Below are 109,174 nucleotides of genomic sequence, written 5' to 3'. Positions count from 1 at the left end.
AAAACTACGAGCTTGATGGCTCAAGTCGAACGAATGTGATTGTTAAGCAATCGATGATCAAAAGCACATCTTCTAACAATTCGTGAGAGTATTTTCAGCACTGTTTTCACTCGGATATACTTTTCACTTGCTAAGCTGACAAATTGGACGAGAAAATGCCGGAGACGCACTCAGTGCAGACTGAGGTTGGGAAGGAGGTGTGACCCTTCAATGCTTGACAACTGAAGGACATTCTCTCCGCAACAGAGGAGCACCTGTCAGAAGTCGCAGAGGCTAAATGAGAGCACCAGGCTTCCGGAGATCCAAACTCAGACCTGGAGGATGCGGGCATCGATCCCGCTACCTCTTGCATGCTAAGCGAGCGCTCTACCATTTGAGCTAATCCCCCTTGCTTCAGGCTTCTCGGCATCATGTCTTACCGCCTCTGCCCCTCTTACCGGGCACCGCCCACTGCCCTTGGTCTGCAAGGCAGTCCTTTCAAGTGAGATGACGACGCTGGGACCTTCGTTGCCTATTCTACGAGCTGAACTTTTGTGCTCATCAATTCAACGCTCTTTCCATCAACTCATCTTGTCTTTTGACGCTTCGTGTTTTGCGCTCCTTTGACTATCGGCATATCGGGTGACTGCAAACACTGAAGTTCTTGCTTACGGAGTGTGGAACATTGTTTTCAAGTGATCGCTGTTCTGTCATGTTGACGCCGAGTGAATCTTTCTTTGGCAACATGGGCAGGCTGACAGCAGTGCGAGCGAAAGTAATGGCAAATTTCTTGACTTATTTCTGAATGTGAATGTTCTTTAGAAAAGGGATGCGGCGTTGCTTCTCGCCCGTGTAAAGGACACGCATTCCAGACGTGGTTATGAGCGAACCGTTGCCGCAAGTGTTTGAAAAGAGCAAGAGAGGAAGCAGCCCTGCCCCGTGTGAGGATCAAACTCAGGCCCTTCAGATGACGAGACTGACGCACTACCAATTACGCCAACAAGCCCAGCTGCAGTACACACACCGGAAAGTTTGCCTCACATGGATTTCAGTCGCCCGTTCCCTAATCTTTAGACGCCCTCTGCTGAATGTTGCATTTGCCTTTTGATCTCACCGATACATTTTTGGTCTGTTTCTGTTGCGAGTCCGTCTTTCAGATCTCACCTAGCACAAGTCTCTGTGGCTGAAGTGGCCTCTCTGCTTCAGCATCGTGCCCTCACTCAGCCATTAAAAATGTCACTCGGACTTCTGACATGCTGACATGAAATGTCAAGAGAGAGGGGCGGAGTGACGCTTAAGCCAGAGAGAAGATGAAAAGGGGGCGTGGCTGCGAAACGCTTGACAGCTGCACGATGCTCTCCATGCAAGGCGGGACCACAGGCTAAAGGACACCTTTTGGCACATCAAGCTCTAAGCATACACCTGGAGGATGCGGGAATTGATCCTGCTACCGCGCACATGCAAAGCAAGCGCTGTACCATACAAGCCAACCCCCCTCGCTAGGACTGATGCCTCGGCGTCACCTAATGCCGCTTGTTCCCCTCTTACCGGGCACAGTTCACTGCCCTTCGTCTGCAAGGCAGTCGTGTAATTGCGGCTTTCTTGACTTATTGATGAAGGTCTGACTGGACGAGCGAATGGCGCCTCTCCCCCATCCTCAAGCTCGCTGACAGATTGAAATGGAAAGTGCTGCTGTGGCTCGTTGGTCTAGTGGTATGATTCTTGCTTAGGGTGCGAGAGGTCCCGGGTTCAACTCCTGGACGAGCCCTCGTGTGCTCTTTTCCTCCTCTTCCACAAGACTGGGAACTGATATCCACATCACTTCGCAGCGTCTGCTTATGGCAAATAATGGAATGTGACTAATGACTGAACGAGCCTGGTGAATTCTCATCACGTGGCACAATGAGAGCTTGCAGTCAGCTGTCCAAGGCGGCAACCTCATTGCTCGTTCAAAAGAACACGTACTGAAAACTCATCACCACTGTGTCGTAGATGAGCACCGCGATCGCTTGTTGTCATGCGTCCTTACTTGGGAAATGCAGAAGCAAAAACTGCCCTCTCTCAGCCACCGAAACGTGTGTGGCTCGCCTTGTGCTCTTTGCGCCTTGCATATTTGTCGAGCTGTCTGCTCTTCTTTCTGTTGAAGTAATCGAGTTACGGGGCGTCCTGCAGCCTATGATGTTCTCACTGAGAGCTTTCAAGATTTGAAGGAAAACTACGAGCTTGATGGCTCAAGTCGAACGAATGTGATTGTTAAGCAATCGATGATCAAAAGCACGTCTTCTAACAATTCGTGAGAGTATTTTCAGCACTGTTTTCACTCGGATATACTTTTCACTTGCTAAGCTGACAAATTGGACGAGAAAATGCCGGAGACGCACTCAGTGCAGACTGAGGTTGGGAATTAGGTGTGACCCTTCAATGCTTGACAACTGAAGGACATTCTCTCCGCAACAGAGGAGCACCTGTCAGAAGTCGCAGAGGCTAAATGAGAGCACCAGGCTTCCGGAGATCCAAACTCAGACCTGGAGGATGCGGGCATCGATCCCGCTACTTCTTGCATGCTAAGCGAGCGCTCTACCATTTGAGCTAATCCCCCTCGCTTCATGCTTCTCGGCATCATGTCTTACCGCCTCTGCCCCTCTTACCGGGCACCGCCCACTGCCCTTGGTCTGCAAGGCAGTCCTTTCAAGTGCGATGACGACGCTGAGACCTTCGTTGCCTATTGTACGAGCTGAACTTTTGTGCTCATCAATTCAACGCTCTTTCCACCAACTCATCTTGTCTTTTGACACTTCGTGTTTTGCGCTCCTTTGACTATCAGCATATCGGGTGACTGCAAACACTGAAGTTCTTGCTTACGGAGTGTGGAACATTGTTTTCAAGTGATCGCTGTTCTGTCATGTTGACGCCGAGTGAATCTTTCTTTGGCAACATGGGCAGGCTGACAGCAGTGCGAGCGAAAGTAATGGCAAATTTCTTGACTTATTTCTGAATGTGAATGTTCTTTAGAAAAGGGATGCGGCGTTGCTTCTCGCCCGTGTAAAGGTTGTAGTGGAAATCTAATGAGTTAATTGATTCTTAAAAATGTAGAGAGCTTTACAAAGAAATATATTGGTGCTTTTAGATAATATTTCAAGGATATAACTGCTATGCTACAGTACGTGCAGAATTTTAGAAAACAGTTCGTCAACAAAGTACACTGTTTAGGTTAGTTTAGAAGACAATGTACCAAAATAATATATGCTGTCTGGGTCATTAGAATTAGCTGAAAGTAACTGATAAGCTTTGAATAACAAATCTAGTTTTCTTCTCTCGCTCTATGATGTAATCTGTTTTCTCTTAGAGAAAGGGGAAGTTTTAGAAGGGACCAAGTGCTGAACTTTTTTACAGCGCAACGTCTTATAAAAACCCTGTACTGCTTGTAACAAATTGAGTCTCTGATGCACTTTGCGAAGTGGCAGCAGGGCTCCCAATATTGCAATATTGAAATAAAGACCTTACTCAGGTGAGAACTCTCTCTTGTGGCTTCCTTGATAGTTAAATTTCCATGACAATTTGGGGGCTCGTCCGGGATCACAAACCTGAACGCGAACGGCTGCTGAAACTGCATCCGGACCCGGACAACTTTAGCAAATTGGACGAACCTCGGAGGATAAACTGTTTATCCTTCCAGAGACGCGTCTGGAGAATTGGCAGCTGTCTGACGTCAGTAAGTGATCCTTAAAAATTAATAGTTTGAGAAGCGAGCCACAGGGGTGTTCTCACGCGGGTTTGATGAGTCTGGGACTCATATAAAGAACTTATCTTAACACAGACATGTGGTTTTTGCTCTGCGGAGTAGTTAATGTGATAAGGTTCTAAGTAAGGCACCGATCGGTAAAAATGGGAAATTAAAATTCAGAGACGAAAATGGGACCGCGCAGTCCAGCAAAAGTACATGTACGACAAATTCGGAGAAACAATTATAGCCTGGGTTAGGGAAAAAAATTATGTTCATGAACTGTAAAGCTAGGGTAATAGGTGTAAGGGAACTTGCACATAATTTATATATGATAATTAGGCCATTGTTTCTCATTTCACCTCTGACGGCCACGACCACACTAATCTCTCCGTCTGTGTTCTCAAAGACGGTTTTCCGAACTCATACATCAGAAAGACCACCGAAACTAAAATTATTCTGCAGTTAGGATCGCACATTCTCCCTTCCCTTAACGACAGATTACTGTTCTTTTAAATTTTCTCCATTCATTGGAAGTTTCATTTCACACCTCTCTGCACCCATTCTGACTTCACACCTCTTGATTGGCCTCTCTTTCTGTCCCCTGCTCCCGCCTCTCACTCCTCCTCCCTCCCAACCTTTGTTCTCCCGCTACTTTACCTTTGCCTACTGCCCTGTCTCTCTCACACCTGAAGAAGGCTCCACGGCCGAAACGTTGTGTTCTCTTTCTTCTTTTTTTCAGCATGGAATAAACCTATTACTTGTTCCTATGATAATTAGGGGCCCATAACTATGAAGGATCTTTGTAAGTGAATCAGAATGGACAGAGGAAAGTTGAATTAGGAAAAAGAAGTTTCCTGAAGAAGGGGAAACTTAGAAGAGAAGGAGAAGAAATGAAAGAAAATGAATTGGAAAACTTATTTAATGGAAAGAGGAATCACAGAAATAATGGGAAGCTTAAAAAAAGACTAGTCTTGAAACTAAAGAACAGCAAACTGCAGCTAAAGTCATGGCCATGCGTACTAAAAAGAAAAAGTCTCCACCGAAATTAGAAAGCGGTCCGGAGCCACTTGTTTGTGAAATACCAATGTGCACTTTTTCAGGTCCAGAAGGAACTCCAGCATATGTACAGTACATTGACATTGGTCTCCTAGTGAATTATTTGCATTAGTTAAGTCTTTTCCTTAATTGCCTGATGATCGTAAAGAATTTAGAAGAAAGGCAAGCGCCTTGTTCTTGATTGTCTTAAGCCTAATTACAGTGACATAACCTTGTTGCTAGATCATATTGTTCCTAAAGGTTTACAACGTCCTCTAAAAAGGAGGAGGCAGATTGGCGGATACGTGACCCAAATGATGAAGAAGTATCCATCTAAATTAAACCACACGGACATGGGGAGGAAAAGTTAGGCGGCCGCTTCTAAAAAGAGGTAAGGACTCCTCTTTTCTAAAAAGTCCCTTGTCCTCTCCATGTTGCTGTGGTGGGTTCAGGGTTTTCCTGAAGCTGAAGCGAGTACAACAGAAAAATGAGTTAATGGTGTATGTGTTTTAGATGCCTGTTTTGTGAAGGTGGGGTAGAAAAGGAGGGATTGCTGAAGGAATACCATCTCGCCCTGCCCGTGCGAAAAAATCCAGGTGTTGCATCCTGGTACACGACTGCAGTACGGCTGAAGGTAGCAACTAGAACTGTACTCGAGGAAGAGACGAAAATGGTAACTCGATTCAACTGTGTGTTTAAAGCCAGGATTTGGAACCTGGTCCGTGTTCCCGAATTGTGATAGTTCGTCAGTTTGTCTCGACTGGGGGATTCCGCGGGGCGCGTGGGAGACGTGAAAATGGTTTGGTGTGAAGGGAAAAAAAAGTTTGATTAATCCAAAGTGAAACTTAAAAGAAATATTGACTGTCAGACGGAATTTAGGCTGAACAGGAATGTAGAAAAGTGTATGAACCTTTGGATAAAAATATTTAGAGGAATATTTGAGAATTCAACAGAATATCATAGATGAGACGCAAAAATCCCTGATGGAAAAGCTAAAAGCAATGGCTGAACGAAACGAAGTTGTATATGTAGAAAAAGAGAAAGCAAAAGAAGAAATAGAATGCCTTAAGAGAGAATCTGGGAGAAGGGTGGGAATTAGTGTGGAGATTTTTGAAAGAGCATTACGCACCGAAAACTGATTAGAGAAAAGTAACAGCATGTCAGCAGAAGGAAGTGAGGATGTTTTCAGATTTTACAGAAAGGTTTATAGCTTTATGGATAGTATACTCGGGGTTAGCCGATGAAAAGGAAGTGAATGAAGATACTTCCACAGTAATAAAACAAATTTACTTGAGTGGGTTAAAACCTGATGTTGCCAAGAATGTGCAACTATGCTTTCCTGATATTACGAACAGAGACAGATGTGATTTAATAACTCGCGAAGCATGCATGCAGAAGTGCGAGCGCTGCAAATGGGTGGTAAAAAGACTCCCAAGGAGGAGAAAAGGGAGCCGCCAGTTTGTCGAAATTATTGTGCGACTTTAATGTTATACCAAGATATAAAACCTCAAAGACAAAACTACTAATAAGCTGGTGTGCAGTTACTAAAAAAAAAATGTGTTTTTTGGAGAAATTGTAAGAAAGAGGCTTGATTTCACAATTAAAGAACTTGTCAGAAGCTGAAACGAGAGCCGTGTGTGAACTAACAGTTTTAATCTAGTAAACCCCTCTGTAGCCTTCCTAAATTTATCTCAGGATTTAAATAAAAGTGAAATAATCTTACAGTGTGCAGTAACTGTGGGGCACAGGAGCACAGCTGTCCTGTTTTTAGACTAAAACAGCATAAAGATGTGATATAACGTTTTCTAACGGATAACAGGAGGCTACAGGAGAAGGAGTGCAAGGGTTGTGTTTAAAGCAAATATAAGCTGTCACAGTCTGCTTGGGTAAAGATGTACAGTTTCAACTACTGATGTGGGTGGGGGACACCCCAGACCTATTTTAGGCCCAGACTGCAGCATTTTATAAGGAATTACTGCATGAAATAGCATTTATGTAAACTAACTCAATAGAGTTATGTGATATTGTGATTGTTTTACCTAATGAGGGAATCCATAAGGCCGGGCTACTCCAAGTATTGGATCTTGAGAGGAAAAAAAGGAGTATAAAACCAACTACAAGATAAAGCCAGGGTGAATGCCTTCTCAGAACGAGCTTGTCTAGTGACGTACTGGTTTGAGGGGGGTAGTGCAGTCTAAAGACAAAATTGCCTTGACCCCTGCAGCAGAAACCGTTTTTGATGTTTTGAAACAAGCTTTCTTGCAGGCACTGGCCCTGGACTGGATTCCCTCAGACGGATCATCTGTATGTAATCTGTCTGTAAGTGAAAGAAATGGGTCGTGAGCTGTTGTGCTGGTGCAGGAGCATGGAGATAGGCATCGTCTGGTGGGTTATTATTATTCAGGACCCCTTGATGCGGTGGCCAAGGGGCCGTGTTTATGTGTTGTGCAGGCTACCTGCCTGGCTGTATAAACTGTGAATAATCTGGTGTAGAACTAGCAGACCGAATGAAAAGATTTAATTGAAACTTGTAAACAAACGAACTGAGCAAAGAGCAGGAGTGATGTCTCCACAAGGATAGATGGGGATCACCTGCTTGGGACTGATGTGCACAGCCTTTTTCCTTTTTATGTGGAAGCCTGTCACCACCCAGAAAGAGGAAGAATCTAAACGCGAAGCCTCTTTGTATACAAACTGGCTGAATGAAACTGATAATGAGGGGGATATGAGTAATTTGTGGTACAAATTTATAAATCATACTGTAAAGTTAAAGAAATTTAATGCATCTTGTTATGTATGTGCTTTAATGCCTCATTCTACAGCCTCACCCATGCAACTTTTCCCCCGACCAGTTGATAGTCACATTTCTGAATGCATAAGTCTAGTGGCAGGATTTCCAAAGCCAGATCCTAGATCTTTTCCCACCTTCACCATAACGTATTTGACCTACTCAAAGGGGCATCCATATGCAGCCGGCCTGAAGATAAATAAGTCTACTACAGTAGCATTAGGCTTCGTTTCTCCCAGAGACCCAGCAGTGCATTTTGCTATTCACTTCAATGTTACCAGTAAAAAAGCAGAATGTCCTCCTTTGTGGGATTACCTAAAGAATCACATTACCTGGACTGATTCTCCTGTTAAAATAGCAGTTTACCTGCCTTCTAAGGTTAATCACTCTTATTGCTATGAGAATAAAGGTCGTGGCCCCTCAGTAGGAAGAACAGGAGGCTGTAGCGCCACGGTTACTAACCATACTTTATCTAATGGAACTATGGTTTTGATGGATTGGTATTGGCAATGTGGTACAAAAGTTTATGATAGCCTTCCTCCCCAGTGGAGAGGAGTGTGTGCTCTAGTCACGCTACACCACTCCATTCTCATTGTCCCAGTAAACTCTTACTTGTTAAATTCAATGAAGCCCCTTCAGAGGGAGTCAAGGGTTAAACGCGCTCTCAGTTGGGCTGACAGATATGGTCCAGATATTTCTAAAGTACCAGAAGACCATAGACTATTTACTGCAGCTGAAATGATTTTTTCCTCAGGACTGAGTATTCAGGCAGTAGCTAATGCCTGCTGGTTACAAATTACTCGCTATGAAATGTACTCGTTTATTAACATCACGTTAGAAGGCTTAGACGCTATCAAACAAGAATTAAGGGGAGTTAGATTAATGGCACTTCAGAACAGGTTCATGCTGGACCTACAAAATGCAGCATCTGGAGGAGTCTGTGCTTTAATAGGAGACTCCTGTTGCACATTTATTCCAGCAAATGACAATGATTACGGAAATCTTACGCTTGCTATTCAACATTTGAAAGAACTGAGACACAAGGTGGACAAAGAAAGAGGCATTAAAGATACACCTGCTTTTCTCTCTTGGTTAGAATCACTGTTTGGGCCGGGGGGAATGTTTCTTTTCAAGTTACTAACACCGATTATAGTAGCTGTGATACTTGTCTTCCTGTTTTTGTGTTGCTGTTCGACTTGTATTATTCCAATGCTTCGAAATATGATAATGAATATGTTTGCGCATCAGTATGTTCTGATAAAAACGGTAGAATCTGAAGTATGGGAGCCTCCTGGGAGTCCATATGAAGAATCTAACTTTTAATCATTTTCAAGAATAAAAAGGAGGGAATTGTAGTGGAAATCTAATGAGTTAATTGATTCTTAAAAATGTAGAGAGCTTTACAAAAAAATATATTGGTGCTTTTAGATAATATTTCAAGGATATAACTGCTATGCTACAGTACGTGCAGAATTTTAGAAAACAGTTCGTCAACAAAGTACACTGTTTAGGTTAGTTTAGAAGACAATGTACCAAAATAATATATGCTGTCTGGGTCATTAGAATTAGCTGAAAGTAACTGATAAGCTTTGAATAACAAATCTAGTTTTCTTCTCTCGCTCTATGATGTAATCTGTTTTCTCTTAGAGAAAGGGGAAGTTTTAGAAGGGACCAAGTGCTGAACTTTTTTACAGCGCAACGTCTTATAAAAACCCTGTACTGCTTGTAACAAATTGAGTCTCTGATGCACTTTGCGAAGTGGCAGCAGGGCTCCCAATATTGCAATATTGAAATAAAGACCTTACTCAGGTGAGAACTCTCTCTTGTGGCTTCCTTGATAGTTAAATTTCCATGACAAGGTCACGCATTCCAGACGTGGTTATGAGCGAACAGTTGCCGCAAGTGTTTGAAAAGAGCAAGAGAGGAAGCAGCCCTGCCCCGTGTGAGGATCAAACTCAGGCCCTTCAGATGACGAGACTGACGCACTACCAATTACGCCAACAAGCCCAGCTGCAGTACACACACCGGAAAGTTTGCCTCACATGGATTTCAGTCGCCCGTTCCCTAATCTTTAGACGCCCTCTGCTGAATGTTGCATTTGCCTTTTGATCTCACCGATACATTTTTGGTCTGTTTCTGTTGCGAGTCCGTCTTTCAGATCTCACCTAGCACAAGTCTCTGTGGCTGAAGTGGCCTCTCTGCTTCAGCATCGTGCCCTCACTCAGCCATTAAAAATGTCACTCGGACTTCTGACATGCTGACATGAAATGTCAAGAGAGAGGGGCGGAGTGACGCTTAAGCCAGAGAGAAGATGAAAAGGGGGCGTGGCTGCGAAACGCTTGACAGCTGCACGATGCTCTCCATGTAAGGCGGGACCACAGGCTAAAGGACACCTTTCGGCACATCAAGCTCTAAGCACACACCTGGAGGATGCGGGAATTGATCCTGCTATCTCCCACATGCAAAGCAAGCGCTGTACCATACAAGCCAACCCCCCTCGCTGGGACTTATGCCTCGGCGTCACCTAGTGCCGCTTGTTCCCCTCTTACCGGGCACAGTTCACTGCCCTTCGTCTGCAAGGCAGTCGTGTAATTGCAGCTTTCTTGACTTATTGATGAAGGTCTGACTGGACGAGCGAATGGCGCCTCTCCCCATCCTCAAGCTCGCTGACAGATTGAAATGGAAAGTGCTGCTGTGGCTCGTTGGTCTAGTGGTATGATTCTTGCTTAGGGTGCGAGAGGTCCCGGGTTCAACTCCCGGACGAGCCCTCATGTGCTCTTTTCCTCCTCTTCCACAAGACTGGGAACTGATATCCACATCACTTCGCAGCGTCTGCTTATGGCAAACGATGGAATGTGACTAATGACTGAACGAGCCTGGTGAATTCTCATCACGTGGCACAATGAGAGCGTGCAGTCAGCTGTCCAAGGCGGCAACCTCATTGCTCGTTCAAAAGAACACGTACTGAAAACTCATCACCACTGTGTCGTAGATGAGCACCGTGATCGCTTGTTGTCATGCGTCCTTACTTGGGAAATGCAGAAGCAAAAACTGCCCTCTCTCAGCCACCGAAACGTGTGCGGCTCGCCTTGCGCTCTCTGCGCCTCTCATATTTGTCGAGCTGTCTGCTCTTCTTTCTGTTGAAGTAATCAAGTTATGGGGCGTCCTGCAGCCTATGATGTTCTCACTGAGAGCTTTCAAGATTTGAAGGAAAACTACGAGCTTGATGGCTCAAGTCGAACGAATGTGATTGTTAAGCAATCGATGATCAAAAGCACGTCTTCTAACAATTCGTGAGAGTATTATCAGCACTGTTTTCACTCGGATATACTTTTCACTTGCTAAGCTGACAAATTGGACGAGAAAATGCCGGAGACGCACTCAGTGCAGACTGAGGTTGGGAAGGAGGTGTGGCCCTTCAACGCTTGACAACTGAAGGACATTCTCTCCGCAACGGAGGAGCACCTGTCAGAAGTCGCAGAAGCTAAACAAGAGCACCGGGCTTCCGGAGATCCAAACTCAGACCTGGAGGATGCGGGCATCGATCCCGCTACCTCTTGCATGCTAAGTGAGCGCTCTACCATTTCAGCTAATCCCCCTCGCTTCATGCGTCTCGGCATCATGTCTTACCGCCTCTGCCCCTCTTACCGGGCACCGCCCACTGCCCTTGGTCTGCAAGGCAGTCCTTTCAAGTGCGATGACGACGCTGAGACCTTCGTTGCCTATTGTACGAGCTGAACTTTTGTGCTCATCAATTCAACGCTCTTTCCATCCACTCATCTTGTCTTTTGACGCTTCGTGTTTTGCGCTCCTTTGACTATCGGCATATCGGGTGACTGCAAACACTGAAGTTCTTGCTTACGGAGTGTGGAACATTGTTTTCAAGTGATCGCTGTTCTGTCATGTTGACGCCGAGTGAATCTTTCTTTGGCAACATGGGCAGGCTGACAGCAGTGCGAGCGAAAGTAATGGCAAATTTCTTGACTTATTTCTGAATGTGAATGTTCTTTAGAAAAGGGATGCGGCGTTGCTTCTCGCCCGTGTAAAGGTCACGCATTCCAGACGTGGTTATGAGCGAACAGTTGCCGCAAGTGTTTGAAAAGAGCAAGAGAGGAAGCAGCCCTGCCCCGTGTGAGGATCAAACTCAGGCCCTTCAGATGACGAGACTGACGCACTACCAATTACGCCAACAAGCCCAGCTGCAGTACACACACCGGAAAGTTTGCCTCACATGGATTTCAGTCGCCCGTTCCCTAATCTTTAGACGCCCTCTGCTGAATGTTGCATTTGCCTTTTGATCTCACCGATACATTTTTGGTCTGTTTCTGTTGCGAGTCCGTCTTTCAGATCTCACCTAGCACAAGTCTCTGTGGCTGAAGTGGCCTCTCTGCTTCAGCATCGTGCCCTCACTCAGCCATTAAAAATGTCACTCAGACTTCTGACATGCTGACATGAAATGTCAAGAGAGAGGGGCGGAGTGACGCTTAAGCCAGAGAGAAGATGAAAAGGGGGCGTGGCTGCGAAACGCTTGACAGCTGCACGATGCTCTCCATGTAAGGCGGGACCACAGGCTAAAGGACACCTTTCGGCACATCAAGCTCTAAGCACACACCTGGAGGATGCGGGAATTGATCCTGCTATCTCCCACATGCAAAGCAAGCGCTGTACCATACAAGCCAACCCCCCTCGCTGGGACTTATGCCTCGGCGTCACCTAGTGCCGCTTGTTCCCCTCTTACCGGGCACAGTTCACTGCCCTTCGTCTGCAAGGCAGTCGTGTAATTGCAGCTTTCTTGACTTATTGATGAAGGTCTGACTGGACGAGCGAATGGCGCCTCTCCCCATCCTCAAGCTCGCTGACAGATTGAAATGGAAAGTGCTGCTGTGGCTCGTTGGTCTAGTGGTATGATTCTCGCTTAGGGTGCGAGAGGTCCCGGGTTCAACTCCCGGACGAGCCCTTGTGTGCTCTTTTCCTCCTCTTCCACAAGACTGGGAACTGATATCCACATCACTTCGCAGCGTCTGCTTATGGCAAACGATGGAATGTGACTAATGACTGAACGAGCCTGGTGAATTCTCATCACGTGGCACAATGAGAGCGTGCAGTCAGCTGTCCAAGGCGGCAACCTCATTGCTCGTTCAAAAGAACACGTACTGAAAACTCATCACCACTGTGTCGTAGATGAGCACCGCGATCGCTTGTTGTCATGCGTCCTTACTTGGGAAATGCAGAAGCAAAAACTGCCCTCTCTCAGCCACCGAAACGTGTGCGGCTCGCCTTGCGCTCTCTGCGCCTCACATATTTGTCGAGCTGTCTGCTCTTCTTTCTGTTGAAGTAATCAAGTTACGGGGCGTCCTGCAGCCTATGATGTTCTCACTGAGAGCTTTCAAGATTTGAAGGAAAACTACGAGCTTGATAAAAGAATCAATTTAAATGTTTCTTGAAAAACGGATCCTTCTAAATATCGGAAGTCCAACGTCTCATGGAAACTGTCTGTGTAACGGTCTAACGTGATAACGTGATAACCACTACACTCTGGAAACGGTGGGAAATTGTGCCCAGTGTCCCAGTGCTGAGCTACGCCAATGCTATTCAGGGGCTATTCAGGGGCCAATGCTATTCGATGTGAATTGAATGCTATTCAACTCGCCAATGCTATTCAGGGGTGGAAAAGGGTGGAGCCGTGTGTGTCTTTTGTTCAAAGACACCCCCATCTCAGAGCCGGAAGTACAGGCCTTCCTCTCGCAGGTCCACAAAGATGTTATTTTTTAAGAAGATCCTGCGAAAGTCGGCCATCCGCCTCTCAGCCCTGCAGTAGGCCAGGCTGAGAGAGAAGCAGTCCTTCACCCTGGCAATGCACAGCCTGACAAGGTCTGGCTTCAGGCCATTGTACATCATGAGGTTCCTCCTCTCCCAGACAGCTGTCCTCGTTAGGCTGAGGAGGAGGTTCACTAAAATGGCGTTAACCCCCCTCTCAGACCCGCGGTACCCAAAGAGGAACAGCTCTTTCCAGGGCACCCCGTCAAGAACAGCTCCTCGAACAGAGCGAAACAGGCCATCCAGCAGATCCGTCAAGTACGCCCTGGCTCGAGCTGGGGGAAGATCTTACCCCAGAACACCTCTGAGACCGGCACTCTGAAGCGTTTCGCCACCATCAGCCTGTAGAACATGCTGGTGGTGAACCCCAGGAGGTCCACCCCACGGTCCCCCCACTTCACCCTCAGCTCCGGCCAGGCCGGGCCTGCTGCCCCGTCTTGTAGATGGAGCTTCTCCAGCCAACTGTCCGGGAGACCGAGTTTGAGCTGCTCGTAATCCTGACGGATCTTACTGACAGGCAGCTCGTCATCGACCTCTCGCACAGCGTCGACAATAGCCTGGGTGGGCAGAAATCCGTCCTTTACTTCATAAAGAAGATCCTTGACCTTGGATATGCCAGCCTCGTAGAGCTGCCTGTTCCATCGAGACACCAGCAGGGGGTCGAGGAACAGAGGCTGTTCCAGAATCTGGGCCCGGGTCTCCGGCGTGTAGGAGACATGCTGGGACATGAACTACCCCCTCGCCAGCAGGACCTCCCTGTAAAAGGAGGGCAGATGTTTTATCAACCCCGGAGTCAGCCTCACCAGGAGAGTCTCCTGCCCCAAGCCCCCGCAAGTCTCGAGGTAGCTTCCCATACCAATCTTCCAAATGCTGACATTATCCAGGTCAAGGAACTTCTTCACTACTTTCAGCCTAAAGCTTTTCAGATTCAGGCCTACATCACACAGCTTCAGCCCACCCCTGGAGATTTTCCCAATGAGGGTGTCATGAGTGACCCGCGGAGGCTTCCCCTCCCACACGAATCCCACCACCAGTTGCCTAATCTCATTCTCTACCCGTTCAGGAAGAGGCATCACAGACAGTGGGTACCACAAGAGGGACAGGCACAGTGTGTTAACGAGCAGGACCCTTCCCTTCAGGGTCAGGGACCTGTGTCTCCACCGATTTAATTTGCCCTCATCTTAATGAGCTTCTCCTTCCACAGGAGAAGCCCAGTGGCCTGCTCATCAGCGTTAATGTAGATGCCAAGGACCTTCAGGTGACCCGTCTCAACCCTGAAAGGGTAACCGAAGAGCGGGGCAAGGTCTGCCCTCCCCACCGGCATGACCTCAGACTTCTCCAAGTTTACCTTGGCGCCCGAGGCAGCGCAGTAGGCCTGCACCACCTCTAAAATGGCCGAGATCTCCGCCACCTCTGCCAACGTCAGTCTGGTGTCGTCAGCATATTGGTAGATCAACGAGGTGGCGGTGCCCCCAGGCAAGGTCACTGGAAAGAAGCTCGTGAGGGAACCATTCACCTTGACACAGCTCACGATCCCCTTGTACACGAGCCTCACCCAGGAGATGAAGGCCTCGCCGAAGCCAAAGCTCTTCAAGACCTCAAACAGGAAGGAATGCTCCACCCTGTCGAAGGCCTTCTCCTGGTCCAGTTTCAGGACGTATCCACCCCTCGGCTGCTCCCGCATAAGGTCCACAACATCTCTGATGGAGCACACCGTGTCCGCGATGTCTCTCCACTTGACGCAGTAGGTCTGCGAAGGCGACAGGATCCTGGGCAGAACCTTCCCGAGCCTGAGGGAGAGAACACGAGTTAGTATCTTATAGTCTGTGTTCAACAGACTGATCGGGCGAAAGTTTTTCAAAAGGGAGGGATCCCCCTGCTTTTTGTAGACAAGAGAGATCACCCCCCTTCTCATAGATGGGGTCAGAGCGCCGGTCCTGGCAATCTCCTGGAACACCTCCAGAAGGAGGGGCCCCAGGGACTGCTGAAAGTGTCTGTAGAGCTCGGAGGAGAGCCCGTCCCACCCTGGGCTCTTGTTAGGAGACGAGCCCCGAAGTGCTTCAAGCACTTCCTCCAAGCTCAGCGCACTGTCACAGAGCTCACGATCGCTCTGTGACAGGCAGGTACTCACCCTGGCCAGCATGGCCCGGGTCTGCTGCTCATCCACCACTTCGGCCAGAACAAGGCGCTATAAAAAGAAAACACCTCATTCCTAACGGCCTCGGGGGCAGAGAGCCGCACACCGTCCTCTCCCACCAGCTCCTCGATGAAGGAGCTGCGCTGCCTCTCCTGCTCCAGGCCGAAAAAGAACCTCGTGCTCTTCTCGCCCTTGGCAAGATACTGGGCTCTGCTGCGCACCCTGGCTCCTCTCCACTTCTCCTCCTCCAGGGCTTGCAGCTCACCCCTCAGCTCCAGCAAGAGCTCGCAGCCCCCGCCGTGATCTGCCAGGAGCCCGAGTTCTGAGGTGATCCGAGCCCGAAGCTGTCTCTCCCGCCTGGCCTTCTCCCGCCCCCGGTACAGGCCATACTAGATACTGAACTCTTTGATGGCGTACTTGAGATTATCCCACCAGACCAGCTTTTCTGACCTATACAGGGGACACTGCAGCTGCTGCCGGATAAGGTCTTCTATGCCCTGACAGAATGAAGCCTTCCCAGGAGCGCCTTATTAAAGCACCAGAGGCCGGGGCACCGGTCCTCCTGTGCCCCTGCTAGAGAAAAGTGAAGCACAGCATGGTCGCTCAGGGTCATGAACACATAGCGCATCTGGCTCAGGCACGGGAAGAGACTCATGTGCCCCTGCAACAGGTCGATCCGGCTCTGTCTCAAGACACCTTCGACGACCTGCCGCCGAGAAAAGTCCCTCCGCGCACACTAAGCCTGACGCCACGCATCCACGAACCAGTGAGCTTCCTCACTGCGCTCCAGGAAGCTGCGAGCAGCACTGCTCAAAGGTCATCCCAACCGCGACATCGAGCGCACTCAGTGCACAGTTAAAATCTCCGACGACCAGCCCTGGCTGCTGAAAGCAGCTCGCCTCCAGCTGCTTGAAGAAGGCGAGCCGCTCAGCTTCCCCATTGGGGGCGTAGATGTTGCTCAGCAGCACGGACTGTCCAGGAAACCCAAGACAGACCTGCAGGAGCTGGCCCTACGTGTCGCGGTGCAGGAGCCTTACGCTCTCGTACACTCCCCTCCTCACCAGCACAGCCACCCCCCTCCTGCACAGGCCGGAGGCGTTGCTGTAAAACAGCTCCCCGTCCCACTGTGCTCGCACCTTCCGGACACACTCCTCGTCCCAGAAGGTCTCCTGGAGGCAGACAACATCCATCCGCCCCAGCAGAGCTAACACTGCCCCGAGCTTCGCTCTGTCCCTCAGCCCGTTGGCATTTAAAGAGGCGAAAGATGCCATCACGTATATGGCCATAAGAGTGAAGTTAATTCTCCGGTCCTCACAACAGTTTCCCCGCCCTTTCTGCCACATTCTCATTGCCAACACTTGCTGCTTCCTCCCCACCTCCTGTCTCCGCCATCGCAGAGACATCAAGGATGGGTCTGCGGACAACTCTTGAATTGGGCTTGAGGTTGGGCTGAGGCCTGACGTGGTGCCACTGGATCCCGGCCTTCGAGGGCCCAGGCGGTTGTACCCCGGCTCGCCCACTCCCCTCCCCCTCCTCCCTGTCCTCCCTCTCCACCCCATCCATCTCCACCACCTCCCTTCCCCCTCCATCTTCATGCCCTGTAATACCCCTCCTCCGTCCCTGCCCCATCCATCTCCAGACACCCATCCTCCATTCCTACTTCCACCACTTCCCCTACCTCTCCTCCCACGACCATATCCAACTCCCCTTCCTCAGTCTCTGCCAACGGTGCCTGACCGAGTATTGAAGAGGCTCCCTCACCTGGCAGGCCGGTGTCTTGTGGCCGCTGCAGGGCAACCGGGCGCTTCCCCTCAGGCTCCTCTGGGTCCTCGGGCGTCTTTTCGTCTGGGCCTATGTCCACCTTGCCAGGGTCTTTTTGCCGTTGCCACTGCCGCTTGGTCACACGCCTCGCAGCAGCGCCTTTGCTGACCCCAGCAGGCTTCTCATGCCTGGACCCAGAAGAGGGCCCTGCTGGCTCACTGGTAAGCTGGGGAACCGCTGACGGTGATGGTGGTGCTGGTGCTGGTGCCGTCGCCTCCTCCCTCTGCCTCTCTCCCTGCACAGGCTGGGGTGTCAAAAGCCCACTGGTACGCTGAGGGGCCGCCTCTGGTGGTGGTGGTGCCCGTAGGATCTCAGCTGCACCACGCTGCACCGCCGCATGTTGTGGAGCAACCTCCCTCTGCTTCTCTTGCGGCACAGAGTGGGATGCAGCAGGATTGTTAGGGCAACGGGGCGCCCCTGCTGGTGGAGATGCTGGCTGGTCCCCAGCTCCTTTCTGCTGCGCTGTACCCAGGATTGGAGGGGCCTCCCTCTGCCTCTCCCCCATCACCGGCTGGGGCGTTGCTGGCTCACTGGGGTCCTGGGGCGCCGCTGCTGGCAACTCTCCATGCTCAGCTGCAGCGGCCACTCGTAGTCCATCTTCAACCCCCTCGGCGTTGCGGGCAGCTGCTCCAGCTCTGGCTGGATCTTCCGGCTCCGGCTCGCAGTTGCAGCTCATGAGCGCATGGAGGCAGTCCGGGCACTTGGCAGCGGTGCAGTTCCTGGCGCGGTGGCCGGGCTGTCTGCACTCATAGCAGAGGAACTCGGGGCAGTCCTTGGCAATGTGCCCCGAGTCCAGGCAGACATGACACACCCTTTGTTGCTGGTCGTGGAGGACCCTGAAGTACTGGTCCCCCTCTGCCGTGGCGAAGCGGGTGCTGTATGGCAACGAGGCTACATGCCATCAGCAATGGTGGTCCCAGGGTAGTGGCGCATCCTGATGTCCGAAATCACTCTCACCCCCCAGCTACTCAGCTTCTCCTTGATAGTCTCGTCTGAGATATATGCCGGGAGGTGGAGGAAGGAAACCACTACCTCCTTCTGCTCCAGCCAGCGGCAGGCTCCGCGTGTTCTTTTGAGTACAGAGTCAGTTCAAACTCTTTTGGCGTCTGGGGGCGGCAGGCAAAAAGAGAGCCCTCCCCACAGACGCCATGCACCGCTGCGATTATAGCACCCGCAGATGGTTTTTCCACACCGCTCACATCCACCACAACAGTATGCGCCCTTGCAAAAACCCGCCTGGGGGGTCGATCCGAATTCCTCATCCTTCTCTTTCCTACACCACTCTCCTCCTCCACTACAATAACATTCTCTGCCTCCATGTTTTTTCCTTCCATTAAAACACAAACAGGACTCAGAAAGCAACAAAAAAGCAACAACAAAAAACCAAAAGTCTCTCCCCTCCCCAAACAGCGCTAGGCTGAAGGGGAGGGCTTCAAAAATCAACCAAAAATTCACAAAAAAACACAAAAATTCACAAAAAACAAAGTCTTACTTGAGACAAACAAATGCTCTATTCCTCTCCTTCTTCCTGCTCTCACGCTGACCACGGCCCCTGTGACGTCAGAGGGCCTGCTCAAGGGGGTGTGGCCGTAAGCGAGAGCAGGGCACAATGGCACCTTTCTTATAGAGAGGACAGCTCCGTCACCTCTTTTTTCGACGCTGCTTTTTTCCCTTGCGTTTTTCTCTTCTTCCCACGTTCTCTCTCTTCACTGCCTTCGTCCCCACTCTATTTCACTTCAGTCTTTCACTTGTAGCGGCAATGCTTGTTAATAAGACAGAATTAAGTGTTGCTGTGCTTTCCCAAATGAGGCCCCATCTCTCTGTTCATCTATGTAGTGCAGCCAATGAGAAGCTATTCATGCAGGCTGATTTAAAGATGTTTTCTATTGATAAGAGACAGCTCCCAAATGGGGATGCACTTAGCTAAGACTGGCTATCATGATCAATGGTCATCCATTGGCGCCTATCTGTCTAGGGAGTGCCAGATGGACATCTGGACTGCATTCCTAAGTGTCAGGAGTAAGTGACTCATATCTCACCTTGATCAACCAATCAGGGACTGGTAGGGCCGAGTAACCCACGTGGGTCTCTGATGCCAACGAAACTTTCAGCCAATGAACAAGCTGAAGTTCCTCCAGGTAAAAACAGGCAACACAGAACTATTCAAAGGAGAACTCCAGGGGTGCGAGACAGTTCCAGGGCAGGACAGCCCAGGTGCAGAAAGGCTCCCAAGGGCAGGACATTCTCGCAGCGCGCCTCCTGACCATCCTGAGACTCAGCCCGGACAACCACGGAACGGCCAGTGTGTCAGAGTGCCAGAACTTTCCTCTATTCTAAGAGTCTAGAGCGGAGGTTACCAGAGAGTAACCAGAGGATCCACACGAGGTTAGCACCAGCAGCAAGCCTCGTGAACAGGTCAGAACTGTGGACAGCTGAATCACTATTCAGAACTAGCGCTTCATCAGGAACGAACCGGTATTCTTCCTCACCTGCTGGGACCCACACTCATCTTTTCTCCTGTGCACAAACTTTGCTAGTTAAAGCCAACACTAACTAGCCGGTCAGTGAGCATCAGCAGCGCACCGTCGCAAGCCACACAGCACAGCCTGGCACGGAGCCAGAGAGCCCGCAGGATATCTACATCCCCAGAGATTGGATGAGCATTCAACTGCACTGCATCACAGCTCGAGAATTCAATTGTTATTCCAACCAGTTGATATCAATTTAATTCCTAAGAGTTATGTACTTGTTTTGAGTATCTAATGTAGAAGTTATAACCAAGTTCATTTACGAAACGGTCTAAATGAATGATATACTGAACGTATGTCCTCTTGATATATGTAACTCTTCGTAACTGATTGAATATATACCTTTTGTATTCTGATAACCCTCTCGATAAGATCTGTTAGGTTTACATGCATATTTTATGTATAAATATTTTATTAATAAATATTTCCTCGTGTATTAGTACCTGTGTGTATGCGTTGTTTGCGTTATATCGCATGGTTGGATTCTAGCCATTAAAATAATCATTTTATTATTTACTGCTACAATTAATAATTGTCCCAGTAAATGCCCAAACCCTACAGAACTGGTGCCTCGTGAGAGCACACTACAACTGTATTATTATTATTATTATTATTATTATTATTATTATTATTATTATTATTATTGAGAGACAGGCTCACTGTCTGTTCCTCAGGCTGGGACAGGAGATCACACACTGTATTTTTATTATTGAGAGACAGGCTCACTGTTCCTCAGGGTGGGACAGGAGATGACATACTGAATTATTATTATTATTGAGAGACAGGCTCACTGTATGTATTTTTATTACTGAGAGAGAGGTTCACTGTCTGTTCCTAATGCTGGGAAAGGAGATCACACACTGCATTATTATTATTGAGAGACAAGCTCACTGTTCCTCAGGCTGGGACAGGAGATCACACTGTATTATTATTATTGAGAGTCTGGCTCACTGTTCCCCAGGCTGGGAGAGGAGGTCACACACTGTATTATTATTATTGAGAGACAGGCTAACTGTCTGTTCCTCAGGCTGGGACAGGAGATCACACACTGTATTTTTATTATTGAGAGACAGGCTCACTGTTCCTCAGGCTGGGACAGGAGATCACACTGTATTATTATTATTGAGAGACAAGCTCACTGTTCCTCTGGCTGGGAGAGGAGGTCACACACTGTATTATTATTATTGAGAGACAGGCTCACTGTCTGTTCCTCAGGCTAGGACAGGAAGTCACACACTGTATTATTATTATTGAGAGACAGGCTCACTGTCTGTTCCTCACGCTGGGACAGGAGATCACACATTGTATTAATATTATTGAGAGACAGGCTCACTGTTCCTCAGGCTGGGACAGTAGATCACACTGTATTATTATTATTGAGAGACAGGCTCACTGTCTGTTCCTCAGGCTAGGACAGGAAGTCATACACTGTATTATTATTATTGAGAGACAGGTTCACTGTCTGTTCCTCAGGCTGGGACAGGAGATCACACACTGTATTATTATTATCGAGAGACCTGCTCTTTCCTGACTGTTCCTTAGGCTGGGACAGGAGATCATAATCTGCTTTATTATTATTGAGAGACTGGCTCACTCCTGTCTGTTCCTCAGGCTGGGACAGTGGATCACATACTATAGTATTATAACTGAGAGACAGGCTCACTTTCTTTTCCCCAGACTGGGACAGAAGATCACACACTATATTATTATTGAGAGACAAGCTCACTGTCTGTTCCTCATGCTGGGACAGGAGATCACACACTGTATTATTTTTATTGAGAGACAAGCTCACTGTCTCTTCCTCAGGCTGGGACAGGAGGTCACACACTGTATTATTATTATTATTGAGAGACAGGTTCACTGTCTGTTCCTCAGGCTGGGACAGGAGATCACACACTGTATTATTATTATTGATAGACAGGCTCACTGTTCCTCAGGCTGGGACAGGAGATCACACTTTATTATTATTATTATTGAGAGACAGGCTCACTGTCTGTTCCTCATGCTGGGACAGGAGATCACACTCTGTATTATTATTATTGAGAGATAGGTTCACTGTCTGTTCCTCCGACTGGGACAGGAGATCACACGGTTTATTAATATTATTGTTGAGAGACATGCTCACTGTCTGTTCCTCTGGCTTTGGCAGGAAATAACACACTGTATTATTAGTAATGAGAGACAGGCTCAGTGTTCCTCATGCTGGGACAGGAGATCAAAAACTGTATTATTATTATTGAGAGACAAGCTCACTGTCTGTTCCTCAGATTTGGACAGGAGATCACACACTGTATTATTATTATCGAGAGATTTGCTCTTTCTTGACTGTTCCTTAGGCTGGGACAGGAGATGATAATCTGCTTTATTATTATTGAGAGACTGGCTCACTCCTGTCTGTTCCTCAAGATGGGACAGTGGATCACACACTATATTATTATTACTGAGAGACAGGCTCACTTTCAATTCCCCAGACTGGGACAGAAGATCACACACTGTATTATTATTATTGAGAGACAGGCTCACTGTCTGTTCCCCAGGCTGGGACAGGAGATCACTCAATGTATTATTATTATTGAGATACAGGCTCACTGTCTGTTCCTCAGACAGGGACAGGAAATCACACAGTTTATTAATATTATTGTTGAGAGACATGATCACTGTCTGTTCCTCAGACTGGGAAAGGATATTCCACACTGGATTATTATTATTGAGAGACAGGATCACTGTCTGTTCCTCAGGCTAAGACAGGAGATCACACACTGGATTATTATTATTGAGAGACAGGTTTAGTGTCTGTTACCCAGGCTGGGACAGGAGATCAAAATTTGTTTTATTATTATTGAGAGACAGGCTCACTGTCTGTTCCACAGGCTGGGACAGGAGATCACACAGTTTATTTATATTATTGTTGAGAGACATGTTCACTGTCTGTTCCTCTGGCTGGGGCAGGAAATGACACACTGTATTATTATTATTGAGAGACAGGCTCGCTGTCTGCTCCTCAGGCTGGGACAGGAGATCACACACTGTATTATTATTATTGACAGACAGGCTCACTGTCTTTTCCTCAGGCTGGGAAAGGAAGTCACACACTGTATTATTATTATTGAGAGACTGGCTCACTCCTGTCTGTTCCTCAGGTTGGGACAGGAGATCACACACCGTATTATTATTATTGAGAGACGGGCTGACTGTCTGTTCCTCAGGCTGGGACAGTGGATCACACGACGTTGCGCTGCTGATGCTCTCTGAAGACCGGCTAGTTAGTTTTGGCTGAAACTAGTGAAGTTTGTGCACAGGAGAAAAGATGACTGTGGGTCCCAGCAGGTCAGGAAGAAGACCAGTTCGTTCCTGATGAAGCGATAGTTCTGAATAGTGATTCAGCTGTCCACAGTTCCGACCTGTTCACGAGGCCTGCTGCTGGTGCTAACCTCGGGTGGATCGTTTGGTTACTCTCTGGCAACCTCCGCTCTCGACTCTTAGAAAAAAGCAAAGTTCTGGCACTCGGACACACTGGCCGTTCCGTGGTTGTCCAGGCTGAGTCTCAGGATGGTCAGGAGGCGCGCTGCGAGAATGTTCTGCCCTTGGGAGCCTTTCTGCTCCTGGGCCGTCCCGCCCTGGAATTGTCTCACAGCCCTGGAATTCTCCTTTGAATTCCCTTTAGAATAGTCTTGGAGCTCTGTGTTGCCTGTTTTTACCTGGAGGAACTTCAGCTCGTTTATTGGATGAAAGTTTCATGGGCATCAGAGACCCACGTGGGTTACTCGGCCCTACCAGTCCCTGATTGGTTGATGAAGGTGAGATATGAGTCACTTACTCCTGACACTTAGGAATGCAGTCCAGATGTCCATCTGGCACTCCCTAGACAGATAGGCGCCAATGGATGCCCATTGATCATGATAGCCGGACTTAGCTAAATGCATCCCCATTTGGGAGCTGTCCCTTATCAAAAGAAAACATCTTTAAATCAGCCTGCCTGAATAGCTTCTCTGTGGCTGCACCACAGAGATGAAGAGAGAGATGGGCCCTCATTTGGGAAAGCACAGCAACACTTAATTCTGTCTTATTAACAAGCATTGCCGCTACAATTAGTAGGAAGAAAGATACAATATTTTGAAAATGTAATATGTTTTAAAGGATTAAAGGGAAAATAAATACTTTATATACGCAAACTAATTCTACTGAGCTCCTCTAAACAATATCGCCTGAAGAATTGTCAAAGCACAGTGTATCAATTTGGGTGACAGTGGGGGAAAAGGATCACAACATTGAAAACCATAAGGCTTATTTTCAACAACAAAATTTGTGCTTGATAATATTTGACAAAAAAATTAATATTACACGCACGGAAATCAATATTTACCATTAGGGTAGAATGCAGCATAGAACAGTTGGATAGAAGGTTAGTGTAACTCTATAGTGCATCACAGAGGCTGGTCTCTTCCCCTCATTATGCAGGCTGACTTGTTCACAGTGAACTGTCCTCCAGCGATAGTCAGCTGTAATCACTGATGCAGACATGATGTTAATACTCTGACAGCATCTTGGCTGATTTGGTTAAAGTGTTTTCCTATTAAACAGGAGATTCTGCGTTCAAATCCCAGCAGTGTCTTTCTTCTTGTCTTGTCTTACAAAATGTATCACTATGGATGATTACATGCAGCTTGATTTTGTTTAATGCAAGTTTTCATTCCCTTTCTGATGGCTCTCTACAGTAATTTTTAAAAGTACTAATCGGGATGGATTACTGTACATATCCTCAGTAAAGGGGAATATATAATTAGTGACTATCCAAATTGCATTTTTGTGTGAAACACATTTCAGAAAAATCGAAAACCAATTTTCAAAACTCACAATAACAAGACAAAGGCAAAACATAAGTTCACTTGCACTTTATGCATATTTACCACAACCTTGCCTTCTGATCATAAAAAGTCTTAATTTTAATATAGCAGTTTTAAATGGGACATTCAGAACATGGCATATGAGAATATATGGTTAACCGAGGATGAGCAAAGGATGATCGCACTTTCTGCTTATTGCTATGGACCTACCCCTGGTTATAAAAATGTCTCAAAATTCTGACACTGAGGTGTGAGACACAATGTAACAGGCTCTCATAATCCCGAAATACAAGAAATTTTACTGTAGCGTTTTATAAATTTGACCCTGTGAACATTGCATGTCCCTCCATCCTCATTACCAAAACATCTCAATGTCCCGACACTATGTACTTTTGTAATTACAACAATTCACTGTTTCATTTATGAGTTGTGACATTGTGAACATGGCATGTTAAAGTATTTAGAAAATCTAGATCAGAACAGGCTAAATGCAATTCCTAGTGATTTATCATTTTCTTACTTTCTAAATGAAAAAAATATTTTTTCAGTGATTATGACACTTCAGTATGACATAAAATATGCTTCAATGACAGAATAAATAATAATAATAAATAATCATCGAAAAAATACCCAAAGTGGACATTCATAGTTGTGATTATAGAATGTTAGATATCGGGTGAGTAGCTGCGTCAGCATGCGTAGGCTGCAAAGGAACAAGTAAAGGACTATTCCTGCTGAAAAGAAAAGAATCACAATGTTTCGGCTGTGGAGCCTTCTTCAGGTGTAAGAAAGACAGGGCAGTAAGCAAAGATAATTTTCTTTTTATCTTTGCTGAGTGCAGTTTATCGCTGATGACAACATCAAAGACATTAAGGAGTTTTTACAGCTAACAGCTCCACATCAACTTCCTTTCATAACTAACCTCATCAGATCCCTCAACTCCCAACTCTTCCAGTTTCTCACTTCAGAGAAGGAAAAAAAACTCAAAATCCTCTACAGAGAAAAACCATCAACACCCTTATCACCTCCACCAATCCTAACCTTGGTGTTACTACACCCTCTGACCTTTCCCTTTCACCCCTTTGCATCCTCAGCTAACATATTTTAATAGTACAACAAAATTACAATAGATTGTACAGTATTTATGTTTAAAATTAAGGTAAATATGTCAAAATATCAAAGTCCAAATGCACGGTGCTAATGTAACAATGCTTGCATGTTCTTAAACAAATCTGCATTGTATTTTTAAAATATTTCAGCAGAGGATGCAACGGGGGTATAAATGACGACTCGACTTTTTCTTGGGTGAATATGGTTTTCTGGGGAGTTGCGATGTTGGGCATACAGTAATTGGACATTTCCCGGTGATTCTGACACCTGTTAAGCACTCGCATTTCCTGCAAATATTAAAATGGTTAAGGTTTCGCTGAGAAATCCAATCGACCTTTGCGAAGACAATGTTTACATCACATAAGAAACACGTCTCTGGGTGGACTCGAACCACCAACCTTTCAGTGAACAACCAAACGCGCCACACAGATGGAATGGTGGGTCCGTGTCTCGCATCACAACTTTCAGGTTAAGCTGGTAATATTTCTTCTGCACTGATAATCAAGAATTGAATTTCATTTCTCACAAGCTGTGTGAATTTCTTGAAATACAAGTTTTCCAGAAAGGAAATGAATACATGCATTCAACGAAATCAAGCCCTTTGTGATAGTCTGAAATGGTACGTTATGTACCACAAGATAGGAAAAAAAACATGACTGGGATTTTAACCTACGTGACCTACGGTACCAGACCGGAGTAAAGTTAGCTTGAAGTTCGAAAACGATTTTGGCACGCCTGTAGCGTTTACACGAAACCTCTTAGAATCGCGAGAATACTTGCTTTGTGTATAAAATACATTGTGAATGCTTTCTCAGCCTTTACTTTTCGTTTATATGACATTTTTTTGACCAATCACGAATATTCTTTTGTCCATATCTTCGCAACGGAAGCACAGAACGCCTTCAAACCAAATACATTTTAAAGACCACGACATGTGGATATTTCCACAGCCTCTACATCAAAGTATCAGTGAGCTAATTATCTTTTTTTAAACCTCCGGTTTTTCATCGATGCGTAATTACGCACTAACTGGAACCTGGGGGACCGCTGTATACACAAGATCACAACGCGAGAAATGCTGTTCAATACGGCTTCATGCGAAAAACCCGTATATGACTATAGGCAACAGAATAGTGCAGTCTCCAATTACTCAGACTGTAAGCACGCGAATAAAGCTTTGTCTGAATTCTGAAACCCTTCCTTTACGTCCTGTTTTCATTCAGGTAAGAGTCAACTATATGCACAATACTACTGACAGCAGGAAGATTAAAATATTCTTTACTCAGCAGCTTATTAAAAACAGCTCCCATGATGTTCAAACCGATTTTTTACACAGAACACTGACACAGCTTTGCGTTCTGAATCTCTTTTTCTCGTGCGTTTATTTATGCTGCAAGTAAGTGTTTTGCACACTAAGCAGAGAGCGATGTCTTCCTCGTTAGTATAGTGGCGAGTATCCCCACCTGTCACGCGGGAGACCGGGGTACATCAGGATGTGCATTGAAGTGAAAGCAGGATGTGCTGCGACATCCACTGTGCAGATCCCGCCACACTAAGAGGTGAGTGGGTCTTTTCGATCACAGCGCTAGGCGAATCCCCAAAGAGTGTGCGTGGCAACAAACGAAACAGGCCTGTTTCAGCCCGGTTTCGATCCGGGGAAATCGGGCCCAGTAGTGGCGGGATCTGTACAGTGCATGTCGCAGCGCTTCAATGTGCTTCCTGATGTCCTACCCCGAGAACTGAAAAGACAGCGTCCGCAGCAACCACAGCTCAGGTCTCTGCACAGGAGCTAAGCTGCCCCCATCTCCTCTGCTCTGCTCTGCGGCTCCTGCGGAGTGGAGTCCTGCCTGGAGCCGTGTTTGCAGGCGGCAGCTCCCCGCGCCCTGTCTGTGCGTCGTGTCCAAGGGCTCCTGGGAGGAAGAGAGAGCCCTCCCACTCGGGGGCTTTTCCACGGTCTGTGTGAGGAGGGGCGGGTGTGTCCAGTAGCTTATCGAGCGGAAGCCTTGGTCGGCGGAGAGCTGTGATCGTGCAGACCTTGAGGTGTCACCTCTTTGTCTGCTTTCCCGCCCCCCCTCCGCCCAAGCTCTGCTCCAAAGTAGCCCGGCAACCCCTCACACCTGCACCTTTCACAACTTAAGTTGTGGTCATGAGACACCCATGGGGCGTTGTTCTGTTCTTGCTAATTGTTTCCTGCCCGTCGCAGGCAGGAGTCCATGCGAGGAAGATGCGCTGGACAGAGCTCAGAGGGCGCACCTGGGTGGCTTACCTTCTGAGTGACGTTCCTGCAACACTCTCCTGCTCCTCTTGGTGCGCTCATGCCGCAACACAGGAAGGCTGGGGCAGGTGGGTGTGGAGAGTGTTAGACTGAAGATTTAAAGGTCCCTGGTTCGATCCCGGGTTTCATCGTTTTGTTTCATGGAGCCCTCTGTTCCTCTCTGCAGCACCCCCTTCCTAAAGTGACGCTTCCCTTTCTCAGCCTGAAATGCAAGCGAGACACCAGCAGCAGGCCCTGCTGGTTTCCGTAGTGTAGAGGCTGTCACGTCAGCCTAACACCTGAAAAGTCCCCGGTTCGAGACTGGGCGGAAACAGCATCGTTTTGCACACTCCTGTACTTCACAGAGGTCTTGAGCGACCGGTCATTTGTTGCCAATGTATTTCCGGTGCCTTCATGCACTCTTTTACCAAACGCACATTCCTTCTGTACACGGAGCAGATCATTCGCAATTGGGCTGTGCCGACAGACCAGGACGAGCTCTGTTGGCTCAAATGCAGTGCAGGACCTGCAAGAACAACAGAAAGATTAGCATCCAGCGGGGGCTTCTTAGTGAGCCCAAGATCTCATCAAGAATCGGCTCCAGCAACAGGGCTGGGCGCATTGTTCCATTCTCCGCCCACTCTCGGTGTAAACAAGTCTCTCCTGGTCTCTGCTTGAATTGCACTTTCCTGCGTTTGCTTTGGTGTAACTGGCTTCCCCTGCATGGGCGAATGTGAAGAAGATCCTTAGTAAGTCATTGAAGAAAACCGAGAAGAGGTCGGAGTGACCTCTGTCGTTCATCAACGATCCAGTCAGGCAGTACTCCTCTGTAAAGCGCCGTTCGTTCACATGGATTGGCTTTTTTTTGCCTTCATTCGTGCAAGTAGTAAAAGCAGACGCCCCTTTAGGGAGCCTGTCAGCACCCAGAGTTTTCCCCTTCTGTAAGCTCTCCATAGCCTCTCAGCTCTTCTACTGTCAAATCCCCCTCAAGTACTTCCCTATCTTCTTCACTCAAAACGTTTTCTAGCTTTGAGGTAAAAAAATGAATTTCTTCATCCTTTACCTCTGTAGAGCTGTACAGTCTTGAGTAGAAGTGTCACGCCCTCTGCAGCCAGAGGGCGGTCCTTCTCTGTCCCGTCCCTAGTTCCTGGTCTGCTGTCCTTCCTGTCCCTCTCTTTCCCTTGGGCTATATATTTCCGGGTCTTGCACTCTGTCCTCGCTCAGCACTGACGTTCGGATGTCCTGAGACCCGCCTAGCACCAGGGCGCCCCACGTCCGCTCCCTGAGGGCACAGGTTTCTATACGGCATTCCTGAACTCTTTGCACTAATGAGCCCGGGCCTTTTTCCCGTCTCGCCGCTACGCATATGGGTCTTTTTCCGCACTCCTGCTCCCCACAGTTAGTCCCTTTGGACGTCCGTGACAAGAAGGCCTTGATGCAGGAGAGGATAGCACTCGGCTCTGTACTCTCTCTTCCCTCCTCATCAACTACACTTTCCATGACAGACTTGGAGCCTACCACTTTCCTGAAAAAGAAGCGAGGACACTTCTCATTTTCTTCCAAGAACTGCACTCTGCTTCTTAACAGCACTCCTCGACTGCTTTCTTCGGCTATGCTCCGGATGTCCTTTTTTAAAAGGGTGATATCCTCAAGCACATCGAAGCCACTGTGCAGCATCGTGTAGAGACGCTGCAGCTGCCTCTGTTTCCTGGCTAGCACTCCTCTCCGTCTGGCAGCAGCCTTCCTTCCCTCAGCCATGAAAAAGGCCTTTGTCCTCACCTTCACCTCCTCCCACCACTCTCTTACTGACCCGTACAGACACTGCAAGGACAGCCACTGTGATAGTTTCTCCTTGTAGCGGGATACTACCCCCTCGTTCTCTAGCAGCTTTGTGTTGAGTTTCCAGAGGCCTGGGCCAAAGACAGTCCTGCCCTGGAGTTCCACTCTACACCCTAAAGCCTGATGATCTGAGAAGAAGACAGGCTGAAGAGTGACCCCAACAACTTTCACTCTCTCTGAGACAAAGCAATAGTCAATTCTGGAGCTGCTATTCCTCCCTGACCATGTATATCCTGCTGTTGTGGGATATATACATCTATATGTGTCTGAGAGTTTAAAGTCTTGAACTAAGTTTTGCAGGGCCAGTGAGCTGGAATCCAATTTTATCGGCCTTTTGGCTAAGATCAAGTTCAAGTGGCATGCCCGCAGTTCTTGTCTTTCCAAAGTTCTAGAAGGCGATCGAAGATCCTGAAGAGTGCTTGAGCTGGTATCGCCCTAGGTTGAGCCTAGGGTGTTAAGGCCAAGCAGCAGCTGAGCTGGGTGGGATCCGGCAGCAACGTTCTCTCTCTCTGCTCTCTCCTCTCCCCTCCCCCTTTCTCTTGCTCCACCTCCTTGGCCTCTTGGCTGGGAGTAGGTACTCGTGGCCTGCCCGCGGTGCTTGCTTTCTTCCTCGAGACTCAGAAGCGCTATCCGTTCCCTCTCTCTCTCTCCTCCTGCGCCTGCACCTAGCTGGGCTTTGCCCACAAGGACAAAGTCCAGGGCTCACTCGCTGCTCCTTTAGCAGCTAAACCCTCCTCTCCACAGGACCTTGCTCTCTCTCTTTCTCTCCTTTTTTCTTTTTTCTCCTTTCCAGATGGCAGACAAGAAGACACTGATCCGGTTCCACTGGACCAAGAAAACAGAGACGATGCCAACTGCGAAATCCTTTTTCATTACCTTCCTGAGAGGGATCCTGCAGTTGGTGGCCGGAGATCTCTACTGCCTGCAAGACAACAAGGCAGAGAGATACATGGAGGCCTACATAGCCACGGACGCCTCATATGAAAAGGCAACGAAAATGATCAGAGAAAAAGGTAAGCACCCCCGTTTCTCTGATTTCAGGCCGGAGCCTATGAGGAAGACAAACCAGAGGACCATCACAATCCTCACGTACAACCCCTACGTACCAATGGCACTGGTAACAGCGTACCTAGGGAGGTATGTAACTGTGGTGGGCAAACCGACGGAGATCAGGGACAGTTGCGGCGTCTGGTACGGCAAACGCCAGTACCGAGTCCTCCTGAAAGAGGACCTAGAGGGCGTCGACGGTTTCCAGCACCCCCCGGCCCGCTTCAACATCGGAGCCGACAGGGGGTACCTTTACTACCCCAGGATGCCGGATTTCTGTGAAGTGCAGAAGTGCAGACAGTCCGGCCACAAGGAGAACACGTGTGACATCGTCAGATGTCACAACTGTAACAAAGAGGGGCACCTGGCAAAAACCTGCCGGGCAGCCAAAAAGTGCGATGGATGCGGCGCCGAGGGACACCTCCTTCACTAATGCAAGGTAAGCAAACCTTCGTTTGCGCAGGTGGTGGAAGCCGACCAGCAGAAACCGGTCTCAAGACAAAGGGAGAGAGGTGAGAACAAAGAACCCGCACCTCCCCCACAGAGAACCGAAACTGCCGAGGCCACACCCCAGCCGCACCAGTGCCTCAAGATGGCAGCCAGGACGACGGACAAAATGGCTGACAGGAGGAAGGGCCCTGGATAACTCCCAGCAAGAAGGGAAAGAGGATCCACCTTCGGAAGGACAAAAGAAAAGAGTGGTGTAGCGGCGAGGCTTAATAATAAGGCAGAATTAAGTGTTTCTGAGCTTCCCAAATGAGGCCCCATTTCTCTGTTCATCTCTGTGGTGCAGCCACAGAGAAACTATTCATGCAGGCTGATTTAAGATGTTTTCTTTTGATAAGGACAGCTCCCAAAGGGGGATGCACTTAGCTAAGCCTGGCTATCATGATCAATGGTCACCCATTGGCGCCTATCTGTCTAGGGAGTGCCAGTTGGACATCTGGACTGCATTCCTAAGTGTCAGGAGTAAGTGACTCATATCTCACCTTGATCAACCAATCAGGGACTGGTAGGGCCGAGTAACCCACGTGGGACTCTGGTGCCCATGGAACTTTCAGCCAATCAATGAGCTGAAGTTCCTCCAGGTAAAAACAGGCAACACGAGATTCAGTAAGATTCATGAATCTCGTGCCTTCAGAGAGCCACTATGATTACATATTTGTCGTCCCTGAGCCGGTTTTCTTACATATTTGGCGTCCCTGAGCCGGTTTTCCTACAGTGGTAAGGGAGAACCGTTTCCTCGTCCTAGAGGAAACGGAACTTTCTTCCCCCGTGGCCCATGAACAACCGGAGGAGGCAGCCCAGGAAATGGAAACCCCCCCCCCCGAGGCCCAAAGATGACAGGAAGTGACAGCCCAGGAAACGGAACCCCCCTCCCCCGAGTCCCACGGACAACAGGAGGAGGCAGCCCAGGAAGAGGTTACCCCCTCCCCCGAGGCCCAGGGACAACAGGAAGAGGCAGCCCAGGAAGTCGGAACCCCCTCCCCTGAGGCCCAGGAACAACAGGAAGAGGCAGCCCAGGAAGTGGAGCCCCCCTCCCCCAAGGCCCAGGAGCAACTGGAGGTCCCCGAAACTCCTGGAGAAAGGGAAGAAAAAAGCCTTCCCGAAGCGGTGGCGGAGAGTATCCTCGAGGAAGACAAGATTACTTTGAAGCCGCCCTGGAGCTGGGACTGATGGTAGGGCTGGACCTGTCCAGCATGTTTACCTTTCAGTCCCCAGCGAGACCTGGAGGGAGCCCAGCATATTCCCCCCAGGACCCGAACGAGAGGAGTTACATCTAGGATAAACAGTGCCCAGATGTAGACTCCCAAGTTTCCACTGTAAGCACAAAGAGAGGAGGTTCAACTTTCACTTGTTTAATCATGATTGTGAAACTTACCTTTCTAACAACTAACGTGAGAGGGCTAAGAGACCCGGTGAAAAGATGGGGAGTCTTTCATGATCTGGTCTCAAAGTCTTTCTCAGTTTGTTTCTTACAGGAGGTCCACCTGAAGGATGAAAGCGACAAGCTGACATTCACCAGGGAATGGACGAAGGGAGAATCATGCTGGAGCGTAGGAGGGGTCCACTCTTCCGGAGTGAGAATCCTCCTCAGAAACCCAGAGATGACGCTGGTTTCCTCCTTCTCAGTGGTGCAGGGCCGGATCCTGGTCGCAGACATCGACTGGAGGGGGCAGAAGTTGAGAGCAATTAACGTCTATGCTCCGACGGAACCCTCTATCCGGAAGGAAGTGTTTGCTGACCTGGCCAGCTGCTGCACCACCAACAGACAGGTGGTGCTTGGCGGGGACTTCAACGTCGACCGGGAGAAGGGGAGCGACGCTAGCTCGGCAGAGCTGGAGTCGCTACTCAAGCAGTTCTCCCTGGTAGACGGTTTCAGACGGTGCCGCCCTAACGACGCCGGAACGACATGGAAAAACTCCCGGGGAGTGTGCAGCCGCCTGGACTACATCTTTCTGCACACGACCTGCTCCCTGGAGTCGGCGACGGTGTCCCCGGAGTGGTATTCCAGCCACGAGCGCTTGACGGTGGTGGCTAACACCAACCTGCCGGCATTCGGTCGTGGGTACCGGAAGCTGAACCGGGAGATACTGGAGGAAGACGACTTCAAGGCACTGTTCCGTAAAGACTACGCGAGCTGGGTCGATCTGAGAGACGGCTACAGCTCCATGGTGGAATGGTGGGAGTCGGTGAAAGACAGGACCCGAACCCTGGCGCAGACGTACTGTAGATGGAAGGCGGCCAGGGAGAGGAAGGAAGCTGCACGACTCCAGAGACAACTAGAGGAGGAGTACAGCTCGGCTAACGGGGGAGGAGCCTTCAATTCAGCCCGGGCACGGGACCTGAAGGAGAGGCTCTGCAAACTCAATCAGGTCCGAGGAGCTCAGAAAAAGAGGGTGATCCACGGCCTGAGACGGGGAGATGGAGAGGAAGTGCTGGACGAGAGCGACAAGGTAGAAGCGGCCACCGCTTTCTACACAGAGCTCTTTTCAGAAAAGCAGACGGAGGTGGAGGCAGGCGATGCTTTTCTGGAAGAGCTGAAGGCACGAGTACCGGAGGAGGTGAGGGAGGACTTGGAGGGTCCGATCGCGGCCGAGGAGCTGAAGGCGGCGCTCTTGTCCATGGAGAATGGCAAGGTGCCAGGGCTGGACGGACTCCCCAAGAAATTCTACACCTGCTTCTGGGACACCCTGGCGGCAGATCTGGTGGAAGTGGATCTTCCGCCGGGGGAAACTCGGAGACACCATGAGGGAGGGCATCATCTCCTCTTCAAGAGCCCTTAGCAGAGACGGTGAGACGGGACCCTGTCATCGACGGCCTGGAGATACCGGGAGGCGCGGGGGAAACCCTGAAGATCTCCCAGTACGCCGACGACACAACGCTGTTCCTGAGGTCGGACAGGGGGTTGAGGAGGGCCCTGCAGGTCATGGAGCAGTACTCCAGAGCCTCGGGGTCGAAACTCAACCGCCGAAAGAGAAAACTGAAGTTCTTCGGGCCCTGGAAGCACAGGACGACAGCACCGGAGGGTCTCAAGCTCTGCACGGAGCCCCTCAAAATACTGGGGGTTTCCTTCCAGAGCCAGGACAATGAGACCAACAACTGGACCAAGAGGATCGCCAAGGTGAATGCGAAGCTGGGTCTGTGGAAAACGCGGTCGCTGTCCTACACAGGGAAAGTGATGGTGTTGAAAGCAGACATCCTGCCGGCTTTGGTTTACCTGGCGGTGGTGTACCCGCTGCCGGCCAGACTCAGACGAGCGCTGCAAGGGATTATCTTCGGCCTCGTCTGGGGCGGCAAGTACGAGTACATCACTCGAAAACCGGATGTGTCAGCCGGTCGAGGAAGGGGTTCGAGATGTCCCACATTTCCCCCTGAAACTCGACTGCATCTTCTACTGCAACCTCTGTCGGGCGCTGCAGGAGCCCATTGGCCACAAGTACCAGTACTTTGTCAGGCTGTGGCTCTCCGTCCCGATGAGGCACTTGGTCCAGTGGTCAAACACTGGGCCCAAGGCAGAGAGGCGACCGAAGTTCTACACCCACGCTGTCAAGTGGAGCAGGAGGTACGAGGCCACGAGACAGCCAGAGCTCTGCACCAACCACAGAGCCCTGTACAAAGAGGTGAGGGGGCATTTGGTCGCTGACGAAAGGCTGCAGGTTCCCAGACAAGTCTGGGAAAGGACACAGCCCAAAGAACTTGACAACCAACTGAAGGACCTCAACTGGATGGCTGTGCACAAGAGACTGGCTACCAGAGAGGTCCTCTACAGACACTCGCTAACCAGGAATCCGCATTGCCCCCGGGACACGTGTTTTGTCGAGGAGACTCAGGAGCACGTGTTCTGGAGCTGCCTCTTCCCCAAGGTGGTGTGGGGCAGAATGGACAACATTATGCAACTCCTGGGAAAGGATGCAGTGCTCAGTTACCAGTACATTCTGCTGGGGGCTGGCACCCACCAGACTGGACAAGGGGACACAGGACCTGTGGGGGATGCTACTGTCCCTCACAAAACAAGGACTGTGGAAGGTGAGGAACACTCTCATCCGGCACAACATAAAGTGGGGGGCGAGGGAGCTGGAGGAGAGGATCCTGGCGGACCTCAGGAGGAGGACGAAGCACCACGTCGCCAAATGGGGTTTCCCCACGGCGAGGGAGCGCTGGAATGGACTTTGGGCCCTATACAGAGATTAAAGGACAATAGCAAGTGGTAGATTTGGAGGGACTCTCTTAATTGCGCAAATCCACCCCCACTCGCAAAGATTGATAACGGACAATCAATCTCCGTTCCGCTGTTGTTTTTTATTACATGGAGTGTTAATATGTGTGAGATGTTCCTTTTGAGATGTTTTTTTTGCAGAATAAAGTATATTTTGTAGAACAAAAAACATCTTATGACAAGGTTTACAAGTTATCTGTTGAACTACATTCTCATAGGTGTGGTCACATTCCAAATCATTTGTTTACGTTTTTGTTTCTGGAGCAACTGTTAGATGAAATGTGCTAATATGTAACCTAACTCCAGTGTGAATAACTAGAAGAGGGGAGCAGCTCCATTCCATACCATGGGAGCTTTGAGATTGGCTGGGCCAGATCTCTCATTTGCATATCTGATTTGGAAATATAACACTAAACCCCTTCTTGCATGGATTTAGCTTGCACCCAAGAGTCCCCTACTGTGTATTGCTACTTATTTTTTTATGATAAGTGGTGATTACCAGTTGACAGGTTTTATTTGTTGAATTATAAATGGTTTTGTATTATCATCCTGAATGGCCTGTACTCAAGGTTTGGTAGGGTATGTGTTTTCATTTCATTTACCAAATTGAATTTTTGCTCTTTTAGTATTTGTCTAGAAGGCTTTCTGAAGTCAGGAACCCCATTTATTTGGTGAAAAAGGATTCTGTATTAATATTAATATTTCTCATACAACATAAATAGGGTCTTTTATGAATAAAAAGATCTTGCACTTGGAAATCTTGATAAAGCTGTGTGCTTCCATACACTCAAGCAGTTTTGATTCCTAATATTTGACCTTAGGTGCGGGAACGGGTCTTTTTTGCCATTTGATTTCCAATTGATCAGCACAGTATAGAAAATAGACCCATAAAGCAACCTCAGCAGTGACAAATGTCACTGGGTCACTTGGGTTTATACGTCGGGGTCCGGTAGTGAAGCTCCGCTCCTGTTTAGCCTCCGAAGCCGTACAGGGTGCGGCCCTGGCGCTTCAGCGCGTCTTCCCCTTGGCGTGCTTGGCGTGCTCGGTGTAGGTGACGTTCTCCAGGAACACCTTCAGCACCCCGCGGGTCTCCTCGTAGTTCAGCCTGGAGATCCGCTTCACTCCCCCACGGCGAGCCGGGCGGCGGATTGCGGGCTTGGTGATTCCCTGGATGTTGTCGCGGAGAACCTTACGGTGACGCTTAGCACCTCCTTTCCCGAGTCCCTTTCCGCCTTTGCCTCTTCCAGACATCTTCTAGTTATCAGCTGTGAACACGACACACACTGCTCATCTTTGATGTATAATAGACATCTTTCTTTGATGTCTATTATACATCAAAGAAAGATTTTTATAGGTGTAGAAACTAGTAAATAAAGCCAATGATTTGTTTTAGAAATGTATTCTTAAAATATACAATTATTCACACCTGAACAATATGTAGTTCAAATTATACATTATATACAATATTGTATTCAAATGTCTAATCATCATAAAAAACACAACTAGTAAACTTCAGTTACAAATTCTAGTAACATGGCAATATATATAGTAATGACAAACACAAACTAATTACATGAACACGCTAATATTTAACTCAAAACCACATTTCGATTCAAATATAAATTTTTAAAATTTACAACTTCTTTATTTCCACGAAAATATTATTAATGTAGCACAAACACTACTTTCTAATAAAGACAGAAAGGAACTGTTTGTTTTGTGTCTACTGGTGATCCTCCTCTCGATACTAATGAAATGTTTAATATGATCCCTCGAGAAAAAAAAGGAATCAATTTCCGCCTGGAATGATTGATGCCCCATCAAACATTTTGTAATATCCCTGGAAGTTTATACAGTAGAATCCTGGTTCGTGGCTTAAATTCAAGGTAAATGGGACTAAGGAAACGAGTTGGAAACTTGATGTCGAAGTGGGATTTAAATCACCCATTTCACATTTTACTTCATTGGGCAGTATGTGCCAGAGAGCAATGCCACAGCATCTCTTCGATAGCTCAGTTGGTAGAGCGGAGGACTGTAGTGGAGTCAACAGGGAATCCTTAGGTCGCTGGTTTGATTCCGGCTCGAAGGAAGGTGCTTTTCATGTAATTTAATCAAAGAGTTAAAAAAGCGACTCTGTTTTATTCAGACATTGATCAAAAGCTCAATAATCGACTAAGCAAAGGCTACTGTTCCGAATTCAGCCCACGTCTGATTGTCTTTTTTTTGCCAAGATCTGATCTTTGAATTAAGGGACTACACTGTCTGCTTTGTAATTCAAAAATACATACAAATGTCAAGTTTTTTGTAGATATAAAGGTGTTCTCTGTTTTCAAAGGATAGTTACTTAATTGGCATAATGATTTGGTATTGATTTTGTATCGTTGTATTATAAAGTTTGTGCTTTCTGTGTTTTTATCGTATTGTGAACTTATTTTTTAAACAAATGCTTACAAAGGCAAACACGGCACACATCTGTTTATACCAGCGGTGAATTGTACATTTTTATTAAGTACAAGCTACTGTGCACTTCTGGGAGTATAACAGGTTCGATATAAAGTGGCAAAAATATAAAAGGGGAAAATACCCCAGACTGCGTGTAAAGCCCTCGTTGTGACTGTTTTAGATAAAAATGGCGTACTGTGCACGAAATTTTGCAGAAACACAATCTGATATTTTGATAATTATTATTTTAATAATTTTATAAGTATGAGGCCCCGGATCCAAATCTTCAGTTCTGATTTTTTTAAGTGATATCTTTCCTTCCTGGAAGTCACACGATGTGAGCAATTGTTTTTTTTTACGTTACGATCCAAAGAGCCTCAGACTCACTGTAACCAAACCAGGATGGATTCTGCTGGGAGCCGGACTGAGCTCATTCTCACTCCCTGTGCTGAAAACAGAATAAGCTCTTCCCCGAACATCGTCTACAGCTGCTGGATTGTGCTCTGCATCTTACTGCTCCGGCAGTTACTTTGACGAAAGACAAATCACTTGTGCGCTTTTAACCTTCTCGCAGCTACGGGCGAGACTGACGCTCACGATATGAAGGCACCCGCTGGTATACCTTCTCTAACTTTCAGTCGCGACAGACTTCGCTTTTTAAAAAAAAAAAGTAGATATAGCCCTGAAAAAAGCATTAGCTTTATCAGTTTTATATTAATCTATTTTGAATCAAAGTTTGATATTTTGTTTTATTTTTTATTGCATTTTACATAATAATAATAATCATTATTGCTTACACTTATATAGCGCTGTTCTGGATACTCCACTCAATGCGCTTTACAGGTAATGGGGACTCCCCGCCACCACCACCATTCTCCTGAATGATCACAGAGAGTCAGGACCTTGGTCTTACGTCTCAGCCGAAGGACGGCACCTGTTTACAGTTTAGCGTCCCCGTCATTGTACTGGGGTATCAGGACCCGCATGGACCGCAGGGTATGCGCCCAGCGACAGAAACCAGACGTGTGTCGGGCTCGGCTGCGAGCAGGACAATGACGTCACGGGGACAAAGTAGAGGAAATCAAAACGGTTCTATAAAAGACCTGTGTCAGCTGTTGGTTTGCAGTCTGGACTCTAAATCCTCCGATCTTAAATATCTGTAATACCTGAGCTGCGGCTTCTTCCGAGTATTGTAACGCAACGGGGGCTCAGGCGGGCGCCCTTGCCGCATTAGGTCGGCCCCTGCACCGTCCGGGGCTCGAACCCGGGACTTCCGCGTCTCTCTGCAGCGACCTAGCCCTGTGAGCCAAAGAGAGATCTCTCTTCAGCCCAGTAGCTGCGGTCCTGCTATCACAGGGAAGGGCAGTGACGTCACCTGCTCTGGTACACCGGCTCTTACACAGCGCCTGTCGGCCGTAAGCGTTACAGTATACTTATTATGTGTAAGTGTATAGATGAAACCTTTCATAGTGTAACGCTTACGGCCGACAGGCACTGTGTAAGAGCCGGTGTACCAGAGCAGGTGACGTCACTGCCCTTCCCTGTGATAGCAGGACCACAGCCCGTGGGTTGTGGGGAGATCTCTCTTTAGCTCACCGGGCTGGGTCGCTGCAGAGAGACATGGGAGTCCCGGGTTCGAGCCCCCGACGGTGGGGGGCCGACCTAATGCGGTGACGGCGCCCGCCTGAGCCCTTGTTGCGTTACAATATATTGTTCAGTTTAAATCAAAATGCTTTACTAATACAAGAGAGAAGTATAGTATGAAGGATGTGACAAATGTATGATTTCACGGAACAAAACGGTTTTTATTTGCATTCGAAATGAAGCGTAATTTTAGCGCAACACACAAGCCCTTTGTCTTTTTTAGTGATTTTTAAACAGACGTAGAAAACGCGTTTTTTTTAACACTATAATAGCAGGGTCAGTGGCGTAATGAATAACGCGTTAGGCCTCGTGTCAGGAAATTATAGGTTCGACTGCCATCTGGCTTGCTGAGTTTATACCACTTACATTCTTTTATATAAATGAACTGCACCTGAAAGCTATAGAAAACACTTTGGGTAAGTTGTCTGCAGCCTCCTGCGTCGACAACTTACCCAAAACACTGTACTGTCTGGAGATCAGCTCCAGCTCTGAACTCAATTGCAATGAAAAACCATGCGTAACAAAACTGGAGAACAGCTGAACTTGTGCTCAGTTCGGTGATGAGGGTTCAGAACTGTCGTTGTTGTAATTAGCACGAACTGCACAGGCTCTGAATCAGACCATGTCAATTAGACTGATCAGTGTAGGACACGTTAATGTAGAATTATTAATAGGTTTATTAGTTAGTTAGTTCAGGTTTACCCACCTGAACTAATGTAGAATTATTACTTGGTCTGTCTCTTGTTTGTATATAAATGAATGTCTCTGACAACTTAATGTTAGTTTTACGATGTAGGTCAGGCATTGACATATGCACGAGTATACGAAATGTCTCACTCCTGATTCAACTCATGTTCTATAGGAGATTGGCGATTCCTCCTGTTTCTCATACAACCATATCAGAACAGAAGCCCGTGTCACCCAGCTGTGATTCAAGATTGACTCGCATCTTTATCCCTTTTTTGTTCATGATCATTATTTTCTTTAGTTATGATCAATATTGAACTTTTTTTAAATGAAATGACAATAATCAAACATGCAGGCAGATTTTTGAAAAGTATTCGGAATTCACAGGGTGCCCCTTTGGAACAGTCGTCAGAAAATGTGAGAAAATGAAAGTTATGTAAGCTCTCACACAAAGCATTGAAGATTGGAATCTGAGTGTAAAAAAGCTACCTGTCTCCCAATGATAGGCAGGGATACACACCATGACTCGAATAGACTCAGCGAACTTTAACACCTATGATATTACGAGTGCTTTGCACGTGTCGAATTTCAAGAAGGAACTACTACAACAGTTTGGACATAATTCAATACCACCGGCAAAGTCCAATGCCGGCAACTTCTGAGAAAATAATGTTCACTCATGGAATTTGGTCTTTGAATGGCTGGCGGGAAAATTCATTTATACTCCTTTTGCACCCTCAGCTGAAACATGTTAAAATAACAACGCAGATTTGTTGGAGAACCTGACAAGAATTATTGGGTTAGTACTGTATGTATTCTTGTATATTTACTTTAATTTGAATATAAATGTAAACATGCATGCTGTATAAGCTATTGTAATTTTAAAATATGTTAGCTGAGGATGCGAGGGGGGCTATTATACCTTGTGAAACACGCAAGGAACCGTAAAAAAGGCTGATATTTGAATAAAATTGGCGATCACAAGAAAACCACAATTTATGTGGTATTATCATCAATATCCTTCAAAATCGACGTTCAAATGAAGGATTTGAAGAAACTATGAAAAAAGCAATAATAGTAGGAGAGGATTTTGATTTTTGCTCTTCAAGTCAGTAGATCGACGTAGAGTTGCGCCCCTACAAACAGCACAAAGGATGAAACCCACCTCCTTCGTTATTGCTATGTTTGTGCCGGTGAAAGTAGCGTTTGTGCTATCGAAAGCATCTCGGAAGATGAAGGTGCAGTCACTTCCACATGTCATGATATCATTAGATCCGACGACAAGAGCTGAAGCCCCCCAGTCCAAGCCAGCAATGTGAGGAAGACAGACATGGAGGAAGGTAGCGTGGCCGAGCGGTCTAAGGCACTGGATTTAGGCTCCAGTCTCTCTGGGGGCGTGGGTTCGAATCCCACCGCTGCCAAATGTTAGTGTTTTAAGACCTGCAATACGATCCGTAAAAGTGCTTTTTGTTAGGCTGCAGGAGGTGTTTAGAGATAGACTTTCTAAAAGACAGGCTTAACATCAAGGCAGAAAAAATATTTTGTTTTCTCAACAGAAATTCTCTTTGGCACGTTCAGCTTTATGTAGGGAACAACATCTGCCAAGATCACTTTTGAGGCAGTGCACATGATAGTGTACCGGCAAGTACAGTACATTCAATATTGGCTGTGGTGGTGAGCTGCTTTTGTCTGTGAAACTTTTAATTCTTCACGCCGAATCGTTGGCAGGGGTAAAGCTTATTAAATCTTTGAACATAGCGCTCCATCAGAAGTACTTTGTTCGTGATCAAAAGAGATCAGAGGATTAACTTCATGAATTCACATAGCATACCTTACAGGAAAGATTTAAAAGGGGAATTGATTGTGCTTCCTGATGTTGTTCCTGTGGTTTCTTTGGATACAGAGGTGAATGTTCTTTGACGTTCTGCTAGAGTATCCACTGGGTGAGCTTTATCAATTAGCTCGGATAGGTCATCAGTGCTCCGTCTCCGGAAAATAATCAGCACTGTCGATCACGAGTTTACAGATTTCTCCAAATAACAACTATACATTTTAACCCAGCGGTTAGCATTCCTTCAATCCAATAGTTTTACTCTGGGTAAAAAGCAGCGCAATCTACAGAGAGATGATATTCAAATATTTTAACGTTCTTATTGGAATACCTGTATGGAGATATCGCTCAGAATTCCTAATATGATTTTGAGTTCAGTTTTGCTTTACTACTTTCAGAGTCTTTTATTGACCTTGCTGAAGCAGAGAAGTGACATAATCACAAATGCGACCTACCTGTGCTGCTGTTTCTGGTTAATAATTATTATTGCGAGGAAAAAAAAACAGCTCCTTGCATTAAGAGCAAGAGCAACCAACGCGCTCTCTTGTTGAGTTGGGTTTTTTCCGTGGTGCTCTTCCTCAGATGCAAAGTTATTTGGCGAGCAAGGACCTCTGAGAAGGAGCCTGAATCCGTCAAGAACTCTGAAATTCTAATATCGCACTACCGTCTTGTGTACAGAGATCTGCTTCTTCCTTTTTGAGTGTTTTGGTGTTTAAGAGCACACTTCCTACCTCGAATGTTAGTTTCAGGAGATGTGTTACCAGATCACAGATCATCTTGAAAAGATTTGGGATGCACTGGCTCAGTTATTTGAAGGAACCTATACCACCAACTCACTTCTGAGAAGCACCTGCACATTTTCGCAATCCTCTCTCTCACCTACAAAGTTATGAAGACACAGACGACCAACAAAAACTAATTTGATTCACTCAATTATTTGTCCATCTCTAAAGCCTGTGTGTATTGACAAGGCAATTCAAAAGCACATATTAAATAAGAACACGATCCTTCTTGTTACCATTCACGTGGTTGGAGCGTTGTTTCGCCCTTTAACATTCTTCTACAATATTTACAAAAGGGCTTTATCACTGGAGTTGTGTGCATCAGTCCATGAACATCAACTGTACTGCTGTTTTTCTATGCGTAATTTAATTGCAAGCACTTAAAAGATTCGGCTGTTAACCGAAAGGTTGGTGGTTCCAGTCCACCCAGGGACGGGGTTCTTTTGCGATATAAACATTGTCTTCAGTCGATTGGATTTCTCAGCGAAACCTTAACCATTTTAATATTTGCAGGAAATGCGAGTGTTTAAAACGTGTCAGGGTCACCGGGAAATGTCCAATAATGCCCAACATTGCAACTCCCCAGAAAACCATATGCACTCAAAAAAAATTATCGTCGAATCTTCATTTACACTCCAGTTGAATCCTCTGCTGAAATATTTTAAAAATACAATGCAGGTTTGTTTGAGAACTTGACAAGCATTCTTACAATAGCACTGTGCAGTTGGATTTTGATATTTTGACATATTTACCTTAATTTTAAACATAAATACAATACAGTCTATTGTAATTTTAAAATATGTTAGCTGAGGATGCAAAGGGGTGAAAGGGAAAGGTCAGAGGGTATAGTAAAAACAAGGTTAGGATTGGTGGAGGTGGTAGGGGTGTTGATGGTTTTTCTCTTGTCATGGAAATATAACTATTAATTTTAAAGGATCACTTACTGACGTCAGACAGCTGCCAATTCTCCAGACGCGTCTCTGGAAGGATAAACAGTTTATCCTCCGAGGTTCGTCCAATTTGCTAAAATTGTCCGGGTCCGGATGGAGTTTCAGCAGCCGTTCGTGCTCAGGTTTGTGATCCCGGACGAGCCCTCAAATTGTCATGGAAATATAACTATCAAGGAAGCCACAAGAGAGAGTTCTCACCTGAGTAAGGTCTTTATTTCAATATTGCAATATTGGGAGCCCTGCAAAGTGCAACCAGAGACTCAATTTGTTACAAGCAGTACAGGGTTTTTATAAGACGTTGCGCTGTAAAAAAGTTCAGCACTTGGTCCCTTCTAAAACTTCCCCTTTCTCTAAGAGAAAACAGATTACATCATAGAGCGAGAGAAGAAAAACTAGATTTGTTATTCAAAGCTTATCAGTTACTTTCAGCTAATTCTAATGACCCAGACAGCATATATTGTTTTGGTACATTGTCTTCTAAACTAACCTAAACAGTGTACTTTGTTGACGAACTGTTTTCTAAAATTCTGCACGCACTGTAGCACAGCAGTTACATCCTTGAAATATATTATCTAAAAGCACCAATATATTTTTTCAAAGCTCTCTACATTTTTAAGAATCAATTTACTTATTAGATTTCCACTTCACCGGCATCATGCAAGCAAACTACATAAATATGAGAAAACACGCAAGAGAGTTGTCACTCAGAGTGTCGAAGGGTCGATGTATACTGGGGCTCAGTTGAAATGCAACGTCAGGACTTTTCCGAATTATGTCACACGAAGAGAGCACAGCCCTTTCCGCCCTGCCACATGTGTCTCGGTAACTCGCTGTGATCGTATAGTGGTCAGTACTTTGCGTTGTGGCCGCAACAACCCTGGTTCGAATCCGGGTCACGGCAGAATAGGGGCGTCTGCTTTTACTACTCGCACGAATGAAGGCAAAAAAAAGCCAATCGATGTGAACGAACGGCGCTTTACAGAGGAGTACTGCCTGACTGGATCGTTCATGAACGACAGAGGCCACTCCGACCTCTTCTCAGTTTTCTTCAATGACTTACTAAGGATCTTCTTCACATTCGCCCATGCAGGGGAAGCCAGTTTCACCAAAGCAAACGCAGGAAAGTGCATTTCAAGCAGAGACCAGGAGGGACTTGTTTACACCGAGAGTGGGCGGAGAATGGAACAATGCGCCCAGCCCTGTTGCTGGAGCCGATTCTTGATGAGCTCTTGGGCTCACTAAGAGGCCCCCGCTGGATGCAAATCTTTCTGTTGTTCTTGCAGGTCCTGCGCTGCTTTTGAGCCGACAGAGCTCGTCCTGGTCTGTCGGCACAGCCCAATTGCAAATGATCGGCTCCGCGTACAGAAGGAACGTGCGTTTGGTACAAGAGTGCACGAAGGCACCGGAAATACATTGGGAACAAATGACCGGTCGCTCAAGACCGCTGTGAAGTACAAGAGCGTGCAAAACAAGGCTGTTTCCGCCCGGTCTCGAACCGGGGACCTGTCGCGTGTTAGGCGAACGTGATAGCCGCTACACTACGGAAACCTGCAGGGACCGCTGCTGGTGTCTCGCTTGCGTTTCGGGCTGAGAAAGGGACGCGTCACTTTAGGCAGGTGGCGCTGGAGAGAGGAACAAAGGGCGCGATGAAACAAAATGCCGAAACCCGGGATCGAACCAGGGACCTTTAGATCTTCAATCTAACGCTCTCCCAACTGAGCTATTTCGGCGGTGCGCAAAGCCCACAGCCACCTGCTCCAGCCTTCCTGTGTTGTGGCATGAGCGCACCAAGAGTAGCGGGAGAGTGTTGTAGGAACGTCACTCAGAAGGAAAGCCACCCAGCTGCGCCCTCTGAGCTCTGTCCAGCGCATCTTCCTCGCATGGACTCCTGCCTGCGACGGGCAGGAAACAATTAGCAAGACCAGAACGACACCCCATGGGTGTCTCATGACCGCACCTTAGGTTGTGACACGTGCAGGTGTGAGGGGTTGCCGGGCTACTTTGGAGCAGAGCTTGGGCGGAGGGGGGGCGGGAAAGCAGACAAAGAGGTGACACCTCAAGGTCTGCACGATCACAGCTCTCCGCCGCCCCAGGCTTCCGCTCGATAAGCTACTGGACACACCCGCCCCTCCTCACACAGACCGTGGAAAAGCCCCCGAGTGGGAGGGCTCTCTCTTCCTCCCAGGAGCTCTTGGACACGACGCCCAGACAGGGCGCGGGGAGCAGCCGCCTGCAAACACGGCTCCAGGCAGGACTCCACTCCGCAGGAGCCGCAGAGCAGAGGAGATGAGGGCAGCTTAGCTCCTGTGCAGAGACCTGAGCTGTTGTTGCTGTGGATGCTGTCTTTTCTGCACTTGGGGTAGGAGTGAATGTTGAGTTGCCCTTAGAAATGAAGCAGAGCACTTCAACGGCACGGGTGTGTGTGTGTGTGTGCGCCCTGGTGATTCTGGGAGACAGATCGAACCTGGGCTAAAAGAGAGGGGGCTTAGCCCTCTTCCATTTGCTAGTTCAAAGTTGTACAACCCATTTGTATCTACTAGGCGGCGCAGTCGTCGTGCACAAAGAACGCTTTGAAAAGCGTCAAAGGCAAGTCATTCCGAGTTGGTCGTTTGTGTTTTCCGTTCAGACGCGAAATGCTGAAATGATCTCTCGGCTCCTCGGTTGTCATTTCTGCTCCGTAAAGGAATCACAGCACGCGTCGGCTTCCAGCATGCTGGGTCAGGACACGATGCCGGGGGTTGGAGAGAGCGATGTCTTCCTCGTTAGTATAGTGGCAAGTATCCCCGCCTGTCACGCGGGAGACCGGGGTTCGATTCCCTGACGGGGAGTAGCTTTTCTTTCACCTCCTTAGAGAAATGTCTGCCTTTCACTTCTCTGTTTTCTTTCACAGCGTCGTGCACCTTTTCATTGCTCTCGCTTTCAGAGCCTCCGCACGGTACACGACTCGACATCAGGAAGCACATTGAAGTGAAAGCAGGAAGCGCTGCGACATGCACTGTGCAGATCCCGCCACACTAAGAGGTGAGTGGGTCTGTTCGATGCACAAAGAACGCTTTGAGAAGCGTCAAAGGCAAGTCATTCCGAGTTGGTCGTTTGTGTTTTCCGTTCAGACGCGAAATGCTGAAATGATCTCTCGGCTCTTCGGTTGTCATTTCTGCTCCGTAAAGGAATCACAGCACGCGTCGGCTTCCAGCACGGTGGGTCGGGACACGATGCCGGGGGTCGGAGAGAGCGATGTCTTCCTCGTTAGTATAGGACCTGTCACCTGTCCCCACCTGTCACGCGGGAGACCGGGGTACATCAGGACGCGCATTGAAGTGAAAGCAGGATGCGCTGTGACATGCACTGTGCAGATCCCGCCACACTAAGAGGTGAGTGGGTCTGTTCGATCACAGCGCTAGGCGAATCCCCAATCCCCTTTTGTGCCTGGCGACAAAAGACGTCTGTTTCGGCCCAGTTTCGAACCGGGGACCTTTTGCGTGTGAGGCGAACGTGATAACCACTACACTACGGAAACAGTGGTAAGACGTGCCCAGCGGCCCAGCGCTGAGCTTCGCCAATGCGATTCAGCTGCTTCCAGTGCCTTTATTGGAGTGCGCTGATGGACCGTGCTCTCTCTCCAGAGACCAGCACACCTGTCATGGACGGAGCAGGAAAGGCGGCGCCACATTCTACAGCCCTCTCCACGCAATCGACGAAATCGGGCTACTGAAGTGGAGAAAATCGCCTCTCCAGAAAGTGCAAATATCATCTTGGAGACTATAAATCCTATCGCCGAAGGTCAGCCCTGTCTACCAGAGTAACCCTCCCACAGCGATGATCAGCTCGTCTCACACGCGAGAAGTTTCGGTTGGAAACAAGCGCCCCCTCTTCTCGCACGTTTTGCACGTTCGAGTAGTTTTAATGCGGCTCTTTCGTACACGGTGCTGATCTTTTGGAAAGCAGGAGGCAAAACCGAGTCGAACCGCCTGGGTGAAAACCAGGAACCCTAACCGCTAGACTATATGGCAGCGAACAACCATGCTGTTCCCGGCATCATGCAAGCAAACTACATAAATATGAGAAAACACGCAAGAGAGTTGTCACTCAGAGTGTCGAAGGGTCGATGTATACTGGGGCTCAGTTGAAATGCAACGTCAGGACTTTTCCGAATTATGTCACACGAAGAGAGCACAGCCCTTTCCGCCCTGCCGCGTGTGTCTCGGTAACTCGCTGTGATCGTATAGTGGTCAGTACTTTGCGTTGCGTCCGCAACAACCCCGGTTCGAATCCGGGTCACGGCAGAATAGGGGCGTCTGCTTTTACTACTCGCACGAATGAAGGCAAAAAAAAGCCAATCGATGTGAACGAACGGCGCTTTACAGAGGAGTACTGCCTGACTGGATCGTTGATGAACGACAGAGGCCACTCCGACCTCTTCTCGGTTTTCTTCAATGACTTACTAAGGATCTTCTTCACATTCGCCCATGCAGGGGAAGCCAGTTACACCAAAGCAAACGCAGGAAAGTGCATTTCAAGCAGAGACCAGGAGGGACTTGTTTACACCGAGAGTGGGCGGAGAATGGAACAAAGGGTTTGTGTGTCAATTGTTTCGAATTAATTTCGAACGCAAAGAAAAGTAGTTTTCTTCCAAGAAATCACACATTTGTCGCATCCTCCATACTATACTTCTCTCTTGTAGTAGTAAAGCATTTTGATTTAAACTGAACAATATATTAAATGTTTAATCTATACACTTACGATTAACATAGGCAGCCTTGAACGGATTGCGGAAATGAAATATACAGATGGATTCAGAGTGTGCTTTCCAACTTTTGTGTAACATTTTCCTTTGATAGGGCGGAGTTGTTTTTAAAATCTGGATTAAATAAAAAGGAGTGACGTCAGTGTAAAACAGCTTTCCTTCATGGGGAACAACAGTTGTGTTCCATATTTCTAATTATTTTGGTTTCAAGATAGCAATTTAGTATGAAACATAAAAGCCAGCTGGATAAATCTGTTACACGTCATTTACAATGGTCTTTCAACTAATTGCCCGTGCAGGGATCAAACCCCAACTGTTGTTGCGAGTTGCATAAGGCTCTGCAACATGCAGATGAGAAACTAACCTCCGCTTCTTCATTATATACACAGTGAGCTATATTTGCGAGCCTACTGCCCCCTGCGGGCTCTGTATTTGATTGCGGTACAAGACCGGTCGTGGAGGGAAAGTGAGATGGGTGTGTACATTAAAAGGCTCATAGCGTCCCTGGGAAGGCTCAAACCACCACCCTTTTTGTTAACAACCGAGCCACAAAGACTCGTGTACAGCTTAACACTCCTCGGTCTCAGTGAAAGTGATACACTCCGTAAAATTTCTGGAGAATCATTTGTCAATTTCCCTACGGGATTAATAAAGTATTATCTATCTCTCTTAAAGGAAAATCGCCAACAGTGGCCGATATCTATTGGAGTTTTTTTCATTCTATACTGCAATTTCTGAAGGGTACAGGCTTGGGGAATTGGACCTTATGGTGAAGGCTGCGGGCTCAGCAGCAGCAGAACCTGATCAGTATCGGTTGACTCCGATATACTTTGACAACTTAACTTCTGGATTTAGAGACATTTACCTTAGTGTCGGTATACTAAGATGTTTTGGTAACGAGGAAGGAGGGACAAAGCAAATTGGCAGAATGTGTGCTATTTTGTTGACTACAAGTCCTCACATGCCAGAGGGTCAATATTAAAAAAAAACGTAACAGTATAATCTCTTGTACTTCACAATTTAAAAGTGTCTGTTACATTGTGTCTCACACCTCAGTCTCAGAATTGTGAGACGAGTTTGTAATCAGGAGGGAGGGCAATAGCAATTCAGCAGAAATTGCATTCACCTTTTCCCAATGCATTCTCACATGCCATTTTCTCACATGCCATGCTCAGAGGGTCATATTTTTAAAATGGTACCGTAAAATGTCCTGAAGTTCAGGATTTTGACAGTCTGTTATATTGTGTCTCACACCTTGATGTCAGAAATATGAGATAATTTTAAAATCAGGAGGGAGGGCCCTAGAAATATAGCAAACATTGCATTTACCATTTGACAATGTATTCTCTCGTGCCATGTTCAGAGGGTCGTATTTAAAAAAACGGTACAGTACAATGTCCTGAAGTTCAGGATTTTGATAGTCTTTTCCATTGTCTATCACACATCTGTGTCAGAATTTTTAGACATTTTTATAACCAGGAGGTAGGTTCGATCACCCTCTGCTCATCCTCAGTTAACCATTTAGTCTCATATGCCATGTTCTAAATGTCCCATTTAAAACGGCTATATTAAAATTTCTTGTAAAATGCAAGAGTTTGAGACTTTTTATGATCAGAAGGCAAGGTCGTGGAAAATATGCAGGAAGTGCCAGTGAATTTACGTTTTGCCTTTGTCTTATTTACTCGTGGTATAACATGCCAGTTTGTTTTATTGTGAGTTGTGTTTCTGAAATGTGTTTCTTACAAAAATGCAATTTGGACAGTCTCTACTTACATATTCCCCTTTACTGAGGAAATGTACAATAATACATTCCGGTTCCGGTCGAGAGGGAACGCTGGCGCATTTGGCTGCCGCTCCTCTCACCAGTTTTTCATTTCTATCTACTTATTTATGTTTTTTTTCCCTTTTTCTCCTCGATTGCACTGATTTCTAGTTTATCTATTTTCATCCGCTTCACGTTACAAGTTCACGGGTGCGACTTCCACTGCATTGTGAACTTACTCAACTGAAGACTTTCACCTCTTGCTACCGCCTTCTCTGGATTTCCTTCCCGTCTCGTTTCATCAATCATGTCTCTGAGGTACACTGCACTGCAACTTCTTCAACTAAAACAAAGCTACTTCCTGGTCAAAGACACATTCGATTACTGCCGTTTTACTGGGATTTTACGACCGACTCGCTACATCCATCGCAGCACAGGACACCGTTCTCTACGTTCGTCTGCCTGCGGAGTCTCTATCCCTGCCTTTCGCCGCACGTCTGTAAGTCCATCACGTACCGGCGCCGATCTAAAAAATCTCCTCTCACTACCGCACCTGGACCGCACTCCGCTTCCCCCCGCATCCCCGAGACTGGCCAGATCAGCGCTACTCAACACCCGCTCCGTTAACAGCAAGGCTCTTCTTTTATGTGACATTATCAAAGAAAAACAACTGGACCTTCTGTGCTTAACCGAAACATGGCACAAACAAAACGATGGACTCCTGTTCAACCAACTAGTTCCTCCTGGATATGGTTTCTTTGACCTTCCGCGTCTTTCAGGCAGAGGCGGGGGCATCATTGTTATTTACAACCTTTTTTACAGTCTAAGTCCTATAGCTATACCTCCTCCCTCTTCTTTTGAGTGTCTTGTTTTAAATGTTTCTATCCCCCAATCTACTATTATTGCCACAGTTTACAGACCACCCAAACCCAGTGGAGTCTTCTTAGGTGAGTTTGCTGATTTTCTCTCATTCTTATCCCTTACATTTAAAAGGATCCTTATTCTAGGGGACTTTAATATACACATTGATTCAACTTCCTCCAGTCTGGCTAAAGACTTCCTTTCTCTTTTGGGATGCTTTGACCTTGCTCAGTTTGTTTGTACCCCTACACATAACAAAGGACACACCTTAGATCTAATTATTGCAAATGACTCCTTTGTCTCCCACTGCTCCCCCCTTGATCTAGGCCTCTCTGACCACTTAGCCATTCTCTTCAATCTGGAATTACCTGTTTCTAACACTTCCCCCTCACGCTCTGTAAATTTCCGCAACTGGCGATCAATTGATCACCCAAGGTTTGCAAATTCTGTTCTGTCCTCCTTATCCTGTTTCTCTTCCTCTGACCCTCTAGAGGACAAAATACAGTTACTTGACAATGCTCTTTTATCTACCCTCGACACCTTTGCTCCTTTAAAAACTCGAACCATCTCCTTCTCTCGCCCTGCCCCCTGGTACAATGACCATCTGCGTTTCATGAAGGCAGCCTCTCGCAAACTTGAGCGTAGGTGGCGTCTTTCCGGCCTAAATGTACATTATCAGGCCTGGAGAGATTACTTATCTGATTATAAGGTTACTATAGAGTCTGCTAGATCCACCTACTTCTCTCACATCATTGAAAATCACCAAAACAATCCCAGACATCTTTTCTCCACCATCAACAGACTGCTCAAGCCAAACTGCCCCACCACATTACCTGCCTCATCACAACTTTGCAACACATTCTTAGATTTCTTTAGTTCTAAGATTGACAACATCCGGCATCACATTCTCTCCACTACGGATATAATTTCCACACCTCCTCCCTCCTCATCCAACTTCTCTGGTTCCCGTCTCTCCAGCTTCTCTCTTCTTGACTCAGCATCCCTAAACAAACTAGTTACGCGCATGAAACCCACCACATCTATTTTAGATCCCATTCCCACCACTTTATTCCAGTCCTGTTTCTCTTCTCTCTGTCCCATTGTCCTCAATATAATACATGAATCCTTGAGCACCGGCATTGTACCAACGGTCCTCAAAACTGCTGCTATTACCCCAGTGCCAAAGAAGCCTAACATGGCTCTCGACAATCTTAACAACTTTCGCCCCATCTCCAACTTACCCTTTCTCTCTAAAATTCTAGAACGTGCTGTCACACTTCAGTTACAAAACCACCTCATGACAAACAACCTTTTCGAACCCCTCCAATCTGGCTTCCGTCAACTTCACAGCACAGAAACCGCCCTAGTCAAAGTCACCAACGATCTCCTAATAGCTTCTGATTCTGGTTCTCTTTCCATACTCATCCTTCTTGATCTCAGTGCTGCCTTTGACACTGTTGACCATAACATCTTGCTTTCTCGTCTCGAGACTGTGTTTGGAGTCTCTGACACTGCCCTCAAATGGTTTAAGTCTTACCTCACTGATCGCTGTCACTTTGTCTCTCTCAATGGGTACAGGTCTGAAATTGGTCTTGTCAAGTCTGGTGTCCCTCAGGGCTCAATACTGGGCCCCTTGCTCTTCAGCATTTACATGTTCCCACTTGGTCAGCTTTTAAGATCACATGGCCTCAGCTTTCATTTTTACGCTGACGATACTCAAATATACATCCATACCAAACCCGACACTGATGTGGCTGTCTCTATTCTATCTAATTGCATCTCTGACATAAAAATTTGGATGACTCAAAACTTCCTTCATCTTAACTGTGACAAGACTGAAGTCATGCTTATTGGTACCCCCCATCAACTTCGCAAAGCCAGTCCTGTAACCCTGTCTGTAGATGGCTCTGTACTTGAGCTCCAATCAAAATTGAAAAACCTTGGGGTTATATTCGATTCTGGCTTAACATTCGACCCACATGTACAGCATACTGTCAAAACATCTTTTTTTCACCTTAGAAATATCGCAAGACTACGCCCTATGCTATCATTAACTGTGGCTGAAAAGCTGATCAACATATTTGTATTCTCTCGAATTGACTACTGCAATGCTCTGCTCCCTGGGGTATCTAAATCTACTCTGAACAAGCTGCAGTATGTCCAAAATTCAGCAGCCAGAATCCTGACCAGATCTAGTGCAAGTGTTCACATTACTCCTATCCTGGAGTCCTTGCACTGGCTTCCGGTCAAATTCCGCGTAGACTTTAAAATCCTCATGCTCACCTACAAGGCTTTACATGGCTTGGCACCTCAATACCTGTCTGAACTTTTATCGCCCTACTCCCCACCTCGCAACCTCCGCTCTTCAAATTCTGCCCTCCTTACTGTCCCCCAAGCCCGTCTACATTGTATGGGCGACAGGGCCTTCTCCTGCTATGCCCCCAAGCTCTGGAACTCCTTGCCCAAGGATATTAGAGAGTCACCTTCTCTAAACTCCTTCAAATCCAGACTCAAAACCCTCCTTTTCAGAAAAGCCTTTACTTAACTGGTTCCATTCTTCACCCCTCTGCTCTTCTTAATACCATCTTCCACGGTCTCCTCTATTGTTATTGTTGTATTGCTGTAATTATAATTGTGTCCTGTCTTGTGAAATTTTTCTTATTTATTGTTGTAGTCTTCTTATTTATTGTTATTGTCATCCTGTAAAGCGCTTTGAGAAGCCACCTTTAAAGGCGCTATATAAAATAAAGTTTATTATTATTATTATTATTAATACATCCGGATAAGTATTTTTTTAAATGACTGTAGAGAGCCATCTACAGGCGAAAGACGACATAACATCACAGCAGTAGCATTTAAGATGGAACGAAAAACACAAAGCAGCAGCTGGCGAATAAGAAGCCAACTTCAGCCTCGTTAATGCAATAGCATTAGGTGAGGTGGAAAAATATTTCTTGCTCTGAACCTTAACATTTTTATAGGAGGTGTTCTAGGACCTCTTGCCTCAGAAAAAAAACTGCCAGTACATCACTTATTTCTACTCCATCAATAGCAGCAGTGTTATCAGTACTGAGCCCTAAATGTAGGTCCTATCATCATATAAAAAGTCGAAAGTATCGACTGCATTCAACTGATAAAATGTATCTTCTATGAGAGTTATATCTTTATCCAAAATACATCGGAAACAAATTTGCACGTTTTTTGGGGGGGATCCTGAAGACTGAGACTCAAAACTTTTTTTTCCTTCTCTCCAGGAGGAAGGATTATTCAGATGCAAACATTGTCCCAAAATCGATGTACTTTTCAATGATATTCAAATCCTCAAATTCTTCATCTGAATGTCGATATTGAAATATGATATCGTACAAATTGTGGTTTTCTTTTTAAAGCAAATTTTATGCTTTAAATTAAATAAATTGTATTTATTATGAATGTGCCAGAATTTTTTCAGTACTTTAGAGGGTTCTGCCATTTTAGATGTTATGCTGTTCCTGTCTGATTTATCAAATGTGTCATTTAAATCTCCCGTCATTTCTATATCAGCCTGAAGGCCTTGAAGTAAAGATTGCAATTCATCCAAAAAAAGTTTCCCACTGGTGATACATACAAGGAAATGAATGTACATTTCCCCCCCAAATCAACAAATTTAAAATCAAATACCTCCCTCATCTGCAGGTGGAGAGAATAATGTCAGAATAAATACAGGTTTCAAAGTCAGGAGCATTGATAGTCCTATTTTAAAATGACACTAAAATGCTCACAATATATTAAAAAGCTCTGTAAAATAATAAAAAAATTAAAAAAGGTAAAAAGAAATAATACACAGTTATAAAGCTCAGGAATTATCAATGGGAACTTACAATGGGTTGATATGATTTAAAAAATAAAATATTTGAAAAAATCCACTTACAATATGCTAAAAATGGCAAGAATACTTAAAACAGGTTTTAAAATTTAAAAAAAATAAATAAAACAAGTTAAAAATAAATACTAAATGGGTTTAAAATTCAGGAATGTGATTGGTCAGATGCTTACAATGAGTGTTGCTGGTGTTTCGTGTGATTTACTGAAATGAAAAAATATTCAATTTAAAAAAGGCAAGAGCTCGTATGAAAAAAAAGTTCTTAAGTATCTTTGTTGTAAGAGCTGCACCAGAACTAGTGTATTCATATACATCAGAAAAGTAGCTGAACTTGACTGGTTTCTATTCAGTTATATGCATTGGGGATGAAAAGGAGACTTACATGGATTTTATTAGGTTTTAGGAATCAGAACATTTATTTTTACACATCTATGCCTACGAGGAGAAATAACTTCCTGCTTTCAGCGCTTTTATTGTTTCTGCTTGTAACCTCGAACAGAGAAACCTAGTACTGACTCACAGAAACGCCCTGGAGTTTCTGTGTTTCTGGGATTTAAGAGGGATGTACTGTATGAAGACAGTAAAGGGAGTTTTTTTTTCCCGCTGTAGAGTATGAAGGCGGTTTGATGAGTCTGGAGGGAGGAGACGCGCATTCCGCACGGGGAGCACAGAACAACAAGTTTCACCTGCAGCTCGCCGAGTCCTGTCCTATATAACCGCTGAGCCTGGGACACACTGAGTCTCTAACCAGTGTTCGAGATGTAAAGGGTTAAACCCAGAAGTCGAGAGTGGAGTTTTTGTATAAGTGTAAGATTAAGGGAATAGGGTTTTGGTGGGTTTGGTGCACAGCAGAGGTTTCGGTTTAGGTTTACTTTGCTTTTGACACATTTGTAACGGCCATGGCGGCCTGTAGGGTCGGCATGCACCGTTACTTTTGTTCACTTTTGGTGTATAAGGGTGGTGAGGGTTCGGCTCACTCGGGTGATATTTCACGGTTGGACTTTTCAAGGAAGGTGTTACAGAAAGGATTAAGGCATTAGATGTCAAATGCTTAATCACTTTGCTGAAGGGAATTGGTTTTGACATTAGTTTCAATCGGCAAAGTTACTGGAACAATTTTGGATAAAAATAGAGTAGAAAAAAAGATGTGGGCCTGATTAGAATGTTTGAATGGCAGAAGCTGATGGATCTTTCTAATGTGGTGTGAGCCTGGTCAGTACCTGGATGGGAGACCTCCTGGGAAAAACCAAGGTTGCTGCTGGAAGAGGTGTTAGTGGGGCCAGCAGGGGGCACTCACCCTGTGGTCTGTGTGGGTCCTAATGCCCCAGTATAGTGACGGGGACACTGGACTGTAAACAGGCGCCGTCCTTCGGATGAGATGTAAAACCGAGGTCCTGACTCTCTGTGGTCATTAAAAATCCCAGGGCGTTTCTCGAAAAGAGTAGGGGTGTAACCCCGGTGTCCTGGCCAAATTTCCAATTGGCCCTCACCAATCATGGCCTCCTAATAACCCCCCCCTATGAATTGGCTACATTCCTCTGCTTTCCTCCCCACTGATAGCTGATGTGTGGTGAGCGTTCTGGCGCACTATGGCTGCCGTCGCATCATCCAGGTGGATGCTGCACATTGGTGGTAGTGGAGGGGAGTCCCCATTACCTGTAAAGCGCTTTGAGTGGAGTGTCCAGAAAAGCACTGTATAAGTGTAAGCAATTATTATTAATTAATAGGACTGTGATTGTTCGCATGTTTAATGAGATGGTGATGAAGGAAGATGTTGTGACATGGTTGTCTAAGTATTGTTTAGTGAAAGGTGAGCTTCAGAAAGTCTTGGATGATGATGGCATCTGGAACTGTGCATGGAGAGTACCTGTTTCATTGCATGAAGACAAAAAATGGTTATGGTGGATTTAAACACATTCCTTCTTTGATTGGATTAGGTGAAAATAGAGGCCTTGTGTTCTACCAAGGGCAGCCAAAACCGTGCAGGAGATGTGGGGAGCTGGGTCACTTTGTGGATGCCTGTACAAAGGTGGTGTGTGGTAAGTGCAAGGAAATTGGACATGCATATACTGAATGTACAAGCGCGAGGAAATGTAATCTCTGTGAGTGTGAAGGTCATGTGTTTAAAGACTGTCCAAATTCCTTTGCAAATAGAACAAAACTGGGAAGACCATTGCTCTTCCAATAGCCTGCCACCTGTGGAGACTGAAAGTGCTCAAATGAAATGTACAGAACAGAGGGTGCACTCTAAAAGAGACATTGGATTTAGAAAATGATTGAACTCCGAGTAGAAGAGTGAGGGAAGATCATTTTCCGAGTCCTCAGGTAGGTTCTCCCATGGGTTTAGATGTCTCCAATATATGTGATCTTACTGACCAAGCTTTAGAACCAAAGACTCAAGGAGGGCAGGTGGTGAAATATCCTATGGATTGTGGGGGTGGTGGAGGAGGAGACAATTAAAGCAAAAGGGGGGGGGGGGAGGCCTGTTGGGTAGGTGTCACCTACTGAATGATTGTAGCCAGAGCTTTTAGTCTCCCCTGGTCCTACTTTAAGTATGGCTCTTAATATTGTGTCAATAAATGTGAGAAGCATTCGCTCCAAGTTAAGGGCAAGGACTATACTATCATTTGTGAGGAAGGTAAATGCTGATATTGTGTTGTTACAGGAGTGTGGGTTACCCTTTAAAACTGCTATAAGGATATGGAAGAACTGGGGACATTGGGCCCATCAATCTGGAGTGGGTCCAAAGAAAATAAATCTGACGGTATAGCTGTTCTAATTAAAAATAAGATGGTAGAGGTACGTCAGCACCCTGTAATGAAACCAGGGAGAGCACTGGTGGTGTATCTGGGTTTCATGAATGTCTAATTTAAACTCTTAAATATATATTGTCTGAGTTGCTCACATGACAGATATGTCCTAATTCAGGAACTGAGTATATTTATTGGGATGGGAACCAGTGGTTTTAGCTGGGGATTTTAATTCTCTTTTAGAAAGAGAAGGCAGAATGAGGGGCGAGAGACGGGTCCAATTTGATAAATCATCAATATTATTGCAAACATTATGTAAAGATTTTAAACTGAAAGATGGCTTCAAACTTCATAGTCAGGGGAGGGCAGGTTTCACATGGCACTAGTCTAATGGGACCCAAGCCTCACGCATTTTGTTTTGATACTTGCAAGACCACAGGCCTAACCCCTGTTTTTTTTTCTCTGACCACTGTCTGCTGTCATGTACAATTTTTATTCCAACGGCTGTTACTGTGGGGAAGGGTGTGTGGAAGCTCGATATTTTGCTTCTGGAAGGTGAGGAAGTGACACACAGGTTCAGGGAAAGATATAAGGAATGGCAGTCTTTGTATGACCTGTTTGGCACAAGAGCACAGTGGCCGACCCTGCGCTCTGACCCCCAGCTTCTCTCCCTGTCTGTGTGTCTCATGGAGTTAGAAAGACTACAAGCTGTGCAAACTTCCAAATCTGTAACATAATTTCAAGGGTGTATGATAGATCATTCACAAGATCAAATGGCTGTTTATTATTGTAAGAAGTGTAGTTCACTACTGTTCTTATGACTCTTGAGCTTGCATTATACAGCCGTTGAGTGCATTTTGAACCTAAGAGATATCCAACTGATTCAACCTGTCTGATGAATGTTAAATGGGTTGTGACTTTTGGCAAAGTTTTTTGCAACATTATTTGTTTCATGAATACCATTCATCTCTATAACAACTTTCCTGTACCCTGAACATATGTTTTAAATTGCTTGATCCCATTTGGTGCAACCTTTCCGTTGTACTCGTAATGTGTTGTTTGCATTAGGAGTGTGTTAAATAAGCAGAAAAGAAGCCCGTTTCTTCTACTGCTTCTGATCTTATACAGTGGTCAGAATCTCTCATCCAAAAGCTGATGAGTGGGAGGGGGGGAAATTAGTGCGTAAAAAAACATTAAAGAGCATAAGGGTTTTCATCACATGGACTTGTTTGACTGTTTAGGATTAATGTTTCGGTGCCAGATCAATTAAAGGACAACAACCAGAAACACTGGTTCTCAGAATGAACGCATTCTCCTTCAATAATCTTTTTTACCAACAGGTGAGTAGAGTTGCCATGGGCACCAGAATGGGACCCAGCTATGCCAATATCTTTGTTGGCTGGGTAGAAGAACGCTTCTTCGCTTTCTACACTGGCTATGTCCCTGACCTCTACAAGCGATATATTGATGACTGCGTCAGTGCCGCCACATGCTCCAACGATCAGCTTAAGTGCTTCCTGCACCATTTCACCAACTTCCACCTGTCCCTCAAATATATGGTTAACATATCTTCCACTACTCTTCCGTTTCTGGACATCAACTTCTCCATCAACTACCCCAGACTCTCCACTTCTGTTTATTACAAACCCACGGATTCACACAGCTATCTCTTGTTTTCACCCCAAACATACTAAAAATTCTCTCCCTTTTTCACAGTTCCTTCGGCTACAACAAATATGCAGCAACGACATCGACTTCCAGAATCAAACCCTCAAAATCTACTCCTTTTTCATCAACAGAGGATACCCCAGCAGTGTTATTGACAGGGCCTTTGCCCGAGCCAAAAACACCCCTCGGACCATCAACCCAATCAGGAACTCCCACCATAACAACCGCATTCCTTTGGTGCTTCCCTAACACACTTCCTATCCCCAGGACTGTTAACGACAACTTTTCCATCCTACAGGATGATTCCTCCATTGGGGCCCTCTTTTCTGACCGCCCCATCATCTCATATCGCCAATCACCTAATCTGCGCAACCTTCGTTTTCTCAGCTCCCTTGACCGCTCTCAGCAACCATCCACACCAGGTACTTTCCCCTGCAACAGAGCTCGCTGTATCGCCTGCAAGTACACATCCAACACCACACTCATTCAAGGCCCCTCAGGACAATTCTGGATCACCCAGATGGCATCTTGTACCTCCAGCAACCTTATTTACTGTATCTCTTGCAGTAAATGCCCAGTTTCTCTCTATATTGGAGAAACAGGAAGGAGACTTGGAGACCGCTTCAGAGAACATGTCAGGGCTGTGAAGATTGAAGATCTCTCCAAAAACCATTGTTTCTCATTTCACCTCTGATGGCCATGACCACTCTAATCTCTCCGTCTGTGTTCTCAAAGATGGTTTTCTGAACTCATACATTAGAAAGACTACCGAAACCAAACTTATCCTGCAGCTAGGATCACACCTTCCCCCTTCTCTAAACAACAGACTACTATTCTACTAAATTTTCTCCATTCATTGGAAGTTGTATTTCACACCTCTCAACACCTATTCTGACTTCACACCTCTTGATTGCCCTCTCTTTCTGTCCCCTGCTCCCATCTCTCACTCCTCCTCCCTCCCAGCCTTTGTTCTCCCACTACATTACCTTTGCCTACTGCCTTCTCTCTCTCACACCTGAAGAAGGCTCCACAGCCGAAACATTGTTTTCTCTCTTCTTTTTTTTTCAGCATGGAATAAACCTATTACTTGTTCCTAAACAACCAGAAACAATATCTTCGGACTTTCCAGAGCTGTAAGTAGTCATTCCAAGTTTATTAACTTGTCTCTGTGCTTGTATGTACTCTTCAATAGCCACCGATGTTATTTACAGCAACTATTTTTAAAAATAAATTAGCATTTTTTTGGACTTCCTTTAAAGAATTGGCACATTTGGCAGAGCGGTGGCTCTGTGGCTAAGGATCTGCACCTGTGGCTGGAAGGTTGCTGGTTTACATCCCACGGTCAGCAGAGGAATCCTACTGTCACGGATGTCCAAAGGGACTCACCGTGGGGAGCAGGAGAGCGGAAAAAGACCCATATGCGTAGCGGCAAGACGGGAAAAAGGCCCGGGCTCATTAGTGCAAAGAGTTCAGGAATGCCGTATAGAAACCTATGCCCTTAGGGAGCGGACGTGGGGCGCCCTGGTGCTAGGCGGGTCTCAGGACATCCGAACGTCAATGCTGAGTGAGGACAGAGTGCAAGACCCGGAAATATATAGCCCAAGGGAAAGAGAAAGACCGGAAGGACAGCAGACCGGAAACTAGGGACGGGACAGAGAAGGAGCGCCCTCTGGCTGCAGAGGGCGTGACACCTACTCCATTGGGCTCCTGAACAAGGCCCTTAACCCCAACTGCTCCAGGGGTGCCATATAAATGGCTGACCCTGTGCTCTGACCCCCAGCTTCTCTCCCTGTATGTGTGTCTCAAGGAGAGCAAGCTGTGGTATGCAAAATAGGAATTCCTAATGCAAGAAATTGTATATGGTCAATACAGTGATCATATCTTATTGGCACATGGTAATCTCCAAGGAACAAGTAATAGGTTTATTCCATGCTGAAAAGAGAAGAAGAAAACACAATGTTTTGACCATGGAGCCTTCTTCAGTTATGATTTGATTTTTTACAATCATACCCACACAAACTTTGCAATTTTTAAAAATCTTGCAAACACAACCCAGATATGTTGACTTTAAAAAAAACAAAAACAATTTGGGGGGTATTTTTTTTTAAGAAACACATACTTCTTTTCTAGTTTTTTATGTGGCTGTGACTGTCAGAAATCCTCAGTGAAAAGGTATGCAGATCCTGTGCAGATGTAAGTAGTTATTGAGACAGGCGAACAATCCAGAACGTCAGGCGAGGTCCAAGGTTGAGAGGCAAAAGAGAGTCCATAACCAGTAAGCGAGATTCAGAGTGAACGCGAGGTAGAGCTCTCAAAGAGAAGACTCAATACCGAGTAGCGGGAAGCGGGTTTGAATGGTTAAAACAGTGCTGCTTGCCGCACAGTAGAGCATGTGCTGGTGGATTAACACATGTTGATCTCCACCAGTTGGCTGGTGGTCGTGACATTGACAGAATGCTGTTTTGTGATTGATGCTATATCAAAATATAGGGTCCCTCAAAAATTAAACACAGAAATAAAAACATTGAATGGATTTGTACATCTGTTGCACTCCTACACTATTAACATCCATTGGGAGTTGAATTTCAATTATGTTTCCACTTCATTCAGATGTGTTCCCTATTTTTCAGATTGTTGGCAATGCCACATGTTAAAGAAGGACAGAGAAGTAGGAGGCCAGACCTGTGGCTGGTGGAGTAGGGAATGAGATCAAAGAATTTCTGAAGTTTTTTAAGCTAGAAAAAAAAATTAGGTGGCATGACAATATGTGGTCAACACTGTCAAACAGAGTCCTTGGAGAGGATTGCTCCAGCAACAAGAAATGGTTATCAGTGATTTGGCATGAAGATAGAAAAAAAGTAAGAACCCAAGTGCTTAGGGCGCAGAAGGAGGTGAGTATTGGTAAGGATTCAAAACCAGATGACAGTATACAATCTATAGTCCATATTTCAAGTCAAAGTGAGAGACATAGTTTGGAAGGCAACACAGAGCTCAGAAGTTCATCAGGAGATACAGAAGATGCATGGGCTGCACACGGCAGCACAGACAGTGGTGACATGTTTGAAGGAGAAAAAATCTGTGTAGAATCAGAAAAAAATCCTGAAGAGCACAGTGAATATTCCCAGGGGGCAAGCTCGTCTGGGACGTCACCTCAGGATAAAAGGGGATTAAGAAAGATTATGTCTGTGCCTAAAACTTTCCAAGTATGTCTGAAGGCTGAACAATGGAGAATAATACCACCTTTAAAAGGTACATCTAAACTAAGATGATCATGGACCCATATCTTATATAGAGAGTTCAGGAAGATAAATCCTTGCTGCCCAATAGCCTTCAAATACCAATACATCAGGAAAGAGAACAGCAGAAAAAAAACTTTCTTATAATTAAAGCAGTCTGTACTTTCAGTTCCTACCTTCAGTACCTTCAGTTCAGTACTTTCAGTTCCTGTAATGTAAAATACACAATGACAACAAGACAAACCAATGGGCAATGATGACATCACAATTGATGTTGTACTAGTAGGGCAAATACAACACAGTGAAAGGGATACACAATTTCGACAGGCACGTCAGCCTTATCGTTGAAAGATTGCCCGTGCCCTCACAAAAGGAATCAGCAATGTGTACTACAGGCAGCTGAGCAGAACCCCGCTTGCTGAAATTGCAGCAGCCAATTTATCTAGGGCTCACAAGCAAGTATTAAACTTGCTTGGCAAGTTCGGCATTTCATTTATTCTGCGGAAACATCGTATCGGAATGAACTGCCCGAGATAAAAGAGTAATTGCGGCTTCAGATCGTTTTTACAGAGCATTGCGTTGTTCTGTTCATGCTGACTACACGCTTAAAAGTAGTCATTTACTGCAAGCGTTGCTTTTCCAGGTTTTTCTGAAATTCCTCGCATTTGAGCCAGCACTAAAATATTTCATTCCCGTCGCTGAATACATCGTGGAAACGGTATTTGCAACGGAATGCTGTCACACATGAAACCTCTTTGTTATTCGGTTCTGAAGTTTGAAAATGAAAATAAAACGGGGGTCACTTCATAGGCTTGAAAAGTCCAAGCAGCATAAAAACCCGCGAATTCTCACAAATTGCATTGTGCTGCACCTTTCTTCTGCTGTTGTTATAAATAAGCCTTAAACATTTGAATGCATACCTTACTGCTGCTAATCACATTCACGTGTTAACAAAACTTTTTTCTGTCCGTTATGTTTTTGCTAAGCAGTTTCTACGTTTTCCTCATACTGTGATTGTCAGCGAGCACAACAAGACTGAAACAGTGTAAAGGCAGGTAAAAAAGTCAGGGTAAAACGCCTGATTGTCGGGAGTGGGATTTGAATCCGTGCCTCTATTTGAGAGCGAAACACAAAGCTTAAAAGACACGAAGCTGTGAATTCGCTGTTTTAAACCGCTCGACTATCCTGACAGAATATGTGCTGATTGCACCAGTTGCATCCGGTTTTCCGTAACTTTAGGACGATTGATACGACTGGACGAACACAATTTGTGGCGTTTAGCATGACATGGAAAACGGTACCGGAGCATTCGTGTCCAGACTACCAGACTCAGAAACAGTTTTTACCCCCGCACTATCAAACTATTAAACTCCCAGCCTCTCACTCTCACCTCACCTCTCACCTATGATCTGAACCTCACAGTGCCTTCTTTCTTACCAAAAACCCAAACACACATTGAAAATCTACCTCTACCATACATGTCAAAACCTCACTCCCCATCATTTCTATCCCTTTATTTCATTCTTTTGATGCATGTTTTTGCACATAACCTGTTACCTTTTTGTTGTTTTGCACACTGCCTGTTGTTGTTTTTTGCACATCGGCTGTTGTCTCTGTCTTTCTTTTGTTATACAATTGTATTGTTGTTGTGTTTTTTTCTTTGTACTACTTATGTCCGAGAGCTAGCTAAATAGCATTTCGTTATACCATATACCTGTGTATGAGTATAATGACAATAAACTTGAACTTGAACTTGACATAGTCTTGCAGGCAGTATATTATTTTATCGTTTACTCGTTTAAAAAAACACGGTCTTCTCGTATCTTAGTCAGAATTTTTGTGCTTTCGAACGTTACTTCCAACCTGGACTGACAGGTCACCCGATCTGTTTGTGATCAGACCATGGAGTGGGGGGTTGTACCAAGCACACGTTCCTTCCCAATGCTGAGGCGATCATTCGGAAGATGGGTGTGAAGAGAGACAAGCTTTGTCGACTAAAAAACAAGGCAGGATATGCAAGAATACTAATCACTGGCGACAGTTATGTTCTCTTACTATTGAGACTCCTACATTGCGAGTTTTTTGAAGACTTTGAAACTAAAGGAAAGCGGAGACAAATGAAACAGCCACTTGGCCACTGCGCCTTAAAGTAAACATGGGAATAACGTTGTTCAAATTATTTTTTTCTGAATCTGGTTTACATCGCCTGGAGGCAGCAACAACAATAAAAGGGATACTTAACAAGGAGATACGCTGTAGCAGTGCGACTCCAACAGATGCTCCTGAAGAGACTGGAGGTTTAAGCAAGCTCCTTAGAGTCCCCGGCCGCGTTACTCTCAACAGCGGCTCTTCAGCTCTTGTTGTTTGACCTAGTGGTTTTATAACGCGTGGAAACGACCGCAACTTCGTTTTCTGAGATGCTTTCTCTCACATGGTAAATTCTCGACCTCTTTGGCATCTCTGGCTATAGTTCTTCTGTAGAGCAGGCTTTCACACCTCTGCTTATAGTGCTCTTGAAGTCATTTTATTTTTACAGGAAGACGCATACCCTAACGATCTCTCCTGTTTTAGAAATGCTTCATAAGGCGTGTTTGATTCAACGGACAAACAGTATACTAATTGTACAATGCAGATTTATACGGCATTCGTACTGGATTTGAGTGGGATTCTGAAATATTTCTTGCAAAGGTATTCAGACTTTCTTGAACCTATAATAAAAACACAGACCTGAAACTCCCTAGCTTCCAATCTCTGATGTTGCTGTCCTTAAACGCAGACGTGTGCATAATGTCCTGTTTTCTTACAGTGTAGACATCTTGCTGTTCACGCTCCAAATTCATCTGCTTTGTGCATTGTTAGTCTGCACCTGTAACATGTAATGTCAGCCGTCCCCTGTTCTTCAATATCTCTTGCATGACTGCGTCCTGCTGTTGGGCTATTGTTTGTAAAGTTTGAGCGAGCGCCCCGTTCAGTGTCACTTTGTCACTGTGGTCAGAAAGCATTCTTGATTCTGCTTGAGCTGCTTCATGAATTCTAGCGACTGTAAGAGCTCTTTCTAAAGTCAGCCCTTCCTCCTGCAGCAATTTATAGTCTCTTATGTGCACATTTTTCCACAAGTTGATCTCTTAACATGTCAGTTTCCAATACTCCAAAGTCACAAGATTTAGCCAGTTCTCTTAGTGCAGTCACAAAAGCATCAACAGATTCGTCCTGAGACTAAGTTCTCTGCCTAAATTTATGCCGTTCCAAAACCACTTTTCTCCGCTGTGTAAAGTAAGCGTCTAAGGCAGCTACAGTCTGTTCATATGTACCTTTTTCTCCAGGGAGGTTGGCGAAAATCCGCCGCTTGTATTCTGTATACAAATACGGAGCTCCGAGGTTCAGTAGAAGCGGTGGAAAAAGCTGAGCATAAGCAAAGCTTCTCGGCGCGGCTGCCATATCTTCCATGGCGCAATCTAAACGAAAAGTCCGAAAATTCAGAAGTTCGTTTCTACCAGCAAGAGAACTAAAATCTGCAGTGTTCTGCTCGCTTTGAGTCCGTCAAGCACTCATCTCTCGTCGCCATAAATGTTGTGTATCTAAATTTAGAGAAGTTTTTATATTATTTTAACTATTTTGTTAACTACACAGATCACGCCCTTAAACCTTATATTCCTGCCTTCTACTCTCGTTCTGTTGTCTCGCGATGTCTACTCACTATACTACATTTAGCATGACTTCTTGTTGCAGTTGAGCTCAAAGCTGGAGATGATCTCCATATTCTACCGCACTAACTAGTCCGAAACGTAGTACACAGTACACACTTTTTAAGTGAAGTCAGGTTGTTAAAAAATTAAACCAGCGCCCTGTCACAGAAACGTACCCCAGTCTCCCGCGCAACAAGCGGGGGTACTCAGCACTATACTAACGAGGAGCACTAGTCTGCAGCTGAGCGTCAGCTCTGTTTACTGTCAGCAGTCATTTCCTCATTTCCAAAGACTTTTTCACCTGCTCTCAGCTTTTAAAGACGGTCATAAACGCTCAAGAAGTAATTCATTTCAGTTGGAAGTCTGTTTCGGTTGTCTCAACTCTTGATAAAGAAAAGCCGTGCGTGGGAGACTCCCTCTCTGAAGAAGTTTGCCGTCACCATGCGAGGGAGAAGAGCCATCAATCACCGAGGCAACCACTGAGACAGTTAACATTAAACACGTGAAATGCGAGATTTTGTGATTTTTTCCCCGCTTAAGGCTTCTATCGTTTCTACTTTAACGAGAAAGACCTCTTTATTAGAAGTGAGATTTTAACAAACGTCTCCAGGGTTAACTGCGACCTGAACGCAACGCCTTAGACCACCAGCCATCTTGCCTGTGGTACTTAGAGCAGCGCTCAATAAAAATGATCAGAACCCGAAAGCGCTTCTTATGCGGATCAGTATATTCCGATTCCACTGGTTCTGCAGAAGAAATAAGAAAAGCCGAACTCAAACCACTGTGGTGCCATTACGGGTACTCTGTCTGCAGCTGCTTTAAGATCTACTCACACCGTGTTGCCATTAAGGCTACCTTGTTAAAAAAAAACTTATCGTCATCTTTTTGAACGTGATTATTAGACACCCGTTAAATATCCACCGAGGTTTCTTGAGAGATCTTCAGCGAGCGAGTATTAAAAAACTACGTCGCTTCCAACCTCTGCTGTCACTGTAAACTCGGACGTGATGTTCTACAGATGTGCAGTGTGCCTTTCCTCTTGTCGTATTCAAGAGTACTCACTGTGTGAGCTCCTCACTGCGTGTTCTGTACTCTACTGTGATTTAATTTAGATGATTACGTGGAGTAGAGTGACAAGATCTACTTGAACATTTTCGGTTTGTGAAATGAAACACTAAATACACTACTGTAAATACAAGTAATGGACATTTAAAATAACCACAGTAAAGCTAGAAGAGTGAAAGATAAAAGACTATTTAGAATGACATTCACAATAGAATTAAAAACGGCACAGCCGCCCGAACAGGGACTTGAACCCTGGGCCCTCAGATTAAAAGTCTGATGCTCTACCGACTGAGCTATCCGGGCTCTGAAAGAAAGTAGACACTGTCGGGATCCTCGCAAGTCACGTGTCTCTTGTTCCGAAGAGCAGTCATACATAACCCGTCTGGAATGACCACTGACAGACTTTATCCAGAAGCGACGGCACCACTCCCAGTAGAATGAGTGAGAAATACAGCATGACATGGGTAGTAAAGGGGCTCCCACAATCCATCTTTCCTCACATTACTGATTTTTTTTCAATAGCATTTTGACCTTTTTTCACATTCAGATTTTTTTCACATTTAATAAAATCTTTTAATCAACAACATTAAAAAGAAAACAAATGGAACATTTTTGGAACAATAATTAAAAAAAAAACTTTCAATGTCTTGGTTGTATACGTGTGCACACCCTTTATAAAGGGAGTTGCAACAGTGCTGAAATGTAAAGAGCATTTCTGTAGAGAAAACAGCATTTTTTCTGCCTCGATGTTAAGCTTAGGGAGCCTGTCTTTTAGAAATTCTATTTCTTAACACCTTGCACAGCCTCCCGGCAGACTAACGAATATTTTTTTGGAGAAATTGGCTCACACACCGGAAGACACTAACGTTTATTTACGTTAGAGTATGTAAAACTCAGGCTTTAACAGATGTTCATGATGTTTCACACGGGGTGTTACCTGTTGTAGTGTTTCAAAAGATGTGTTAGCGGACCACAAATTATCTTGAAAAGATTTGGGTTTGTACTGGCTGGGATTCAAACCCGACTCAATTATTTGGAAGGCGCCTGTACCACCAACGCACTTCCGAGTAGCACCTGCAAATTATCACAATCCTCTCTCTCACCTACAAAGTTATGGAGACACAGACGTCCAATGAAAACTAATTTTATTCACTCAAGGCTTTTGTTGTGATGTCATTTTAATTAATATTAGCTTTGATAAGGTGTCGTTTTTGCCTCTTAAAGTTAAAGTCTGCTCCTTTCTTCCTGGTATAGAAATAACATGTTCCATCTTTGTTTAAAAACACCACTAAAAGTAAATTATTCAGCTCTAACGCCTGTGTGCATTGACAAGACATCTCAAAAGGACTTATCAAATAAGAACACGATCCTTCCTGTTACCATTCCTGTGGTTGGGGCGTTGTTTCACCCTTTTATTTTCTTCTACAATATTTGAAGACAGGGCTTTATCACTCGAGTTGTACAGAACAAGTGTGCATCGGTCCATGAAAATAATCAGTAGTACTGTTTTTCGATGCATAGTTTAATCAAGAGCACTTAAAAGATGCAAAAAGCTTTCAAATAAAACAGAATTGAAAGACAGTCGAGTGGGAATTAACCACCGTCGCACGTGTGACTGGATACAAAAACCATAGATTAATTTGTGCCCAGTCTCTTGAAGCTTCAATGCGATTATTTTTCCTTCCTTATTTCTTCATTCCCATGCATTTACTCTGTAGTAGAGGAAACGCGAAAGTGGGAAACTGCAGGCATTCTTCGTGAGTGGTGGATTGTGATCAGTGAGCATCTGGACAAGTCTGTTCCCTTGAGTTTTCCATCGGGGATGTAGCTCAGTGGTAGAGCGCATGCTTCGCATGTATGAGGTCCCGGGTTCAATCCCTGGCATCTCCAGGTGCTTTACATTACAGTACTCACATCGCAATTTTCTGTTGAGTGAGAACTCTTTGCTTGTGTTCAGAGAGAGCCAGGTTTACACAACTAAATGCAGGCACACTCGACGTGCTGCGGAGTTGCGCTGCTGTTTTAAATGTACCTCATTTAGTTCTGTTAAATCAAAAATTATTTGAACTAATCATTTAGTTCAAATTCAGGAAATCCAGAGATTACTTCACACTTGCCGTGGCTGTTGCAGAAAACACCTCTAGAATTCAGCGAGCGAATCCTCCTTCTGAACTCCGCACTAAACTGAAAGCTTCACGAACTCCTCACTGCGTGTCCTGTACTGTTACGAGTGCTCTCGTGTAGATGTGAAGCACAGCCATAAACACACTTTGAACTTTGAACTCCGTTTGTTAATAAAAATGCAAAAGAGCATGACAAGTATTGATCGTATAAAATATCCATGGCACAACTCGAGAAAGTGCTGAAGGACTACACATCGACTTTTGATGATTACAAGAGATTCAAGAAACACAACCGTCCGCACCTGGGTTTGGATCCTGAACGCTAGAGTTTAAAGAACATAAGCGACGTTTATGACCTATAAACTCTCTAAATTGTCTTATAGTTTATGAAATAAAACAATTTCTTAATAATTACTTACTGATGATAGACGATTTATTGAATTTTAACAAAATCACAATTACAGACTTTTTCGGTTAAATTGTTATTCACATACTCTAACGTAAATAAACGTTAGTGTCTTCCGGTGTGTGAGCCAATTTCTCCCAAAAATATTCGTTAGTCTGTCGGGAGGCTGTGCAGGGTGTTAAGAAATAGAATTTCTAAAAGACAGGCTCCCTAACCTTAACATCAAGGCAGGAAAAAATGCTGTTTTCTCTACAGAAATGCTCTTTACATTTCAGCACTGTTGCAACTCCCTTTATAAAGGGTGTGCACACGTATACAACCACGGCATTGAAAGATTTTTTTTTTTAATTATTGTTCCAAAAAAATGTTCCATTTGTTTTCTTTTTAATGTTGTTGATTAAAAGATTTTATTAAATGAGAAAAAAATCTGAATGTGAAAAAAGGTGAAAATGCTATTGAAAAAAAAAAACAGTAATGTGAGGAAAGATGGATGTGGGGGCCCCTTAACTACCCATGTCATGCTGTTTCTCTCTCATTCTACTGGGAGTGGTGCCGTCGCTTCTGGATAAAGTCTGTCAGTGGTCATTCCAGACGGGTCAGGTATGACTACTCTTCGGCACAAGAGACACGTGACTTGCGAGGATCCCGACAGTGTCGACCTCTCTCAGAGCCCGGATAGCTCAGTCGGTAGAGCATCAGACTTTTAATCTGAGGGCCCAGGGTTCAAGTCCCTGTTCGGGCGGCTGTGCCGTTTTTAATTCTATTGTGAATGTCATTCTAAATAGTATTTTATCTTTCACTCTTCTAGCTTTACTGTGGTTATTTTAAATGTCCATTACTTGTATTTACAGTAGTGTATTTAGTGTTTCATTTCACAAACCGAAAATGTTCAAGTAGATCTTGTCACTCTACTCCACGTAATCATCTAAATTAAATCACAGTAGAGTACAGAACACGCAGTGAGGAGCTCACACAGTGAGTACTCTTGAATACGGCAAGAGGAAAGGCACACTGCACATCTGTAGAACATCACGTCCGAGTTTACAGTGACAGCAGAGGTTGGAAGCGACGTAGTTTTTAAATACTCGCTCGCTGAACGATCTCTCAAGAAACCTCGGTGGAGATTTAACGGGTGTCTAATAATCACGTTCAAAAAGATGACGATAAGTTTTTGTTTTTAACTAGGTAGCCTTAATGGCAACACGGTGTGAGTAGATCTTAAAATCTCACGTCTAATAAAGAGGTCTTTCTCGTTAGAGTAGAAACGATAGAAGCCTTAAGCGGGAAAAAAATCACAAAATCTCGCATTTCACGTGTTTAATGTTAACTGTCTCAGTGGTTGCCTCGGTGATTGATGGCTCTTCTCCCTCGCAGGGTGACGGCAAACTTCTTCAGAGAGGGAGTCTCCCACGCACGGCTTTTCTTTATCAAGAGCTGAGACAACAGAAACAGACTTCCAACTGACATTAATTACTTCTTGAGCGTTTATGACCGTCTTTAAAAGCTGAGAGCAGGTGAAAAAGTCTTTGGAAATGAGGAAATGACTGCTGACAGTAAACAGAGCTGACGCTCAGCTGCAAACAAGCGCTCCTCGGTAGTATACCGGGGTAAAGTTAGCTTGAAGTTCGAAAACGATTTTGGCACGCCTGTAGCGCTTTCACGAAATCTCTTAGAGTTACAAAAACACTTGCTTTGTGTATAAAATACATTGTGGATGATTTCTCAGCCTTTACTTTTTCGTTTTTATGACATTTTTTTGACCAAGCACGAATATGCTTTTGTCCATATCTCCGCAATGGAAGCACAGAACGCCTTCAAACCAAAAGCATTTTAAAGACCACGACTTGTGGATATTTCCACAGCCTTTACATCAATCTATCGGTGAGCTAATTATCTTTTTTTAAACCTCCGGTTTTTCATCGATGCGTAATTACGCACGAACTGGAACCCGGGGGACCGCTGTGTGCACACGTTCACAAAGCAAGAAATACTGTTCAATACGGCTTCATGCGAAAAACCCGTATATGACCATAGGAAGCAGAACAGCGCGGTCTCCAATTACCCAGACTGTAAGCACGGGAATAAAGCTTTGTTTGATTTCTGAAACCCTTCCTTTACGTCCTGTTTTCATTCAGGTAAGGGTCAACTATATTGAAAATACTACTGACAGCAGGAAGATTAAAATATTCTTTACTCAGCAGCTTATTAAAAACAGCTCCCATGATGTTCAAACCGATTTTTTACACAGAACACTGACACAGCTTTGTGTTCTGAATCTCTTTTTCTCTTGCTTTTATTTAATGTGGCACAATGCACTGGGATAGGGGTATTCTGTTCACAAACCAATAGCATTTAAACCACAGCACCCACAATGCTGCAGGTAAGTGTTTTGCACACTAAGCAGGTCATCTGACTATTCCCAGCTTTGTTTTGGGTTATGGAACCTTTATTTTTTTATGATTTTCTGAAGATAACACTACAGGTGGGATGGGTGGGTCGTCTTCATGGCTCAATAGCATTTCAAATACAGCACCCACTCTGCTGAAACCAAGTGTTTTACACACCAGACAGGCCCCCGAACCTCGTACAACCTTGCTGTGGCTGTGGCCCCTTTCTTTATTTTGTAATGATTTTCTGAAGATAACACTACAGGTAATACACTGGGACAGGTGGGTCGTCTTCATGGCTCAATAGCATTTCAAATACAGCACCCACTCTGCTGAAACCAAGTGTTTTACACACCAGACAGGCCCCCGGACCTCGTACAACCTTGCTGTGGCTGTGGCCCCTTTCTTTAATTTTTTATGATTTTCTGAAGATTACACTACAGGTAATACACTGGGACAGATGGGTCGTCTTCATGGCTCAATAGCATTTCAAATACAGCACCCACTCTGCTGAAATCAAGTGTTTTACACACCAGACAGGCCCCCTAACTTTATATAACCTTACTGTGGCTGTGGCCCTTTTCTTTATTTTGTAATGATTTTCTGAAGATAGCACTACAGGTAATACACTGGGACAGGTGGGTCGTCTTCATGGCTCAATAGCATTTCAAATACAGCACCCACACTGCTGAAACCAAGTGTTTTACACACCAGACAGGCCCCCGAACCTCGTACAACCTTGCTGTGGCTGTGGCCCCTTTCTTTATTTTTTTATGAGTTTTTCAATATGGCACCATTAGACAGGCGGTACATGGGGATAGTACATCGTGCTCTTCACGAGTCAATAGCTCTTCAAGCACAACAGCCACAGTGCTGCAACCAGGTGTTTTACACACCAGACAGCTCCCCTAACCTTATACAACCTCGCTTTGAGTTGTTTAACATTTCTTTCAAATCACTTGGGTTCATCAATCATTTGATCATTTTTCAGCGTGGAATAAACCTATTACTTGTTCCTTGGAGATTACCATCTGCTGATAAGATATGATCGCTATATTGACCATATACAATTTCTTGCATAAGGAATTCATAGTTTGCATACACCGATCCCCCCGGAGTCCCAAGTGATTCTGGTTTTGGAAAGCTAAAGGACAATGAGCTTCACGATACCAGGGGGACAGTGGGTGGTCAAGTCTCCCCTAAACAATGGATCTTGTCAGATTATGATGTCAGTGCATTTAATAAATGTTGTTGAACTCTCTTTAGCCCAAATACAGAGGAGCCCAGACCCAGAATGTTACACATACTGACAGAGAGTGATCTCATTATGTGTGTTTGGATTTTAACAACTATTTTTATTGTTTGCTAGAACCAAAACAATCTATGTTAGACATTTTCATCTTCAGCCAAAAATACAAACCTGTGTACGTAGTGTGGTGCAGGTTCTTGTCCCATCCTGCTCTTGGTCCAGGTTGGAGGGTTGCACCGATTCTGAATCTTGTAAGCTGGTATGGATGGGTTTGGGGGTGTTGATACCAGAGTGGTCCAGGAGGGGGATTCAGGTGTCTCGGGGGCATTCTTGTTTTTCTATGAGTTCAGGTTGATTCTGTTGGTTCTGTCATGAATCTCCCTCACGCAGGCAAGCGCTCCCGCATTCCCTCAAGCTCTCCCCATACCAAACGTGCACATGTCAATCAGTCCTCTACTTAAACCCTCATCTGTCCCCCGGTCATTGCTCACGATTGAGATTCTCTCCCGGAGCTTACCTACTAACTACGCCTTTGCCTTACTATGACTTCTCCCCTGGACCTCGACCCCGCTTTTCCGACAACCGCTTTAGCCACTCGATTTTGTACCTTCGCCTGTTTTACGCTTTCTCGGATCCTGACCCCAGCCTGTCTCTTCGTTTATGCCTCTGCCTACCGACGCAACTTCTACGCCTTCCCGGACTCCGACCCCTGCCAGTCCCTCGACTACGCCTTCGCCTGTCGATTCTGTGCCTACGCCTGTACTACGCCTTCCTGGACTCAGGCCCCTGCCTGTTTACTCCAACTACGCCTGCGTCTCGCGCCAACCCTACCAAGGGCACCGCATTGGATCCCTATCCTCAGCAGTCAGCCCCTGCGTGACAGGTTCTGAGTGTCTTGGTTACATCCGTTTGTGTGTATAGATGAAAAAGCTATTGAAGAGCACCCCCACACCCCCCACCCGTCTCGGTGGAAGTTGCCATGTTCAAAAAATCCTAAAAAGATAATTAAAGTTGCACACAACAAAGCATGACTGTGAAAGGTCAGGAGGCCTGCCTAGTGAGCACAACACTTGATTACAGTCAAAAAAAACATTAAAAAATAAAGAAATGTTCCACAACTCAAAGCGAGGTTGTATAAGGTTAGGGGAAATGTCTGGTGTAAAACACCTGGTTGCAGCACTGTGGCTGTTGTGCTTGAAGAGCTATTGACTCATGAATAGCAACCCCCAATCCCCATGTACCGCCTGTCTAATGGTGCCATATTGAAAAACTAAAATTCTTATTAAAAAAATAAATAAAGGGGCCACAACCACAGAAAGGTTGTATAAGGTTAGGGGACCTGTGTGGTGTGTAAAACACTTGGTTTCAGCAGTGTGGTTGTTGTATTTGAAATGCTATTGAGCCATGAAGACTACCCACCTATCGCACTGTGTTACCTGTAGTGTTATCTTCAAAAAATCATAAAAAATTAAAGAAAGGGGCCACAGCCACAGCAAGGTTGTACGAGGTTCGGGGGCCTGTCTGGTGTGTAAAACACTTGGTTTCAGCAGTGTGGGTGCTGTATTTGAAATGCTATTGAACCATGAAGACGACCCACCCATCCCAGTGTATTACGTGTAGTGTTATCTTCAGAAACTCATAACAAAATAAAGAAAGGGGCCATAGCCACAGTAAGGTTGGATGAGGTTCGGGGGCCTGTCTGGTGTGTAAAACACTTGGTTTCAGCAGTGTGGGTGCTGTATTTGAAATGCTATTGAGCCATGAAGACGACCCACCCGTCCCAGTGTATTACCTGTAGTGTTATCTTCAGAAAATCATAAAAAAATAAAGGTTCCATAACCCAAAACAAAGCTGGGAATAGTCAGATGACCTGCTTAGTGTGCAAAACACTTACCTGCAGCATTGTGGGTGCTGTGGTTTAAATACCCCTATCCCAGTGCATTGTGCCATATTAAATAAAAGCATGAGAAAAAGAGATTCAGAATGCAAAGCTGTGTCAGTGTTCTGTGTAAAAAATCGGTTTGAACATCATGGGAGCTGTTTTTAATAAGCCGCTGAGTAAAGAATATTTTAATCTTCCTGCTGTCAGTAGTATTGTGAATATAGTTGACCCTTACCTGAATGAAAACAGGGCGTAAAGGAAGGGTTTCAGAAATCAAACAAAGCTTTATTCCCGTGCTTACAGTCTGGGTAATGGGAGACTGCGCTGTTCTGCTTCCTATGGTCATATACGGGTTTTTCGCATGAAGCCGTATTGAACAGTATTTCTCGCGTTGTGAACGTGTGCACACAGCGGTCCCCCGGGTTCCAGTTCGTGCGTAATTACGCATCGATAAAAAACCGGAGGGTTAAAAAGAGATAATTAGCTCACTGATAGTTTGATGTTAAGGGTGTGGAAATATCCACAAGTCGTGGTCTTTAAAATGCATTTGGTTTGACGGCGTTCTGTGCTTCCATTGCGAAGATATGGACAAAAGAATATTCGTGCTTGGTCAAAAAAATGTCATAAAAACGAAAAAGTAAAGGCTGAGAAAGAATCCACAATGTATTTTATACACAAAACAAGCATTCTCGCAACTCTAAGAGGTTTCGTGAAAGCGCTACAGGTGTGCCAAAATCGTTTTCGAACTTCGAGCTAACTTTACCCCGGTCATTTCAAAAGACTTTTTCACCTGCTCTCAGCTTTTAAAGACGGTCATAAACGCTCAAGAAGTAATTCATGTCAGTTGGAAGTCTGTTTCTGTTGTCTCAGCTCTTGATAAAGAAAAGCTGTGCGTGGGAGACTCCCTCTCTGAAGAAGTTTGCCGTCACTCTCCGAGGGAGAAGAGCCATCAATCACCGAGGCAACCACTGAGACAGTTAACATTAAACACGTGAAATGCGAGATGTTGTGATTTTTTCCCCGCTTAAGGCTTCTATCGTTTCTACTCTAACGAGAAAGACCTCTTTATTAGAAGTGAGATTTTAACAAACGTCTCCAGGGTTAACTGCGACCTGAACGCAACGCCTTAGACCACCAGCCATCTTGCCTGTGGTACTTAGAGCAGCGCTCAATAAAAATGATCAGAACCCGAAAGCGCTTCTTATGCGGATCAGTATATTCCGATTCCACTGGTTCTGCAGAAGAAATAAGAAAAGCCGAACTCAAACCACTGTGGTGCCATTACGGGTACTCTGCGGCTGCTTTAAGATCTACTCACACCGTGTTGCCATTAAGGCTACCTAGTTAAAAAAAAAACTTATCGTCATCTTTTTGAACGTGATTATTAAACACCCGTTAAATCTCCACCGAGATTTCTTGAGAGATCTTCAGCGAGCGAGTATTAAAAAACTACGTCGCTTCCAACCTCTGCTGTCACTGTAAACTCGGACGTGATGTTCTACAGATGTGCAGTGTGCCTTTCCTCTTGTCGTATTCAAGAGTACTCACTGTGTGAGCTCCTCACTGCGTGTTCTGTACTCTACTGTGATTTAATTTAGATGATTACGTGGAGTAGAGTGACAAGATCTACTTGAACATTTTCGGTTTGTGAAATGAAACACTAAATACACTACTGTAAATACAAGTAATGGACATTTAAAATAACCACAGTACAGCTAGAAGAGTGAAAGATAAAAGACTATTTAGAATGACATTCACAATAGACTTAAGAACACTACAACCGCCCGAACAGGGACTTGAACCCTGGGCCCTCAGATTAAAAGTCTGATGCTCTACCGACTGAGCTATCCGGGCTCTGCAAGAAAGCCAACACTGTCGGGATCCTCGCAAGTCACCTGTCTCTTGTGCCGAAGAGCAGTCATACCGGACCCGTCTGGAATGACCACTGACAGACTTTATCCAGAAGCGACAACACCCCTCCCAGTAGAATGAGTGAGAAATACAGCATGACATGGGTAGTTAAGGGGCTCCCACAATCCATCTTTCCTCACATTACTGATTTTTTTCAATAGCATTTTGACCTTTTCTCACATTCAGATTTTTTTCACATTTAATAAAATCTTTTAATCAACAACATTAAAAAGAAAACAAATGGAACATTTTTTGGAACAATAATTAAAAAAAAAACTTCCAATGCCTTGGTTGTATACGTGTGCACACCCTTTATAAAGGGAGTTGCAACAGTGCTGAAATGTAAAGAGCATTTCTGTAGAGAAAACAGCATTTTTTCTGCCTTGATGTTAAGCTTAGGGAGCCTGTCTTTTAGAAATTCTATTTTATAACACCTTGCACAGCCTCCCGGCAGACTAACAAATATTTTTTTGGAGAAATTGGCTCACACACCGGAAGACACTAACGTTTATTTACGTTAGAGTATGTAAAACTCAGGCTTTAACAGATGTTCATGATGTTTCACACGGGGAGTTACCTGTTGTAGTGTTTCAAAAGATGTGTTAGCGGACCACAAATTATCTTGAAAAGATTTGGGTTTGTACTGGCTGGGATTCAAACCCGACTCAATTATTTGGATGGCGCCTGTACCACCAACGCACTTCCGAGAAGCACCTGCAAATTGTCACAACCCTCTCTCTCACCTACAAAGTTATGGAGACACAGACGTCCAATGAAAACTAATCTTATTCACTCAAGGCTCCACTCTTTTGTTGTGATGTCATTTTAATTAATTTTAGCTTTGATAAGGTGTCGTTTTTGCCTCTTAAAGTTAAAATCTGCTCCTTTCTTCCTGGTATAGAAATAACATGTTCCATCTTTGTTTAAAAACACCACTAAAAGTAAATTATTCAGCTCTAACGCCTGTGTGCATTGACAAGACATCTCAAAAGGACTTATCAAATAAGAACACGATCCTTCCTGTTACCAACCTGTGGTTGTGGCGTTGTTTCACCCTTTTATTTTCTTCTACAATATTTGCAGACAGGGCTTTATCACTCGAGTTGTACAGAACAAGTGTGCATCGGTCCATGAAAATCATCAGTAGTGCTGTTTTTCTATGCATAGTTTAATCAAGAGCACTTAAAAGATGCAAAAAGCTTTAAAATAAAACAAAATTGAAAGACAGTCGAGTAAGAAGGTAGAAAAAAAGCACTCCCCCGTCTGGGAATTAACCACCGTCGCACATGTGACTGGATACAAAAATAATAGATTAATTTGTGCCCAGTCTCTTGAAGCTTCAATGCGATTATTTTTCCTTCCTTATTTCTTCATTCCCATGAATTTACTCTGTAGTAGAGGAAACGTGAAAGTGGGAAACTGCAGGCATTCTTCGTGAGTGGTGGATTGTGATCAGTGAGCATCTGGACAAGTCTGTTCCATTACCGTTTCCATCGGGGATGTATCTCAGTGGTAGCGCGCATGCTTTCTATGTATGAGGTCCCTGCTTCAGTCCCTGGCATCTGCAGGTGCTTTATATTACAGTACTCACATCGCAATCTTCTTTTGAGTGAGAACTCATTGCTTGTGTTCAGAGAGAGCCAGGTTTACACAACTAAATGCAGGCACACTCGACGTGCTGCAGAATTGCGCTGCTGTTTTAAATGTACCTCATTTAGTTCTGTTAAATCCTAAATTATTTGAACTAATAATTAGTTCAAATTCAGGAAATCCAGATATTGCTTCACACTTGCCGTGGCTGTTGCAGAAAACACCTGTTGAATCTCCCCCGGGATTTCTTGAGAGATCGTTCAGCGAGCGAATCCTCCTTCTGAACTCCGCACTAAACTGAAAGCTTCACGAACTCCTCACTGCGTGTCCTGTACTGTTACGAGTGCTCTCACATCTGTAGATGTGAAACACTGCCATAAACACACTTTAAACTTTTTCCGTTTGTTAAGGAAAATGCAAAAGAGCATGACAAGTATTGAACGTATAAAATATCCATGGCACAACTCGAGAAAGTACTGAAGGACTACACATCGACTTTTGATGATTACAAGAGATTCAAGAAACACAACCGTCCGCACCTGGGTTTGGATCCTGAACGATAGAGTTAAAAGAACATAAGCGACGGATATGACCTATAAACTCTCTTAATTGTCTTATAGTTTATGAAATAAAACAATTTCTTAATAAATTCTAACTGTTGATAGACGATTTATTGAATTTTAACAAAATCACAATTACAAACTTTTTCGGTTAAACTGTTATTCACATACTCTAACGTAAATAAACGTTAGTGTCTTCCGGTGTGTGAGCCAGTTTCTCCAAAAAATATGTTAGTCTCTCGGGAGGCTGTGCAAGGTGTTAAGAAATAGAATTTCAGGCTCCCTAAGCTTAACATCAAGGCTGTTTTCTCTACAGAAATGCTCTTTAAATTTCAGCACTGTTGCAACTCCCTTTATAAAGGGTGTGCACACGTATACAACCAAGGCATTGAAAGATTTTTTTTAAATTATTGTTCCAAAAAATGTTCCATTTGTTTTCTTTTTAATGTTGTTGATTAAAAGATTTTATTAAATGTGAAAAAAAATCTGAATGTGAAAAAAATCAGTAATGTGAGGAAAGATGGATTATGGGAGCCCCTTAACTACCCATGTCATGCTGTATTTCTCACTCTACTGGGAGTGGTGCCGTCGCTTCTGGATAAAGTCTGTCAGTGGTCATTCCAGACGGGTCAGGTATGACTGCTCTTCGGCACAAGAGACACGTGACTTGCGAGGATCCCGACACTGTTAGCTTTCTTTCAGAGCCCGGATAGCTCAGTCGGTGGAGCATCAGACTTTTAATCTGAGGGCCCAGGGTTCAAGTCCCTGTACGGGTGGTTGTGCTGTTCTTAAGTCTATTGTGAATGTCATTCTAAATAGTCTTTTATCTTTCACTCTTCTAGCTGTACTGTGGTTATTTTAAATGTCCATTACTTGTATTTACAGTAGTGTATTTAGTGTTTCATTTCACAAACCGAAAATGTTCAAGTAGATCTTGTCACTCTACTCCACCTAATCATCTAAATTAAATCACAGTAGAGTACAGAACACGCAGTGAGGAGCTCACACAGTGAGTACTCTTGAATACGACAAGAGGAAAGGCACACTGCAACTCTGCAGAACATCACGTCCGAGTTTACAGTGACAGCAGAGGTTGGAAGCGACGTCGTTTTTTAATACTCGCTCGCTGAAGATCTCTCAAGAAACCTCGGTGGAGATTTAACGGGTGTCTAATAATCACGTTCAAAAAGATGACGATACGTTTTTTTTTAACTAGGTAGCCTTAATGGCAACACGGTGTGAGTAGATCTTAAAGCAGCTGCAGAGTACCCGTAATGGAAACACAGTGCTTTGAGTTCGGCTTTTCTTATTTCTTATGCAGAACCAGTGGAATCGGAATATACTGATCCGCATAAGAAGCGCTTTCGGTTTCTGATCATTTTTATTGAGCGCTGCTCTAAGTACCACAGGCAAGATGGCTGGTGGTCTAAGGCGTTGCGTTCAGGTCGCAGTTAAGCCTGGAGACGTTTGTTAAAATCTCACTTCTAATAAAGAGGTCTTTCTCGTTAGAGTAGAAACAATAGAAGCCTTAAGCGGGGAAAAAATCACAACATCTCGCATTTCACGTGTTTAATGTTAACTGTCTCAGTGGTTGCCTCGGTGATTGATGGCTCTTCTCCCTCGCAGGGTGACGGCAAACTTCTTCAGAGAGGGAGTCTCCCACGCACGGCTTTTCTTTATCAAGAGCTGAGACAACAGAAACAGACTTCCAACTGGCATGAATTACTTCTTGAGCGTTTATGACTGTCTTTAAAAGCTGAGAGCAGGTGAAAAAGTCTTTGGAAATGAGGCAATGACTGCTGACAGTAAACAGAACTGACGCTCAGCTGCAGACAAGCGCTCCTCGTTAGTATAGTGCTGAGTACCCCCGCTTGTTGCGCGGGAGACTGGGGTACGTTTCTGTGACAGGGCGCTGGTTTAATTTTTTAACAACCTGACTTCACTTAAAAAAGTATGTACTGTGTACGACGTTTCGGACTAGATAGTGCGGTAGAATATGGAGATCATCTCCAGCTTTGAGCTCAACTGCAACAAGAAGTCCTGCTAAATGTAGTATAGTGAGTAGACATCGCCAGACAACAGAACGAAAGAGTAGAAGGCAGGAATATATGGTGTAAGGACGTGATCTGTGTAGTTGTTAAAATAATATAAAAACGTCTCTTTATTAAGATACACAACATTGAAGGCGACGAGAGATGAGTGCTTGACGGACTCAAAGCGAGTGCAGTGCAGATTTTAGTTCTCTTGCTGGTAGAAACGAACTTCTGAATTTTCGGACTTTTCGTTTAGATTGCGCCATGGAAGATATGGTAGCCGCGCCGAGAAGCTTTGCTTATGCCCAGCTTTTTCCACCGCTTCTACTGAACCTCGGAGCCCCGGATTTGTATACGGAATACAAGATATGGATGGAGTCGTACAGATTTTTTTTAAATAGCCAGTGGATCTACAGAAGCTCAGGATGCCGTGAGACGTGCTACATTACTGCACTGTATCGGGGCTCCCATGCAGCGGATTTTCGCCAACCTCCCTGGAGAAAAAGACTGTAGCTGCTTTAGACGCTTCCTTTACACCGCGGAGAAATGTGGTTTTGGAACGGCATAAATTTAGCCAGAGAACTTAGTCTCAGGACGAATCTGTTGATGCTTTTGTGACTGCACTAAGAGAACTGGCTAAATCGTGTGACTTTGGAGTATTGGAAACTGACATGTTAAGAGATCAACTTGTGGAAAAATGTGCACATAAGAGACTATAAATTGCTGCAGGAGGAAGGGCTGACTTTAGAAAGAGCTCTTACAGTCGCTAGAATTCATGAAGCAGCTCAAGCAGAATCAAGAATGCTTTCTGACCACAGTGACAAAGTGACACTGAACGGGGCGCTCGCTCAAACTTTACAAACAAAAGCCGAGCAGCAGGACGCAGTCATGCTAGAGAAATAGAAGAACAGGGGACGGCTGACATTACATGTTACAGGTGCGGACTAACAATGCACAAAGCAGATGAATGCGGAGCGTGAACAGCAAAATGTCTATACTGCAAGAAAACAGGACATTGTGCACATGTCTGCAGAACATCACGTCCGAGTTTAAGGACAAGTATCCCTTTTATTGCTGTTGCTGCCTCCGGTTTACATTTGGCGATGTAAACCAGATTCAGAAAAAAATAATTTGAACAACCTTATTCCCATGCTTACTTGAAGGCGCGGTGGCCAAGTGGTAAGGCGTCGGTCTCGTAAACCGAAGAGCGTGGGTTCAAGCCCCACCCGTGCCAGTTTCACTTGTCATCGCTTTCCTTTAGTTTCAAAGTCTTAAAAAAACTCGCAATGTAGGGATCTCAATAGTAAGAGAACATAACTGTCGCCAGTGATTAGTATTCTTGCATATCCTGCCTTGTTTTTTAGTCGACAAAGCTTGTTTCTCTTCACACCCATCTTCCGAATGATCGCCTCAGCATTGGGAAGGAACGTGCGCTTGGTACAGCCCCCGACTCCATGGTCTGATCACAAACAGATCGGGTGAGCTGTCAGTCCAGGTTGGAAGTAACGTTCGAAAGCACTAAAAATCTGACTTAGGAACGAGAAGACCGTGTTTTTTTAAACGAGTAAACGATAAAATAATATACTGCCTGCAAGACTATGTCAAGTTCAAGTTCAAGTTTAAAGTTCAAGTTTATTGTCATTATACTCATACACAGGTATATGGTATAACGAAATGCTATTTAGCTAGCTCTCGGACATAAGTAGTACAAAGAAAAAAACACAACAACAATACAATTGTATAACAAAAGAAAGACAGAGACAACAGCCGATGTCAAAAAAACAACAGGCAGCGTGCAAAACAACAAAAAGGTAACAGGTTATGTGCAAAAACACGCATCAAAAGAATGAAATAAAGGGATAGAAATGATGGGGAGTGAGCTTTTGACATGTATGGTAGAGGTAGATTTTCAATGTGTGTTTGGGTTTTTGGTAAGAAAGAAGGCACTGTGAGGTTCAGATCATAGGTGAGAGGTGAGGAGTGAGCGAGAGAGGCTGGGAGTTTGATAGTTTGATAGTGCGGGGGTAAAAACTGTTTCTGAGTCTAGTAGTCCGGACCCGAATGCTCCGGTACCGTTTTCCATGTCAGACTAAACGCCACAAATTGTTAGTCCAGACGTATCAATCGTCCTAAAATTACGGAAAATCGGATGCGACTGGTGCAGTCAGCACCTATTTCTTCAGGATAGTCGAGCGGTTTAAAACAGTAAATTCACAGCTTCGTGTCTTTTAAGTTTTGTGTTTCACTCTCCAAATAGAGGCACGGGTTCAAATCCCACTCCCGACAATCAGGCGTTTTACCCTGTCTTTTTTACCTGCCTTTACACTGTTTCAGTCTTGTTGTGCTCGCTGACAATCACAGTACGAGGAAAACGGAGAAACTGCTTAGCAAAAACATAACGGACAGAAAAAAGCTTCGTAAACACGTGAATGTGATTAGCAGCAGTAAGGTATGTATTCAAATGTTTAAGGCTGATTTATAACAGCAGCAGAAGAAAGGTGCAGCCTGTCACGACCACCAGCCAGCGGAGATCAACACGTAAGCGAGCCAATCAGCACCAGCAGCGGATTACTACTAACAAGCGCCGCCGCACGAGTTAACACACCTGCAATTGCTCTACCGTGCGGCACGCCGGGTTATTTATACCATTCGCACCTGATTCCCGTTGCTCGGTATTGAGTTCTCTTCTTGTTGCTCAGCCTAGCATTCTCACCCCTCTTTTGCCTTCCTGGAATTCTGCCTGCACCTTTTGCCTTCGGACTTCGGATCTCGTCTCGCCCTTTGGATTGTTTGCTATCATTGCCTGTTTTGGATTTGACCCTGAAGCTCTCCTTTCGACTACGATTCTGTCTCACGTTTTGGATTGTTCGCCACCAGTGCCTTTACCGGATCTCGACTTACCTTCGCCTTCGGACTACGGCTCAGCTCCTGGATTTGCTCGGTACGTTTACTTACCTCCCTGCGACTCCTGCATCTGCATCGGATCCTTTTCACCTCTACAGAGCATCGTTACAGAATACCGAGCCAGATTATGGATCCCGCAGACGCACAGACCCTTCGTTCCCTTCTTCCGCAGCAATCCCAGACCATCGCCCAGCTTCAATCTTCTCTCCAACTGCTCACTAACCAAGTCGCCTGGCTTTTTTCTTCCCCTGTTTCGCCGGCTCCCGCACCGATTCCTACAACGCCTTTTTTACAAACACCTGCTCCAACCACCGCGGCCCCGCCCACCACTCCCTCAACTTTACCATTTGTTCTCCTGGAGAAGTATGACGGCAATCCTGCAGGCTGCAGGGGCTTTATTGCCCAGTGCTCCCTGGCTTTTCAGCTGCAGCCTGAGCGTTTTTCTACTTCTCGACAGAGGATCGGATTCGCACTTTCCTTGCTCACAGGCAAAGCATTGGATTGGGCTGCAGTATTGCTTGCTAGAGGAGAGCAGCTGTTCTCTGACTTTCAGCTTTTCGCTGACCGTCTCCAGGCGCGTTTTTCTCAAAGCAACCCGGATTTGACTTGCCTTCGGCTTTCCTCTCTTCGCCAGGGCGACAGACCACTGCAAGATTATGTGGCTGAATTCCAAGCCCTCGCCACGGAGTCTGCCTGGAACCCAGAAGCTTTGGTTTGCCTCTTCGCTAAGGGTCTCTCGGAGGATCTAAAGGACCACCTGGTGCTCATGTCCTTACCAACCTGGTCTCTAGAGGCAGCTATCGCTGCGGTAGTTGAATTGGACACTCGCATTCGGCTGCGGAGAGCGGAGAGACACCCAGGAAGCAGACCTGTGCGGCCCATGGGTCCTCCCCTCGTGGCGCCCACCCTGCCACATGCACCCCTGTCCTTGGAGGAAAAGGAAAGGCGCCGTCAGGAGGGGCTGTGTCTGTACTGCTCTGCGTCGGGTCACCTGCTCGCTACTTGTCCTTTGAGACCCCCACATCCACCTCGAGCTCCCCCACTGCCTACTGTTAGTGTCAGTAGTGCTGTTTTTTCACAATCCTCTTCAGGGCCTTTATTCCCAGCTGAGATTTCCTGGATGGACACGCACCTTCCCCTTTCGGTTTTGGTGGATTCAGGGGCAGCTGGGAATTTTATGGATGCCTCTTTTGCTAAGAAGTGGGATATTCCTCTTGCTCCGCTTTCACCCCCTATCTGCATTCAAACGTTGGATGGGTCACCGATCGCTCCTGGACGTATTTCCTGGCAGACCATTCCCCTATCCCTTACTGTTGGTGCCACTCACGTGGAGGACATTTCACTCCTTCTCCTGGACTCCCCTGCTTACCCTGTGATCCTGGGCCTTCCCTGGCTCAAAAAGCATGATCCCCACATCTCCTGGGCCAAGAATGAGATCATTGCCTGGAGCCAGGCCTGTCGTGACAACTGTTGTCGTCCTCCACTCAAGGTTGCTGCTTCAGTAAACCTCTTGGAAGAACACTCTATTATTCCCCCCCAATATGCACATTTGAAGCAAGCCTTTGACAAACAGAAAGCTCTATCGCTCCCCCCTCACCGCACCTATGACTGTGCAATAGATTTGCTTCCAGGAGCACTCCCACCCAAAGGAAGGATCTACCCGCTCACTCAGACGGAGAATGAAGCCCTGCAGGATTATATCAAGGAGGCCCTGAATTCTGGTTTTATTCGTCCCTCCTCGTCCCCAGCCTGTGCTGGGTTCTTCTTCATAGGGAAGAAGGACGGCTCCTTGAGGCCGTGTATTGATTACAGAGGCCTGAACTCCATTACAGTCAAACATCCCTACCCCTTGCCTTTAATCCCAGCCGCTCTGGAGTCCCTACGTGGAGCCTCCATTTTCTCAAAACTAGATCTACGAGGGGCTTATAATTTAATCAGGATCCGTGAAGGGGATGAGTGGAAGACAGCCTTTATGACCACGCACGGCCACTATGAATATCAGGTGATGCCTTTTGGACTCGCTAATGCCCCGGCAGTCTTCCAATCCTTCATAAATGACATCTTCAGGGACATTATTGGAAAATTTGTCTTGGTATACTTGGATGACATCCTCATTTTTTCCACCGACCCTCAGGAACATGTCCATCACGTCCAGGAGGTCTTGTCCAGACTCATCGACAACCAGCTCTACGCCAAGCTTGAGAAATGCATTTTTCATGCTTCTAAGATTCACTTTCTGGGCTACATTATTTCTCCTCTTGGAGTCGAGATGGACTCAGCCAAGGTGGCAGCTATCAATGATTGGCCTGTGCCACGTAATTTGAAGCAAATCCAACGCTTTCTAGGTTTTGCCAACTTCTACAGGCGATTCATCCGGAACTTTAGCTCCGTGGTGGCGCCCATTACGGCTCTGACCCGCAACCGTCCTAGTCGGGGTAAATGGAATCCGGAGGCTAACCAGGCATTCCTGCGCTTGAAACGTCTCTTCAGCTCCGCTCCTCTCCTACGGCATCCGGATCCCTCCCGGCCTTTCATTGTTGAAGTTGACGCCTCTGCCCATGGGGTTGGTGCAGTCCTCTCCCAGCGCCTCGAAGAGGATCGCCTCCCTCATCCATGTGCTTTCTTTTCCAAGAAGCTCTCTCCTGCTGAGGTTAACTATGATGTGGGCAATCGGGAACTCCTAGCTATCAAGCTGGCCCTCGAGGAATGGAGACACTGGCTGGAGGGGGCTCAGCACCCCTTTGTCATTATTACGGACCATAAGAACCTGTCCTATATTCAATCTGCCAAGCGCCTCAACTCGCGTCAGGCCCGTTGGTCACTTTTCTTTTCTCGTTTCAATTTTGTTATCACTTACACTCCTGGCTCGAAGAATGGGAGGGCTGATGCACTCTCTCGGCTCCATGACCCCCCAGACCTGGACGACACACCTGAACCAATCATCTCTCCTAACAGAATCGTGGCAGCGATTCATTGCTCCATTGAAGATCAGGTCAGGCGTGCCCTCAACGGAACTACAGTTCCTCTGTGCTGCCCCCCGGATAAGCTTTTCGTCCCGAACAACTTACGTTCTGCGGTTTTGCAGTGGGGACATGATTCCCGGTTTGCCGGCCACCCGGGATGCAGACGCACCCTGGACCTCCTCACCAGGGACTTTTGGTGGCCTTCCATGCGATCTGATGCAGCAGAGTACGTCCGGGCTTGCCCGGTCTGTGCCAGGAGCAAGACTCCGCGCTCTAGGAAGGCTGGCCTCCTTCACCCCCTTCCAATCCCACACCGCCCTTGGTCCCACATAGCTGTTGACTTCATTACGGACCTTCCTAACAGTCAGGGTCATACGGTAATCATGGTGGTCTCCGATCGTTTTTCCAAAGCAGCCCATTTTGTCCCCCTCCCAGCATTGCCCACAGCCCAGGAAATGGCATCTTTGTTTGTACAACAGGTCTTTAGGATACATGGTTTGCCTGATGACGTTGTCTCGGACAGGGGACCGCAATTTATCTCGGCCTTTTGGAAGGCTTTCTGTCAAACTCTAGGGACTCATGTATCTTTGACTTCTGGTTATCATCCTGAGGCCAATGGTCAGGTGGAAAGGACCAATCAAAGCCTCCTGACCTTTTTGAGAGCCTTCACCTCCAGCTCACAGGATGATTGGTCATCACTACTTCCCTGGGCAGAATATGCCCACAATTCTCTTACCTCCTCCTCCACAGGTCTCTCTCCCTTCCTTTGTTCTTTAGGTTATCAGCCCACTCTCATCCCTGTCACACCTCCACTCACGGCAGTGCCGTCCGTGCAACAATATATTGCCAAACTGCGAAGGACCTGGAAAATGGCGAGGACAGCTCTTATTAAGTCAACCCAGCGCCACGCCAAATTCGCCAACCGACACCGCAGACCAGCCCCTCGTTTTCGGAAAGGACAGTTTGTTTGGTTATCGACACGGAACCTACCTATACATCAGCCTTCCAAAAAGCTTGGGCCTAGATATATTGGTCCCTTCCGGATTCGTTCCCGGATCACCCCGGTTACCTTCCGTCTTGCTCTCCCCCCTACCCTCAGAATCCACCCCTCATTTCATGTCTCCCTCCTGAAACCTGTTTACCGCTCGCCCCTTGCGGCTCCCCAACATCGCCCGCCACCTCCTCGTCGCATTCAGGGGCGCCCGGCTTATACGGTCCACAAGATCATTGACTCCAGGTGGAACCGCGGTACCCTGCAGTATTTTGTCGACTGGGAAGGTTTTGGTGCCGAGGAGAGATCTTGGGTTCCAGAGAAGGATATTTTGGACCCTACACTAATCAGTGACTTTCACAGGGACTATCCTAATCGGCCGTCTCGGGCGTCGGGAGCCGCCCGTGAAGGGGGGGGTACTGTCACGACCACCAGCCAGCGGAGATCAACACGTAAGCGAGCCAATCAGCACCAGCAGCGGATTACTACTAACAAGCGCCGCCGCACGAGTTAACACACCTGCAATTGCTCTACCGTGCGGCACGCCGGGTTATTTATACCATTCGCACCTGATTCCCGTTGCTCGGTATTGAGTTCTCTTCTTGTTGCTCAGCCTAGCATTCTCACCCCTCTTTTGCCTTCCTGGAATTCTGCCTGCACCTTTTGCCTTCGGACTTCGGATCTCGTCTCGCCCTTTGGATTGTTTGCTATCATTGCCTGTTTTGGATTTGACCCTGAAGCTCTCCTTTCGACTACGATTCTGTCTCACGTTTTGGATTGTTCGCCACCAGTGCCTTTACCGGATCTCGACTTACCTTCGCCTTCGGACTACGGCTCAGCTCCTGGATTTGCTCGGTACGTTTACTTACCTCCCTGCGACTCCTGCATCTGCATCGGATCCTTTTCACCTCTACAGAGCATCGTTACACAGCCTTTGTGAGAATTCGCGGGTTTTTATGCTGCTTGGACTTCTTTCAAGCCTATGAAGTGACCCCCGTTTTATTTTCATTTTCAAACTTCAGAACCGAATAACAAAGAGGTTTCATGAGTGACAGCATTCCGTTCCAAATACCGTTTCCACGATGTATTCAGCGACGGGAATGAAATATTTTAGTGCTGGCTCAAATGCGAGGAATTTCAGAAAAACCTGGAAAAGCAACGCTTGCAGTAAATGACAAATGTAATGCGTGTAGTCAGCATGAACAGAACAACGCAATGCTCTGTAAAAACGATCTGAAGCCGCAATTACTCTTTTATCTCGGGCAGTTCATTCCGATACGTTTCCGCAGAATAAATGAAATGCCAAGCTCCAAACATGTTGTTGCCATTATTGTTACTCCTGCTGCTGTAGTTTTAAGCTTTAATCAGTGGGTATGTAATGTTGTAAAAGGGCTGGACTACTTTGTTCAGTCCAAATTCCACTATGTGAATTTATGCTTTTTTAATATAAGCATTAACAATACAATGCGTGCTCAAAAACCGTTACTTATTAGCTTAAGAAGCGGCAGTGTTTTGACAAAGTGTGGTATTCGAACAGAAAATGCTGAAGTGTTTAATACTTGCTTGTGAGCAGATCTCCCTCGATTTAGACAAACTCTTGTTCGGGTGATGATTTCAGATCAAAATCTGAATGAAGTGGAAAGAAAGCTGAATTACGCTGGGTACTGGGTATCACTGTTATGCCATCAGGTCATGCTAGGAGGATTGGGGGGATGAAATTGACACAGAGGGACCCAATGTGGGGGCTGAACCCACAGTTCTGAGATTAAGAGATTCTTGCTCTATGGACTGCGCCTATATAACTCTTGTGCTCCAGCAGTAATGTTTCTGGGTGTGGATGAACATGACATTATAGACTGACAGCAGGAAGACGTGGCCCACAGGCAGTGACAGTATCGCTATATTTGGCTGCAGTCTATTGTGTTGAGAGCAGCATTAACTTTCCTGCAGAGATGGGAGTGCCTTTAATACAGCTCTTTCAATCGGACAGAGTAACAGGAACTGACCTAAAGTTTCGGCTGTGGATCCATCTCCACATGGGGGACAGTAAAATAGCGATGAAGTAATGTTTCTGGTTGTGGATGAACATGACATAATAGACTGCCAGCAGGAACACGTGGCCCACAGGCAGTGACAGTATTGCTATATTTGGCTGCAGTATATTGTGTTGAGAGCAGCAATAACTTTCCTGCAGAGATGGGAGTGCCTTTAATACAGCTCTTTCAATCGGACAGAGTAACAGGAACTGACCTAAAGTTTCAGCTGTGGATCTATCTCCACATGGGGGAAAGAGACAGTAAAATTGCGATGAAGAAACAGAAAGATTTGTGCTCGCTGCAAAGTAGGAAAGAGGTGGTCAGACACATGAAACAGCTTGGTGATAATTTGCAGTGACAATTTTATGTTATTTAGTACACGGATTTCTCTTCATGTTCCTTAAGATGTGTAATTTGTATGTTGGTTGTATGAGAACAGTTTCTCCTAAAGTCCTGTCAATTGACAGTGGAGAGCTAGCTGGTGCACATCTTCAAGAAGACTCTCTTTAAGGCAATTACAAGTTTCTCGAACAAATCTGTGTCATATTTTTAAAATAGTTTAGCTAATGAGCAACGAGAGTACAAATAAATTCTCCCACCCTCCATTTGAAGATAAAACTCCATGTGCGAGTCAAAGTTTCCTTGAAGCTACTGATGTTCGTCATTATTGGACATTCCCGATGATATTGACTAAGAAGCTCAATTTTTACGTGTTGTAGTTCAACATGTGCAAAACATTCGTATCCCCTGCAAATATCGGCAAGGTCAGTGATATTCTCAACAATTTGTGCCATTGCAATTCGTGCGATTGGTGCCATACTTTTTCGAAATGTATACTGACATGCCAGGATCAGAGGGTCATATTTAAAAAACTGGTGCATTAAAATTTCTTGTACTTCAGGATTTTGATAGTCTGTTACATTGTCTTTCACACGTCGGTGTTAGAACTGTGAGACATTTTCATAATCGGGGGGAAGGCCGTAGCAATAAGCAGAAAGTGCAGTCACCTTTTCCCAGTGTAAGTCCGTGTTGTGGTGAGTTTTTAAAATTGGTTTGCGATTTTCTGAAATATATTCCATACAAAAATATAATTTGGACAGTCGCTATTTATTTGGATATTCCTTTTCAGTGAAGATGTCTACAGTATTCCAGCCGGATTAGTACTGATCGAAGAGAGCCATCTACAGGCGAAAGGCGACATAACATCACAGCAGCACCATTTAAGGTGGAACGAAAAACATGCATAAGAAGCTGGCGAATAAGAAGCCAACTTAAGCCTCGTAGCAGACCCTTGGAGGCACGCTCAAAATAATCATCTTTCCAAGTACTTAAGAGTCATATTTAGATCGCTTTACTGCAATTTTATTTGATTGATGGGAGATGTGAAGCCATCAAGCCTGTACTGCACTTTCACATTGAAACTGAAGCCATTTCTCATGCTTTCTCTCAGTTTCGGGGCTGCAATTGAGTGTAAAGGAGGCGACTTGAAATTGAAACGTGTAATCACCTTACAGAGGGTCTTCACGACGGGGTGCGTCAGCTAGTTCTCCATTATTGTCAGTTTACTGGACTTCTGAAGAAACCTATCTACAGCGAAGATACAAACTGCACAGTTTAAGGCACATGAAGAGAAATCTGTTTGCTGATTGACTCAAAAAATGTCGATACAAATAATCTGCCAGGCTGATTTACTTGTCTGACCACCTCCCTCAGTTCCCCTTTGCTGTTAGCACAATTCTTTCAGTTTCTTTTCTTGTATTTTCCTTGCTATTTTAGTGTTCCCCATGTATAGATGGATCCACAACCGAAACCGTTTTCACCCTGTGTTTCTGCAGCGTCAGTCTGTATGAGGAGCACAACTTGTACAGCTCCAGTGGCGCAATTGGTCAGCGCGTGGTACTTATACAGCAGTGCACAGCGGAGGCATGCTGAGGTTGTGAGTTCAAGCCTCACCTGGAGCAGTGTCTTTAGCTACTGAGAGCAACTGTCGAGTTTAGATACTGTTAGGTATTTGATGGAGATAAATTAACATCAAACGAACAAGTAAAGATTTATTTCGAGTCACAATCAAAGAAGGCTCCACAGCTGAAACGTTGTGTTTACTTCTATTTTCAGCATGGAATAAACCTATACTTTTCCATTTGCAGCCCACGCATGCTGTGATGCAGCTCCCTACTTAAATTACTATCAGCTGTGTACCTCCAGTTGACCTGTACACAAATATATGAGAGAGGTCTACTGAGACAAGAGGAGCACTGAAGACTTGATAAAGCTCTCGCATTAGATTCTGTGTTTATGTTGTTCCCCAGATTTGTTTTTAATGTTCTTTCTCTTTTGAAGTTGTTGCGTTTGGTTTTTTTTCTGATTGGTAGCTACAACGGGTCAGTTGCAACAAACTGGCTGCTGAAATTTGTCAGCAGCTCTGTAGCAAACCTGTTCTCAATTGCAACAAACCTAAAATAACAGCTGCTCCCCATTAGATGTTACTAAAGTAGGAGACTAAGCAGACGAAGTGGAACAATAGATTACATTGGAACTGTCCTGAATGTAGTGGAAATAATATCGTCATTAAGTAATGAACAATTGCTTTCCAGACACTACAATTATTCACAAGGAATTTTATCAATACATATTTTATTAATAAAAGTGTAATATCTTAATAATCAACTTTAATGTTATCTTTATTAGTAGCTGTATTACAGGTAATGCATGCACAGACTTTATTATACTATAATGAATTTTCAGGTATCCCGGGGAGAGAACTGAAATGAAGGAAATACATATTTAAAAGGGGTGTAAGTCTTAAATGTGTTCTGTCACATAGGGGTGTTAATTGAATAGATTTGTTGTAATATTATTTGACTCTACACTTGTGTTTCTCAGGAGACAGCATTAATATTGGGGATTTGCGGATACAGATAATAAGTTGTACTATACAGGCAAATGTATGGTTACCTTAATGAAAAAAAACTCTTATCATTACCCTTTTCAACATTATTATTTAAGACAGTCTTTCAGAACAGTATTCTCGTATTAGTGGCTATAGTCTAATGATAATGGTGGTGAAACAGACGAAATGTGCAGAAAGAATTGGAGATGGAACAGGAGACTCATCCAGTCGATAGAAAGCTTGGGTAGGACTGCACAAACACCGTGCCAGTGCTTAGTAGCGTCATTTAAAAATAATACGTGGTTTAACAATATCAACTGCTCTTCTGTGAGCTCAGCTCCACTACTAGTAATACATTGCCCAAATTTTCAAATTAGATACATGTGTTTTCTACGTGAATGTAATTGGTACTTTTTTGTTTTAACTGATTTAAAATATAATCTTTATAAAACAGACAAAGGGTTTATGTGTCGCGCTGAAATTCACACACAAGTAAGGAAAGATATCGCGCTTAGGAAGAAATCCAGAGTGGAGACGCCGGCGATTGAAAACAACCACATACAGCCTGTATGTGCTCTACCACTGAACGAAACTTCCGACAACTACTGTATCTTTATCTGCAGCACTTTCTTTTAGGAAGAGTGAGGAGTCTACAAGCCTAGAAAATAAGACAACTAAGTGAACGACAAATTTTCACTTTTTGATTAAAGAACATAAAAAACACCTTTCTTCCAGCAAAATTCAAACCAGAGAACAAAGAGTTCCCAGCTGTTTCCACTATATTCCTCCGCTCTTACAACTGAGTTATCGAAAACACAGGAAGCCCACCTTTTGTCTTACATAAAGCACAATGTAGTGCAGCGGTCCTATTTATTTAAAACCCAGTTCGAAATCAAATCTCATTCCCATAGTCCTGTTTAGTTTGAATTTAAGCAGTTGTAGCAGCAATGCTTGGTAATAAGACAGAATTAAGCGTTGCTGTGCTTTCCTTAATGAGGCCCCATCTCACTCTCCATCTCTGTGCTTCAGCCACAGAGAAAGTATTCATGCAGGCTGATTTAAGATGTTTTCTTTTGATAAGGGACAGCTCCCAAACAGGGATGCACTTAGATAAGCCTGGCTATCATGATCAATGGTCATCCATTGGCGCCTATCTGTCTAGGGAGTGCCAAATGGACATCTGGACTGCATTCCTAAGTGTCAGGAGTATGTGACTCGTATCTCACCTTGATCAACCAATTAGAGACTGGCAGGGTGTGGTAACACCATGTGGGTCTCCAATGCCCGCCAAACTCTCAACCAATCAGAACACATCTGTGTCTTGGTCAAAAAGGGAGCGCAAGCTCAGATCAGGGCTCTCCTTGGCCATTTTCGCGCATCCTCAGAGACAATCAGGTGACAAAGGCTGTTGTCTGCAAAGGGACTTGGACTTTGTTCTAAGCGCAGGGCCGAGGATCCCGTACGTACTCAGAATTCTACCAATGTGAACGCTCCGCTTGATCAACGGCAGCCCACAGTTGGACCCTCGTCGACAACCTGAATAGCTTATTCAGAAGCAGCGCTGGACCGGGAACGAACCAGCTTCTTCCTGGGCAAAAGAGTGACTTGTGAGGACTAGCCGTCACACTGCATAGAGTGCATAGTGCATAGAGACTTTCTACTAGCCAGCCGGACTGCTGGTAGATCCCCTCGGAGCAACGACTGCCCTGCGCGCCGCAGTCAGATTCCTCCGCCCGTCCTACTCCGAGCTGCACCTCGACTGGTTGGCCAGTAGCCAGAGGACGCCGGGACAACGCCCATTGGACAACCGCTGGGACCGAGGCTGCAACAGAGCCTGTCAGCTGGTTTGGTGTTCGTGCCGGGAAATTCCAAATCCATACACAGTGGATAAGTAAACCCCAAGTTCTACATTGCGTCTCGAGAATTCAATTGTACCTCAACACAAGTTGTTATCAATTTAATTCATGAGTAATGTATTTACTTCCGAGTTTAGAGTAACAGTGGGTAATAACACTGATTAGCGATTTGGTAACCGAACGATATATATTGACATATATTCTCTGTTGTGTATCTCTTTGTGTTTGCATCTCTTCGAGATTATATACTTTGTATATTGATAACCCTCACAGTAAGGTCTGCTGCTCATATCCAGGCAGACTAGTATATCTTTGGTGCACAATTTATATGAATAAATGTATCTCGTGTATTGAACCCGTGTGTGTGCGTTGTTAGTTGTTCTGACGATTGATTTTCTAAAAACCACAACGAACAACCTCGTGATTACTGCTACAATTAATAATTGTCTCAGTAAACCCATCAAACCTCTACACTTGTATAGTATAATTTATTATCTGTACCCGCAAATCCCCAATATTACTGCTGTCTCCTGAGAAACACAAGTGTAGAGTCAAATCATATGAAATAATACAACAAATCTATTCAATTAACACCCAGATGTGACAGAACACTTTTAAGACTTTAAGACCCCTTTAAATAAGTATTTCCTTAATTTCAGTTCTCTTCCCTCCATGGGATACCTGAAAATTCACTATAACATAATAAAGGCTGTGCATGCATTACCTGTAATACAGCTACTAATAAAGATAACATTAAAGTTCATTATTAAGAAATCACGCTTTAATTAATAAAATATGTTTTGATAAAAGAAGTCTTAATAGAACCTAGGTAAATCCCTGTAGTAGTCTAACACCTACAAAAAAGAAAAAAAAAACAGAACAACTTCAAAACAAAGAGAAAAAGAACATTAAAAACAAATCTGGGTAACAACAAAAACACAGAAAAGTGAGTGCTTTTTCAAGTCTTCGGTACTCCATCGTGCTCCTCTCGTTTCAGTAGACCTCTCTCATATATTTGTGTATAGGTCTGCTGGAGGTCCATTGCTGATGGTAATTTAAGTAGGGAGCTGTGTCAGCATGTGTGGACTGCATAGGAACAAGTAAAATTTTATTCCATGCTGAAAAGAGAAGCAAACAACGTTTGAGCTTTGGAGCCTTCTTCAGGTCTGACAAGGAACAAACCTTTACTTGTTCCTTTCATGTTAATTTAGACCTGATCTCCAGCAAATACTTAACAGGACCTAAACTGGTCAGTTAGTTTAAATAGTTGAAGATATAGGCCACACTGCTCCAGGTGAGGCTTGAACTAAATCTCAGCATGAGTTCGATCGCACCACTGGAGCTGCAGAAGTCTTTTTTTACACAGATGAATGCAATTGCAATTAGTCACGAAACAAACGAGAACTGCAGCTGTACACTTGAGACAGGACGCTACTGTATTAATTTTGTCTAACACTCCAGTCGAACAAGCCGACATGTCACTATTGCTAAATCATTACAAAAGACGCCAACTAATGACCAGTTTTATTTTTAACAGAACTTTACTGAAAGTTAAACTTATAAAACTACCTGAGCAAATAAATACAACAATTATTGTTCCTCTGACCTTCTCAGTATTTCTTTTTTTAAATTAATACATTTATTTATCCACAGTGTGCCTTGTGCTTACTTTTCAGAACTCTCTCTCCTGTGTCAGTAGGAGCTTACATTTCAAGTTAAGTTCTTTAATCAGTTCCAATATCTTCCTTTCAAAGTAGGGAAGAGCAAGCTGGCATGTTGTTTTGCTTGTGGTTATTCTTTATGACTATATCTTCTGACACCTGTGCACAATCCTACAACATAACAAGAGAAGCACTATAACAGGAGTCATAAAAATGCAAGAAGCCACTTTGAACAATCTTTCGGAATTGTAAAACAACGCTTTGCTTGGCTGTCATTTGGTTTGTATACCAGTCCATCAAGAGCCAGCACCATCATCATCAGGTCATGTGCAGTCCTACACAACCTTGCGATTGACTGGGATGAGCTACCTTTTCCATCTCCATGGCATGCAGCACACTCTGGCTGTTTCAACACAGTCATTATTGGACCACAGTGCACTGTCTCTTCTGTCCTGTGGCTATCATAATCACTTTTAAGAAGCCAAGTTTTTTTCTTTAACATGTGCTTGGGTGCCACCCATTTCCTTATTATCCCTGCTTTCCACTGATAACCACAAATACAGAGACCCATCACAATAAAATACTTAGCAAATCTATTCAGTTGACTCCCAAATTTTATAGAACATATTAAAAGCTCCCACTCTATTTATATAACCATTTGCTCTGTTCTGTTCTCTTCACTTCCTAGCATATCTTAAAGCTCACAGCTACTAGTAATGATTGACATTAAACATAAATAGTAAATGACACTTCTGTAAATACACACATTAATAAACTTCATTATTAATAAATATGGTATGAGTGTAAAGCAATTTTAATTAATATTCCAATACATTTCCAAGCAACGGATTATTTCCACTATATTTGGGAGCCTTCTAATGCAATCCTGCGTTACACCGAGTACGGTGCTAAGCCAAATGAAGACAGTTTAAATTAGTCCGCTACTTTAGTTACTCTGGAGTGCTGCAGTTATTACTTTGTGTTCATTGCAATTGAGAGCAGGTTAAGTTCGGCACTGCGGACTAAGCACAGCAGGAAAGTTTGTTGCAATTGGACTTAAGGTGGAGCACAAGTTTAGACGGCATCTGCGTTCTAAGCACGGGTTGAACTCCTGTTAGTATGCTACTTTCAGTTCGATGCAATTGACCCATAGAGTTTGCCCTAATAAGGTCTGAATGAAGCTTAAGCAGAGCCAACCCATTGCCTTTATAACTTCCATTAATCTCCACCCATCTTCCATCGCTCACTTTTGATCTTTCTAAGACAAGCATTTAACTGGAGTTCAGCCCAATGATACTGCTGAGAACCAGAGAAAAAATATATATATATTGTAACGCCCTCGCCTGGTGGTGAGGAGGAAGCGCCCCTAGGCGTGCATAGTACCGCTGGGCATGCTGGGAGTTGTAGCCGGGGAGAGTCTGAGGGTCAGCACGGTGACCAGCGGCTGACCCTACCTGTGTAAATAATGTCCTAGTAGTTCTAGTGCCCTGTGTAGTCTTATAAGTATATAGCGTGTTGTTAAGTAATTACCGCCCTAAAGATGTGTACGTGTTCTGTCAGTCTCCTCATGTGCATGTATATGCTGTGTTTGGTTTTGTGGTTGTTAAAGAATAAAGCTATTGCTTGGTTTGTTAATTGCGTCTCCACTGGTCCTTTGTTCTGAGAAAAACCTGTAAATGCTACATTGGTGTCAGAAGCGGGCAGGATGGACAAATCTTGGCAGGCATTAGCCGATTCTGTCAAGTGCTGTCTGACTCTAAAAGAGACAGAACCCATCGGCAGCGCACATAGGGAGTCTGAGCAACTCCTGGGTGCGACAGGTGGCCACAGCCCTTACCAGGGCTATCCAGTAGTGGTCCTGCCGGTAGAATTGGGGCGACTGCCTGCTACTCCCGCCCAGTGGATGCCCCAAAGAGAAGAGACCCTCCCTGCCAGAGCTGACCAGCGATTCCCACACAGACGGAGGAGTCCAGCAAGGGGGAAGAGAAGCCAGCCCGTGCAGCAACCCCCGCGGAACAGCCCCGCACGCTGTTTTGCGACCGCAGCGGGAAGAGACGACACTGAGCCCGGTTCTGCTGGGCACCCAAACCTCGCACTCCGCGATCAGTGTCGGGAAACGGGAACGGGTCGGCTCAGCGCGGGGACGGCCGCCCTTGAACACCTCAACCCCCTCTCCGGAGAGCGCTGTGAAGACCGGCACCCCTCACACCACTGTGGGGCGAGTCGGCTATAGCCTGTACCTCCAGTGCCGAAACGAATCGAGGACCAACCCTGCCTGGCCCTGCTCGACACGGGTTCATCGGTAACCCTACTCCGGCCGGGCATCCTCCCCGACACCGAGGGCACCAACCCCCCAGGATGAGAGGCCTCCAGCCTGCGGCTAAGGACTGTGATGGGACAGCTCGCCGTAGTGCGGGGGAAACAGGTGCTTGCCTTTCGTCTAGGTGCAGCGATGGTGCGCCACCCCTGCTACCTCGCACCCATCCAGGAGGACTGCATTCTGGGGCTGGACCTACTGCAGCGAGTGGGGGCCAGTTTGGACTTGGGCCGGCAGGAGTTGGTGTGGCAGGGGGAGCAACTTCACCAGGTGGAGGGCAGACCCGGCGAAGGCTGAGGGACACGGGCTTGCCGGAGCCGGGGGAAAAAGAGTCAGTGGCGGCGGTGGCAGACCGGGCCTGTGAGCCGGGGAGCGAGCGTGCCGGATCCTGCCCCTGAGTCGGCGGCGGCGGTTGCGTGGAAGCGAGGCGCGGCGTTGAGGACCTCTACCAACACGACATCGAGACTGGAGACCCTCTGCCATCCGCATCCCAACTGGACGCATGGCTCACGCCAAGCGGACCGCCGCCGAGGAAAAGATCCGGGAGATGGCCGCAGCGGGAGTGATTAAGCCCTCTGCGAGCCCTCGGCGCCAGCTGTACTGGTCCAAAAAAAAGAAGGCTCGTGGAGGTTCTGCGTAAACTACCACAAGCTGAACGAGGTCACCTGGAAGGATTCCTACCCCCTGACGAGGATAGACGATGCCAAGGACTACATCACCGGGTCGACCTGGTTCAGCTCCCTTGACCTCCGCTGTGGCTACTGGCAGGTACCACTCGCTCGAAGCCTCTGGCAGTTTACTTTCAAGAGGCTGATGGAGAGGGTGCTGGCATCGGTCCCGTGGAACCAGTGTGTGCTGTATCTGGACGATCTGCTGGTTCATGCCCAGGGTTTCGACCAGGCCTTGACGAACCTCCAGGCGGTGCTGGCCTGCATCCGCCGTGCTGGCCTGAGGCTCAATCCCCGCAAGTGTGAGCTCCTGAGGCAGGAGGTGACCTTCCTGGGACATGTTGTTGGACTGTGAGGGGTGGCTACAGACCCAGGTAAGGTCGCCTAAATGAGGGGTTGGCCGACCCCCCGCACTGTCGTGGAGCTGCGCAGCTTTCTGGGGTTGGCTTCGTATTACCGGAGGTTTGTCCGGGACTTTGCCAGCATCGCTCCCCCGCTGCACCGCCTCACCGATAAGGGCCGCCGTTTCGACTTGAACTCGGGCTGCGAGATGGCTTTCAGCCGGTTACGTGAAGCTCTGGTGGGGGTCCCCGTGCTGGCCTACCCCGATCCGTGGTTACCGTATATCCTGGATACCGACGCGAGTGTCTCGGAGTTGGACGCGGTGTTGGCGCAGGAGGGGCCAGATGGGGAGCAGGTAGTTGCCTACTACAGTCGGGTTTTGAATAAGGCTGAACGGAACTACTGCGTGACCCGTCGTGAGCTGCTGGCGGTGATGGTGGCGGTCCGCCACTTCAGGCCGTGCCTGTTCAGGACCCAATTCCAGTTGAGGACCGACCATGTGTCCCTCACCTGGCTGCTCCACTTTAAGGAGCCAGAGGGGCAGATGGTGTGATAGATGGAGGTCCTGCACGAGTGGTGCACGGCCAGCCGGGCGTGGGGCATTTCGGCTGTAAAAAAAACTTCTTATTGGGGTCTTTGCCACTGGGACATGGAGCGGTATTGCTGAACGTGTGCGGTGCCCGTGGCCCAGAAGGAGCCCCCCTCCAACAACACCAGGTGGGGACTCCTATGGAGCAGGTGGGGGTTGACGTTTTGGGCCAGTTTCCGCGCACTGAGGCTGGAAACTGCTATGTCCTGGTGGTGGTGGACTATTTTACAAAGTGGCCGGAGGCCTATGCCCTCCCGGACCAGAGTGCCCCCACCGTGGCCGATGCACTGCTGGAGGGGATGTTTGCCAGGCTAGGGGTGCCGGAGGAATTACACAGTGACCAGGGGCGTAACTTCGAATCCCAGGTCTTCGCCAGAGTGTGCCAGAGCCTGGGGATCTCTAAGACGCGGACCACCCCGCTGGATCCCCAGAACGACAGGTTGGTGGACCGGTTCAATCGGACTTCAATTGGTTTGAAGAGTTCTGCTGTGTTTTTGTGGTTAAGGCGATGGACTTGAACTCCATCGGGGTCTCCCCGCGCAGGTTCAAGTCCTGCTGACTACAACAATCTCCTTATGTCATCGTGTGCCTGCATAAAAATGGAAACGCACTGCTCTACTTTTAAAGCGCAAAATTGCTTGAAACCGCTGCCTTGGAAACAAATTCTTCAGCGTCCACGAATGACATTTCGCAGCTGAAAGCAGATAAGGATGCTTTTAGTGTTCGTGTGTCTTGTGCCCTACTTCCAGCCCTTGAAAACCTAATTAGTAAAGCTGAAAGAACCGACTCCATGGGTGTTGGTCGTGCACAAGGAGGAGCTGTGACAATAGCAGAGAAGGAGTGAGAATGGCGCAGATGGAAACTCGTTTTCATGCGCTCCTCTGGAAGGAATGAAAATATATTTATGTCTTTATTTAGTGGTTTCATTAGTGACAAAGACTAAACTTCTTGGAAAAATGTATTTTATGTAAACCATGTTTGCTATTAATTCAGTTAGGGCTAGAATATGTTCATTGTCTTCCAATGAAAGAAGGGTTCCTTTTGCCGTAGTCGGGTTGACATTAGAAGCTTGCCACGCCCGGACTGTTACACCAACGCATTAGCATGTTAAAGCGATTTCATTGAGGAGCCTAGCTTTCTTAACTAGTAAGTAATGTACTTTTGGAGGGGGGAGGTGTCTTTCGCTGGAAACTTGCCCCCTTCTACTTTGAAAATACCTGTGAAACCGGTTTAATTCGTCACAGCCAGCACTCCCGCAGAGAGGGGGGTTGTACTTGTTAATGTCTTAGCCGGAACACATCATTATATCTCATTTTGTATTTCTATAAAAAAATCGTTTGCCCAGCCTAACACTATTGTTGTTATTGTTTTTATCCTGTAAAGCGCTTTGAGCAGCACAGCTTTCTCACCAGTTAGATTACTTTTTGATACAATCCTTACACAAAGCAGAAACTTCTTGTATTTTCCGATGACATACAAGTGGAAAGATTACAGATTTTAATCGTCTTTATTCTGAACCAGGGAAAATCTGATCATGTTTCTCTATAACAATAATAAAAAACTTTATTTTACATATCACCTTTAAAAGTGGCATCTCAAAGCAATACAGTAGATGGAAACCACAGATTACAAAGTAAATACCCAGACAAACGCTTTAATAATTTTTAATAAAATGCTTTTATTCATTCAGCAGAGAGAGCGTAAAACCTGGGCATAACAGCTGTTCCTTTTTCTGATCACCCGCTCTCTGGATACACGTCTCACCTGTCCTGTTCTTTGTTTTCCTAATTTGCTGATTATGCCTTCTGCGATCCACTCCTGCCCTCACACCTAAAGAAGACTATTTTAAATGTATATGCGCGGTCCATTGTGCAATTTACACTTGTATGTGCTGTCCTTAAGGTGATATCACATAAAGGTGATATGTAAAATAATGTTTTTTTTATTGTTATAGAGAAACATGATCAGATTTTCCCCGTATCAGAAAAAAAGATCTAAAGTATACTAATTTGTCACTAGTATACTTTTAATACAGTCTTTGCTGTGCTCTTGAGGATCCTTGTGATATTTCGAGCTCTGGTTGAATGATAAGTGTAGCAGTTTAAATAATTTTCGTAGTTAGATATTATGAAACGCTCTGTTAAAAGCAAGGGAGTTTTTATGTCCATTACAGTAAAAGAAAATGCCTGACAAAGCAGGGCTTGGACAGATTCCAAGTGCATTTTTGCAATTTACGTTGCATTGTGCTGCTGTAATACAGTTTAAAATAATTAAAAGTCTAAACAGTATCAGCTTTATTTATGGGTTGCAATTTAAAAAAAGTCAAAAACCGCACTCAAAATGCAATTTAGAGCTTTCTGGCAAGAGGAGACACCCAAATTAATAATGTAACATGCCACTGCATGAACAAGGTTATACTGCTATTTCCTTAGATACGCGATTAAAAAATAATTTTTATAAAATTTTTAATAAAATGTTTTTGTTCACTCATAATCTGACAATTTCAGGAAGACTAAGGAAGGACTAAGGGAATTGTCATCTGTTGTGAAAGCTCTGTGAGCTCTGTGACTTTGAGACCACTTGTTATCCCAGGTTGTTTGAATTGCCACAATTCAAATAGAGAAAAAAGAGCTGACTGACAAGATTTAAGATGTGGCTGTCAATGTTGGATTAAAAAAGACACATTGCCCGACGTTAGTTGCATTGCTTGAAAAATAATTTTATTTCGAGAGACTGGATATGTAATTCAAGTGTTTTTTTTTTAACTTCCTGAAAAACAAATAATAATTTAACTATATGTGCAAATGTTTTATGATATGTCGCTGTTGTGAATGTCTGTGGAGTGTATCTTGTTTGCCTGTCTGTCCTGGCTATGCTCTCTCGCTTGCTCGCCCTCCCCTTCTCTCTCTCTCTCAATTCAAGGTGCTTTATTAGCATGACAGATTGGTACAATCAGTGTTGGGTATTTACTTTGCTTTGAGATGCCACTTTTAAAGGTGATATATAAAATCAAGGCTTTAACTTGCTTTAACTCCGCAAGTCTGAGTTCTCGTGTCTGTCCTATCCGAACCCGAAAGTATTACAATATGTATCTTTATAGCAGGTGGTGTACAACTTTTTAGTATAGATTACACTTTTCTAAAATGTATTTAAAAAAAAAAACGATTACAATCTAATCTTTCCATGTTTGATCCCAGGATCCCAAGAAAAATAAATCTAAACGGGGAGAATGCTATGCTGAAAGTTTATTAAGATACTTAGAAGACAAAGATATCAATTTATGTTGCATTTGTCTGATTGTGAATCAAAAAACACATATATTTAAACCTGCGTTTGTGATTTAAATCAAAACGCGATTTAAATCAATATAAATGTTTATATTGTAACACATAGGTGACTATTCATTGTTATTAAAATGACTTAAATTCGATCATGTTGTGATATTTAGAAATATAAATTTGTTTGGTGCGAGTGAGGTTTTATTTAATCTCTGACCCAGGGAAATGTTTTATTTTTTCAAAGAAATGTTTGTTGAAAAAAAAGTCATGACTCCAGCAGGATTCAAACACACAGCATGTGAGGTAGGAGTCAGGAGCCTAACCCACAGTGCCACCAGCAAGGTCACATGCAGAGTGCTGAAAAAGCACTACAGAAACATTATCAACAGACAATGTACAGCATGTACTATTCTTGTGTTGCGGTACATGAATATAATTATATCGTTATTAATTTCTTTAGATACGCAATTCCATATTATATTCCCTTTTAATCAAATTCTAAAAGTATGCTTGTTGACTCCAGTATCACATTAGTTAAAGACTTCGAAGCTTAAAATGTTAAGGGAGAAATGGAATACTGGTGTGTATTTTTTATTTAAAATACAGAGACCAGCCATATACTGTATGTTTATGTTCCAAAATTAATATCGTTTATGGCCTTCACACACGTTACAGTATGCTCCTATTCTTTTTATGCTCAGGTACTAAGATTTCCCTTCAGTGGTAAAATTCCATATGAATATTCAATGCTAAAATGTGCACAGTAAAGACATTTACTGTAAATCTTTCTACGACCCACCAACGGACTACGAGTGCCCCTGTCGGTCAACCAATCACGTACCGCGGTATTTTGCGTCATCGCGCGTCACAATGCGCGACGCCGTAGCCAATTACCTCCGGTATGTGTCTGTACTGCGCACTTTGAATGGCTGCATCTGTACCTTCCAATCACTGATGTCGCTCTCCCTAAACCTTAACGTGATGTTTTGCAGATGTGCAGTGTGCCTTTACTCCTGTATTAAAAACGACCTCTGTTGTCGGGCGGAGTTGAAGGAGAACTAACTGCACAGAAAAAGTATGTAACGATAAAATGTTTCTACACTTCAGAATGTCCCTTTAAATCCCTGCTCATACACGTCGGTGTGGGGAGCGGGCAGGTAGAGAGCTTTTCCAGAAACTCATGATGTTTCTCATGGGGTGTTACCTGCAGTAGTATCTCTCTCCACGCCTTTGGAAAGAAAAGAGTGGCTCCAGTGCAGGGTAAGGTCAGAACAGCTGGTCTGATTGTCTTAGAAAACAAGCAAAATCGTAGTTGAGTAAATTGGTGTAAAAAAAATATTTGTAAGCAAAGGAGAGCCCGTGCTGCGTGTGAAACACATCAATAGTTCAGCATTTCTGAAACGTTTAATTGAATTGACAAAGAAATCCTCTCCTTAAACTTCAAAAAAGGATTATCTGTGGAGCCAGCAGGCGAAACACTGCAGTTGCCCGTTTCTCACAGGTGTTTGAAGTTGTGGATAACATTTAGTTAAACCTAATAACTGGTTGGGCCACCCTTAGAAGCAACAACTGCAATCAAGCGTTTGCGATAACTGGCAATGAGTCTTTTACAATGCTGTGGAGGTAATTTGGCCCACTCATCTTTGCAGAATTGTTGTAATTCAGCCACTATGGAGGGTTTTCGAGCCTTAACCGCTTTTTTAAGGTCATGCCACAACATCTCAATCGGATTCAGGTCAGGACTTTGACTAGGCCACTCCAAAGTCTTCATTTTGTTTTTCTTAAGCCATTCAGAGGTGGACTTGCTGGTGTGTTTTGAACTTGAACTTGAACTTTATTGCCATATGTAACCGGTACTGGTACAATGGAATTCTTACTTACAGAAAGTCTCTCGATTGTAAAACAAGTGTAAAAAACAAGACAAAGTGCAAACAGTGCATCAAGACAATGTACAAACAAACAATAGACAATGTGCAAGTAAACATGTAGACAGTTTGAATGTAAACAATACAGACGTGTAAACAATGACTGGAGATGTGCAATAGATAAGAAATCATAAAGAGGTAGATGGTGATGGTGTAGGTGTTGTCCGAGGGGGATTGCTAAATTTGTTCGCCAGTCTCACTGCTTGTGGATAGAAGCTATTGAAGAATCTAGTGTTAAGTGTCCGTATGCTCTTATATCTCTTGCCTGAGGGCAGTGGGGTGAAGAGCTCATGCCCGGGGTGGTGACTGTCCTCTGTGATGGCCAGAATTCTACCACGGCAGCGGTCCTCATAGAGCTGTTTAATCTCGTTGAGACTGCAGCCGATGATCTTCTGGGCCATATTGACCATTCTCTGTAGTGCCTTTCTTTCTCGCGAAGAGGTGTTACCATACCACACAGTGATCCCGTTGGTGAGGATGCTCTCGATGGTGCAGCAGTAGAAGTTCACCAACACATATATTGGCATCCCCCATCACTTGAGGCACCTCAAGAAATAAAGGCGCTGCTGAGCCTTCTTCATGATAGAGTCAGTGTTCACAGTCCAGGTTAGATCTTTAGAGATGTGAATTCCCAAAAACCTAAAGCTGGTGACTGTTTCCACTTCCGTTCCATCAATACTGAGTGGGCTGTGAGTGTATGGCCTGTGTCTCCGAAAGTCCACTATTAGCTCTTTCGTTTTCTTTATGTTCAAGTCCAGGTTATTGCTATGACACCACCTAAGCAGCTGTACAACTTCATCCCTGTAAGTGGACTTGTCATCATCACTGATCAGTCCTATTATAGTGGTGTCATCGGCAAACTTAATGATGCGGTTGTTGCTGTGTCTTGCTGTGCAGTCGTGAGTAAATAGGGAGTACAACCTTGGACTCAGACAGCAGCCTTGTGGGGTTCCAGTGCTCAGGGTGAGTGGTGTTGATGTTTTATTGCCTATCCGCACCACCTGTGGTCTCTCAATAAGAAAGTCCAGCAGCCAGTTGCAGACAGAGTTGCACAGACCTAATCCCCTGAGCTTTGTCACCAGTTGACTGGGTATGATGGAATTGAATGCTGAACCGTAGTCCACAAACAGCATTCTCACATACGAGTTCTTAGTGTCCAGGTGTTCCAAGGTTGTATGCAGAGCCAGGGAGACAGCATCATCCACTGCTCTGTTGTTCTGGTAGGCGAACTGCAAGGGGTCCAGGGACTCTGTGATGGAGGAGTTGATGTGTGACAACACCAGCTTCTCTAGGCATTTCATCACCACAGATGTTAATGCTACTGGGCAGTAATCATTCAGGCATGTCACTTTTGTCTTTTTGGGGGTTGGAACAATAGTGTTTTTTTTAAAGCAGGTGGGGACCATGGACTGTGACAGGGAGGAGTTAAAGATGTCCGTAAACACTGTGGTCAGCTGGGCTGCACATGTCCTCAGGACGTGAGGTGGTATCCCATCAGGCCCTGCAGCCTTACGGATTTTCACCCTGCTCAGAGTCTTCTGCACGTCCTGCTCTGAGAGTTTCAGATCAAACTCGCCCTGCACACTTGGGGTCTTCTCAGCATTGCCCTTGTTCAGAGCATCAAAGTGGGCATAGAAGTTTGCCCGCTTTGGATCATTGTCCTGTTGCAGAACCCAAGTGCGCTTCAGCTTGAGGTCACGAACAGATGGCCGGACATTCTCCTTCAGGATTTTTTGGTAGACGGCAGAATTCATGGTTCCATTTACCACAGCAAGTCTTCCAGGTCCTGAAGCAGCAAAACAGCCCCAGACCATCACACTACCACCACCATATTTTACTGTTGGTATGATGTTCCTTTTCTGAAATGCTGTGTTACTTTTACGCCAGATGTAATGGGACACACACCTTCCAAAAAGTTCAACTTTTGTCTCGTCAGTCCACAGAGTATTTTCCCAAAAGTCTTGGGGGTCATCAAGATGTTTTCTGGCTCATCAGTGGTTTTCGTCTTGGAATTCTGCCATGCAGGCCATTTTTGCCCAGTCTCTTTCTTATGGTGGAGTCATGAACACTGACCTTAACTGAGGCAAGTGAAGCCTGCAGTTCTTTGGATGTTGTTGTGGGGTTTTTTGTGACCTCTTGGATGAGTCTTCGCTGTGCTCTTGGGATAATTTTGGTCTTTAGAAATGGCTTTATAAACTTTTCCAGACTGATAAATCTCAATCACTTTTTCAGACAGGCCCATGTAGGTTTAATTTTTCCCTTAATAATAAAAACCTTCATTTAAAAACTGCATTTTGTGTTTACTTGTGTTATCTTTGTCTAATATTTCAATTTGTTTGATGATCTAAAACTTTCAGTGTGACAAACATGCAAAAAAATAAGAAATCAGGAAGGGGGCAAACACTTTTTCATACAGCTGGCTCTGTGGTGCAATGGAGAGCGCGTTGGACTTCTAGGCCTTGATAGAATGAAGTCATTCAAAGGTTGTGTGTTCGAGTCCTACCAGAGTCATGTATCATTTTTATTGAACCTTTCTAAATCCTCTAGGGATTGGTGTTGATCAAGTCAAATACAGGACTTCTTAAGAGTCCACAGTTGAAAATGAACCAGCAGCCACAAGAAAGAAATTAGCACTGGACTGTGATCACATCACTCCTGTCCTGGAGTCCTTGCACTGGCTTCCTGTCAACTTCAAAATCCTCAAGCTCAGCTATAAAGCTCTCCATGGCTTGGCACCTCAGTACCTGTCTGGGTTATCGCCCTACTCCCCACCTCACAACCTTCGCTCTTCTAATTGTGTTTTCCTATCTGTCCCCCAGTCCATCTGGACTACACTCTATGGGTGACAGGGCCTTCTCCTGTTTTGCCCCAAAGCTCTGGATCTTTATCCCCAAGGATATCAGTCACCTTCTCTAAACTCCTTCAAATCCAGACTCAAAACCCTCTTCTTTAGAAGAGCTTTTAATGCACTATTCTTTACCCCTCTGTTCCTACTGTATT

General features: G+C 45.3%; 1 protein-coding gene and 13 non-coding genes across 14 annotated transcripts; 10 read left to right on the top strand and 4 right to left on the bottom strand.

Annotated features, from left to right (window-relative positions):
- Positions 1–10,222: 10,222 nt before the first annotated feature.
- Positions 10,223–10,294, top strand: trnap-agg (transfer RNA proline (anticodon AGG)). Its single transcript has one exon. It is a non-coding gene; the product is annotated as a tRNA-Pro (tRNA).
- A 2,117-nt stretch (positions 10,295–12,411) lies between these two features.
- On the top strand, positions 12,412–12,483 carry trnap-agg (transfer RNA proline (anticodon AGG)). The gene has a single exon. It is a non-coding gene; the product is annotated as a tRNA-Pro (tRNA).
- A 23,768-nt stretch (positions 12,484–36,251) lies between these two features.
- On the top strand, positions 36,252–36,307 carry LOC148662909 (U7 small nuclear RNA). Its single transcript, XR_015939016.1, has one exon. It is a non-coding gene; the product is annotated as a U7 small nuclear RNA (small nuclear RNA).
- A 306-nt stretch (positions 36,308–36,613) lies between these two features.
- Positions 36,614–36,894, bottom strand: LOC148662908 (histone H4-like). Its single transcript, XM_088633021.1, is given in 2 exon segments — positions 36,614–36,660; positions 36,663–36,894. Coding segments are annotated over 2 exon segments (279 nt in total).
- A 750-nt stretch (positions 36,895–37,644) lies between these two features.
- On the top strand, positions 37,645–37,733 carry trnay-gua (transfer RNA tyrosine (anticodon GUA)). The gene is given in 2 exon segments: positions 37,645–37,681; positions 37,697–37,733. It is a non-coding gene; the product is annotated as a tRNA-Tyr (tRNA).
- Positions 37,734–41,755: 4,022 nt separating this feature from the next.
- Positions 41,756–41,837, top strand: trnal-uag (transfer RNA leucine (anticodon UAG)). Its single transcript has one exon. It is a non-coding gene; the product is annotated as a tRNA-Leu (tRNA).
- A 3,799-nt stretch (positions 41,838–45,636) lies between these two features.
- trnaf-gaa (transfer RNA phenylalanine (anticodon GAA)) lies at positions 45,637–45,709 on the bottom strand. Its single transcript has one exon. It is a non-coding gene; the product is annotated as a tRNA-Phe (tRNA).
- A 1,026-nt stretch (positions 45,710–46,735) lies between these two features.
- On the top strand, positions 46,736–46,807 carry trnad-guc (transfer RNA aspartic acid (anticodon GUC)). The gene has a single exon. It is a non-coding gene; the product is annotated as a tRNA-Asp (tRNA).
- A 21,036-nt stretch (positions 46,808–67,843) lies between these two features.
- trnak-uuu (transfer RNA lysine (anticodon UUU)) lies at positions 67,844–67,916 on the bottom strand. Its single transcript has one exon. It is a non-coding gene; the product is annotated as a tRNA-Lys (tRNA).
- Positions 67,917–69,431: 1,515 nt separating this feature from the next.
- Positions 69,432–69,503, top strand: trnaa-cgc (transfer RNA alanine (anticodon CGC)). Its single transcript has one exon. It is a non-coding gene; the product is annotated as a tRNA-Ala (tRNA).
- A 1,308-nt stretch (positions 69,504–70,811) lies between these two features.
- On the top strand, positions 70,812–70,884 carry trnak-uuu (transfer RNA lysine (anticodon UUU)). The gene has a single exon. It is a non-coding gene; the product is annotated as a tRNA-Lys (tRNA).
- Positions 70,885–77,441: 6,557 nt separating this feature from the next.
- On the bottom strand, positions 77,442–77,514 carry trnak-uuu (transfer RNA lysine (anticodon UUU)). The gene has a single exon. It is a non-coding gene; the product is annotated as a tRNA-Lys (tRNA).
- A 5,402-nt stretch (positions 77,515–82,916) lies between these two features.
- On the top strand, positions 82,917–82,988 carry trnat-cgu (transfer RNA threonine (anticodon CGU)). The gene has a single exon. It is a non-coding gene; the product is annotated as a tRNA-Thr (tRNA).
- A 9,527-nt stretch (positions 82,989–92,515) lies between these two features.
- Positions 92,516–92,609, top strand: trnai-uau (transfer RNA isoleucine (anticodon UAU)). Its single transcript has 2 exons — positions 92,516–92,553; positions 92,574–92,609. It is a non-coding gene; the product is annotated as a tRNA-Ile (tRNA).
- Positions 92,610–109,174: the final 16,565 nt, after the last annotated feature.

This window comes from Lepisosteus platostomus, chromosome 5 (assembly GCF_059453375.1).
Source record: "Lepisosteus platostomus isolate fLepPlt1 chromosome 5, fLepPlt1.hap1, whole genome shotgun sequence".
In the NCBI taxonomy this organism is placed as follows: domain Eukaryota; kingdom Metazoa; phylum Chordata; class Actinopteri; order Semionotiformes; family Lepisosteidae; genus Lepisosteus; species Lepisosteus platostomus.
This window is presented reverse-complemented; position numbering and strand designations above follow the sequence as displayed.